Here is a 113,995-nt window from a genome sequence, read left to right on the forward strand (position 1 = left end):
GTTTTCAGTTTCAGAATTAATAGGGAAAGTTGACATGTTGAGCCCTGGGATGGTTTTCTTTTTAAATATAAATTTGGATGATAGGTTAGTGTTTGTGAGATTTGTACAGAAGCACTCATTTAAAATAACTGAATACTTGAAGCATTCAGAACATTGTTGAAAATTAATACCGTGTAGTTGTCATGAAGCCCATAGACGTGAGATTTGTACCTCATGATAAGGCTTTGGTTGCGCCAGAAGCTGCTGAAAATACAATTAGAGTCCAGTCAATTTTAGCTGTTTTTCTTCTCTTCAGGATGTCCTTATTGGTTTTACCGTCTGGGTGAAGCAGGAACAAATGTGAGTTCATTCATTAACACTTCATGGTAGTTAAACTTACTTTTTAAAAAGTGCTTAATTGTGTATCTGTTGGATTCAAACTCTCAGTTAAGACCATTTTTATTTATCTGAAGTGCGTAATGAGCTGATAATGTAAAATACATAGAATGTTACTGTTGTTACAGAGACAGAAATTATGGAAACTAATATTTCAAGCAGGTTGATGTTACATATATAGTGTTTTAATTTGGTTTTTAACTAAAGGTTCAAAATTAGAAACGCTGACCCAGAAATACGTTTAAAAAATGGAGAGATGTAGACGTTTACCTATTCTCAGAACGTTCCATTGTTTGAGGAGAAAATAGAAAATAACAATTAGAAAGGCCTAGGATTTGTTTTTACAATTATATACTATGTACAAAGCACTGACTGGCTAATGGGTGACAAAATGCTTTTCTGTATATAAAGTAATATATACATTTAAGCAGTTAATTACTCCCACTTTTCTGGCCAAATCATGTGTCCTGTTTGTCCATTTTAACCTCCAAAACCTGTGGTTATTCTACCAGTATTAACATACACAGTTTTAATAGTAATATCTTCCTTAGCACATTTCTGTGATAGAAAAGTTTTATTGAGTTTCTTACTTGAATACCACCAGCAAGCTTTGACTAGTAGGAATTCTTACTATTGTTATAGGACAGGTAGAGGGGCAGCCCAAGCCCCGCAAACCTGCCTATTCTAAATGGGTTCTGCCATCCGCCGCATCAACACAAAACATAGAAGACTTTAATGGGAAGGAACTTTAATAAAACTAGGAAACAATACAGGAAAGGCAAAGAATCTAGTTTCTAAATGAAGCACCCAAAGTTACCCGTCCCCTCATGGGTAAAAGTCCATCCAAATGGGATTGGCCCAGAGCAAGGCCCCAAAGCCTGCCACAAGTCTAAAGCATCTTCCAGTGGGGACCCACAGCAAAGGGTCAGAAATAACCAGACAAGCCCGGAAGGAAAAGAGCAAAATCAACATCAAGATAAAAACTGCCATTGTCACCTCCCCATGGGTCTCACCCACATCTGTGTCACCCAGTCTACGACCAAAAGACAAGCGCAGTTTCTTCACGTGTCTCTAGGCTCCATGCGCCTCCTCCAGGTCTCCTGGCTCCATCCTGCTTCTTTCCTCAGTTCCTTCTGCAGCTTCTCCTCTTCCTGCTCAGCTCCACCCTCCCTTGGGTCCCCCTTTCCTGGGGACCACCCTGTTACACTATGTCTGACTGAGTTTGTAAGGTGTACAGTTTGTTCTTATTAATTAGTTTAGGACATTCATGAAGTCCCGCACTAGGTGGGTTGGATAATTAGCTGAAATTTTTTTTAATTTTTATTTATTTTTAAAGATTTAGTTTTATTTATTTATGCATACAAGAACTGGGGTATAGGCCAGAGGTGCAGGGTTAGGGGATGAGAGGATTCACCAGAGACAGAGTGGGGAGTGGAACAGGCAGATATACTGAAATACACTGCTGAGGGGAGCAGCGGGTGAGACAGGAGAGGTCTGCTGCGCCATGTGGGTTAGCTCCCTGGCCAGGGATCAAACTCATGCCGCAGTGCTGGCGATAGCTTGATAGCGCTGAGACTTTAACCCCTGTGTCACCAGGGAAACCCTGAAATTTTATTTTTATTTCAAAAGCTATGGTTCAGTAGCTTTCATAACCATGATAACACTAGCTATGTCTATGTCATACAGGACACATATTTTTTTCCAACTCTCTCTGCCATCTTTTGTGTTATAATTGTGGGAGAAAGTATATGATTCTGACTTGAACATTAAACAGTAACAAGATGACGGCAGCAATTCCAGACATCACACCCAGATTCCAATCATGTGCCCATTTCTTAACCAAGCACTGGCAAAGAGAATGAATTAGTCTTAGACTTCTAAATCTCACCCCTATAGTTAAGGGCAGAGCCATTGTCCAGTAGTTTATGGGAGAGCAATCTGTGACAAATTTCTGTTAGGAAGAAGGGAGGAAATGGATGCAGAGAAGGTTAAACTAGAATCTGCTATAATTCTTCTGTTGTCCCTCTAATAATCCTTTCATCAGTGGGCACCAAAAGCAGGGAGAGATTATGGAGAATGGATTATATGTTGAAAAGCTTCTAATCTAATAGGTTCATTTAAAATTCATGCTTTTGTGAGATAGCATTTAAAAATACTTGAATTTTTTCAGTTCAGACAAAGGTTAAAAGATCATGGATAAATTGGCTGATAATAGAAGAAATATCAGCTCTTTGGGAGTTGATGAAATAATCTAGATAACAGAAAATGGGTGTCAGGAAGAGAAGAATGAATAGTGAAGTTCCTGAGAAATCTGGTATTAAAAATAATATTAGGGGATACTATCACTATAAGTGAAAGTATACAGTAACTTCACCCTTAAAAGAGATTAGCAGAGGGCCTCCCCAGTGGCGCAGCGGTTGAGCGCTGGGTTGCGAAGCTGCCCACGGCCTCTGCGGCACTGGTTCGATCCCCGGCTGCTCCCCGGCCACCAGAGGAGGGTCCCACATGGTGCGCAGACCTCTCCTGCCGCCCGCTGCTCCCCTCGGCAGTGTACTTCGGTCCTTCTGCCTGCTCTGCTCCCCGCTCTGGCTCTGGTGAATTCTCTCACCCTCCTGTGCTTCTGACTGTACCCAGTGCTTGTATAAACAAAAACAAACAAATAAATAAAACATGCCTCTATTAAAAAAAAAAAAAAGAGATTAGCAGAGTATTTAAAAACCAATGACCATGAGAAAAATTGAGGGTTTTTTTGAGTAGTTAATAAAGTCTATTTTGTCTCTATAGCAGTGCTCCTCAAAATATGAACCTCTACAGCCTGAAGGAAGTGTGCAGCTTACATTTAACCAGTGGCTGACACATTTCCTGATATATAAAAGACATTAGAAGACTGTTTGTTGAATCAAGGAAAAAGGAATGATTGGAAAGACTGTTAGGTTAATGAATGCTTATAATAAATCTGTTCTACTTATTAATTCCTAATTTTTCATTATTCTTCAAACAAACAAGATGCATCCATATTGGCACTAATATTTCTTTATGATGTTGATATAGCATTACTCCCTTTCTCCACCTAGAAGACATCAAGTTGTTATCCATACTAATAGATAATATTTATTGAGCATTTAACATGTGTCAGACATGATGCTAAGTGCCTTGTCTGCATCTAGACATGAAATATTACAAAAACCTTCTATGGTAATTATTTCCCCTTTATAGAAAAGGAGATAATTAAGGCTCAAATAGATTAACATGCCCAAAGTCACAATTGATAAATAATGGAGTTTGGATTAGAACCCAGTTTTGATTCACTTTAAGCCCTGTGCTCTCCATTATTATATTTCTTCCATAATATGCAACATTCTGCAAATTTCTTTGGCTTCTTTGCACTTTCCCTTCTGAAATGACCTCTGACTCCATTTTTAAAGTCCTTGCTCTGGCACTGTTGCTTATTGCCAAGGGCCTTCATAATGTCTTGTTTGTGAACTACCTCTTCATTCTTTGTTGGTTTCTTTCGAGGATTTATCCCAGAACCCTCACTCAGTTGGGTCCTAACCTGAATAGATTCAGCTTATTGATTTACAAATCCATTCTCACCTGCAGTTCTGTCTCCTGCGTGGCCTTATATTCAGCCCCTTTTTCTCATTCTTACTACACACCAGAGATCATTGATTGAGGTCCAAACATTTTTCCTGGATTTGCACAATTGGTTCAGATAACCCAGCTCAGAAGTAAATTTCTCTGTTCTCATATTCCAAGTACTTTTCAAAGATATTTTCCTTACCTGTCATGTTTCCTTTGGTCTAGACTCATCATGTTCTACTGTCATAGCTATAGAGATTTTAGTTGTATCTGAAATTGGAATTTTAAAAATCTTTTTTGTAAAAAAAAAAAAATTCTAACCAAATGGGAGAAAAATAAAGTGTCCTTCACTTTCTCTGCTCCAGCAAGGCTTGCAAGTAGAAATCATGTTGTTACCTAAATTCCTTGGCTCCCTTAACAATTCTCATCTGGGTGTTGTCCAGGTTTCCTATGGGAGGAACTTCAGAAATTTTTCTCTTATTCTTCAGGAACTATCTGCTCCATCTGGTCATTTCCAGATAAGAACATTCTGCGTCAATCTCTACATACCTTCAGTGACTAGCACACTGAAGTGTGCTAATTTTACCTAAGTGTGTCCAAATTTTACCCAAAACAGGATTTTAGATGCCATTTTTATTGAATTTTCTCCCAAAATCTGGCTGGGTTTTTTACTCTTTCACTTCTAAGCAGCTAGTGTGTTTCTTCTGGGGAAGGCTGACCATTTGATTTAGCTGACACTAAACCAACTTAATTGCCAGCAACTACATCATGAACTGCCAACAAGTTATGTCTAGTTACTGTAGTAACTGCTGTAGTTTGCAGTATCTGCCATGTTATATTCAGTAACATTTAAAGAAAGTATTAGCTATGCCAGACAAAGAATCCAAATGGGCAACTTGCTGATTGGTGCCTTCAAAGGAGCTGAATAAGAGGTTATTAGTAATTTTTATCAGTTCAAAGAAAGAAGTCCACGTATTAAAGGCTATGCTTTCAGGAGCTTTATAATCTTTGCTACAGGACAAAAGTTGGGCTTTCTTTAGCTGATATAGAAGGCCCCATGAGAAGGACCTTACAAAGGTGATTTTGTCTGAAACCACTTTTTTTAAAAAAGATTTATTTATTTATGCATTCAAGAACTGGGTTACAGGCCAGAGGTGGGGGGGTGGTGGTGAGAGGATTCACCAGAGACAGAGTGGGGAGCAGAACAGGCAGATCCACTGAAATACACTGCTGAGGAGAGCAGCGGGCAAGACAGGAGAGGCCTGCTGCGCCATGTGGGTAGCTCCCTGGCTGGGGATCAAACTCGTGCTTCAGTGGCTGCAGATATCTCCATAGGTTGTGTCTTAACCCCTTGCACCACCAGGGAGGCCCTGAAACCACTTTCTTTTGGGATCAGGAAACATTTCTGGCAGGTCACCTTTTCATCTCTTTTCTATGTGGATTTCTTATCACTGCATTGATTCACAGCCACAGTCAGCATCAGTACGCATTTCCATTATTGGATCCTGAAAAAGTGGGCTCCCTTTTTGAAAATCAAATTTATTAAGTACAATTTACATGTAATAAAATGTAAACATTCAATAAAGTTTATACAAATATACACACCTGTGTAACAAATAGACACACTCGTGTGTAACCACTGCCACAATCAAGATGTAGAACATTAACACTACCCTAAAAGGTATCTCCACACCTCTTCCCACTCAGTTCTATCTGCATCCACATCCCTGGCCCAGGCAGCCATTGGAAGGAAACAGCCATGAAATAAAGAGCTGTCATTATGGATACATTTCTCACTCCTAGAGTTTCCACCATATAGAATTACACAGTTTATTCTCTTTTAGGCCTGACTTCTTCCATTCAGCAGCATGTTTTTGAGATTCATCCTTGTTTAATTATCTGTAGTTTATTTTTATTGCTGTTTCATTGTATGGATATATAAAAAATTATCCTCTCCTTATTCATGGACATTTGGGTTGTTTTCAGTTTTGGACTAGCCTTTGTTTGGACTTAGTTTTTCATTTCTCTTGGATAAACATCAAGGAGTAGAGTGGTTGGGTAAGTGGATCCTTAAGTTTATAAGAAGCTACCACACTGTTTTTCCAGGGTGGGTTATACCATTTTACATCTCTACCGGTAATGTATGAGAGTTTCTGATGCTCCACATTCTCACCAACACTTAGTCATTTTAATTATAGCCATGCTGGTGGGTGTTTAGTAGTATCTTATTGTGGTTTTAATTTGCATTTCTTTGATGACTACTGATGCTGAAGATCTTTTTATGTGCTTATTGGCTATATTTATATCTTCTTTTGTGAAGCGAACAAATATTTATGAGCAACTGATATTTGCAAGGGAGTGGGACACTTCTTCCCCAGGCCCGCTTGGACATCTGGATGGTCACCAGAGTTGTACTACTGCTATGCAGGCACAAACCCTACTTGGCTTTGTAGCTCCTCCCTTTCTCCTGGCCAGATCAGGCATATTTTAGGCTATACAGGTCATAGAAAGTTTGTTGCAATCATTCAATTCTGTCATTGTGAAAGCATCCATAGACAGTAAGTAAACAAATGAACATGACTGTGATGTCATATTCTTCTCTGTATTTTGTCATATCCATTTAAAAAGATAAAAATTACTCTTAACTTGCAGGTCTGAACTTGCCAAACCCTGCTGTAAATGGTTCACAAGATTGCACCATGCCCTTGGGGTGCTGGACACACATAGTTAGGAGTTTGAATCCCAGCTCCAACACTTAACTGTTTTGTGGCGCTGGACTTTTAAAGGAGACTTTCTGGAAGTCCCAAACAATGCCTTCATTGACAATTTTTTTTTTTTTTTTTTTTTGGCCAAAACGTAGCCACTTGCCCGTATCTAATTTAAAGGGAGACTGAGATCTAATTTAAAGCGAAACTGGGAAAATCATTTTAGCCGGGTACCCAGGTGCCTAGCTGAAAATTTAGGTTTTGTTAGTGAGACTGAGTTAAAGTGAGTGCTGGGGTAGAAAACACAGTCTGTGCCAGATACAACTTCTACAGACTGTTGTCCAGATAATCTCTGAATCCTGGAATAGGCTTTGGAATCAAACTAGTAACTAAGCTCAGTCACAGCTGCGTCAATATAATCAATGGAAACTCCTGTTAGTGTTACAAAAATGTCACCCCTCCAAATCTTTAAAATATTGCCATTTCAGATCTCTTATGTGTGTTCTGTTTTCCAATCTTCCATAATTCTGGATCAGATTCTGAGGTTAATTGTTCCTGGCGATAGCAATGGTTTGGTGAGGAAAAATGTCAGTATGGACTTTTTCTACCTTGCTTATCAGTAAAAATTCAAGATCAATCAGTATGATTATTTTTTAATTTTTTCTTTTGGATTTTTCCTCCCCTAAATGCTTGTTTCCATAGCACATGAACTTAAAAACAATGATAATGATGACATTTGAGTGGATGGAGCCTTGATTGAACATCTCCAAAAGACTTCATGTTAGACCTCATCTTATTCCAAGAGCTCTGCAAAGATCTTTCACAGAGTAGTTGTCTAGATGCATCGGAAATTCTTCCAAAGTCATGGAAGCATTTATGCAGAAATGGATTCCACAGAGCACAGGACTCTTCAAATACCCACAGAAAAGGGCATCCCATTACTCACACATACAATTCCTAAAAAGCTTAGGCTTCACAATTTAAATATGAGGGTGGGAATGGGTGTCTTAGAATATTTGGATTTAGAAAGGTAAGCCTTTCTATTTGGATAATGACATGATATCACACTGTTATGGAACAAATAGAATGTTTCTTATAGTATGATTTTATCATGTTTCTAACAGTTGGCGAAAACTATCTTGCTTTTTTGAAAACAATGGGAGCATATGGACTTCTTTCCACTGAAGCTATTTAATGCCAAAAATGTGTCCTCTCCAAAATGAAAAGATATCACCAGCTTCTTGGGGACTTTATTTGATGGTGTCATGTTATGTTAGACAGAGACCTCTGGGTTTTGTTGTACTTGGGGTCACTGTTTTGACTCATCTACTCATCTGGAGTATCATTATAGAATGAATTGATTTTGACGTTGCTATATTACAGCTTTTGAATCAATAAATGCCCTTTCTTGACAGCCTGCTGGTCCTTTATTTGCTGCTAAAAAAAAATCTTTGCATATTGAGAATGGTATCTTTTACAAAAAGAAACCTCCATAAATATCTAAGGCTCTCATCTAGAACCTCTTTGAGGCATAATGAAGGAGTCAGTCTACTTGATCTAAGAAGTTTTTTTATTTCTCTAAAAGGATAAAATGTATATTCCCAATTGTAAAAGTAATCCATATTTACTGTAGAAAAAATTAGAACATAGTTACAAAGGGAAAAGTAAAATTCATCCATAGTCCCACTTAAACTGTTAATCCCTTTTGACAAACATCCTTTCAATTGATCAGATTAAATTCCTTGTTTTTGAATCAGTTAAATGTGCACAGTAAAAGGATACCTTGAAGTGATTTATGAATAAGCGAGGGCTTCGAGCCTCTCTATCCAAAAGATTGCTTTCACATTGCACCTTGCTGAGAGGAATAGTCGTAAATTTTGAGTCTTCCTAATTGCTAATACTGTAGCACATACCCAATCTCTAAGGTTGTATTTCTCAATATTTATTGGACACCATGGTTGTTAGGATTCCAAATATACTTTTTTTTCACAATGCCTTGTTTTTATTTCCCCTTTTATATTTTTAATATTGTTGTAGGGCTTTTTTTTTTCCTGATCCACAAATATTCATAACAACTCATAGTGAATTATAACCTTTGCATTATAGAGTGAACTTTATTCCCCTTCTGATCTAATACTTTTGGGGACTGAATTCAGCCTTATCTGTTAAGAGCTTGCTGTTTGTTTTTTTAGCAATTTTATTCATTCTTCTATTTTCATTCTTTTAAGCCATACTATTATAGTTGTAGCTCTTTTGTGCAGTGTAGATTTAATATTTGCTTTGTGATTTAGTTTGAAATTCTCTTTACAGTTGGGTTTAATTTACATGTATTGATTTGATAGATTTGGTCCCAGTACTGTCATATTATTTTGTTGTACTTTCTATATATCTTTTAAAATATTTACTGTATAGATTGTTTTCTGTATCTCTTGATAAACAGAATAATGCATTGTATTTTTGTCCCCATAGTTACATTTATAATGCTGATAGTATACCATAAATTCTGTTTAGTCAGACTTTCCTTACCTGTGATTTCCTCCTATAATAATAGAATTATAGTTCATTTTCTTCTCTTTCACCCATCATCCAATTTTATCAATTCTATTCCCTTTATCTGTGTTGCTAAATATCCATATACCTCCGTTATTTGATCTGTTATTACAAAAAGCTTCCTGACTCCCATCTCCTCTTACAAACTTAGCCTGCACACTTGAAAGTATTCTTCCTAAAATCACTGTATCACAGCACAAGTCTTCAGCAGTATCTTTGATCCACAGAAATCTGTATTCTCTTCCGTTTTCAAAATACCACAAACCAATGTCAATTTTTCCACTCAGCCTTATTTCGTCTATGACTTCTCAGTGAGTTTGTCCTCACTGTCTAAATGTTGAACAAAGTATAAAGGGAAGAATTTCAGTCAGATTAGTGCAGTCTGCGTTGTATCCTCAGGGATAAAGACCCCCTCCTGCATATTTACCTGGCCAGACTGAAGCTTTTCTAACTAACTCAAGGGCCAGATCCACAAAGGTTTGAGCTTCTGTGTCTCAGAAACTTGAAAGAATTGGAAAATACCTTAGAAATAACCAGTCTAATTATATCCAAGTACAAGGATTACTTTCCCTCCCAGTTCTGGTCTGAGTCAGGGGCCTTTTGGTAACTAGGAACTCAGGAACTCTCCCATATTATCTCAATCATGACATTCCGGAAAAAGAGCTATGAAAACAAGGATCTGTGGTTGCCAGGGTTTGTGGATTTTGGTGGGTGATGGCACTTGGAGGGATGAGTAGGTAGAGCAGTTTTAGGACAAAATAATGGTGGATACATGCCACTACACATTTCTCTAAATCCATAAAATGTATAAGAATGAAGTATGTTATGAAACTATGGACTTTGGGTGACTATAATGTATTAACATAGGTTCAACAGTTGTAAACCATAGGTACCATTCTGGGGAGAGGGAAGTTATTGGGGGAGATTGTGCATGTATGAGAGCAGGGGTACATGAGAAATAACCTTCCTGTCAATTTTGCTGTAAACTTGAAAAAAAAGTCTTTAAAAAAAAGTTTTAGAAACATTTTAATAAAAAAAGAATGTAGCAGGGTAGCAGGTGTCCTTTCCATAGGAAACAGGAGCCTGGTTGTAATATTTTCAACTGACTATAATTGTTACTTTATTTCTTAATCTGTTTTAAATTTTAGAAATATTAAACTGGGTTCTGGGCTTCCCATTTTAATTGCTTAATGTGTGCTACTCCTATCAAGCTAAATGTGAGCTGACTGAGATTAGGGAAGCGAATCTTGCACTGTTTGTGGACAGTTGATGAATATAAACTTGCCACATGGGAGTCAGAATCTTCAGTGTAAAGCTACCTGCCCTGGTTCAAAATGTTTGCTGCCTCATCTTTTTCTTAAATTCAGCCTTGAAAAACACTATTAACGCACTGTGTATTAATAGATGGTGCTATTACTCAACCTTGGCACTGTGACAGCAAGTGACCACAAACAGGACTCATTCAAAAAACACATACACACCCTTTTTAGGGGTATACATTCCTAAACCACACAAGCCCTGTTAAAATTTTACTCTTCAGAACAAATTTGATCTGCCAAACTTGAAGTAAATAGCAAGTGGTATTTACAATTCAACATAACGGACCATCATCGCTCGCTCTTGACCCTATTTCCTCACACACACCCCTGACCATATGGCCCTACTTTTGAGATCAGACTTCAGATTTTCTGAAGCTTGCATTAATAATTAAAACCTGCAGTTGCTAATGTCCTAACAACTGATTTTAAGTTCAAAAGGCCAAAATCTGTGTCCTGTAAATTTCTGTGGGCTTTGATGCTCAGTATGGAATCATAAAGGACAAATGCTTCTGACTACTATGGTTATGGTCTATTTCTGGATGGCTTTTATTAAGTGTAATTATGATTTCAAGTCTGACTTCTACAAAAAAATATACATCACATTTATATTTAAAACAAAACACACCAAAACCATTTTACTGAAAACTAGGTTTATTTTAAAATTAAGTGCATAGCACTCATCTAATTCCATTGGTGTAGACTTTAGCACCATACTTGCTATTTGCAATTAATGTCACAACAGATACATTTTGGTTTGCAGTCTGTACTTGAGTAGTGTTTATTATTTAGTGGACTTTGGTAAAGCCCTTTATACATATCATTTCTCTCTTCACAGTACATATTTAATGATGGTCCGGTGATCTCAAAAACAAAAATCCAAAAACCTACTTTAAAGACTAATCAATAAATTAAACAAAATAAAACCCACACAACTCCAACCCCCCCCCCCAAAAAAAAAAAACTAGTAGTTGAGTTGTATTTATACTGAAACCTAATGTTTTAAAAAATAGTTCTGGTTCTCGAACCACCCTATCCCACCCCACTCTGGGTATGCAGCAATCGCAACCAATTATTCATTTTATTCTACTCCCCCCCCCCCCAATGAATCCAGTGTTCTTTAGCTTTTTTAAATATAAATTGGGAAAATGTTAAGTTTTTTAAAAGGCATATTCTACAACAAGAATGACATTTAAACCAATCAATAAAAGCATCTGACAAGACATTAATACCATAGGCACCAGTTGTTGTTTCAAGTCGGGATACAGGTCCCATTATCTTACATTCATAGCATTACTGAGGTAGTTAGAATACTGAAAGATGGACTCCAGGTTACTGGGTTCTGAATGTGGAAGGTATGTTCTCTTTTGAACCCACTTTCTCCCAAATAATTCAAGTTTTCATGAGGTAAGAACAAAATCCAATTAGCAGCCTTCTCTAAAGAAGTGATGATGCTTTCAGAAAACAATTTTCATGCTTGAAAACTGCCTTGAGTGTTCTTACCTGAGTGGTTTTTTGTTTTGTCTATCAGACTAGTAAGTCCACATCATGCACTAAGTACTCTAATTATAAAAGTCACAATTCTTTTAAGGAAAGGACATTCTCAATTCAAACTGGCAGAAGCCAGCCCTCCACACCCCACATTCATCCACTGGAGCCATCTGGATTGATCTATTGTGTTGAGTCCCCTCCCAAGGACAGCCATTGGCTTGATTACTGAGACTCCTGCTGCATACCCACATCTTATGAAGTTTTTCAATGCATATTGTGGCAGTCACATACCTGCCAAGCAGTTTTCCCTTCTATTCAAGTGCTATCTTTAAAAAAACACAAAAAAGACATACCTTACTAATTTTTAAATCAGAAAGTTTCCCCTTCACCAAATATCTTCTCCCACAGATAAGAGCACAATGTATACAGTTTATTACAATGATTTTTTTTCTTTTTAAAGTTTATTTCCCCCAAACTCTTTACCCCCACATTGCCCTTTTTCTCATGTTCACTCAATACCAGCATGATGAAATATCAGCATGATTGGCCCCAGGGCAGTTCTGGGGCCAATCCAATAAAAGTGGTTACTGAAATTTAGTAATCAGAGCCTTTGCCTGCTTACAATGACTAGGTGGATTCAAAGGTTGGTTATAAAACCTGTCTTCCACATTTCAAAGTGCTGCTCTAGCACAACCTGAGAACTACCATGGCCACACTCCACTCCAAAATAAGCCTACAGAACTTTATTCTAGTATTGACATTTTACAGTTAGCTATGCCTCCCCTTGCAAAAACTTTTTTAGAGTAATATCTAATCTCAGTGTAAATCACTCATTGCACTGAGGAATTAAAAAACCTATTTATGCGGTACGAACGATAGGAACCACCATGTTTTCAGTCTAAGCTGCAGTTATGTTATCATTTGAAAACACAGCCTAGCAGGAGTATTTTAACCAATGTTATAAAGGTAGTTCATATTATAACATCCCCAAAGCATGTTGCATTAGTTAAGTGTTTCCAAGTAGTACAAATTCCCTGAGTTAAATGTGTTTTAATTCTGAAGATCTGAGGTTGATTACTTAGGGAAAAAAACATTTATGACCATGATTTTAAGCGATCTAGTCCCCAATTTTAGTACATAAATCGAGATGCCTACAGTATGTGTGATAAGAAGTTATAGAATCATTTAAAAGAAATTTTTATGCAAAAATTGGAATAGCATAGTAATTCATTAGTTTAAACTTGGTCAAAAGTTCATTTGTAAATCAAAAATATAACTCAAACTGCAGAATAAAAAAAGGACTTCTTCAAAAATTAATACTGTAACTTTCCTTCATAAAAAGACTATTTGGCAAGTCTACAGATTAAACATTAGTCTCTTGACATACATAAGCCAACGTTAGGCCCAAAGCCCACCACAGGTCAGATCTCAAAATGGCGAACTGAAGTCTGTCCAAATTTTCTGTGTGTACTGATTATTTCTGAAATACTTGGACCATCAGTCAGGGCTTGAAAATTTTTGTCATCTATGGACTTGTGACAGGATTTGACAGATACACTGTAGAAATGTTTGCAGTGTTTGCTTAGTCCTCCCAGATATTCATGGTGCTTTGAAAGGGCTATTTAATCTTCCTGGTCTTGGTACCTGAAGAGTTCTGAAGTCATTTTTATCCCTTTCTTTTTGAAGAGAAGTTTACAAAAAGTTTTCCCCAGAGCTTCAAGTCACAAAACAGTCTGGGTTAGGTATTACCTTCACATGTAATCACCTCTCAAAGCATGGAGTAATGCAAGGGTAATGTTCATTTATCTGATAACTCCGGTTATAAGAAACATTCAGACAGGGTTTAACCTCTACTGGTATCGCCAATGACATCCCAACACCAGTCTGGACGTGGCCAAGGCCCTGAACGCTAGTTTGGAAGCCAGCAGGACATGTCTGTAGTGTGTAAGATGAGGTGTGTGTGGTAGATACAATCTGCTGACAGCTTTGTTGTTCTGATACAGGATGGCGATACTGCAGTGAGGTCTGATGTGTCTGATGGAGATACTGAGGTTGCTGAAAGTGAACTGGCCGAGAGGGCTGGGACGCTGTCTGGAACACACTTAGTTGTGCTGGTTGAGGCCCTGCCTGTCCTCTCTGTTTGTTAGCTTCTTTTACATCATTATCATGAGCGCTGCAAGATGAAGAGAAAGGAAACTGTTAATGTTACTTGGGAGGAATTTTCAAGAAACTTATGCATCATCCCCAATTCCTTAACAGCTAATTCCATGCTCTGGTCCACTGCCTAGGTAGCAGTCACGCGACCGTAATTTCAGCAACAATGAGATATCTTAATCCTTTTACATGCTCCTTCACTTGGCAAAAACCTTGGAACCTGGCTGCTGGTAGCTTTGAGGGCTATTTCCAGCTTACGAGATATGTCTGCAATAAGCATTTAAGTGCAATTGCTAGTTTAGTGATATCCTTGTCCCCAGAATTCAAAGATGTGGAAATGGGGAATGCAACAGACTTGCCTGGACTGACTGCAGAGTTATGGGCTCAAAGACATACAAGCTTTGCTTCTTTCCCTGTCGTGAACCCAGGATCATACCAGCAATGACAACCTCGAACTGAACTGTAGCCCCAAAGGGTTTCCATTCCAGAGAACAACTCTGGCTGTTTGCTCATGGCAGCAAGCAGCTGTGAGAATAAGCATCCTATAAGCACTGTGCCTTTGAGAAGTTTTTAGGGTCCCTTTACATGAGAAAAATACTAATGACAAATTAAAAACAAAAGAACAAAAGGCTTACATCAATAGCCGTTCAATGCACTGCACTAAGAAATCCCAGGAGTAAGCAGTAAGACGATGCAGTCTTGTAGGCCACGTTGGAGAAAGACGAAGAATAATTCTTGAAGAAGCCACACATGCAGCAGCTACTAAAGAAGGTGCATAATTTAGAAAGGCATAATCTGTGGAGACATCAAAAATGAACTTAAGCAACAGAATACACAAGTCACAAGCTCACAAGCCACTTACTGGGATCCACAACGACTCACCTTGTAATGATACTTCCAGGAAGTAATCTGCATACTTGGCCATATAGAGTTTAGTTTTTTCCAAGCAAATCATTGGCCAGCCATCATGAAGATCTGTTTCATGTACTGCTTCAGAGAGATAATACTCGATGAAATGAGCAGCTGTTGGAAGGCAGAGGTTCCACTGAAAGGTTTCTAACAGTAATAGTTCCATATGTAGCAAATTTTGCTTTGTTAACACTAGATTCATGTTTGTCATACAACCCAGGCTGTTAAGCTGCTCCAGCTTAGGCACACTATCTTCTTTTTCTTCAAATTTACCTTACAAGAAAAGAAAGGGGCAGGAGGAGAATGTTAGGTACATGATCATTATAGGTCTAGTCAGTTAAATGGGACTTGCTGCCTCACTACAAAGATTTGGATCTGAACACTTGCTTTCTCCTACCCTGGGCAGATACACTTGGTGCCAGAACACTGTGGTTCCCATATTCACATTTCCCTCAGTACCTTCTTCCCCACTCTTTGCCCTTCCTTAAAAAAAGTGGAACATTTAAGCATTTCATCTGTGTCCCGATGTGTAACAAAAACAGTCGTAAGTGCCAATGGAAAAACCCTCTTAAATCTCACCAGCTGTATCTTTTCAGGATATCTTTTGGGGAATAAGTGGAAGACACATTTATTTAGAAGAATTTAATATAAAGAATTTAATGTCATAGGGCCTCCCTGGTGGCACCCTAAGCCCTGAGGGGTTGTCTCAGCACTATGAAGCTGTCCGCAGCCTCTGCAGCTCAGTTCAATCCCTGGCCAGGGAGCTGACCCACACTGCGCAGCAGACCTCTCCTGTCTCGCCCGCTGCTCCCCTCAGCAGTGTGTTTCAGTCAATCCACCTGTTCTGTTCCCCACTGTTTCCTCTCATCCCCAGCATGTCTGGTCTGTACCCCAGTTCTTGTATGCATAAATAAATAAATATTTAAAAAAAGAATTTAATGTTATAGAGTTATAAGAGTTAAGCTTCAAATGTGTAATCTTGGCATATTTCAGTACACTATCAATTCCAGAGAAACAGATTGGGGGCTGGGGTGGGAGGGAAAGTAGGTGAATACCTAACATAAACGTTTGCATTCCACAAAAAGATCTCTTTCCTCTTCTGAATTCAAGACAAAAAACCTACATAAGTCTGTTACAGAACAAAACAAAATGAGGGGCGTATACGTTATATCTCCTTACTCAAAGCAAAATAGGAAAAAGATCATTTTATGGTTGAATTTCATTATTCAAAATCTTTAACTTCTTTTCAGGAAATAGTCATCCATATATGCATGGCTGAAGAATAAAATTTCCTCTTCAGCCTCAGATTAAATTTCTACAGGTTATATACTATCTTACATGTTACTTTCCAAAAGCATTTTATCGTATATAAAATTTTCATAGCTGGTATCTCTAGAACTTATATCTAGAGAAAACTCACTAACCACCAAGTACTATGATGATTTTCCAGATGTAGCACTAGAACCAAGGACTTATATTCAGATTTTTGTGGGTCTTTATCCCATGGTAGCCCACAGAAAAAGAGAAATTATAACTAAAGCTCCTCCCACCACCAATATTATGTTCTATTTTATATCAAGGCTTAAAGCAGTCATATCAGTTAGTACAGTTTTCTCACAAAAGGTTTAATACAAACTTGTTCAAAATTTTAAAATGTTACAAATTTAAAAACAAAATAAACTCTTGATTCTGACAACAGAATAGTGGTTACCTAAGGTGGATCAGGGTGATAACAGGTAGATAAAACCATTATAGGGACCAAGTGGTAGATGGAACTAGAGTTTTGGTGGTGATCACAATGTAGCACATACAGGTGTTGAAATAAAAAGCTATTAACCTGAAACTTATACAGTGTTATAAGCCAAAATTACCTCAATAATAAAAATAATAGGAGAAGAGCCAGAAATACTGCCAAAGCAGGAGAAATCAAGTGAGTTTCCTTGTGAAGTTTCTCTTCCAGAATGTACCATTTATACCAGATGTTTAAGTTCATAATGCACTCCTGACTATCTTGGTCTTTGCTTAGGACAGGGGAATTAGGGTATAAGGTTTTGTCTTCTAAGCTCATGACTTCTAAAAGTCTAAGCTCAAAGAAGCGTAGCATTTCTTTCTGCTCTAGAAATTTTGACCTTCTTTAGATTCAAACCCTTCTTAATTAAATGTTACCACAGGGAAGTAGTTGATCCATTTAAAAAAATCCAAAGAACAAAAAACTTTACATAAGCCTTTCCCTAATACAAATCACAAAAACACGAATTTCACAAATTTTGTGACCAGCAGCTGAAAGCACTAAACAGCCTTTAGGATAGTCATCCAGCATCCAGTCCTCACTGCATAAAGATAGAGGCGAGGCATCCACTGTTTTCAGTATGACAGAGTGGAATTCTACGTAAGGAGAATGACCTAGGAATGTCCAATCCCTCTGAATGAATCATTAAGGATTTCAAAATGCCCTGACATTTGTGTAGCAGCAGCAATAGGGCAGCGTACTTCAAAGGAATATTGTAAAAATTAATGAGTTTATTTATACTATGCTTGAAATTCTTCTGAAGAAATTAACACACCATAATTCACTGTTTAGTTGAAGGGTCAAGAATGTTTCATATTACCCCCTCAAAACTTTCAACACTGAAAATTCTCTATGACCCATTTTGCAGCTCAAATAATTTGAGCCAAAATAAAAATGGAAGCCAAAAGTAAGACATATTTTAATTCCTAGATCTGTACTTATAGACCAAAGCATTACGCTGGGTTATATGGGGATGACTGCCAGAATAGTCAAAAGTTTTGTTATTAAATATCTATGGGGTTTCTATGTTTATGAAGTACTTGGCTATTACAAATATGAAAGACTTTGTATCTTGATTGGCAGTTAAAAATAACTTGCACAGTATATAAATAACTATACTTGGCATTTAAATCAGGATTAAGTTTTCTAGAACTTTTCATTATATAGTGATAGAAACACTCATATGAATACTGAAGCATTTCAAAATGTGTGACAACATCAGTGAGTTACCTGTATATCTATACTTTGTGTTCAAAGCTCTATGTGTGGTTATTTTATATTTATGGACAATTCCACATACAGATCATAAAGATCAGTTTCTTCAATTGAAAGGAAATACCAGAAGCCATGTGATTATATTGATAAAGGCCCCAAAGAGGAAATGAGGGTACAGGAAATTCACATCTACTCGCCATAAAATAAAGAAAATATCAGGTTGCCTTTCCTTTATAGGAAATGTCCATATCAGTCATGGAAACCAGCACATTTTCAGAGCCAGCAGAGAATGGCAGATATCTGGTAGTAGGGCATGGATCAGAAGTCACTGTGAGCTCTGCCAAAACACATCCTATTCTTTAATTAGTATGTAGGGGAAAAGTCATCTTCAATATATACTAAGAATGCTCACAAACTTGTAAGACTATTAATCAAACAGAAAAAAATTGGTAAAGAACAAGAAGGCAATTCATAGGGAAAAAAAAGTTCTATTCTCATTAAAATCGAGATGTAAATAAAATCAACTGTGAAATACAATTTTTCACCTCTCAGTAAAGTAAAAAGCTTTGTGAGCCACTCAAAGAGAAAGCAGTGTCAAATTGTTACTGTTAGCTCAATCTCACTTTTGGCTTCATTTTGACTCCAAGATCATGTCTTAATTACAGAAGACAGCCAGCAAATTATCAAAAGCTTCATCTCCAAGACTGCTTTCCATGTGCTCTACAAGTTCAATGCTGATGACAGAAGCCAAGAGAAACCAGTGTATACACGTAAAAGACTTGGAATTTGAAAATTTCCCAGGATAAATCAATCTATTCTAGAATCAGACAGAAACATTCAGGGCTAGGAAGCTAGACTAAGGATTATACAGTTTATGAAGGAATTACATAACGTTTGTTTCAATTTTCTACTGTGTTTTTTTAATTTACCCTATTTGATCCTCAAAAAAAAAACCCCTCTAAGTGTCTTAAGTAATGTGAGACTTAAGCACTGTTGAAATTCATACTGCTGTAGAATCAAACCTAGATCGATCATTATCATCCCCACTCTAAACACTACTCTTTAATCAGAGACTATGTAGACCCTTTCTTCCTACCCCCACTAGTGTACACGCTGTGTACACCAGCTAGAAATGCACTAGTATCTGGAACTGAGAAGCTGTGCTGTCTTTGGCCAAACTACTTATAGCCTCTCAACTTATTTTTATAAGTGGAATCCAACTGTCACTTGGTCCCATTAGCTATAAACTGTTCTCCACTTTTATACAACAGGCTGTCATCCCAAAACAGGAAGCAGCTGTAAGAGGGGGACACACCAAGTTCAATCATTCCCTGATGATAGGATTATTTGAATATGGCTTATGGTAACTAATCTGGAGAGATACCACTGGTATCCAAACATAAGATAAACATGCAAGAAACACTAGAATGGAATCCACAAATATAAAACATCAGATACTGCCAGCAGGCTATCAGTTCACTACTGTTGCAATATAGTTACACACTGGAGAAGAGATTATTGAGGCTACTAAGGGCCAGTCTCTGGGATTCCTGACCCTAGCAGAGAACTGATAGTTTGAATTCTTTTGACAACTGCCTACTGAGAGAGGGACTGAGATTCTGGGGATAGTTATCTTATAATTCCCCACTCTCCAGTGAAAAAGGAAGATTACAAAAGTAAGTCTTCTCAAGAAGGAAAGGTAGAAGGTGTCAGTAGAACAGGCAGAGGAGGAGTAGTTATTTGATGGCTATGTAATAGATGATAAATTTTATTTGAACCACAGCAAATACAGAACCTAGTCTAGTTCCTGGGAAATGAGCCAAAAGTAACAACATATCCCCCCATAGATTAAATCAAACAATCTTCAATAAAATAAATTGATCATGATCTTAAACCAACAGTAACACATAATTTAAAAACAAGAACTGAAAATTCCATTCCAACCAGCCTAAGATGGTACACAAAGTATCCTCTCCCCAAATTGTGGAAAGTGCAGGAATGTGGCTCTAATGTGTATTATTTAACTACACTCCTGGGTGAACTCTGGTAGTAACATGTAATTTCTGAATATCTAGTTTAGTAACTCCTCGTTCATTTAAAAACTTAACTAGTGGCAAGCTCTAATCACAAATATGTCAGCCTGAACTCACTATCCATTCATAACTTCAGTCTACCAAGGCTCACCCCACACAAGACTCAGAGGCATAGAGCAGGTGGTGAAAGGGCAGTGATGGCCACATCAGGTAAAAGGTCACTTTTCATTAATGATCCCAAACTTTTAATATAACCAACCTTGCATGTCTCATTTCTAGTGTCTGAGTCTGTAATAAACTAATATTCTGTAGGATAACAAGAAGTCCTCTTATCTGTGGATTCTTAAACATCCAACTTGACAAGTCTGGGTTTTTCCAATCCAATGCAAACTATTATATCATAAAAGGTTTCACAGCCAGTGATAAAACATATACAGACTTATACATGTGACTGCTTATGAGGATGAAACCTTTATTAAAGGTTAAATTAAAGGTTAATTATAAATGTACAAGCATTACCTGTCTAGGTTTCGGGGAATGAGGGAAATAGAAGCAGATAAGATGTGTCTGGATCTTAGAGGACAACAGACTAAAGGAAAAGTATATTTAGGAAATGACTAGTATTCTCATAAAAATTAGGTTTATAGTACAGTAGGTAGGGTTGGCAGATAAGACTAGAAAGAGAGCTAGGTCAAGATGAAAGTTCTGAATTATATATATAATTATAATAAGGAATTTCCATCTTAATCCATTGGCAGTGGAAAGTTATCACTAAGGTGATGTCTTATTTTGCATTCAACACGGTCCACAAGCAATTCGAAATAACTTACAAAATACCTTCAGGGAGACAAAATCAGTTGTTGAAGTCATCAGATCGAAAAATAAGGGAAGGAAAAGAAAATCTTAGGAGAGATTAGGACTGGAAATAATACCACACAGACCTGTGTTTGGTTATAGGTTTATTACAGTCAAAGCACAAATTCACAAAGTCTAGTGGCAGAGTATAGGGGGACTGCTTCTTAGAAAGCAGCCAATCGGATTCCAAACACTCAAGTGGGAGTTAAAAATGAAGGCAGTCTATATTTCTACACACTACTTTGAAGTAGTAATGAAGTAGAATAATATTCTATTATAATGGCATGGATGATATAAAAAGTACACAATGAACTCAACTTCGGCATCAAAAATAATCTTTTCACATTACGAAAAGAAGGAAAATTCAATTTCAATCCCTTAACTTACCCTCTTTCTGTTCAGTCAAGGAACTAACAATGAAATGAGTTACATGAAGACATCAAGAGAAAGAGGCACCAAGAGGCCAAACAGTACACTCTGCATTTAGTAACAAGTATTGTTATTTCAGATTCCACTTTGCAATCTACTACACAGTTGTGCCTAATCCATAAGCAAAGGTGTCATGTTTGCACCAGCTGCATGTGAACCTTTAGATTATTACGCCAACTCATTATGTCATTGGTAGAAAAGTAATCTGACAATATACAAGTCTGGTACATTTTAGACTTTCTCAATCTTAGCTCCATTACATTTTGAGTCAGGTAATTCTTTGTTGTGAGAGGCTGTCTTGTGCATTGCAGGATGTTTAGCAGCATCCCAGGCTTCTACGAACTAGATGCTAATGGCATCCTCTCAGGTTGTGATGATAATGAAAACTGTCTTCATACATTGCCAAGTGTCCCCTGTTGGGCAAAACTGCTCTTAGTTGAGAACTATTGCTTTTAAGACAATGTTTCTTCATTGGAAAGGCAGATTAGAATTGCCTGTGGAACTTAAAAAAGTCAAAAAACCCCAGATCCTCTGAAGTAGATCCTGGGTCAATAAATCTGGAGTGGCATACATCAGAATATTCTGGATGTAGGGTTAGGCATAAATGTTTTTAAAAGACTCCCAAAGTAATTTTTAAATGTCTAGTTAAGAATTATTGTGCCAGAAGCACATTCAGCATAAGCTTGATACTAGTAAACTGGAATGAATGGAACCTGGTTTCTACATAAACTTGTTTTAATATAAATGATGGAAATTTCTAGTCAGTCAATCAAATTCATACTTACTTGCTAGAAGCAGACAGGAAAGTGCAACTAAATGCAGCTGCTGGATAGAGATGTCATAGCGATCCATAAACAGGTCCAGCAAATATACAGCAAGATGTCGGGCAGAAGGGCAGAGTGTGAAGCGATTGCTCACAATAGCAATCAGGTCAGCAAAATACCTTCTCAGACTGAGTTGAGGGGACTGGCCTTTGTAGGAAGGCAACTTTAGCTCCTAAAGCAAAAGGAATAATATTTAGTCTAACACAGAATATAGGATAAATACCCTCACAAGGATGCAAAGACAAGTTTTTCCCCAATATGTTAATGTTGCACACCCCTAAAAAACACTTTTCTTGAAACATAAAAGTGAAACAGTGGGCAAGAATGGCATTTAATAAAGTGTTTTAAAAAAAGGATAATGAAGGGCATTTAAAATTTAAGATCACTTTTTCTTGTTCTTAACCACCTGACATGACCAATTATAGGTATTTTTAGCATTATGGAATGGATGTTCTAGCAAGAGACCGTTTTAATAGGGCAATGCTATTTTTCCCTTATCAAAATATCAACCATGCCTCCTATACCCCAACACACCCACACAAACACACGCCACGTTCCTACTGTGTTGCATATTATACTATACTTGTGGGGAAGATGAGTATATATCTGCTACTATCTTCTAATCATGTTTCCCTTTCAGCAGTTGCACTATCTCTCCCTCCAGTTGCCATCATAGATTCATACACCTAAATTTTTCCCCATCATTGTTCAATCTCAGAACTATACCATATGAACTTGTTTTTTAAAAATCTGAAATTTTCTATACTACTAAGGCAATTCCATAGATGGAAAGGGTCTACATTCATTTTATGAGATGAGTATAATGCAAATACTAAGGTATCACAGTACAAGAAAATAACATGAATATGACCCTGGAAGCAAAGGCAAAAAAAAAAAAAAAAGACAAATGGACAATCAGACTTCATCAAAATCTTGTTTACTGGTGTGAATGTAAAATTGTGCAATAACTGTGAATAGCAATATTAAAACTCCTAAAAAAATTTAAACATAGAATTACCATATGATCCATTGATTCTACTTTTTGGTATAGATCAAAAAGAATCGAAAGGGCTTAGGCAGATATTTGTACATCTCTATCCACTGCAACATTATTCACAATAGCCAAAAAGTGAGGGGGTGGGAGAAGGGGACTGCAACTAACACAATTATCCACCAGTGGATGAATAAACACAACATGGCATACATCTACAATGGAATACTATTCAGCCTTGAAAAGGAATGACCATCTGAATTATGCAACAACATGGATGAATGTTGAGAACATTATGCTAAGTGAAATAAGCCAGACACAAGAGACAAATATTACATCATTCTATTTATATGTGACACCTAAAGCAGAAAGTTACAGAGACAGACAGTATAATTGTGGTTAGCACAGACTGGGAGGCAGGGGGAATGTGCAGTTATTGTTTATTAAGTATGGCATTTCAGTTTTGGCAGATAAAGTTATAAAGATGGATAGTGGTGATGGTAGTAGCACTATGTGACTACAACTTATATCACTGGAGAATATACTGAAAAATGGTTAAAATGACAAATTTTGTGTTGTGCATATTTTTCAAAACACACACTAAAAAGGAAGTTAAATGTCAGACTAATTTAATGAAGTACCAACATTTAGATAAAGTATTTGTCAATGTAATTTGGTAACATACAAAGAATATACCATTAATTGCTGTACTAGGAAGGCAAAGATGGTTTGATATTAGGAAATGTATTAATATAAGTCACAATAAAAATGCACATAAAATACACCCAACCCATCTTCATACATGCCAAAATAGCATCTGAGCAAGAAGATCCTTCAATGAAGGAGGAACGCTAAAAGATCTGAATTGTAAGAGCTAGCATCTTACATGGAGGTGAACAACAGAAAAGATTAGCATTCTAGTGCTACAATCACAATATTATTTAACATTATTCTGTGGCTACTAATCAATTGAAATAGAAAAGGAAATACAATGTTCTAATTATTAGAAATGAAGACTCAAAAAATTACTTTTAAGAACAAAATAAAAAAAAGAACAAAATAATTTTTTAGCTCATAGAATTTGCATATAGAAAAACCAAGGAAATCAAGAGAAAAAAATAGGTGGTAATAATTCAGTAAGATGGCTTGTTACAAAATTAATGTGAAAAAAAAATCAGTATTTTTCTGTATATTAATACTAGTTAGAAAACAGATTTCACATACACTAATAAAAAATTAAAATACTAGAAATAACCTTATATTTGCCTAACTACATGATTTTTTTTTGTAATTCCAAAGAAGTTATGAAAGAGAAAACACAGAAAGACATTCCTTTTTCTTGGATAGCAGAACCTATTTAGTAACAACAGCATTTCAAATCAGGGGAGAATGGATGAATTTAATAAATTTTTCAAAACACAGGACAAATTAGAGAACGCTTAGAAATCAATAAGAAAAAAGAAACCAGTAGGTACATACGATTCACTGGGAAAGTTAAAGAGGGTTAAGAAATATAAAAAGATGTTTTTCTCAATCAAAACTAAGGAATCTCACTGTTTTTCACTTACCACATTAGATTTTATTAATTTTTGTTTATGCTGTTAAGAGTAGAAATAGGAATTCCTCTGTATTATTGGCCAAGTTGACAGCTGATATACTCTATTTTAGAGAGCAATTATGCAATATATATTTTTAAAGATAGCCTTTAACCTAGCAATCCTAGACCTATGAATTTACCATATATCTAAGGAGGTCCTTTGCAATAATACTGTTTTTAATAGCAAAACAGTGGAATAAAAAAGTCTAATGTCCAACAACCTGATGGATCTCTAGAAAATTATGCTGAGTAATAATCAATCCTAAAAGGTCATATACTATATGAATACATTTAACATTCTTGACATGATTAAAGTTATAGAAATAAAAGATTAGTGGTTGCCAGGATGTTGGGGGTAGGAGGAACATGAAGGGTGGAGGGAAGAGGGCATGAATATAAAAAGGCAGCATAAAGCGATTCCGTACTGACAGAAAATATTTTGTACTGTAGTGTCCAAATAGTAACTTCCAAAGGAAGGTCTCAATTCAGATGCTCTGAATTGTATCATATTAAACCCAAAAGGCAGGAATCATGTTTGTCTCATTCATTGTTATCACTGTAACACCTGGTGTAGCATCCTTTAAAAAAAAAAAAAGATTTACGTATTCATACAAGAACTGGAGTACAGGCCACAGATGCAGGAGGGCGAGAGGATTCACCAGAGAGAGAGGGGGAGCAGAACAGGCAGATCAACTGAAATACACAGCTGAGGGGAACAGCAGGCGAGCCAGAAGAGGTCTGCCGTGCCATGTGGGAATCTCCCTGGCCGGCCAGGGATCAAAGAGGTGCTGCAGAGGCTGCGGACAGCTTCACAGCACTGCGCTCAACCCCCTGTGCCACCAGGGAGGCCCTGGGATAGCATCCTGTAGGCACTTATATATGTTGAATAGGTAAGGATATGACAATCAAACTAAATCACTTAATAGCCTGGAATTGACATTTTCAATCAGAAAAGCTCATTTTAACTTTCCTTGATTTCAATGTACTATCAGCAATGGTATCTTCAGTTCTACATGTTTACATTTTACTGATTAACAAGTCTTTATAAAGTGTGGCCATATTGTCAGGTTACAAAAAATGTGGCTTACACAATGCTTAAAGATAAAATAAAGACAACGCAGCATGCCACAGGTGGCCCAAGATAAATTTTCAATGATGTTACTTCAGATCCAGTGATATCTCATATTCAGAGTTTGCCCTAACAGTTTTGTCTTACCCCTTGGTTCCTCTTTGGAGTCTAATATACAAAAGCATTCTACACTAGCTGGAAAAATATTATGTGCTTCCAACCTCAACAACAAAATTAATTCAGGTAATCACACAGAATTAAAATTACACATAAAATATAAGGATCGGAAACCATGAAATCAGCGAAAAAAATCTTTGAAGCCTATGTTTTCAATATTTGTCCATGTATTTAAAATAAAATATATATATATCACTAATATCAAATAATTACTATATTATAACGGGTAAAGCGTTGACACTTAGAAAAGAACACTTAAAACTAATAGATGACATCTTTCAGGCAAAAAAATATATCAAAGGGATCTGGACAATTTCAAAGTGGAAATCCCGCAACTCTTAAAATTCCAGAGAACCATTCAATAGTTGAGATCTTTCTGTGGTAAAATGACACATATTTAGTGTGTCTCAGAGGCTGACTGTCAGAATTAATAAGAAATCTGGAACCTTAGAAAAGGGGACCATGTAACAATTTGTTAGAATTAGGTTTTCTAATCTAACCTGTTTTTTTTTTTTAAATCAAAATACAAGTTTACTATCATCCAAGGATCTCTCAACTGTAAGAATCATTATCCTTTTTATTAAAGAGTTAGATGTTTTGCTCCTCTCATTTTCTATACATAAAAAAGGTTGTTCAAATCCAGGGGAAACTGAGTCAAGTTAGAGCTAATTATGCAAATGGTCTCTCTTTTGGTCATCAAAGATGTAGATTAAACTCCAAAAGCTGAGATGTGACATAAAACAAAAAAGTTACTTAAGAGCAAGACTGAATTGTGTCAGAAAAGTGTATTTCTGTCCCTTCCCCCCCCCCATATCTATTAAGAATACTTGGGTCTACCTTCTGCCTTTGATGTTAGCTGGAAGGAGCAGCTAACTCCTTCTACCTCCAGGCTTTCTGAACAGCCCCAAAACATGGTGTCTCCAGGATAGAGTAATAATAGTTATCATTTCTTTAATGCTTACTATATGTAAATGCTGTTCAAGTATTAACTATCTTAATTTTCACTATTGCCTCAAGGCAATTCGATTATTACTCATTTTACAGATGAGAAAACTGGAAAGCAGAAAATTATGTAACTTGTCCACGGCCTAACAGCAAGTTATTAGAAAGACTGGGAAATGATTTATGTACAAATGTGACACAACAAACAGCTGCATGCAACAGCCACTGCAGCACAAGAGAGGCTGTTCTGGCCATTAAAAAGTCAAGGTGCAATCTTTTTAAGTAAAAGATCAAATCCATGTTCCAACTTGAAACAAGACTATCAAAATGTCCCTCGAGACCTTCCTTCGCCCACCTACCACGCCCCTCCCCCATTTAAATTGCAGATTCTTCTGATGCTTCCTAGGAAGAAGCCAAGAAATTAATTAACCTTGAACAAACAAGCAAAGTCGTCTTTTCTGGCCTGGAAGCTACTGGTCAAACCTGACCTGACTTCCCAAGGGGGTGAGTTGCATACTAAATGGTGCAAGACACTGAATGGCAAGGTCGGGCATCAGTTACCTTGTACCGAAGCGCTTGGTGAATGTCGGCAGCCAGCTGTCCCCGCCACCACTGCCCCTCCAGCTCCATGGGACCCCGCGGCACGCCCGGCCAGACGCGGCAACTCGAGTCTGTAAGACACACCCCAGAAGCGGTCACGGCCAGCCGTCGCCACGGGACCCCCGGCGGGGGTGTGACCGCGGGCCTCCTCAGGAGGCTGCTCACCGCACCCCACTCGGCCTACAGCCGGCGCCCATCGAAACCACCCCCTAGCGCCCCACAGAGGGACAAGCCGCCCAGCGAGGAGGCTGGCTGCCTCCCTCCGAGAACGACCCGACTGTGCGCCGCGCAAAAGGGGGCTCCTCGGACCCGAGCTCCCCAGGCGCGGACCCAGGTGCGGGTTCGGAAGAGCGGGCGGGTGGGGCGGAGTCCCGGGTTCGAATCCTCCCGCCGGCCCTGCGGAGCCGCGACTTGACACCCGCACCAGCGGAGAAGCCCGGCGGCGAACGCCCGCGGCGGGGAGTCCCCGGGCAGACGAGCCCCGCTCCTCCGGGACTCTCCGCGGCCCGGCCCGGCGCGCACCCAGGCCGCCCCCAGGAGCGCACGGGACCGCGCGGCCCCAGAAAAGCGAACAAAAGGCCGGGCGGGTCCGTGCCCCGCGCCCAGCCCAGGCCTGGCAGCCCCCGCGGCGGCGGTCTCCCTTACCCGGACCCGCGGCCTCACAGCCCCAGCCCCGCCGGCGCGCGCGGGACGCCGGCCCCGCTCATGCTGCGGACAGTCGGCCGCCAAGCGCCGGCCTCAGCTCCGGCCCAGCGCCGGGGCGCTCGCGCCGCCCATTGTTAAAGGACCGGCAGGCGCTCCGCGTACAAAGCCAGCGCCGGGCACATGCGGCCCCGCCGCCGCCAATCTCGTCTCGCGATACAGCGGGGTCAGCGCCGCCGTCCAATCCGCGGCCGAGCCGGGCCCAGGTGCAGCGCCCGGCGGCGGCGCGGCGGCCCCGGCCCGGTCCGAGCAGCGGCCCCGGCGGCGTCCTGCGCTGCGCGGGGCCCCGGAGCCCCGCCGGCGCCCGCCGCGAGGCCGGCCCGCGGAGCTGCGGAGAAGGGAGGGAGCGCGGGAGAAACGATAACGTCGCTCCCCCGGCGGCCAACCCGGTCACGCCTCTCACCTGCTGCACACCTGGGCGGGCTCCCCGAACCCGCGGAGCGGAGTCCCGACGCCCCAGCCTGGCGTGGGCGCCCTCGCCGCGCCGAGTCGGGCCACGGCTCGCGTTCCAGCGGCCCCCGACGTCCTCGGGGAGGCTCCGAGGGGATTATCAGTTCCTCCATAAGTACTTGAGCCATTTCCGCCGCCCCTAAACCATTTTCTCGGTGAAATTCTGTTGTCTCGTAAAGTTCCACCTCAAAAGCTCCTGAAAATCCAATCAATCTCTTCCCCACCTTATTTATTACCTTTGCTTTAGAGATTCCCCGGAGAGCTGATTGAAGGGCGTTAAGATTACCTTCAGTAGCTTAGCTTGTCAAATCCACGGTGGATGTAATTAGCCATCTGTGGTAGTAAATCAGGAAATGACAAAACTGTGGAAACACTCCAACATCAATTAAGGTGATTGGGACCTACAATGTGATTAGCATAAATCTAATCAATTGAATTTTAATCTCTTTGGTGGATTATCACAAGGGAAGAGGTCAGCCCAAAACAGCCTCATTTTTCTAAGAATGTGTTCAACCCTCTTAAAAGTCTGTTTCGCGGAACTCCCTTTACTTAGAATCTTTTGTCCCACGACTCATGATAAAGATACTATATATAGTGATGAATGTTATGTGAATCTGACTTTATCATAATGACTTCATATATTTTGAAAAACAGCTGGGTGTGTATATGAGCTGTACTTCCTCTATAGACGATGCTCATGCCTAGGAGAGCTGGGCTCCAGAACCAATGGCAAACAAGGAAAACTCAGAAGCAGAATTTAGTCCAGCCTGCATTGTCCAGGGAGAGGCTGCCCTGACCAGCTCACTTGCAAAGGTTCCCTAAAGAAGAGACACGTAAAGACTCCATGCCATTTTTAATGGCATTTTTTCCCCTCCCCCCTATAATGGCATTTAAATAGTACCTACCTCCTCGGGTTCCAATTCATGTGCACTAAGCAACTTTATGACAGTAATTTGGCTTCCCAATAATTTAAATATCCAAGGTCTATTTAAGAATCCTTTCAGAAAAATGGGTCACAGACTATAATCATCACCGTAATAAGTAGGTTGTCTCTCATGGTTTCTACTTTAAGGATGTTATTCACTGGGAGATATTCAGAAATCATTCTTATTTTCTGGATTTGCCCAGTATGGTGATTAATGTATAAATATATATATAATTTACCATATATATATATAATTTAGATTATAGATGCCTAAAATGCAAATCTTAGTTTTCTTTTAATTTCTCCATTAATTCCTTTAGTACAATAAGATATATTGGCTTTTAAGGTATTTACTTAATTCCTTAAGAAAATAAGTCTACTCTCATAGTTTCTATTCTAATTGGGTGAGAAAAATACAGTAATGAACAACAAAAAGTCATGTGGTTACAAGGGCTAGAAGGAAAATAAGAGAAAGTGACAGTGAATGGACATTATTTTAGAATAGATGAGGTGTGCAATTGCTTGAGAGCAGGGAAGGAGCATGCAGTTATTTGGTACCTGAGTGTTCCAGGCAGAGGGAACAACACATGCAAAGGCCCTTAAGAGAAGTTATGTTTGGAATAAACATGGAGGTCAGGTTGCCTGGAGTGAAGAGGAATTAGGAAGGTCATTCCAAGTCTTGGAAGCAGTGACTAGAAGGTATGAAAGGATGGAAGTGAAAACGGCAGACCTTCTGCATGAGCAGAGAAAGGATACTGCAGAGTCCACTATGCCTGCCGCATAAGGTACAAGACAGATTTGGCAAGAGACGAGGATGGGACCACATTCTTTGGCGAGAGCTTTTGTAACTTATTGAACTTTAGTCTGTGAAAAGCCACTGGGTTTTAATTGTTTACTGAATTTTTACAATGAATTCATTCAAAAGGCAAAACATTCAAACAGTAGAAAACTGTATTCAGTGACTAAACAAGTCTCCCTCTCCTGACCCTAGTTCTTCCCAGTCAACATTATTGCTATTTTCTTTTTAACTCTGCCAGGGATATTCAGGATATATATAACTATACCCTTACATAAAATTTCCCTGCCTCATTTTATGCACAAATAGTAGCACATTATATGTTCTGTTGTGTACCTAGTTTTGTCTGAGCAATGGTTCATAACAGAACATCTAGGATTCCTTTCAATGGCGACATCATATTCTACTAAATGCAAAGAAACAGTAGCCAAAAACCCCGGGTTCTGGTTCTGTGGTTTGGTTTATTGCTTCCTAGTAGAGTAGCCCCAGACAGATGACTGGGATTGTTGGACTTCAAAAATTTTAGGTTCTTTGCTATTGCCAAACATATGTTGCAGTCTTCGGTAGGGAAAGAAGCCCAGCCCTCCCCATAAAGTTCTCATCAATATCCAATTTTAAAGGTTTTGCACTTAAACTGTATAGAAGCAATTCATATATATCCATTAAGAAGTCAAATATTTCTAAATGACATACAATGAGAAGCAGCAGTTTTTGTTGAACTTCTTCTCCACTCCAAAAAGGTAACCACTTTGGACTCTTTTGGTTATTTCTCACAGTATTTTTTATTTTTCAAAATAACATGTTCAAATTATTATTTCAGTGTTTCCTTTTTATATTTACATATGTCCTGGAGAATGAAGATTTGGATGGTTTACACACACTTCCCCCTCCTTGCCTCTCTATAATAAATAATTTTAACATATTTTGGTAATATTAACACCTTTTTAGTTGTTTTTGTTCATTTTTGAGCAACAGAGTATCCTAAAATTATACTTTCCTTTTTGTTTTCCTAGATTTGTGGGTGTAGCATACAAGGCTCCTTTCAAGTTAGAAAAGAGCAGGACACTTGATTGCCCTGGGGCAATAGGTGTGCTTTGAGCCCCAGGGAATGATCAGTGGAATACCTTGTTAATAAGATTGGAGCCATGGGTGGGAGTTGGATGTATATCATTGGACTCACCCTCCCTAAAACCCAAAATCCAGGGTTCAGTTTGCCCACCCTTCTCTGTCAATAAAAAGGCCAGGATCTTGCTTTTGAGCAGCATCCTGCACCTACATGACTCTAGTTTGTTTTATTACTGTGGTGTTGCCAATGGAACACAGATTAATCCTTCTGGCTTAGATTTCTTCAAGTATATAGCTAGGTTTTCTCTAGGTAGCTCTGTGAAATACCTCAATTCAACAGTGAAACAGCAACTATTAGTGCTATTTTTCCCTCTTTATTCTGTTGGACACACTTAATATCACCTTCAGTTGCAATACTGTTGGATTCTTTCTAGAGCGGACAGACAGCTGCCTGTCCTGGGTTAGAGTCCTGTTACCAGGATCCAGTCTCTTCCTTTTTCCTGGTTTTCATACTCCAGTAGTTTTCTGAGAAAGGGCTCCTGGGAGGAAAGTTTTTGACACCTTGCATATCTGAAAATATCTTTAATCTACCCTCACACTTGGTTGGCTGGTTGGGTGTGAAATTCTATGCCAAAATTCTATTGGCATTTCCTATAACCTTTTCCCTTCATAACTTTGAAGGCATGCTCCAATGAATGTCTCCTAGCTTCCAGGATTGTTATTGTGAAATTTGATGCTGTTCTGATTCTTATTTATAAGAAACCTGAAACCTGTTCTAGCTGGATTCTCTATGTTCTCAGTCACTGACTTTATATAATGCTGTATTTTGGTATGGGTCATTTTCATTCTTTGTTCCAGGTACTCAGTGGGGCCTTTTATTCTGAGACTTAGAAACTTCAGTTCTGGGGATTTTCTTGAATTATTTCTTTAATAATTTGTTCTCTTCCATTTTCTTATTTCTAGGAGATCCTGGATCTCCCAGCTGATCTAAATTTCTTATACTAAGTGAAAGATGTCAGAAAGTGAAAAACAATTATAGATGGTTTCACTCATTTGCACAATATAAATAACCAAAGAAAGCAACTGGCAAAGCACAACAGAAATAACTTTTGAATTCTGTAAAAACTGTAGTGGTTACCAGAGTGGGGGGAAGGTGATAGTGTACTGACCCTGGGGCTTTGGTGAGGAGGGGGGTGAAGGAAGAAGATTGTGCACATGTTGAGTTATGAAGCTGAACTCCCCAAATGATATAATTATGTAAACAAATGGCAAATCAAGAAAATTTGATTTTTAAAAAGTACATGCTACATTTAAGGTGACATATTTAGCTCAGTCAAATGAAAAAAAATTCATTACAGACAGCTTTATAATTTTCAGGAAAAAACTTTTAGTTGAAAAACACATATACATGTAAATAATACATATAATACAGATAGGTCTTCTATGTTTGCCCATGAAACATAGTTCTACCTTAGTTTTAGTGGCCTATCAGTTCTAAAACCATAAGCAATCAATACAGCTATGTCAATATTCAAAGGGCCACAGAAACAAATTGTACGAATCCATTGTTTCTTTGACAACCTCATCTTTCCATAGACATGCAGGAGATTAGTTAATAACACACTTCATGCAGCATTTAAACAAATTCAAGTAAAACAAAAATTCTGATCAGTGCACGCAATCAGGTTTAACTTTGGAGAAAAAGACATTCTTTTCACTCTTCTAGTAATCTCAAGTTTGGTCCAAGACTAATATCACTGCAAATGAAAGAGGTCTTTTCTGGCATCAGCCTATACAGGTACACTGGAGGAAAGACTATAGGACAGATTGAGGGTGTACTGGGGATGAATTTGGGGGTCTTTGCCCTTTGCTTATGTGAGTAACCCAAGAAGCTCCAATGCTCTTGCAATGGGAGAGGTGAATTGTCTTTCCCTTATCACCTTTACCTTATATAAGATTGCTCTCATCTACCTTTGGATATCTGTACCCTTTGATTTTTTTTAAAGACAGCTTATCATGCAACTTTTAGGTAAACTATATATTTTTCTCAATAAAGTACAGAACAATTAAACACAAGAAAATACATTGTTTCTGACTTAAATCCTATCCACTGTTCCTTGAGGATGACCTAGATGGGCCTTCATGGGGGTCACCACTGGGAAAGGGAAGCAGCAGAAAAATGCCAAAGCAGAATGAAGGGCTACTCACTAAGGAAAAACAGAGCCCTGGGATTTGGTAAGATCATTTCCCCCTTTCTCACAGAAAAGCATATTAGAGTTTCCTGAGTTGCTTCCAAATACTTGGCATTGAAAGGACTTGAGGTCAGTAGAATCACAAGTGAAAACTTTTGAGAAACCCCCAGAAGCTGACCTCAGCCCTCAGCACACCATGGCAGATTTCCCTTTTCTTCTTAATCACTGAAGCAATCTTTTATCTTATGAGAGGCAAGAACTTTAGGTTTCTATTTGAAGAACTTCTGCCTGAAATTGCATCAGAATCAGCAACAGTTGTACCAGCCTCACTTTAGTGACAACATTCCATAAGGTGGGGTACTCAACCCTAACTCGTCATCAGAATAACCTGGGGAGCTTGTTTAAAAGAAGAGAGGTTCTAGAACTCCACTCCTAGAGATTCTGATTCAGATCTTGTTAGGACGTGGGAATATGCATTTTCATTAAGGCTCTCCAGCTGATTTTCATGGATGTAGCACCAGGTCCACACCCTGAGTAACACTGACTTTAGAAGGAAAGGTCAGAAATGCTTCTTTGCTAGAATAAGACCGACTGCCAGACTGACTGCAGTATCCTCTTTGAGGGCTCCAGTGAGGAGATCACCTAGATTCATCCTTTATAGGTAAGGAGGTGAGTCTCCATGGTGCCCAGCTCTAAACGTGAAGCAAAAATTGGGCTCACACTCAACTGGACTTGAGGATAACTAGCAATTTCCCAAAGTGCCAGAAAAGTTTTGGTGGCTTCTGGTTGGGAAGCCCATAAGGCCATCTTTTCCTTTTCCTTTCTTCTTTTTTACTTATGTCGAGCTAAGGAAGCCAAATAGACCCACACAGATAATATATTGTTTGGGTATGGGTGAATATATACAGCAAGAGCAAATTCTGTCTGGGGAAATTCCGAGGAGTGAATTCCAGTGTGATACACGGTGTCAATCACTGACTGGACATCAGTATACGGCATCTGGATAGGAAATCCTGTAACCTGGACCAAGGACAGAATAACATGTAAGCCAATTTTATAATCATGTAGATAACAAGGAATTATTGAATTCTGATTGCAAAAATATCACAGCAGCCTCAAAGAAATGGTAGTTGTAAAATAATAAAATAGTTGTCATTTCATGGGTGCTCACTGTTTCTAGGAACAGTGCCAAATGCTTCACATACACATTTAATCCTCAAACAACCTGATGAGGTAGGTTCTATTATAATCCCTGCTTTACAGAGAGAAAGGAGCAGAGCCAGGTCTGTCTAATGCCAGAGCCTGCACACTTAACATTCCACAGATGTGCATGCACCCTTGCTAGAATAGTGAACTGTCAACAAGGAAATGACTTGGTCATGCAAATGAGGGATTTAGGTGAGCAGTTGGAAGATATATTTAATGCTGATTTAGTCTATACTAAGTGACAACTATGTGACAGGATTAAAGGATTAAGGAACAGTGTAAAATTGTTAGGTAATAATACATAGGTGATAATCATAAACTTCTTTCAGGTCTTAAACATGGCTTATTTCAGGACACTTTTCCTGATCCTTAAATCTATTCATGTGCTTTTCCCATGTAGTTTCATAGCCCACTATCTTTCCCCAGCTTACTTAATATATTGAAATTACATGTTTTTTAATCTGCTTTTTCAAAAAACATATAGTCTCTGTAAATGCACAAAGTTGTGTTTGTCTTGTTTACTACCACAATCCCAATGCTTAGCACAATAGCCAGCACATAGAATACAAATAATAGTTAACATTTACCAAACACTTGATATAGGCTGGGAGCTATGATGAGTATTAGCTCACTTACTCAACACAACCACAAACCTGATAACTATTTTTATCCTTGTTTATCTTGTCCAATGGGATAGAAAGTTAGAGAAGTAAGGTAACTTGATAAAAGCTGGTGAGTGTTCAAACCAGGAGTTGAACCTAAGTTTTGGATTCAGCCCAGGCTTATGATTATGATTGTATTATAAAATGAATAAATTTACAACGGAGCTCGAAGTTTTAAACCTTGACTTATATTTCATTATGCTTGTCTGTTTACCCCTACTGTGATTAAAGAGAAAGCAAAACAAAACAACTTCCTCCCTACTCATGAATCAATAGTGCCTGCAGATCCCACCCCAGAGCCTCAGTACTCAGCTCCTAACAGATTCTAGTCTTGGGATGGTAGGCAGAAGAATCTCTTCTTGGGAAGCTGGGGCTTTGAAAATCCCACTGGACCAGTTTCTAAGGAAGAGGAATTGAGAGGATGCTCAGACTCAGAGGAAGGGAAAAATAAGAGGACACTAACAATATACCAAATGCCCGCCACATTTGGTAAGGAGCATGTTGAGTTTGAGATGCCTTTTTACCAATTGGGATGATGTCAAATGTATTGGTGAAAATATATGGGAGGAAGTGAGGAGAGAGGACTAGACTGGATGTATAAATTTTGGAGTAATGTGCGTGTAGAAAATACTAATGAATGCTGGAGTTCTCATGTCCAGAAGCAAGGACAAAGAATCTATTACTACTATCTAGAAGTTTTAAATCTTGGTCTTTTTAGTTTCTTAGTTACAGCAGTTTCTTTTGGGAAATCTCTTTCCAAAGTTTATGATTTACACATCACAAAACATACTAGTGATTTTAAGAAAATGTCATGCAGTATGATTATGGTAATAGTCATTCACTTCATTTGAAATTCCTTGGCCTCTAAGTAAATGCATTTTAATGCTAAAGCATCTATCATATAGGATCAAGATAATAGGCATTTCTAAGATTATTTCTGTCTAGCAATTAACAATAAACAAAACAAATGTCATTAATGAATTAAATCCTATACACACCAAATAAAATTGCAGTAGTCTTTCAAATTCACTCTCTTCTTTAGCTGAAATAAACCTTCCAGTGCCAAGTTCTAGCTTAGGGAGGATTTTTTGCAAAATAAAACTACATTGTCGATTCCAATGTGTTGGCTGTTTAGGTCGCCATTCCATCATTTTACACTTTAGAGTCCTTTCAATCCTAAGGTATGAATGCAAAGATTGTTTATTTACTCACTCATTTAACAAATGTGATAAGAGTTTTATCACTTTAAGCATGAGAACACTTTTTTTGTTTTAGGAGGTAACCAGACCTCTGAGGCCAGGGATATCTGCCATCATTCACATTAATCAAGACAGGGAGAAGCAGCTCTTGCTTGCTTGGGAAAGCAAGACACATATAGGGGTAGAGCCAGCATTCAGATCTCAAAGGCACATCTTGTTTCCAGTTACTTATGAATAGGCAGCTGCCTCCTAGATGTGATTTGATGTCACATATCCTCTGATTACTGAGCTGACATTTCTATTCTCTAATACCCTCCTTTGACATAAGACATTGTATTTCCAAGAAACTGCCTTTACAAACGTTCAGGTATCTTATCTGGGATGTTGCCAGCAGAGATGGGCATATTAGATCATTAATTCAGCAAGCAAAGTGGGGAGGGAATAGGGCATTGGTCTGAGAAGTATGATGATCAGTTTCCCCACCTAGAAACTGACCCTTCAGAAGGGCAGGGATTTCTGCTTGTCTACCCAACCCCCTAGGATAGTGCCCTGTGATGAGCTGCTATAGGGAAATGAGAAGCAGAGCACGGTGTGATGTGGTGGATGGAGCTGTCCTGTGGCACGTCTCTGTGCAGAATCAATTTGTGTCACAGAAGAACCAATGGGCATCTCTTGACCGAGCCTGTGGTATAACTAAGTAGTTCAGAATTCGCAGAGAGTCTTGGTAGAGAGACTACTTCAGAATTGCCTGTAGAGCTTTATCAAAATGTTTTATCTCTAGATATTGATATAATAGGCCTGGGACCGGGCACCTGTATTTTTAAGTTGTTAAATCAGAATCGATTCTGATGAAAACCATAAGTTGAGATCTATTTCCCTATTTCATTTCTTCCCTCTTTTGGTAAGAAGAAAGGTAACTAGACGTGAGGTTTGGGCACTGGTATGAGACGGGGCCAGCAACGTTGTTTTTGTTTTGCTGTTTTGACTAGTTGGTAGTGGCTTCCATGCCAGTCTGCTGTGCCAGTGTGAGTCACTGGAGACAGTCATACCTCGCAGCCTCTGACACATCTGGGGGAGGAGTGAGGCCTGATGCAAAGTCTGTGACCTTTTAGACTTGACTGATCAACTCCTTAGAAGCGTGTGCATGTGTGAGCCCCCTGGTAAGGAGAGAGTACCTAAGAGGGACAATAATGATGTTTCTGCCACCCAACTAGAATATTTTTTGTCATACCCTAACTAGAATATTTTTTGCCATACCTTAAGTTATGGATCATTTACCTTCAAGTCCTTCCAAGCAGTATTAGTTACTGCATTATTATTACTATAGGCTCAACAGGTGTCTGTATTGAGAACTTCCTTAGAGTAGCCGACAGTGTTTTTCAGAGGCAACTGTTTTTTAACTTAGACTGTCTTCAGGGAATGTCCTGGAAGACATATACCCAGAGACAGATAATGACTCTAGAAGGAATTATTTTAATCTTATCTCCATTGTGTCCTTTTGTTGCTGAATCTAATGGATTTGAGAGACTGGGTTACAGGACCAAAAGCTAGTTGAAGGTGAGATTAGGGAGAAAACATAGTAATCACAATATATGAATAAAGTTCTCACCTGTTCTTTAGGTCTTCTACCATGCTTTTATTTGTAGCAGAATAAATTATTTCTTCAGGCTGAAATAGAGACAAGTGAAAGTCAGAAAAGATTCTAGGGAGACCATCTTTACATCACAGATTCCCTGGAGTGCTAATATAATGAGGGGAAATCCAGTCAGTCTCGTGTGGCAAAAACAATCATAGAGGTACGAAGGTAAAATAGACATCACAGTCTTTCCTTTGACTTTACTTCTTTCCACCAGAGCATGCAAGGGAGAATGAATTTACAAGTGACCTTTTTCACAGGTAAGACAAGCATGCTGCCCCATTCATTTATCCAAGTAAGCATTTGGCATGTTTACTGACTCTACCAGATAATCTTTGCAGATTTCAGTCTCTTCCACTTGTTAATGGTGACACTGATGAAGCTATTTCTCAGAATCTCAGTTACCACGTCTTTTTTTTTTTTTTAAGATTTATTTATTTATTTATGCACACAAGAGCTGGGGTACAGGCCAGAGGTGCGGAGGGTGAAAGGATTCTCCAGAGACAGAGTGGGGAACAGAACAGGCAGACTGACTGAAATACACTGCTGAGGGGAGCAGCAGATGAGACAGGAGAGGTCTGCTGTGCCATGTGGGTTGCTCCCTGGCTGCCGGGAATTGAACTCATGCTGCAGTGGCTGCCGATTGCTTCATAGGTTGCATCCTAACCCTTGCGCCACCAGGGAGGCCCCTCAGTTACAACATCATTAAAGGAGGGACAATAGCTTTTTCTCTGGAGTCTTGGGGAGATTTTGAAATAAAGCAATACGTGCAAAGCCTGGCATATGTTTCTTAATAAACAATCAGATATTATGGTTACTACTCTTCTAACATGGTTTGTCATCTTCCTTCTTTGAGTATTCTCCTCTCGCGATAGGCTGAAGCCAGGCTCTGCATCTGCACGTCCACATCCACACACTGCATTTTACTCTCCCCCGTGTCCAAGCCTTTGCCGCAGGCAACCCATCAACAGCACAAGTCCTGCTCTACCAAGTTTCTCTTGGTCCCCTCCTCAGCAGGGTATGCTGGGACTTCTCAAGTCCATGGCCTCAAGCCAGCCCTCCCTTCCACAGGGCTCATATAGGCAAGAATGAGGGGCTGGTGTAGACCTTTTTTGCTTTGGGTATTCCTGAGCTGAGCAACAGAGGCAACTGTAGCGATTGGGACAGATGTTTCCTCTTCATGAGTGGAATGACAGTTGTGCAAAAAGGGAGCAACACTTGTCAGACCTCTAGGCCTGAGAACGTTTCAGTAGTGGTGAGTTTTGTGTGCATAGATTTAACTTGGTAAAGGCTTTCTTTCTTTTTTTTTTTTTGAAGATTTTTAAATTTATGCATACAAGAACTGGGGTACAGGCCAGAGATGCAGGGGGTGAGAGGACCCATCAGAGACAGAGTGGCGAACAGAACAGATAGATTGACTGAAGTACACTGCTGAGGGGAGCAGCGGGCAAGACAGGAGAGGTCTGCCTTGCCATGTGGGGATTGAACTGGTGCTGCAGAGGCTGCGGATTACTTCATCATGTGGTGCTTAACCCCTTGCACCACCAGAGAGGCCCTAAAGGCTTTATTTCTACCTTCAGTCTGAGTGGTTTTAAAAACACAATTTTACTATTCGGGGTTTTAAAATTGTGTTTTTAAAACCACTCAGACTGAAGGTAGAAATAAAGCCTTTAGGGCCTCTCTGGTGGTGCAAGGGGTTAAGCACCACATGATGAAGTAATCCGCAGCCTCTGCAGCACCAGTTCAATCCCCACATGGCAAGGCAGACCTCTCCTGTCTTGCCCGCTGCTCCCCTCAGCAGTGTACTTCAGTCAATCTATCTGTTCTGTTCGCCACTCTGTCTCTGATGGGTCCTCTCACCCCCTGCATCTCTGGCCTGTACCCCAGTTCTTGTAGCCAAAGCTCTCCTGAAAAAAAAAGAAGGGAATGGAGGCATCAGACTCCCAGACTTCAAACTATACTACAAAGCCATAATCATCAAAACTGCATGGTATTGGAACAAGAACAGACATACAGACCAATGGAATCGAATAGAAAATCCAGAAATAAACCCACAGATTTATGGTCAACTAATCTTTGACAAAGGAGCAAAGACTATGCATTGGAGCAAAGAAAGTTTGTTCAATAAATGGTGCTGGGAAAACTGGGTCACTACATGCAAAAGAATGAAGCTTGACCACCACCTCACACCATACACAAAAATCAACTCAAAATGGATTAAAGAACTAGACATAAGACCTGAAACCATAAAATATATAGAAGGAAATATAGGCAAAACACTACGTGATTTGCACATCAAAGACATCTTTACAGACACATCACCCAAAGCAGTGATAGTGAAGGCAAAGATAAACAGCTGGGACTATATCAAATTAAAGAGCTTTTGCACAGCAAAAGAGACAATAACAAAAACAAAGAGAAACCCCACCAACTGGGAGAACATTTTTGCACCCAACACTAATGATAAAGGACTGATCACAAAAATCTGCAAAGAGCTGATGAGACTCAACAACAACAAAGAAAATAATCCAGTCAAAAAATGGGCAGAAGAGCTTAAAAGAAACTTCTCTGAAGAGGAAATGCAAATGGCCAACAGGCATATGAAAAAATGTTCAACATCACTTGTCATCAGGGAAATGCAAATCAAAACTACCATGAGATACCATCTTACACCAGTGAGAATGGCACATATTAAAAAAACTAGCAACAACAAATGTTGGCGAGGGTGTGGAGAAAAAGGAACTCTTCTGCACTGTTGGTGGGAGTGCAAACTGGTCCAACCACTGTGGAAAGCTGTGTGGAGATTTCTGGACCTACTAAACATAGAGCTTCCATATGACCCAGCAATTCCACTCCTAGGTATGTACCCAAAGGACACAGAAACATCAATTCCAAAGAACACCTGCACCCCTATGTTTATAGCAGCACTGTTTACAATAGCTAAGCTTTGGAAACAACCCAAATGCCCAAAAATAGATGACTGGATCAAGAAGATGTGGTACATATATACCATGGAATATTACTCAGCATTCAAAAAAGATAAACACATGCAATTTGCTGCAACATGGATGGCGCTGGAAGGGATCATGCTCAGCGAAATAAGCCAAAAAGAAAAAGAAAAATACCGGATGGTCTCACTCATAGCAGGAATCTAGAAAACTTAAATAATGGACCAGGAAAATGAATAACTATAAGAAAGTGAAAATCAAAATCAACAAAAAACTATGATCCAGAGACACTTTTAGGGGGGCGGGGGCGGGAGGGGAGGGATTGGGGTCAGAATGGGGGGCTGCAATTGTATGGGGAATATAACAATAAAATTTATTAAAAAAAAAAAAAAAATAAAAACACAATTTTAATCATGGCAGCCCTTGCTTTGGAGTTGACCACTGACTGTCCTGAAGACAAAGGCCCAAATCCTGACCAGACGTGTGTGCACCCCTCAGCTCATCTCTGGTCACTACCTGGTGGCAGCCACACTGGCCTTTCAGCTCCCTGACCAAGCTCTCCTCGCCACTCAGTCCCTGAAGCCTGCGGTTTCTGCTGTTTGTGGGACCGTTTTCTTTTCTGACTCATTTAGGCAGTTCCTTTCTCACTCTGCTATCATTGCTTTTCCCCAGGAAGCCCCTGTTCCTCCCCTCCCCCTCAGGACCTCCCGCTGCCCAAAGCACAGTCACTTTTGTAATAGCCTTTATCACCCTGCACTTGCACAGCCCGTTTCCTCCTGTAGAACACAGGTCCCAAGCACACTGAGGCATGTCTCTTTCCTGGTGGTATCTATGCTTAACATAGCGCCTGCTCATAGTTGCACTCAATCAACACTGCCCGAAAGAATAACAGAATGACTATTAGTAAACAAACAAGCAAGCCCCTCTCCTCTAAACAGATCATTCTCTCCCCAAGAGGCAGCAATGCTTCAGTCACAACTTTGGGAGGAGAAAAGAAACCATGACCTGTGGGTGCTGTAAATGTGGTTTGTTCAAGAGATAAGCACATTTCCCCTCTGGAAAATGACTTTACAAACAGGAAACACAGGAAATAAAGATATATAGGGGTGTGTGTGTGTGTGTGTGTATGTAAATAGATGTATTTGTTTGCTTCTGCAATGGAGAATGATTAGAAGGAGGCACAGAAAACTACCAACAGTGATTATTTCTTAGAGAGTAGGAAAAATATGTTGAAGGGGAGAGGAACTTATCACTTTACACACTTTGGCACTCTATTCCCTCTCCCCCCACCCCCAAGCATTGGGCATTCTTTTTAGTATTGTGATTGCCTCGATTATACAGACAAGCAGAGAATAATGCAATAAACATCCACCTGACGTACCTATCACCTAGATAGACCTAATCTTTACTTTTCTCCATATCTGTTTTACATTATTTTTTAAAAAAGAAGTAAAACATTATAGACTTGAAGTACTCTGCATATGCTCCCTGATCTCCTACCTTTTGTTCTTTCCCCAAAGGTAATCTTTAACCTAAATTCGGTATTCATCATTCCTATGAAAGCCTTTTTGCTATCCCTACATACTTACATACACAGAAACAATAGAGTTTTCAAACTTCATGTAAGTGGTTCTCTACTGTGTGTGTCATTTCACATCTTCTTTATTTTGCTTAAGATTATGCTTTTTATAGCCATTCATGCATCATTCTAGGTCAGTGGTTCTCACCTTTGGCTGCATACTGGAACCACAAGGGGGTGTTTAAATAATAACGATGTTTGGGTTCCACTCTCAGAAATTCTGATGAAATGGATGTACAGTCAATGTAAATTGGTTTATACATTTTTAACTGCTGTATAGATTTCACGGTATGAGTAATTAACAACTCATGTATTCATTTTCTCATCAATGAATTGTTTCCTTTTTGGGGGGGTTATTTGGAGCAATTCTGTAACATACCCTGTTGTACTTATCTCACTGTGCATGTTTCTCTTGGGTATATACCTAGAAGTTGATTGGTGGATCAAAGGTTGAGTATCTTCATCTTTACCAGATAGTGCCACACTGCTTTCCAAATTGTTTATAGCAATTTATGCTCCCACCATTTTGCCATCTCTTTGCCAATTTTTGGTGTGTGTGTGTGGGGGGGGGGGTCCTCTAGTATATATGAAATAGTGTTTTGTAAATTTTATTTGTATTTCCCTGATTGTGGGTGAGGTTGAACATTTGAATTTCTGCTTCTACAAATTGGCTTCTGTTTTTCTCTGTGCCCACCTTTCTCATTTTGGGCTCCTAGCTACTAGTTCACAGATTTTACAATTAACTATACCTGGGCATACCGTGACCCTTAATTCGAAAATATCTGTTGAAGTGGCATTTGGGTGCCTTCCCAAAGCAATACCAAGTGCATCGCAGATGCACCAGCTGAGCTGTCAAGTGTGGCTGGGTCAGCTCTGCGCCCTGGCACTTCAGTGAGTGGCCTCCTGAGCTTCCGTGGTGGATCTGCGGCTTTCCTCTCCACCTTATTTCTGCTTCGAGAAATAAGACTGGTCCTGGCTCCCTGTATGTCATGAGCATCTCTAACTTTGTTGCCACGTCATCTTTCAGCCCCACTCACTGCTAGTGTCTCTGTCCTGTTTCGATTCCATGAAGTAACGATCCGGGTTAGCCTTTACACTGCAAAGTACTTTATCATTGCAGTGGATGTGGAACAAAAGGAGTAGGTCAGAGTAAAAACACACTGCCTTGAGCTGACATACTAAGATGAAATTTTAAAAATATTTTACTTTAAAATCTAGATTCTCACTTGAGATGATACTCAATTCACCTTTTCTACAAGTAATGGGAAGGGAGCAGAGAAGTCCAAACTTGAACTGGATGGCAGAGAATGATTTTATTAACATTGTCAAATTATTCAATAAGCAATCAGCTATGTAAACATAATAAGAACTGTAACAACTAGTAAAGATTAGAAATAACTGTAATTCTCACATAGACACAACTGGAAAAGTGTGAGTTACCTGTATGCTTTGGACTTTTGCCCCTTGAAAATTTTTCGGAAGTAACTGTTTCCAGAAACCTTCCTTGGAATAGTCAAAATGTACAGCCATTGGTGTATTATTTTGTTGAATATTAAACCACACCTATTAAAATATTAACATAAAATCAGTGTAGGTCCATAAGAACATAAAACCTCTAACTCGTTAGGATGCAGCAAATTTCACAGTCTCACTATCCAATTCAGTGGCGGAAGATGAAGGAGGTTCTGAGGTGGGAGACGGAGCTCCCAGGGGTAGGAGAACATTAGAAAACCCCCTGTTTCTCAACTTTGGAAGCACTACAGAAGCACCTGGGGCAGCTGTAGCAATAAAAGATTTCCATCCCACTGATCCTAATGGAACATCCATATTGTCTTCAAAGTTCCCCCATATGATTCTAATGTATGCCAAGGTAGAGGACGCTGGTTTGACTCTTGCAGAAATAATTCAAAATAAAAATTTTTCCCATATACTTACATTTCCACCATCAAACAAACAGTCTACACTTTGTAAAGGACAAAATGGGTCAAACTGCTTATGACATTGCCCAGTTAATGGATTCCAAAGCAGATATTCATCATTTTCTTGAGTTAATACATAGGCCACGTGCCCCTATATGAGGAAAAAGAGATCTAAAAGTCACTTGTAAATGATTGGTTGTATGTGGAAATTCAAATGTAAGCATGTGCTAGATCTTTGATTTCCAAAAGCCTTTTTATTAGGGCTTTTAAAATTTTCTTGAAAAGGAAAAATGCCAAAGCTTCAGAAATCCTCAGGCACAGGCCAGCATGTATGGTCTTGCAGGCTGTACCTGCAAGGTGGTAAAATAAATGGCCTAACAAAAATCATATTTTATGACAATTTCCCAGGAGCTAAGACTAAAGTGTTTTGAGGTTGGGGCACTTTTATTTAATACACCAAGAGGTGCTAGTCCTGATTTGAGAACAATGTATTCAGAGGCTGAGAGCAAACATTGCAGGGTTGGGGAAAGAAAACTTACCTAGAGCTCTGAAAAAGCCAACTTAAGTTAAAAAGTCATTAAATTAACTTTGAAAATTTAAGATCTGGAATTGTAATGGAGAAAGAGTATATAGGAAACAATTTAAGGAATAAAAGTAGTCATTATATTTTATTTTGCTATGAATATACCATTTGGTGTGTAAACCTTTCTTAGTAAAGAATAAAATATGCAGGAAACAATAACAAGACCATTTGACATCTACTGAGTACCTATGTGTACACTAATTTTCTCACTTTAATACACTCCAAATTCTGCAAGGTAGGGATGATTATTACACTTGCTTTTCATATGCACAGAAGTAACAGTAAGTGATGTTAAGTAACAGTAAGTGATATTACTTAAGTAAGTAACAGTAAGTGATATTAAGTAACAGTAAGTGATATTACTGCCATCTCAGGAGGTGATAACTGTGGCTCAGAGGAGTAACAAGGCTGAGATCATGGTAAAGGCCATTGCTGAGTTGTAAACCCTCTCTGACTAGCCCCCCAAACCATATTCTTAACACTGCACTGCAGAGTCTGGTTTTCCTCATTCCAAGCTCTGGCTCTTTCCTGCTGTGCTTGTCATCATTACAGCTAAGGGGAGACGTCACCTCAACTACCAGGCTGGGGTGAACAAGACACAGTTGAGGGTTGCCTCCCAGGTGGATGTTTGTTGAAATATTGTTGACTATTCACTGGTATCTGGTGGCACTTAAGACTACAACGTGGGGTCACATGGGGGACACTAACCACAGGGTTTCAGTTTGGTGACAAATAGTGAACTATGCCAAGGGAATACAGAGAAATAAATGATGATAAAACCCATAAAGCAAGACTGGAAATGCTGATCTTCATGAAAATGTTCATGTTAGAAATAAACACTATCCAAAAAAGGGTAGCTTTCTACCACCACCATTACTGGAGCATCTGCCAAGAACCAGAGGTTGCTGCCACTACCAGACATGCACTATGGAATTTATATTTCTAGTAACCCCCAAAAGTAGCATGATTACTAGTACTATTTTGCAAAGAAAAAAAGCAAACAGAAGTCATTCTTTACACTGGAGACAGTTTGATGAACCACCATTATCCTCTTAACTCATAAATATTTATGGCCATGAAATTCCCTTATTAGCTTGTGAAAAGATGGAAATGAGGATTGAAGTCTTTGGAACTTGCAGCTGAGAGCCAACTAGTCTTGTTAATACTATTTAAATATTAACTCCAGCACTTACTTCCAACACTGAAGTTCCCAGAAGGACCAAAGCTTTTTTTCCAAAATACAGGAAGAAATTACAGAGAAGTATGGCATGCTCCTCCTTATTCCCAGTAGCCAAACTGATGCACCGCTATGGCAAAGCCAAAACAAGGACCAAAAAAATAAAAAAAGGGGGGGTGGAGAAGGAGAACTTTGAGTACTGCAAGTATCCAACAGATTCATAGCCCTCTACTTCCTCTAGTTGCAAACACACATTTTTGCCAGTCACTAAGGTCACAAAACTGTTAGCAAAGTTCTGACTTTTACCTGATAAACAAGTAGGACGTGAGAAGAGAACATTAACTTGGAACATAGGAGTCACCTTTATTGTGGATAATTAATGAGGATTCTACATAAGTGACCAAAAAATTTTCATCCAAAATGGGACATTTTTATTTAGGAAAGATGTTAAAATGCCCTGGGCAAACAGGGACAGGCAGACTTGCATTTTATGTCATCAGAGAGGAATGTCATTTGATAGGAGATTGGTGTTTTTAGCGGGAGGATCCCTTTGGACAGAGCTGCACTCTGTCCTGCACCAATATAGTGTTCTCAGCTGAGAGGGAGGGAGAGTTGGGAGTTGGAGTCCAATCAGGAAGAGTAACCAAAACTTCTTCAGTCACTTCAGCTGAACTGCATGTAATTAAATATAGGGTCCCTACTAAAGCAGTTGTAGCGGGAGCAAAAAAGCACAGCAGAAGTGCCACACTGGTGGCCTGTGGCCTTGTGCTGGTCTATAGGTTCATTTGTTTGGTTCCTGGAATGTTTTTACAAATTGGGAGATCTCATATAAAACTCTGAACTTCTGGCTTCTCTTGAAAAGAATCAAAAGATCTAGCAACAAATGTTCATATGGCAATAATCTATTGTTGAGTCGCACCATTTAGAGGCCACCTGTGTTTTATAATGCGTTACAGTCACAGAGAGAGGCCAGAGAGTGGGAAGGGAGGAGCACTTCCAAATCAGGGTGGAAGCACTTCAGTATTTTAACAACTGATATGACCTTATCAGTGCATGCCTGTTGAACATGATGGTGAGAGATGGAGGTTAGGGAAGATGGTAAGGCGGTTCCTGTGGGAAAAAGTGTGAACAATAGTCTTCAATTCCAGGCCAGGCTGGGGGTTCCCCCAACTTAATTTCAGAAGAGGGAATCCATCCTGAGTTCCAGGTGCCTTGCATGTGTACTATCCTTGTAAAACCTGTGTCCTCTGTATGACACAGATGAAATTAAGGTCCAGAGAAACTGATTCACTTATCTCAGTTCACACAGCTATTAAATCATTATCTCAGTTGAAGCAGGATTTGAATCAAGATTTGTTTGGCTCTCAGACACCCAGATTTATTTGACTCCCAGGTAGGAGATAATAACTCTTGTCTTCTGGCAATCTAATTAGTCTTACACTAATGGGATCCCAAGACCAAAGGGTTCATGGAAGACATTATTAGCCAAGAGAAATCCCAAGCCCGTAGTAACCTCTTAGTTGTGGGCATTCTTTGCATGGGGGGAGGTTCAGGAGTACTAGTATTTGTTTGAATGTTTCAGCTATTTTAGAGACTGCTTCTCAATAGTCTGTATGATTATAATACCCTTGGACAGATTTCATTAGTTCAAAGAGTCTCAAAAGAGTCTAGAACTAATATCACCTCTTTAAGCTCTACCAGATTTGCATTCCTGGATCCTGGAATAAACCACATGCTTGTGTTTCTGTTATTCCTACTTAGCAGAGACAGTGTGGTCACCTATTACGTTAGCCCTATTCCCCCTAAATCCACTTTATCTCAAATCTAGCCTCTAAAACACTCTACATAAGAGTCAGGACTATCAGATCCAATTGGAACATGTCCTTCTCTTAGGCTCCCATCACACCAGTACTTTCCAATTAAAAATACTTATAAATTCTTGTTAAATTCAAAGTAGTGTTATAAGCGATGAACATAAAAATAGGAATCAAATCTACATCTACATTTAAGATTAAACTTGGGATGTATTTGTATAGAGTGTGGATTTGGGGCCATTATATAAGCAATTAATTATAATTTAAGGTAGAATGGAAGAAGTGCTCTAATTAAGGCTGCCAGATTTTGGAAGAAAAATAGGACACCCAGTTAAATTTTAATTTCAGAGAAATAAGTATTTTTTTAATTAAAAATATGTCACAAATGTTGCATAGGGTCTGTATTTTACTTTGGCAGCCAATCTAAAAAGAACTTTAACCCAAGTGCTCAGGAAAAGCATTGCTATACAAGCTCTCCATTCGGATGTGGGGAGCCTGGGGAGAGCTTCTGGGAAATGGTGGCATTTGTCAGACTTAAGAGTATGACCAGCTCCTTCGTGACAAGCCATGTTTCTCTGGAGAATGTCTGGAATTGCTGTTAAAGCAAAATATTCATGAGCTACCACTTATAGCACTGAATAAAAATTTATCAGATTGCTGTAAAGTCAAAAAATATATGTTAAATTATCAAATGCTTTTAAATGTCACAAGGCAAAGTGCTATATAACTACAAGCTATTTTTCAAAAGGTTTCCTTAAAAGAAAAGCAAGGACAAAATATTACACATTTTAACTATAAAATGTAATTTGTTACCTCTGATGTCATCCATATGTCAAAGCCATCACTTTCATCCACTGTATCAGGCATCAAGGGAATCAAGGATACAAATCGAGCAATGAGGTCCTGCCATAATAAAAACTGGCATGTACTGAGTGCGTACCACACGCCCATCACCAAGCACAACGCTTTCCAGGCATTGTCATTACACTTAGTGATTCCTACAAGCCTATGTAGGAATTATTTTTGATTTATATACAGGCATTATTTTTGTATAGCAGGGGAAACCAGCTTAGAGCATTAAGAAAACTTGTCCAGGGTGACACTGCTAACACAATATATGGGGTCTATGGGGATGAGCCCATGTTAGCCTGACTTCAGAGTGTGGTATTAACCATTACTCTTCATTATAATAAATTATTAAAATTCTAAACATGATGCACTACATAAATACCTTAAATTATAACTGTTAAAAACTTGAAAAAAGACAGAAGGATGGCAAAGGTTTGATTTGCAGTTACATTAAAAATCTATCAGATTTATGTATATATATTTTCTTTATTGAGGTAACATTGGCTTACAACATTATATACGATTTAGGGGAATAGACTCATGCCTCCTCAGATGTACGTTACCACTCCCCTCCCCATTAAAGCACCCATAGTCCTTTACACTAGGCCAATGGGCCCCCCTACCCCCCTTTGCTGCCACCCCTGCACAGAATTATCTTTATTACTCTAAGCTTGTTATAAGCTGCCATGGCAGGAAGCTATTGGTACAGCCTGCTTTTTCAAGCAACAGAAGTTTTTCATGGATTGTGTCCCTGGTGGAGCTAAAACAAGGACTCAGGCCAAGGAGGCTAGGAGACAAGGATGCAAATGTAAATAAACAATGACTTGACATGAAAAGTTACTGACATTGTCACTGATTTACACTCGTTGCCACGCATGCATTATTGCCACCTCCTATACAGGCATGTTTTCTGACTTCATGCAGTTAATTAAACGTGGTTCACAGTCCTTGATAATCAAAGGAGCAAGGATTTCTATTTCTCCTTAAAGACAAAAACTGCCTTTGAAATAAACCTGAAAACATTATGTCCCTGGACTTTGGGTGTCAGGAAACACTAGCAGGACGAAACCCATGATGGAAAAGCACAGTGTAGCAAAAGGCAATCTAAAGTAGGCCTTCTGATTTTAGCTTAAAGAGTCTGACTAATGGAGTTTTATAACAGACAACTAGCTGGCACGCGCTGCTTTCTAATGGGCAAGTAATACTGAAGTAATACAAGTAATTCTGAAGAAAGCCAATTGACTCCATCAAATTCGAATAACCAGAAGGTGTATATGATTTTTCACAGACGACTGTTAACTAATGCTTTTTTTTCTTAAAGGGTAGATACAGTTCTTATTTCATACTTTCCTTTCTCAAAGCAGAAGGAGCTACTGAATGTGCAGCTTTAGAAAAGAATAAGGAGGGCCTCCCTGGTGGCGCAGCGGTTGAGCGCTGGGTTGCAAAGCTGCCCACAGCCTCTGCAGCGCCAGTTCGATCCCCGGCTGCTCCCCGGCCACCAGAGGAGGGTCCCACATGGCGCGAAGACCTCTCCTGCGGCCCGCTGCTCCTCTCAGCAGTGTCCTTCGGTCCTTCTGCCTGCTCTGCTCCCCGCTCTGGCTCTGGTGAATTCTCTCACCCTCCCCCGCTTCTGACTGTACCCAGTGCTTGTATAAATAAATAAATAAATATTAAAAAAAAAGAAGAAAAGAATAAGGAAATCATTTCCTGAGAGAGGATTGTTTCCAAGACATTATCAAATGAATAAAGGTAAGACACGATTACAAAAGAAGCTAACCAGTTAAAATAAATATAAATTTGAAGTGATAAATAGATGCTAAAATTTTCTATGGTGATAGTTGCACAACTCTATGATTATGCTAAAAACCATTGAAATGCAGACTTTAGAAGGGTGAGCTATATCTCCAAACCACTAAAATAAATGTAACTTACAAGTGTTGCACTTGAATCATGAAGAAATATGTCCAGAAGTTGTTGAGGTGGATTTAATGCCTTGATATATCTTGTTACTAAGACCTGTATCCCTTCATCATTAAAAACAGTAGTTGTGATTCTTCGGTTCGGAAACAAGTCTTTGCAATTTTTTTTAAAAAGCTGTGCTCTCTGTAAAACATCTATTGGATCTGAAAACTAGAATCAAGATTAAAATGTTTTAACACTGTACCAAATTGTTTTCAGAAAATAGCACGAATCAATGTTCATTTTTGTCAGTTTTAAAATTATTATCACTCGTTTTTAAAACAGTTTACACTTCTTTGATAGTATATATAAAATAATTCAATGTAAAGCCTACCTTGCCTAGTTCTGGATCACAGGTGACATATGATATTTGAGGTTCAATGGTAACAAAAATATTTAAGAAGCTACATTCTTTTAAATTTTGCCCATTACAGTCTTCTTTAGGAGACATGTAAGTCTTACTCCAAGTATACCCAAGCAAAACTGGTGGAATATTTACTTGAAATGTTCCACTAATCTGAAAGAACAAAGCATATAACAAGTTCTGCATGATGAAAATAACCATCAGTGTGAAATACTGTAGCACAACTTAGTCTTCCCCATAGGAGGAAGCAACTTGCCTGGGTCTGTGCTGGCTCTGCACATACGTACTGCACAGGACATCAGCTTTTCAGCCATGATGTGTACACAGGCACCCTTGACACCCAGGGTCACTGCTTAATACCTACCATGTGAAGAGGGAGGACTGAGAAGGAAGTGACTCAGGAAGTAATTTACTATAATAAAAACTTAGAAAAATCTGTTTCAGCCTCAGAAAAGATGCTAAAAGATCATGTTGTGCTTTGTCTTGGGTCTAAGAGGAGAAAAAAAATTTAACAGCAGGAGAGATAATTCATAGGCCATCAGGAGGAGGGGGTCTTGTGTGCATGGGAGTGTGTGTGTGGGTGTGTGTAGGGGATGGGAGGTAAGTTACAATAATAATAGCTAATAATAACAGTTAATAGCTATTGAGCAAAGCACTATGTCAGGTACTTGATAACGATCATATCATTCAATGAGGTAATTACTTTTATGCCCATTTCGTAGATAAGAAAACTGAGGCTCAGTGAATTTGAGTGATTTGTGCAAGATCACATAACTAATGAGGTAGAGCCACAATCATTCCCCCAGGTTTGCTCACCTTTAAAGCCTACACTTCACTACCTCTTGACCCTGGAGTCTGGTCTGAGAAATAGTTGCAGTTTTACAAATGTAAGCTGCCCTGTACCTTCAGTAACTTGAATCTCTATTACTTTTTATTTGCAATACTTGTATTTGCAATATGCTACCTCATGATGTCCTGTGATTGTATATTATGGAGATACGTCTCTCCTACTTAATAGTCATTCTCTCCTCCTTTCTTATGAGGTGTTAGAGGGCAACGTGACATCAATGTAGTGGCCAAGTCACAGAAATAAAATTTAAGCGGTCTGCCAGGATGTTCTGGAGACATATCTGTTTTCTTGATGCAGGCACTACCCCTTCTTGCTCCCCCTGCCTCCTGTGGCCACTATGACTATGAAGCTGGAGGTGCAATGGGTAATTTGCGGTTATGAGGATGAATGTGCACAACCAAGACAGTGGAACAGAAAGACAAAAGTAGTTTGGATCCTTAAAATCTTGTTGAGCTGCTGCACTGTCATCTAGATTTCTTTTTAGGTGAGACTCCCTGACATCAGCATGGTTAGTCAAGTTTTTCATTCCAGAGGGCCAAATGCAGCACTAATCTACACACACATATTCTGACTCAAATGCCCTCATTTGCTTAACAAAGTCATCTTTAGGGATTGACTCAAAAGATATCACCTCTGTAACTATTTCCCTGACCTTTTATTCTCCTCCATCTTACCCATTCCCCACTCTGAACACCCCTCACCTGCCCCTTATTATTTCTTATGCTTCCTTAGTACCTGTCTCATGCCTCTATAAAACACTACGGCATTATATAGTTATACTGAAATGTTGGTTTTCTTCTATAGACAGCACATTTATTGAGGTAGAAAATTCATTTCTGAATCTTCTGTATCTGGCATGGCCTCAGAGATGTTGAGTACCTTGTCTAAAATCACTCAGTAAGAAAATAACAGAGCCCAAAATAGAGTCTAGGCTGGGATTTTTATATTTTATTGGTCATGTAGGCATACTCTTACTATGGAACCCAAGAGTAGAGCTTGCTGGGGGTCAGAGACAGGTGCTAATCATCAGTCTCATAATTATCAATAAGCAATGTTAAGGAGCTAAACTTTTGATAACCATGGTTACAAAGCAAGATCATTGTGAATCCCAGTCTATAAAACTATCATATGCAAAAATGAATGTTGCTTTAAAATTCAGTGCTAGGTACATTATTCTTTATCAATGAATACTCTAAAAATGTAAGAAGTTAATTTGTGGGTCAGCTAAAACCTTCAAACACCCCAGTACCCCTGAGGCACTGGAATCATTTTAGCTGATCTACCTACCAACCTTTCCATCACAGGACTGGATTCAAAGACAACAGTATGTTCCTTTTAGTCAGAGGTAAAAACTTAATTAGCTAACAATTATTTTCTATTACCTCAGGTTGTCGTAGAAGAGCAGAGAAAGGGAAGACAATGGATCCAAGCCAATTCTTTTTCATATATGAATGACCACTGCAGCTCTTGAGACAGTGATCCTAATAAAATAAATAATTTTCTATTACAGATCTTTAATGAGTTATGATTGGGTCATGTCCTGATAAAGTCATCATAAATCAAAAACATCAAAGATCAAAAATGCTGACGAGGAGTTGCAGCTCTCTGTGAGGACAGGTATCAAAAGATTGTGATTTGGGGGCCTCCCTGGTGGTGAAGGGTTTAAGACACAACCTATGAAGCTATCCACAGCCCTTGCAGTGTGAGTTTGATCCCGGCCAGGGAGCCCTCAGCAGTGGATTTCAGTTAATCTTCCTGTTCTGTTCCCCACTCTGTCTCTGGTGAATCCTCTCACCCCCCACACCTCTGGCCTGTACCCCAGTTCTTACATGCATAAATAAGTAAATCTTTAAAACAAAAAGAAAAAAGATTGTGATTTCTTTGTGTAAAATCATGTGTGCCCAATAGGCTGCCTTGTCTTGTTATCATGAGTACACCTTTGTATGTTAATTGTCAGCCACAGAGTTGGCACTAGTGGTATGAGGAAATGAACTGTGCCCTAGGGGGCCAAGTATACAAAGGAATCTCAACTATGGCTCCAAGGAGATCTCCTGGTCAGGAAAAGCCTTTTTATGTAAATTAAGATGTCTTCTTCCAAGTTGGTAAATGCTGTAAAAATTCTGTAATGTCTATACCTTTCCTGTAGTAGATAAACTTTGAAAATACTCTAAAGAATATAGAGAAAAGAATTAAAAATACCTTACCCCTCAAGACTCATCACCATTCACAACCTTTTAGGATGTTAAATGTTAGCAGAAATACTTTGAAATGATGATGACCCATTCAAAGAGGGATATCATGATGAATGCTGGGTGATAATTTTGGGTGGAAATCCTAGCAGGCTTTATCTTGGTTTTGGAAATAAGAAGCCAGTTCTAATATTTTTATGGGAACACAAAGCATTTAAGAATAGCAAAGCAGTCTGGAGGTGTCACAGGGTGGTCTCCAGGAAAGGGGGAGGTTCCCTGCCCCACCCAAGGGATGGTGGAGCTGAGCAGGGAGAGGAGAAGCTGCAGAGGAGACTGAGGGAGGAAGGAAGCAGGATGGAGCCAGGAGACCTGGAGGAGGCGCATGGAGCCTAGAGACACGTGAAGAAACTGCGCTTGTCTTTTGGTCGTGGACTGGATGACACAGATGTGGGTGAGACCCATGGGGAGGTGACAATGGCAGCTTTTATCTTGATGTTGATTTTGCTCTTTTCCTTCCGGGCTTGTCTGTCTGGTTGTTTCTGACTCTTTTCTGTGGGTCCCCACTGGAAGATGCTTTAGACTTGTGGCAGGCTTTGGGGCTTTGTTCTGGGCCGATCCCACATGGATGGAGTTTTACCCAGGAGGGGACGGGTAACTTTGGGTGCTTCATTTAGAAACTAGACTCTTTGCCTTTCCTGTCTTGTTTCCTAGTTTTATTAAAGTTCCTTCCCATTAAAGTCTCATGTTTTGTGTTGATGCGGCGGATGGCAGAACCCATTTAGAATAGGCAGGTTTGCGGGGTTTGGGCTGCCCCTCTCCCTGTCCTATAACAGAGGAAGAACAAGGCAGAAAGACTAAAGTCTCCAGATATCAAGATATATATCAAAGTTTTGGTAATTAAGACAGTGTCAATGCAAGAGTAGATTTATAGACCAATAGAACACAATAGAGAATTCATACATAATGCCAAATTTGTATGTATTCACAAAACTTATGACAAAGGATGACTATGTAGTGCCATGGGGGAAGGAATGTTCCTTTTCATAAATGGCACTGGGTCAACTGAATATCATAGTGGAAGAAAAATCTTGACCTACCTCACAGACACACAAAAATCAATTTCAGTTGGATTTTAAATCTAACTGTGAAAACTAAAATGAGATAGCCTTTAGAAACAACTACAAGACATTATCTTTGAGACAGGGCAAGCTAGGGTTATTAGGCAGTTTTAGGGATAGTGCAGGAGGGGACCTCTGAAAAATTTAGGGAGGCTTCAGAGATAAGGACAACCAAAGAAATATAACCAATTCCATTAGGAAAACAAACACCCCAGGACCACGAATAATATTAATACTGTTAATGATGGTCCTGGTTTTCTTCAGGTGATAAAGGGAGGTGGAGACTGGAGAAATGGAGAGTGGTTTAATTTATGGACACATTAGAAGGGCAGCTGTTTGTGCTCGCTTCGGCAGCACATATACTAGAAGGGCAGCTGTTTAACTTCAATGCAGGGATGCCCATCCAGAGGACTGGGCCATAAATTTAAAGATGCAACTAATGGGGAAAGAGAAAGCTGTTAGATAAGGAATGTGAAGATCCCCACTCAGTAGCAAATTAAGTGAGACAGGCGAGAACTAACCAATCACAAAGAGACTGGTGAAGTTTTAGAATAATGAGGGAAAAAAAGGTATATATTCCCTAAGACACGACTCTACTTTGGCTTCCTTGCCCCTCCCAGGCCTGGTTCCCTGGCCTGGGAGTCCCACTTTATTTCTGCTCTTTTTCTCCTCAATAAACTTTTTCTTCTAAACAAACCTGCCTCTTCTCGCTTGCTTGCCTGAGCGTCTGCGAAGTTCCTGCTGCGGCTTCGTGAGACACCAACCCGTGGGGGTCTAGCGGCTGGGGCTCAGCGCTGCCCTGCAGCCTGAAATCCAATCCCGGCTGGGAGACTAGGCCTGACAATTCCGGTATCATCTTCATGATTTTAAGTAGGCAAATATGTCTTAAATTGGACCAAAAAAAGCAGCACCATTGCACTGAATTGCAGTATATTAAATCAAGATTTTCTTTAATAAAAGATATATTAAGAAGTATAAAAAGGCAAGTCAGAGTGGGAAGATACATGTATTTGACATATTTGAAGATATGTGTATTTGACAAAGCACTCATACCAGAACATATAAGGAACTGCTATAAATCAATGCAAAATAAGCAGATCTCTCACAAAAGAGGATGTCAAAGTGATCAATAAGGTGTTCAATTACATGTCATTGCATTTACAAGAATGCCAACATTAGTCAACTGCTATTCAATTCTGGTCAAACTAATCATTGAGATAATAAAGAAAGAAAGTACCAGATTTTATTTATTTATTTTTTTTAGTTTCCTGAGCTCTAGTCACAATTAGTTTCGATAATCAGAAAGATGAAATCTTGATATTTGCAATAACAGCGATTGACCTAGAAGGTATTGTGCTTAGTGAAATAAGCAGACAGAGAAAGACAAACACCACATGATCCCATTGATGTGGTATATAGAGAAAACAAACAGTAAATAAAACAAAAGTAAACTTTTAAGCTTCCTTCTGGTGATTACAAGAAGGGCAGGGGGAAGAGGGGTGAGTAAAGTGGGACCAAGGGTACAATGGTGTGGTGAAGGCAGACTAAGACATTTAAGACATCAAGGGTGAACTTAGTGTAAGATACATAATGATTCTCAATAACACACACCTGAGAGCTATATAATGTAATAATGCAACATTACTTCAACAAAACAAATAAATGGAATGTTCAACTGTAGAAACCACTTCTCTAAAATTCTTGGTATAGTTATTCCTTTTCTTTTTATATGTGGTTTAAGGTGGCTATCATTTTTTAACTGACTTGTCATATGCCTCATTTATTTCTCAAATGCATTTCAGAAAATTTTGGATATATATAATGCATCTAAAAACAAATTTACAAAAATGTAGTATACTTCATTCAGTCTTACCTTCTTAGAATCATTTCAACATTGATTATTATAATTATTTTACTTTACCTCATGTTTCTCAATAATCATTTCATCGAAAATATTGATATGTATATTGTCTTTTATTTTAGATAAACTTGAGAAACTATAATCATGTCCTGGTGAACTGTAAATAAGAAAAACAAATATGAGTGTTTATTTTATAAGAGCAGTATTCATAAAGGAATATAAAATTAACTGTGTTCTTTTATAAAGTGCAAACTAAGAAAAAGTTGTTTGCTTTGAAGACTGCAATTTTTAAATCAAAATCAGCATGTGCTTTGTAGTTTCTAATATCTCTCTTTAGGTAATTTGCATTAAAAATAAAAATATTTATATGTCAAGCAGCAAGCTATGCAACACAGCCCATACATACATTGCAGGTAAATTATCTGGAGTATGGCATATAAAGATTTTTCTGTTATCTTAAATTCTGCTTCGTTTCTGCATTCACACACAGTTTAATTGCTCTTTTGCTCTCAGTTACAAGATACAGCTGTTTAACCATGGAGATATTCTCTTTTCCATATTTTCTCCAGCCCAAAATTGGGAGAGCAGAGTGCATTTAATTTTGCAAGCTCTCTGCTGATAACTTCATTGACTGGATATATTTTGTGAGGTAGCTAAAGTGTAGTAAATCATAAGCAATGAACTTCTACTCTCAGTCTAGCTTGTGCATTTCAAAGAACTGAGAGTGGAAGTTCACTGCTTGTGATATACTACACTTAACAGACTTGTAACAATTCAGAAAAATTAATTTGCTCAAGGTAATGCCACCAGCAAGTGACAAAGCCCTAATCTGAACCTATAAGAGATGAAAGAACAAGAATATTGTATATGTGTTTGTTTTTTTGAACAAGCCTAGAAGTAGCCATGCATCAATCATGCCCACATTCTGATGGCCAGAATTTGGACATAGAGCTCCCATATAACCCACATACTGTAGCTGTGTGCCCAGAAAGAAAATAAAACAGGATTTCAGAAAAACACTGTAGTCTCTACAATGCCTAGGTTGCCTTCAAGCCCAACTAGCCCAAACACTGACATAAGCAGCATCCTCGCACAAGTGTTCTTAAGGACCTGTGAGCATGGAATCATATACCCAGGAGCAGGATTTCTGGGTTTAGCAGGTGCTGTTTTAATGCTTCACCTTACCATTTTGAGCTGCCATGACTGCAGTCTGCCAGTACTTGCCCCTCTGCATCTGGGGAGTTTATCTGGCTCCTGGAGCCTGTTTTGCCTGTGAACGGGGCAGGAGAAATCTGGGAAATTATTCCTTTCCCTGGACTCAGTGTATCTCTCAAAAAAATGATGGAGAGGAATTATATATAAATATCCCAGCTCCCTCATTCTTCGGGTGGGTTAACCTGAGGCACTGTGATTTAGACTTCCCCCAGAGAGACTAGCTCATCTTAATCACTATTTTCAATAAATGGCTCAAGAAAATAATTTTGTTATTTCTCTTTTCTTAGAAACTGAGGGAAAATGGACTCCAACTTACATAAAATCTAGTTGAAGTTCTTCATTCCAGCATGGATGAGATCCACTTGCCGTACTGGTTTCATAGACAGTATGTTGAAAGGAAACTTCCACAAAAGGGTGTACAGTATCCTGAAACACATAATAAACATTGAATAGGCTAGAAGCTAGGAAATGACTTGGCTACTGGCTGACTAGATGAATTACTTTTCTAGTTTTTCAAAGAACCAATATTCACGTAATAAACAATTATTAGTCCTAGTCAATGTCAGGTACTTTTCTGGTATCCAAAGATAAATGGACCTTTCTATTAAGAATTTTAAAGTCTATCAAGGAAAGATAAATAGGAAAACAATTGCAATAAAATGTGAGAAATAAAATAAGTGAAATATATTCAAGGTATAACATACATTGCAGGTATGAAAATGATTAACTTTATGGCACAGGGACAAATAGAACTTAACAGAGAAAACACTGGTTGAGCTTGAGTTTTGAAAAATTAAGTAGTAATTTATGTGGCCAATGATATGTAGTTGTAAGGAGGTCATTCTAGGAATTAGGAAAAGGCATGTATAACGGCTTCTAGAACAAGTTGTAGCATGATAAGGGACTGCTGTGGGTGGAGTGATATGACCGGTAAGTAGGTAAAAATCAGATCATCACAAATTTTTACAGCCATTCTAAAAAGCTTCTATAATCCCTGAGAGCTGGGGAGCAGAGAATGAAAATGTTTTCAGAATTACATTTTATAAAGAGCATTTCAACTTGTCATGGAAAATAAACTGGAAAACCAAGGATTTGAGATGTAGAAGCCAGTTAGGGGCCAGCTGTAATTCAGGGTAAACATAATCAAAATTGTACTTTAAATACTTACCTCATTTAAGGTGTCAGCTGAGGGTGCAGATTTGATTATCTCTTTATGTTTGAGATGAGATAGGGATGACATCAAATAAGTAGGCATACCCAAGGCTCTTTAGGAAAGACGAGATAGAGACAATCACTTTAGTAGGAGTGGGTATGTTTTTGCCTATATTTATGGAGATCTATAATTCAGTTACCCTGGCTCTTAGAAAATTTGCTTTGAATTTTCATATTCTAGTTTGTTAAACATTTGATCACTGATATTCTGGAAGAATGGCTCCTAAATGCTGAACTAAGGATTGTATTCAGTCTATGATAAAATGTTCACTTACCCTGTGCAAAAAGAGAAATAAGGCAAATGATACCTTGAGATTATATATCCTCACTATTTTTTGTGTTATAATATTCTTTCTTTTATAAATTGATTTTACAAAAAGGTAGTGATTTTATTATGCTTTTATTTCATAGGTTAGTCTATGAAATGTGAACTTTTTAGCACACTGCATTTCAGCATATCAATTCTGTTATAAAAATAAGGTTACAGCTTATTAAACATAGGCAAAAAAAACCCTTTGAGAGATTTTAACTAGAGATTAGTGGCTATAAAGCAAAAATGTTTGCTTTTCAAATGTAGAATTTATAGGGTGTGCTAAAAATGAGATAAGGAAGTAGACCATATATGTGTTACATATAAGTGGGTATACCTAATATTCCTGGGGCAACTGGGTATTCGGTAGTCATAAAATGAGTCATATACAAGACTAAATATAGGAAACATTAAATCTTCAGGATATACTAAATGTACATGAGCATTTGACTTCATTTGCTATCCAGCTTGGACCCACTGATCCTCTGCTGAAGAAACGCAAACGAAACACAGAGTGCCTGCAGAAGAGATGGGTACGATTGGCTTTTGCAGAAGTCATGGAAAATGACAAGCCTAAAACAGAGCCCATGTTCTATGTTCTCCAGTGTTCTACTTCCAGTACTGAGAGCGGCCAGTGGCAGAAGACAGTGCAGTTGGCAATAGCAGCTGCACATCTTTTCATAATAGGGACTAGGGACAAAAGGGTTTTTTTTAATATAGCACCCCAAAATATACATTTGAAGTTGCTCTGGGCATTCAAACTTCTGAAAACTTCAAATACATGGCAATGATAGTAAATCTGATTGTCCAAATGAAGATTTCAACTTTCATTCAGTTTCTTTATTTGAAAGATCAATAAAGTACAAAATTTTACAAATAGGACAGTGTGGAGATTTACACTGAAGATAGATCTTCTGCAACCATAAGAGCTGGTTATCTTACCTATTAACTGCTGTCTTCCTCGTAGGAATATTATATGCCCTCAGTATTCTGACAAGAATTTTAATGTCTCCATCACAGATGGTCTGTGCTGCCACTTTTTTCCTTTCTTTTCTCTGAGGCTTTAACATTCTTCGCCGTTTAACAAGTTTACAAACTGCATGTGTCAGCTGGCTGGAGTAAAAAGTGATTGGCCAGATATATAGAAGATAAGTCAGCATAAAAAGCTATCAATTTTTCAACTCATTATAATAAATAAGGCCAATATTCTGAACTATATTCTCTCCATTGTAGAGGGAGGGGAGATAGAGTTACTTAAACCCAAGGAAGGAATCTTTGAGTACACAGAGAGGCTGTGTTCGTTCTTAGGTTAGCAGAGAATGTGTTGGCTCCATGCCCTTTGAGTACAAGGGCCAGGAAAAGACAAGCACTTGGAAAGGTAATTCCATGAAATACGACGTCCTTCCAGAAAAGTATTCATTTTTCAAATATCATTCTCTTGAAAGTGGTCAGCCTTGACTTTTCTACATAGCTCTGGAGTAGGAGTTACTGACCACTGTGTGCTGCCAATCCCAGAATGATGACTTTATGGTCATCACACCCATTTCTCCGCAAGAGTGAAAAGAAAACAAAATAGAATTCAGCATCCTACTCCTATTAAGACTTTATTGGTGATACTAGAAATCTCCAAGTGGCCCCAGGGAGTTACCCCAAAATATGGCATCCCTGTTCCTCCTGTTCCCACCCTTAATTTCACAAATAGGACCTTACGAGAATTGAGTTACTTTGGCCAAAGTCTCCTACTACTGCTGCCTGTGGCTTCACAGTGACCTTGAATGCCTGGGAGTTAGGGATCCAGAGTCACCGTGGGGGTTACCATGAGGGTCACTTTGTCAGGGACAGTTTCAGGACAGGAATATCATAGGGTGAAACTAATTTGGGACAGAAGCATTTTTAAATTTTTCTTCCCTGTGCTAAAAGCTATCATTGGAGGTTAAAGACTAAAGTAATATACAATTGAAAACACATATACAGGTAAGTCAAAAATGCAATTTTAAAATGACCAAATATATTTTAGGTCACTGTATTTCACTTTCTGCTTTATAACTGCATTTTTTTGGAAATATAACTGAATTGATACAAAATTAAAAAACTTATTACAGGACTTTGGAGGCATTAGCTTAAAACTTTACATTTCATATTTGAATAATAATAATACATTTTAGTATGTACCTTGTAGATACAATTTCTTCGTAATCAGCCACAATATCGGATAAGTTAAATTTGCTAACTTTGATAATTCTTTTCATTATCAACTTTCTCATCTACAAAAAAGTAGAATTTAAAAAGTTTGTAGTTTGTATTTTAAAAGTAAGTATTTATAATGCTACTACCACCCCTATTTTTTCACTCCAAATTTTGCAAGCAATGAATGGAAAAGAGGATTAGGTAAGTGAAAATAAGGTTCTATTTGCTACCCTTATTAGAACCATTCCTAACTCTCCCACTGTCATACTAAAACAAGGTTTTTTCTCTCTGTTTCTTTGCCCTTCCACACCCATGTCATGTCAGCACAAACTCTGCTCTCTTCCTCCCAACCCACAGTATACTCGGACAGAACTGGTCCATCAGCGGAGATGATCACCTTGTGAGTGTGTGTTTACGACATCTACCTACATGCACTGAGCATGAATCTTGATTCACAGACTCACAGAAATGTAATGACACGTCTTTATTTCCTTTGAGTCAGTGTTATTCTGTCAGCTTGGCAACATACTCAGCGCGTCCACAGAGCCATTCCTATGTCCTGGCTACTGGAACAGCCCACAGACGTGGCTTCCTCCAAGGACTCTGGGGTTCTTTTTCAGTCTGAGGAAATCCTTCCCTTTTCTCCTCTAGCCCTGTGCTTTGCTACAGATGTAAGCTTTCAGATATGAAGCTAGGAAGATGCAGGTGTCAGTTTTCTGTCTTGCCACAAATCATCCCAGAGATGATTTAACCTAGAACATAACAATCTGCTTGACTGCAGTAGGAAAATGGGGTGGAAAAGTATAACCCCTAAAATAACACAGGAATATGGGCAACAAATCGTTTCCCTTCAAGATGAACCATACCCTTCTGAATCCATTATTGCTCATACTCTAATTCTCTCTCCTCCCTTCACCTCCCCCCCCCCAATTTTTTTTCTCTCTCCTTACCTGCCTCTTTTCTCTCCCAACCCCTTGGCATCACACAGACTGAACTCCTTGCTATTCTTCCAATAGGCCTGGCATGTTACTTTCTTCTGGTTTCCATGCTGGGTTCCACCAGCCTGGCATACTCTCGCAGGAAATCCCACAAATAGCTCCCTTACCTCCTAGTCTTTTGCTGAAGTGTTACCTTTTCACTGGCTTTCTTCATCACCTCATTTAAAATTGCACTTCCACCCTCTCATGCACACAGAACTCTCCTTTCTTCCTAATTTACTTTTCATAGCACATTATCACCCTCGTGTTTTGTTCACTGCTTGACTCCCCCCACTAGAATGACCTCCTCCAGGAGGCCAGGGATTCCAGTTTATTTTCCTTACAGCTATGATGCCAAAGTCTACTGTGATGCCTGAGTTATAACTGGTGCTCAATAGTTACTGGCTATATAAGTGAAAGGGACAGATTGCAGACATGCAATCTTAGAAGCAATCATTTCAGCAAAATGTTATCTGGAAATCCTGGAGACTGCTGGGACTCCATTCTTCACTGTAACAACCCTGGCATTAGCCATCACTGCCCCACTGTCAAAGCAGGAGCTGTGTGCGCAAGTCCCCCCGTACCTTGGGATCCTCCCTCAGCAGGAATAAGCACTTGTGGCCTAGGAGGTCTCCAGTGTTAACCCTTTCTGGGATTTGTAATTAAAGTAATTATAACTTGATATTTTATTTTTTATTTTTTTAAAGATTTATTTATGCATACAAGAACTGGGGTACAGGCCAGAGGTGTGAGGAGTTAGAGGATTCACCAGAGACAGAGTGGGGAGCCGAACAGGCAGACTGACTGAAATCCACTGCTGAGGGGAGCAGCGGGTGAGTCAGGAGAGGTCTGCTGTGCCATGTGGGTTGCTCCCTGGCCGGGGATCAAATTCATGCTGCGGACAACTTCATAGGTTGCGTTAAACTAAATCTTTCATTTTACCACTCTCAGCAAAGAAATCCCCAGAAGAAATTGAAATCTAATCAAAGTTTTCTTAAAACTCCTCCCTAGGAACCCCATGTGTAGCTCAAGCATCTTTAGACACTTGCTCTCTTACCCCCTCTCCGATCCTCTGCCGTGCTCCCTTCTGCTTTTCTTCATACATAAAGAGGAAGAGAAGGGACGTTCTCTTTTCTTAGGAGATATGTGTTCTCTTTTCTTAGGAGTAAGAACATTTTCCTAAGGCAGCAAACTCATTACTAAAGACATCCCATTTTTTTTTCTTTAAACACAGTGACAAAGGAGAGGAGTTCTCGGGCCCAAGACAGCTACAGTGGTCTGTGTCTCCCCCATCCTATGGCAACAGTATATAAACTGGACTAGCACTTGAGCTTTTATCTCCTTTGCCCCTTACATTGGAAACAACGGAAGGCAGATGGCATTATTAATCTGCTTTTGCTCAAAAAGTGGGACTCAGTGAAAAGATTTCTTGTCCAAAGACACACCAGTGGTCAGAACAGGTCTTCACACACCTGCCTGGGCCTCTTCTTATACACCGTTGCTTCTCACCTACTTCCATGAGGATCTGCTGTGTATGTCTTAGATCTGATTATAGCTCTTTGCTTCTTTCCAAGTTACCCTAAAAGACTGCTCAGGTGCTCATCAGCAGAGGCATGTACTTGGCTGGATTTTGCTTCTGCAGAAGTTTTGGTCCACCTCAGCCCTTGAGGTTTTACCTCTAACTTTATTAATTTCTCAAATAGTCACAACATTTTTCTGAGTCAAGGGCATGGTGCTGGGTACGGTGGTTCCTTGGCATGGAGCCTGCACTCCAGAACCTTAGAGTGCAGCGAGGACAGTGGAAAGGAATTGGGAGCACTGTTCAGCGAGGGTGAACACCTCACCCGGCTGAGGCTCTGCCAGCTGCTCTGTGAACGCCTGACTCTGTCAGACCAGTGTCTTTCTCTAACATTTCCTTTCTCCTTTTGGAAGCTGATTCATCCCTTTGTTCCCTGAATTTCTGTGTTACATGGCACCATGAGATCCCAATAGAAGCAGGGATTCTAGCAAAATACTGGCATATTTCAGGGTCAAAAAGAAACAGGAAGTCTTTTAATATTCACGTCTAAACAGGAAAAGTTGGAGTGCACTTTAATGATGAGTTTGCTGTCACCTGAAATAACCTCAGTGTCAACAGTGTACACGGACATTTGTAGCTGGTAAGTAACTAACTGCAAGTAACTAAAGAAGTCTGAAGAGAACAAAAGACCTCAATTATCAGAAAGAGGTGATGAGTCAGTGGATTTGTGTAGGAAAGACCAACACTGTGCATCCTGCAGACCAGTTTTCACAAAAGTAAATAAATGCAAACATATTGATAGTATTATTTGATTCTTACCTTCTTCAGAAATTTGGTAGAACTAATCCTTTGTGCAATAATGGAATTCACATCTGAAATGGATGCATCCTTCTCTATTTGACTTTCATATTCCTAAACAAAGAATGAAGTTAATTTCACTTGGAGAAGGTAACAGAATTCATATATGACAGGCCACAATAGAATAGTAACTATGAATTTCAGTGCATGTGTGGAAGACATTGGCAACACCAGTGCTGAGAGAAGAAGACATTTCTTTCAGATTCTCCCTGTATTACTTATTGCTGTCAATGAGTTGCTTTAAGTTTGTTAATAGTTGCTTCATATATTTGGGTGCACCTGTGTTGGTGCATTGATACTAATGACAGTTCTATCTTCTTCATGAATTGTTCCCTTGATTGTTATACAGGGCCCATCTCTTTTTTGACTGAAAGTCTAATATGTAAGTTATGAGAATAGCAGTTCCTGTTTCTTTCCCTTCAGTGCTATTGCTCCAGCCTTTCCATTTAAGTCCATGTTTATCTTTAGATCTGATGTGTGACTCTTGTATGCATAATATAAATGGTTTATGCTTTTATTTAATTATTTTTTTAATGACCTGTCATTCTGTGTCTTTTGATTGGTGTATTTAGTTCATTTACATTTAGGGCAACTATTGATATTACATATAAGGCTGATTCACTGTTATTCTTGCTTCTACTTTTTTGGTTGTTTTATCTTTCTGTTGTTTATTTTTCCATGTGTTTCTCTCTGTCTTTTAAGTTGGATGACTTTCCTTGGTGGGTCTCTCAGTTTCTTCATATCTTCTAAGCATTACTGTTCCAGATTTTCATTTTGTGGTTACCATGAGGGTTCTACCAATCTTTCTATATGTAAGACAATATTTTGTGCTGGAATCAATTCATCATTATTTAGCGATACAGATTCTGTCCTTTTCTTCCTCCCTTTAATATGTTTTGCTGTTGTCTTATATTATTTTTGTTTATGCTTCTGATTCTGTATTACTATTTATCACTTTGCTCATAGTTTTATGTTCTTTTGTTTCTTCTCTTCATGTACAAGAACTGCTTTCAGCACTTTTTGTAGGGCAGGTCTGATGGTGATCAACTCCATTTGCTTTTGTCTAGGAAAGCCTTTATCTATCCCTCAGATCTGAATGATTTTGCAGGATAGATTTTTTGGCAGTTCTTGTTTGGCAGTTCTTGTATTTTAAAATTATAAAAATGTCATTCCTCTCTCTTCTAGGCTTGAGGATTTTTGCTGAAAAAATCTGCTAAGAGACTGGTCAAGGTGCCTTTGTATATTACATTTTTTCCCTTAGCAGCCTTTAGTTTTTTTCTTTATTACTGATTTTCGATAATTTAACAGAGCTATGTCTTGGTGTAGGTAGTTTAGGAATCTGGATCACTCTGGGCTTCTTGGACATCCACATTTCTTTCCTTAGGTTTGGGAAATTCTTGGCTCTTATTTCTTTGAATAGGGTCTCTGCTCCCTTCTCACTTTACGTTCAGGGACACCCACAATCACAATTTTTTTTTTATTTTAATAGTGTTGGATACTTCTAGTAGAGTTTTTCTTCATTTTTTATAACCTTTATTTCTCTCCTTCTATTTGTACATTTATATCTCAAGTTTCCAAAATTCTCTTTTCTGCTAACAAGTCTTTTTTGTATGCTTTCCATATTTGTTCTGATTTCACTTAGAGTGTGTGTGTGTGTGTGTGTGTGTTTAATAGCTTCAATCAAAGAGGCTGAAACACTCTGTTCTGTTTGAAGGTCCTGAAACTGCCTTTCTAATTTGGTTGACCTTCTAGGACTTCATTGATCTTCTTTATGGTCATCATTCTAAAATAGTCCTGTTAGGTCCTCAAATGCTGTGTCCTTTATATAGGTCTGGACTTCTGTTCTTTCAGCTTTTCCATCTAGTGTTCAGATGCTCCTTGCTTCCTAGGCATGTATAGTGCCTTATTTGCTTTTTTCCAGTTGGGATTCTGTGGTTTTAGTCTCAGTTATTAATCTCTGTTGAACTAGGCAGCAGGTGAGGAAGAAAGGAAAGTGAAGCTGGAGTCCAAAGACTCAGATCCAGACTTGGTGGGGAGGGAGAGCCATTTCCGGTGAAGGCATTTACACTGCTGCTTTCTTGTTGGGTCTGGAGCAAATGCTGATCACTGTAAGAAGGAGCCTGAATTCTAACGTTCCATCTGCTTGCTGCTCCTCCCTGTAATGTGCAGCAGGCTTCCTACTTTGGTCTCCAGCAGAGGGGGTGGGGGTGAGACTCCGCCGCCCATGTTGCCAGCAGCCAGATTCTTCTTGACTGAGCTAGAAGTACCAGCACCCCTCAGCACTCTACCCTCACTAAAAAGATGTCCAGCACAGGGTTGGTGTGCTGCAGTGTCTGTACCTATTTCCAGCTTGTTCAGGTGACTGGGATGGCCACAGTCCTGGCCACAAGACCCTCTCCCTTTCTTTGTTCTACCACAACCGTGAGCCAGCAACCTCATGTGAAATAACTGTGAGTTAGTGTCCCATCTCTGGTGATGAACTGGTGATTTCCTGTGAGCAGTATTATTTTTTTTCTAGTTGTACTGAGAGAAGAGGTTATTAAAACTTCCTTATTTCACCAAATTGTGGAGAAGTCTAAAGTCTTAATTATATTCAGATCTCACAGTTTTTGGCAAGCAGACTACATATATAATGCTATGTATTTCATATGCATTACATTAGGTAGTAATAACATCTATTTGTCCTTTATTCATGTATTAGTTTTCAACTGCTGCCATTTTATCTGCTGCCAAATTACCACAATTTAGTGGCTTAAAGCAACACAAATGTGTTCTCTCAGAATTCTGTAGCTGGGAAGTCTGGGTTGTCTCAGTTGGTTTCTCTGCTCCAGGTGTCTCAAGGCTGATATCCAGATGTCAGCTAGATTCTGGGAGGCTATGAGAAGAATCTGTTTCCAAATTCACTGAGGTTGTTGGCAGAAACCAGTTCCATGCAACTATAGGACTGTGGCCCCACTTCTTCTTTGCTGGATATCAGCTAGGACCCACCCTTAGTTCCTAGGAGCCTCTCTTCAGGCTTTGCAGATGGATGTCTAAGACTCAAAAGTGGCAACTGCACATTGAGTCCCTCTCATGATTGAGATCTTTCTGATTTCTCTTGCTGTTGCAGCTTTATTTTGCTCTCAACTGAAAAAAAGTTCTCTGCTTTTAAAAGCACATGTAACTAGATTAAGTCCACTCAGATAATCCAAGAAAATCTATTTTAAACAATGTAACAACATATTCAAAGCTTCTGGATACTGGAGAGTGGGCATGTTTGGGAAGCCCTTATTCTACCCACTGAAATTAAGAAGATTAAGTTGAGTCACTGAGTCAAAACAACGAGGACTGGGGCCTCCCCGGTGGCGCAGCGGTTGAGCGCTGGGTTGCGAAGCTGCCCGCGGCCTCTGCGGTGCCGGTTCGATCCCCGGCTGCTCCCCGGCCACCGGAGGAGGGTCCCACATGGCGCGCAGACCTCTCCTGCCGCCCGCTGCTCCCCTCAACAGTGTACTTCGGTCCTTCTGCCTGCTCTGCTCCCCGCTCTGGCTCTGGTGAATTCTCTCACCCTCCCGCGCTTCTGACTGTACCCAGTGCATGTATAGACAAAACAAACAAACAAATAAATAAAACATGCCTCTTTAAAAGAAAAAAAAAAAAAAAACAACGAGGACTGTACTGTATTTCCCCATGGTAGATGGATGACTTTCTTTTGTAATTGAAAAGTAGATATTCATTTTAAATATGGATATTATACTCAACAAATTTATTGTGACAGTTTATTGCAGATTTTCTTTTTTTTTCCATGTAGACACATTTTCTACAAAGACAGGTTCTTCCAGTTTTAATTTCCATCTTTTCCTCTTCCTTCATTTTGGTTTAGTACGTTGGATTTTACAGATGACAGAGGGCATTCTTATGTTGTTAAGATTAATGGAAGGCCTCCCCGGTGGCTCAGCGGTTGAGCTCTGGGCTGTGAAGCTGCCCGCAGCCTCTGCAGCGCCGGTTCGATCCCCGGCTGCTCCCCGGCCACTGGAGGAGGGTCCCACATGGCGCGCAGACCTCTCCTGCCGCCCGCTGCTCCCCTCAGCAGTGTACTTCGGTCCTTCTGCCTGCTCTGCTCCCTGCTCTTGCTCTGGTGATTCTCTCACCCTCCCGCGTGTCTAACTGTACCCAGTGCTTGTATAAATAAATAAATAAATAAATCTTTAAAAAAAAAAAAAAAGATTAATGGAAGCTGATGTTCTGCCACTAAGTATGATGTTTGTATAGGAGCCTATGAGAGAATAGGGTTTTTTTTTTAAGATTTTTTTTATTTATGCATACAAGAACTGGGGTACAGGCCAGAGGTGTGGGGGTGAGGGAACTGACCATCGACAGAGTGAGGAACATAACAGGCAGATCGACTGAAATACACTGCTGAGGGGAGCAGTGGGCAAGACAGAAGAGGTCTGCTGCACCATGTGGGTTGCTCCCTGGCCAGCGGGGATCAAAGTCAGGCTGCAGAGGCTGCGGATGGAAGCTGCAGATTGAAGCTACGGATTGCTTCATAGTGAGTGCTTAACCCCTTGAGCCACCAGGGAGGCCCGAGGGAATAGATTTCTGATCATGATCCTTATACCAAAGTCAGTTTCAGGGCCACCCAGGTAACAAGCTACAGAATCAAAGCCAAGGGGCAGATTTTAAGGACTAGATTTCCCAGAATGCTAGGAAAGTAAAGAGAGAGAAGTAAAGAATTTGGTCAAGGACACCTGGGCACTGTTGTTGATTTTTTCCTCTTCTCTTCAAGGATGATAAGGCCTTGGTAACTTTAACTTGGATTCAAGAACTAGGAGACTTCAAAAATTCCCTTAAATGGAATGCATTTGCCATGTAAGTGTAAATTCTTGTTGGGTGGTAAATTTTTATTTTTAAAACCCTGGCAAATTGCTAGTATAGGAGAAGATTATTCCCCATTGGAGTACAAGAGCCCAAGAAAACCAGCATCAAAATCTGTAGCAGCTGTCCTGGGCTGCCTGTACAAGTTTCTGTATGCTTGGCTAATTAAACCTGGAACTTAATGTAACCATCCAGTGGGTATGTAAATGGCCCCTTCCCTTCCTCCATCTTCTCAATTCCACAATTTACCTAAAATATTTTTAATGCAGTCTGCATCAGCAGAAAACCCCAAGATGCTGAAACAATCTTAATCAGATTAAAAGAATTCCCTTCATGGGTCTACTGGTTGCGAGCTTTCATCATGGATGTATATCATGCATGAAATGACTTTTAGACATTTATTAAAAGGGGCACCTTTTTTCCTTCCTTAATTATGTCAGTATGATAAATTACATTAATAGATTTTGGATTAAATTATTTCTGTTGTCTGGAAATAAACCCTACTAGCCTATAGTGCATAATTACATATCTATACACAGTACATAATTTTTCAATTTGTTAAAATTTTATTAGTAATTTTACACTTGTGCTTTCAAATAAAATTGATCTAAAATGATCATTTCTTCCTCCTTTGCCCAATTTTTATGATGGTCATATTAGTCTGAATAGTTTGTATTCTTCTCTGAATAGTTTGTATAAGATAAGGGAAGTCAGCCAAGTCCCTAGCTTCCTAGCGGAAACTTCCTTTTGTATGATGTTCTACCTCTGATTATGCTGAGCATTGTGCTTTGCCAAATTATGGAACTATAGAATTGAATTCAATCATTCAGAGAAATAGCAGGAGGAAACGGAGTAACTTTCCAGCTATTCAAAGCCAACGCCTTCCTTCCCACTGTAACTTATTAACTAACATTCCTAAGGTCTCAAGACAGATCCTCCAGCGTTAATGTTGGATAAAGCTTTTCCAAAAAGCCACATGTTTGTCAATACATATAATTCTACTCACCCATATTTGTGAAAATAGTGAATCATCTGTAAATCCTATTTTTATTTGGCTATAATAGTTATGTGCTGTTAGTGCCATGACAGTAGCACAGAAAAATTAATCATTTTTTTCCGTTCATCTCTGAGGCACATGAAAGAGTTTCTGAGACAATCCCATTTGGTTTAGACCACAAGTGTCCTCCCAAATGTACTGAGTCCTATGTGGGTTTGTTTGTTTCTTCTATAAATCAGGGTATTAAAACTAAAGGTTGACTGAGTGGCAACAGCAAGAACAAATATACCTTATTTTTTTTAATAGATTTTACTGTTTTTTGACATTAAGTGGCTTATTGCAATTTCCTTTTGGTCCAGAATAAAATGAATACAATATCAAAACAAATACCAGTTTCTTCTTATCAATTGATAATAATTCACCCAATTATTTAAGTTATAAGCTCACAACCAAAGTTGATAAGTGAGAATTCTACACCTACAGTGATAATTTCTTTCTCGTGAACCACCTCTTAGCAAGCTCAAATGCTGTATCACTACAATTGGTTATTTCTACAAGAAATAACTTGCTATAATTCTATTTTAAGACTAGTGGTGTGCTGGCAAGTGTGTAACAACCAATTCCACCAGCCAGCGCTGGCTGGCAGCTCCAGCACAGCGTAAGGCTTGTTTCTCTTTCTTTCCCTCACATTTTAAAGTTTCTGAAATTGAGATGTACTTTGCAATTAATGTACAACTTTAACATGGCAGTGTTTCCCCCTGGCCCCAAAAGTCACTTTTAAACTATGATGAATTTTATAATAACAGAAATCCAATATTATGTAAATTTAGGATATTCCTAAAAGATTTTGGTTGTGAAACAGGTTGTTTGGACATCTAAGATGCAAGGTCAAGCTGAAGACTCTGGAATTTGGGAGAGCTGTATATTTGTAATGCCTAAGAGAAGGGGGTGGGAGAGCTGTCTATAGATTGTCACTTAATAAAAAGAAAGAAATACAGGCTTAAAGCAGAAAAAAGTAACATATATAATAAGCCATATTCAAATAGAAAACAAGTACCTGGAAGATTAGATCTGGAATCTCTCTGTCATAGATGGGTATTTGCTGCAGGACAACATCTAAGTGACCTGCATTTCTAAGCTGCAACAGCTGAAAACGTTTATTCTTCTTCATTTCCTCTTCAGAAACAAAGTTAAATTCATCTTGAAACTGTTCCAGACGAAAATACTTTGGAATATACTGTTCTTTATGCTTCATGTACTGTAAAACATTATAGAGTCTTCAGTTAAAATACTAATTTTTTAAAATTCAAGAACTATTTCAAAACATTGCTTTTCCCCAGTCAACTGGGAGAGGTCAGAAGGAAATTGTTTCTAAGTAGGAAACACAGTAACTGAATCTCTATAGAGACAGAATGTGAAAGCAAAAACAAAAAACAAACCAAAATCCATTCTACATGATTTCCCAGCTATGATTTGTATAGAAAATGAAAATACTTGTGTTGCACACTTGGTTAAAAGATGAGAGTATTGAGAGAGAGCTGAGAGAGGATCAGTCTTTCTGTACCCTGCTATGAATTCAGCACATCAGCTGGGAAGCTCTGATCCAGAGAAACTTAATTGCAATCATGTATTTATGTATGTATTTATTTATGTATTTATTAAAGATTTATTTATTTATGCATGCAAGAGCTGGGGTACAGGCCAGAGATGTGGGGGGTGAGAGGAATTCACCAGAGACAGGGTGGGGAACAGAACAGGCAGACTGACTGAAATACACTGCTGAGGGGAGCAGCGGATGAGACAGGAGAGGTCTGCCGCGCCATGTGGGTTGCTCCTAGGCCGGCCGGGGATCAAACTCGTGCTGCAGAGGCTGCAGATTGCTTCATAGTGCAGTGCTTAACCCCTACCACCACCAGGGAGGCCCGTGATCATGTATTTATTAATTGCTTTGTTCCCTAAATGCAAATGTCACTATAAGGTACATGCTAGTTTCAATAAGAGGCATACAATTATATTAGTTATAGTTTCCCAAGGAAAGATAAAACACATGACTGATACAGTAAAAAGAGGAATGCTATTAGAGCCATGAGAGTTTATAAAAAGGAATACAAAGTTAACAGAAGAGTAAGGAAAGAAGGAAGAGTCCATCCCTAAGTGCGGTAACCAGGGAAGCATTTATAACACTTGCGGGGACACTAAGATAGAGGCCATGTGTGCCCTTCCAGAAGAAAGGACATGAACAAAGACATGAAGAAAGGGTTTTAATGGTACACAGAGAAGTTCAGGTGGTTATATAAGTAGAAGTGAATAGATAATGAGTGAAGTTATGTGTCTGTAAGTCATCTGTGTATCCCAAACAGCTATAACAATAATGAAACTGGCATTCAGTAGATATACAATGGATATTAACTTGAAGGTTAACCTGCAGGATGTGCTGTGTGGGGCTGTCCAGTAGAGGCATAGTACCAACTATCCAGACCTGTTTCAGTTTCTGAATTTTTAATTATGTTTACAACATTCTAAACTACGTGAAAGTGGTATCTATCCTCAGATTTGTCTTTACGTGCCTCCTATTGTAGTACCTAGAAAAATATACAGCAAACTATGAAAGAAGACGGGGAAGGAGTTTAGAAAATAGGGTATGTTTACAGTAGTGGTATTTACTATCACTTACTGTAATAAATTCCATTAAATCGGAATATTCTGGGTTATTTGGGTCAATCTTTGCTTCCTTTGCCCATTCAAGAAGTTTCTGTGCATTAGTGGGCCATGGGATTCCAGGAACACCTCTTGCATCTACATTTTTTAACACACTAGCATAAAGAAGGTATTTTGTTAGTTTGCATACAATATGAAGGTTACACATCTGTTAATTCAGGATAAAACCTTCCCATTCCAGGTATTCAAAGATAAAACCTATCTAGCTCCTGCATTTAGGGTTAAACAGAAGGTTTGGATGTGCTATTTCTCTTGGTCCTTCACACATTCTAGCTTGCATCAAAGCTTTTTGATAAATGTCTACCTTCTCCCTTAAGAAACAGTCAGGTTTTTAAGGGTAAAGTCTGTAAATATTCATCTTTGCCATCTCCACTCTGTGTAATGCTAAAAGAGTTCATGGAAAAATATTTTGTTGTTTTGTAGATGTTGAGGCAAATAGTGCTTATTGAATGTACTCTGTAAATTCTGAACATAATAATACCTTATTAAATATTTTCTTTTCATAGGATGCATAGTATTAACATTTAACCAAATGTTTACTTGAGAAAAATTAATAAAGGCCACAATATAAAAAGAATATTCAGGCTATATCTTTATATTTGAAATACAACATAGAATGATACAATTAACTGGAAAAAATGTGCCAGCGAATATCTTTGTTTGGTCATATGAGGCCGTTTTCAGAGGTTGGAGAACTATAAAAGACTAGACTCATGATGTATCATTAATTTACATAGCAATAGGCTAAGAGCAGAATGAATTTAACCATAAACAGTTAGGGTTTCTCTAAAGTCATTTACATTACTCTCTCATTTATAAACTCAGGTTGTGTGTGGTGCTTTGCTAAGGAGGCATCATTTTTCAAGCATAAAAGTTCATTACCTGCAGTAAGCAGACCTCAGTGTCTGAGACATAGGTGTCAGAGGGATACCATTTTCATCTAAGGCCCATGATAGAGAATAGCTTAGTTTTCCTGATGTCAAAAGACAAAGTTCTTCAGTTTCATTTCCCTCAAGAAGAAAAGGCACATCTGTTATGAAAAGTATTAAAGAGGTATTTTTAAGTGTGCAGTTGGAGTGCTGGTAGACACCCTGACTTGTACTTACGGAACCACAAGTCAGTTCTTTGCTGACCCCAAGCTCTAATCTTAGCATTTTGTTTCATCTCCCATCTAAGGCAGATTGCTTCAAACAGACTACAAAAGAGAGGAAAATAATGTTCTGGATACATGAAGATGAACTACTCTATTTCCTCTTGTATGACTATAAGTTTTTTAACTTTCATAATTTCATTCTTTTTTAGGAGAGTGGCTTCAGGCACAAAAGGACCACTGGTAGCAAGAAATGAGACAGGCAGGATTCCTAACTTTTTTCTTTCTCCCTGATTTCTTTCTTAATCTCCGAAGATCTTAACAATATCCCTTGCAACTTCTGTTGAGTTCTTAGTGTTCCCTTTTTTGAGCCCTGATGCTTTTCTCCCTGATGCTTTTCTTTCTGTCTGGCCTATGTCCCAGCTCTTGCATAAATAAAATCCTTATTTTTCTGTTTTATCCTTTAAGCAGACATATTCTCTATCCTTTCTCTCTCCTTTCCAGTTCATCTGTCTTCTTCCTTTTCCTCCTGGCTGCTTCTGCAGTACTTCCTTCCTTTTGGACATAAGCCACTGCAAACTCCCCAGGAAGGTGAAAGAAAGAATGTGGAGATGCATGGCAGTTTTCTTTGAGGCATGCTAACAAAGTAGGTGTATAAGGAATAAAACCAACTGAAAAACAAGTGAACAGAGGGCCTCCCCAGTGGTGCAGCGGGTTGAGTGCAGAGCCGTGAAGCTGTCCACAGCCTCTGCAGCACTGGTTCTATCCCCAGCCGGCCAGGGAGATACCCACATCGCACAGCAGACCTCTCCTGTCTTGCCCGCTGCTCCCACCCGTCTGCCTGTTCTGCTCCCTACTCTGTCTGTGGTGAATCCTGTCACCCTCCCACGCCTCTGGCCTGTGCCCCAGCTCTTGTATAAATAAAATAAATCTTTAAAGAAAAACAAACAAACAAACAAAAAAACCAAGTGAACAGAAACAACCCTTCCTCTTTCTTCTTTTTTCTTTTCCAATTTATTTCCTTCTCTCTGCCTTTTTCTTTCTCCCTGCCCTTTTCAGTTTAAAGATGAAGCCATACATCCCTGAGCATCTGTAAGTCTCACGAAGGGACAGCCAGAGGCAGAACAGTCTGTCCACTGAGGGAAAGTTCCAAAGGCACAGTGCTCTTGTCTCAGACGACCTAGGAAAAGCACACAGGCTATTCCCAAAGGTCAGGTTCAGGGCAAAGATTTTAAAACTTCCATTCAATATCTAAAGGGAGAATTTAGCCTTTTAAAACCAAATACCATAAATATAGGATTCTTTATTAATGTAAGTGACCTAGAGTCATTTACTATATGGAACTCATAGAGAAAACGGGGGGTGGGGGAGTGGAAAGGGCCTCCCTGGTAGCACAAGAGGTTAAGTCTCAGCACTCTCAGGCTATGGGCAGCTACTGCAGCATGAGTTCGATCCCCAACCAGGGAGCTACCCACACGGTGCAGCAGACTTCTCCTGTCTCGCCCGCTGCTCCACTCAGCAGTGTATTTCAGTCAGTCTGCCTGTTCTGTTCCCCACTCTGTCTCTGGTGAATCCTCTTACCCCCTGCATCTCTGGCCTGTACCCCAGCTCTTGTATGCATAAATAAATACATCTTTTAAAAAAAGAAAGAAAAGAAAACGGGGGAAGAAATGTTTTTAACAAACTTACCACTTCCTACTTCTCCATATGCAGGTGTGACCATTTTATCAGAACTAAATTCTACATATTCCAAAACAGTTTTGCTTTTCAGCTCTGCGTTGTTAGGTAAAGGTATATACAGTTTTGCCAGTAAGCTTGTACTTTTACTTATTTCATAAACCTATATATAAAAGAAATGGTTGTTAGTTCACTGAAAGTACAAAATTTAAAAAAAACAACAACTAAAATAAGTATGCCCAATAACATATTTTCATTCTTTTTTAAATACTAGAATATAAATAGGTATTGCTCTATAGATTTCATCCACATGATTATAAGTAGATAATCATATATCCTTAAAAGTATGCCTTTTACTAATTTCAAGGAAAATGAATTAAAAGGGTTATAAATATAGTTATGAAAATAAGGTATATTACAAAAATAACTAATTTTTGTGTAGCACTTTTAAAGTTCTTTTAAAGAACTTTTAAAAGTTCTTTGCCTCATTTGAACCTGGTAAAAATTATAGGAAATAGGTATTAGTCTTCCTGTTTTATAAATACACTTGATATTAGCCAAAAGGCTGAGAAGCGATCTGTTTTATAAATAAAGAATTGGAGTCTTCATATAAAACTATATTAGTTTTTAATTATAAACAATGGTAACCCAGGTTGCATTGCTTAGGCAAAAGGGAAATTCATTGCCTCTGGAATGTAAGGGCAGATTAAACCAGCTATGAAGGAGGGAGAAAAAATTCCAGAAGGAGAACTAGAGGTGCTATGTAGATGGTTCCATAGACCTCTGGGTATTCTGATTCCATATGCTGTGCTTCCTACTACATCTCCACTACTCCTGTAATAACAAACCTAATTTTTTTTTCCAAATAGAAAAATCTTATTTTGACCTATACTTTGTTGTCAGTGTTTGGAAAAATAATATGTGCTCTAAGAAGGAAGTCAAGGAGCGGTGTGGGAGATGGTCCCCTTGAAAAATAAAAATGAATGTGCCAATCAAAAGGATAGCTGATTAACCAAGAAAGCAGAGTACAAGGAAAATCAGGGCCTCCCTGGTGGTGCAAGGAGTTAAGATGCAACCTATGAAGCTATCGGCAGCCACTGCAGCGTGAATTCGATCCCCATCCAGAGAGCTACACACATGGCACAGCAGACCTCTCCTGACTCATCCGCTGCTCCCCTCAGCAGTGTATTTCAGTCAGTCTGCCTGTTCTGTTCCCCACTCTGTCTCTCGTGAATCCTCTCACCTCCCCATGCCTCTGAGCTGTACCCCAGTTCTTGTATGCATAAATAAATCAATCTTAAAAAAAAAAAAAAAGGAAAATCAGAGACAAAGCTTTCTGATTATCTAAACTGGTCATATAAACACTGTCCCTGTAAGATTGAATTTAAGTCAATACAACAGTCTTTGGAGAAAGACAACCCTAATGCAGAAAGATTTGAAGAGAGTATAGCTAATGGACTTAAAATACTCAGGTCAGTGAAAGAAATTTCTTACAGTGAATGAGTAAACTGGCTAAGAAGAGACAACGAAGTAATAAATATATTCAAAGATTAAACTAGTTTCTGATTCTACACATCAGCCTTGTGAATTTTAAAAAAGAGATGTATTCTCAGAGGACAGTCAAATCCAAATTTTCTGAAACTATAGGACTGGAGGCCAGATCCCGAGAGCCGCACCTGTAAAGGCAGAGAATGCCATCTGCCTCCCAGGAAACAGCCTTGTTCCTTGATGTAGTTACCAAAGCCACTGTGTTTCTGAGATGGAAGGCCAAGAATGACAATGGGCACTATAAATGGAGGAACTAGAATGTGCAAAAGGGCAAATGTAGGTAACTGCAAGGATGTGTAGTGAGAACAAGTAATTCAGTTTGGCAGAAGTGAAGAATGAGTAAGGAGTGGGAAGAGGTAAAGAAGAGATGCAGATTACCATCTGTTAAACTACGGCATGTAGGTTTATTTTGCAATTTTTGTAGCTGCTTATTGGTGTAATTTATCTCTAGCTAGATTCCTTTCTTTTCCTGCCACTTAGTTTTCTGAGTTATGTGCTAACTCATGGGATGATGAAGGATTCAAAATATGCATTTATCAGTTAGGTAGGGGCAGATTTTAAATAGCAATCGTTGGATTATGATATGACTATTTTAGGTAGAATAGTAGGAAAGTATAATCAGTTTATTTTTTAAGTAGGCATTTCAAGAGAGGTACATATTAAGATGACAGGAAATTGATAGACCAGATGAACGAAATGAATACAACCTCTGATCAGGGATAGAACAAAATTCTTGTGGGCATTAAAAAGGTAATTTTGAATTACAGATTTGTCATTTTAATCCCTTTCCCACCTCTCAGACACTACCTCATGCTCATAAACACAAATCTTTATTTCCTCTTAACTTTTCTTTCAGGTTTAGATTTAAGTTTAACCCCTGTACTAGCCATCAAGACATCTTGTCTAGATCCCATTACTTTCTAATTTTTCTCCACTGTCTTATTTTCTTCTTAATGTAGGGATTCTTATGCTGGGTTCTTGGGATAGGGGGTGGAGCCTGATGTGTATATGTTCTTGCATCAGTGTTTTAAAGGAACCCAAGATCCGAAAAAGATGGATACAGCAAGAGACTGAAACCTTGTCAGGGCTGAAGCAATTTGGAGAAATTGTTCAACATTTACGATAGTTACACTACTGTTTTAAACAGACCTCCCCTCCCCCACCGGCGTAGTCCTGCTGCATGTCAGGGTGGGCAGGGATTTTAACTGGTAAGAACAGATCTAGACCAACCTCACAGCAACTAATTGTACACTTACAGCATACACGGATATTGATGAATTATAAATATATATGAATTACCCAGATACATGAATAGATCATTTATCTCTTCATATCAAAGAAATCACATGTCACATATAACAGTAGCCAAAAATAACTTTTAAATTATGCTATGGCACAAAATAAGATATGAAAATAAGTGACAATGGCATACCTCCAAGCAAATTGTTTCAGGCCAATGTATTAACTGAATATTGAAAATTTGCTGAAACATGACTTTAAAATCAGACTGTAGTGGAGACACTGAAGTGCAAGAGACCTGTTTATCATTGTATAATATTTTAATGAAGTATTTAAGCTTCTGAATTTTGGCTCTCCTCTTTTGTTCATGCCTAAAAATTAAATAAATCGTGAAAGTAGGCTTGAAGCAAAAAGAATATAAAATATTAGTTTTTTCAAAACGTACCTAAGCACATTAAAATACGATCATTTTAGAAAGCAAATGGCATCTTTAACTTCAATAACATTTTCCTATCTGTGAATAAAAGTTTCTATACAAATGTTTTTAAAGATGGATATTGACTCAAAAAGAGAAAAAGAACTAAAATCAAGAACTCTAAATCATTCAGTTATTTATTTTATGAAATTATAATTTAAAGAGATTACAGCACTTGTCCATCATGTTTTAGGAGAGCAGAACACTGATGGTCATAAAATGAGAATAGAGGAAGCTGAATCAAGAATTCAAAAATATTTTTAAATTTACAAGAAACACACACAGAGAGAGCCTATTTTCAAATAACCTCATAGAGGTGACTCTTAGTCGCTAGGCTTACTGTGTTCTATTAAAGGCCTTTGAAAATTCCTTTAGTCTTAAGTCGTATAACTTTTATGTCCAGGACATTTTTTTTTAATTCTGAACCCAAATATCAAAAAGGCAAACCAGGGCTTCTTGAAAAGATTTGTTGGGGGAATAAATTGGTCCTTCAGTGATATCAAACTCCTAGAGCGCCTTCATCCATCCACTCTACCAGTATTTATTGAATATCTTCTCAGCTACAAGGTAACTGACCTTAATAATGTTTAAGACTTGATCTTTTTCAGAAGGGAGAAGACAAAAACTTAAAATCCCTTCATGTTCTGTATCCTAGTTGATCAAGGGTCCAGTATCTTCCTGCCCCCTTCTCTACTACTTATCCATCTTCTCTCTAATGTTAGGGACAAAATTATTTAATCTTATCTCCCTATTGGCTTCTTCTGACTATCTTCCCTTTACCTTTAGAGAAATATCTTAGTCAAATTTGCCCTTTATGTTGCCTTTTGAAAGTTTAACAATGAGTTTCTGACCTGATTATAAAAATTCATTAATTCAGGAATGTATTTATTTTCAGGATGTCTTACCCTCTTTCACCTGTAAACTCTAAATCTTTTATAATATCTGTATTCCTTTCATCTTTATCCTTGACCTCAGTATATTATCCTTTTCTAGAGAATTAAATCTTATTCAATAGGATGTTTTCTTTTTCTTTTTCTCCCCCCACCACCATCCCTTAAGCCCTTTTGATTCTTCCTCCATTCCCCCTTCTTCTTATCCCAGATCTTTAGATATCCATACATTCCATAGACTATGCCTTCGCATCTGTTCAGGCTCCAGGGCACAGGTGATGGTAAAGGGGACAGGAAGGAGGGGACTGGGCAGTAGGGCCTCAAAAGGCTGCTTCCATGAGCATTAAGGGTTCACGCTTCCTATCATGCTGTAGCTGTGTGGTGGGAACCCACCCCAAGGCCAGCTCCGCAGTCAAAACACCTTGAACCATCTCATCCTAGCCTGGACCTCCAGGTTATGGTAAAGTAGTATCTGCTCTGGGTGAGGACTGTTGTTGAGATGGCACCATCAGCCAGGAATCATTTCCTTTTCTGTACATTCTGAATCATTTCCTCTTCTTATCTTGGGGGCTTGTTCCTGTTGTAAAGATCCAGGTACTTCAAACCTGGAGCACATTGGTGAGCACATTCAGTTGTCTCAGTGTGGGCCTGGGTTGGGGTAAGGCAGGTGTTTTGTGTGTCACAGCCACAGGCTGCAAATAAGAACCTTCTCTGAGGAGATGCAGGTTCCAGTCTGGCTCTCCTCTCTGGTTTGGGCGCCAACTATTCTCATTTGGGAGCCACAAACGTAAGCCAGTAATCACCCCTTGGTAATCACCTTACTCTTCTAGTGGTGCACCCTTTGTCCTGCATGCACCCCCTTCTCCGGCCTAGTGCCAACTTGTTTCAGTCCCTGATGTGAGGACATACCCTTGAGTTAACAACAGTGGAGGGACTTCATGCAGCAGCCACCCTTTCCCCTTGTGGTTGGACTGTCCTGTTATCACTTTAAACACATCATTTGGGGGTTGTTGACTATGCTTAGCTGTAATTTGGTTGTGAATAGGTGGAGGAGGTGAGCCCAGCATCTTCACTCTGCTACCGTTTTGCTGGACTCTCTCAAGTGGACATTTTAAATGGATAATGACAGTAACGCCACACTCTAGCAATAGCTCTGAAAAGATATGAAGTATATTTTCTTTGGCCTGAGTGGGACTAAGTTTCAGCTTAGGCTTTTCAGCATAAATTTATTCTTTCTCTCCTCTTTATCTCAAACTTCCATGTTATGGTTCCTTTTCTCTCATATTCACCCAGGTGGCTCTTTAGTATTAGATCTGACATCATAAACTATCTCAAATCTTTAAAGAACATAGGGATAGGACCAATAAAGCATTCCTTCACTGCTGTACTTCTCTGGTGGCAAAAAAGACAGTGACAATTGTGTCGTTGTGTCTGCTACTCTTTATGTTCATTTAAAAATGTAACCATCTGTGCATTCATTTAATGAAATGAATATTTTGGAACACCTGCTATGTTCCAACACTGTGCTGAATGGTGCACATTCCCAATACTCAAAGTGAGAAGATATGATGTGTCCCATGATCTAGGTCAGGGCCCTAAGCTGTCATATCGTCTTCAAGGGTGATGAGATTCATAGGCTTAGTAGAGGGGAGCAGTGGCGGGTGGGGGGGCTGTACGACATCTGATTTGGCATGACTATTCTAGGAGTAGGGAGAAAACACTACAACTCAAGATGAAATCACAAATGAAAAGGAAAGAAGTTTGTATGTGAAGAGAGAATACTGGGCCTCCCTGGTGGCGCAGCGGTTGAGCGCTGAGTTGCGAAGCTGCCTGCAGCCACTGCAGCGCTGGTTCGATCCCCAGCTGCTCCCCGGCCACCGGAGGAGGGTCCCACATGGCCCGCAGACCTCTCCTGCCACCCGCTGCTCCCCTCAGCAGTGTGCTTCGGTCCTTCTGCCTGCTCTGCTCCCTGCTCTGGCTCTGGTGAATTCTCCAACCCTCCCGCACTTCTGACTGTACCCAGTGCTTGTATAAATAAATAAACAAATCTTAAAAAAAAAAAAAAAAAGACAGAATACTGCTCAGAGGGCCCTCTGGGTACAGGACACTTTTTATGAAAGCAAGGGGGTCCTTTAGCAAACAAGGGTAACCACATAAACTTATTTTTTACAGTGGCTTTATATCCCACTTATCTACACATGGAAAAAAAAATGATAAGCACAGCAAAGCAAAAAGTAACCACCACATCAAACTGGTGTTCTGTGTCACTGCAGCTTTAGAAGTGTGACCTTGGGTATCTAAACCTCCCATAAGCATAAAATCCCCCATGTCTAAGATGAGGATAATACAACTCCACAGAATTATGGTGGCAGTTAAATGCACAAACACATATTGCAAAGTACTTAACAAAGTTCTGGGCATTTGGTACTCACTCAAGAACTACAATATTATTATTAACAACAGTGCAAGTAAGAGATAACATATCACAAAGAAATAATCCTTTAAAATGCTTACAGTGAACACATGCATATGTTTGTTAATTCTGCAGTAAAAGAAAGTTGTGGCATCAAGGTAATCGATTTTATTCTTTCAGTATCTGTTTCTTCAAGTTCTGAAGCTAGAGAAGAGAGGCTCTAGAAACCCAAAAATGTAAAGATATAATTAATTACATAAGTTCATGGCTTAGGAACAGTTGTTCTTAAAATTAAACTTATCTCCTATACTTGTCATCTTGCTAGGTAACTGGTACAAATACCAACATTTCCTGATCTACCAAACACAAGATACCATTTATTTAGGGTGTACTGGTCATGGTGAGGTGGGTGTTATTTTGTAGTGTAAATACCTCCTGTTTTTCCCCATTCTGAGATGTTTTTCCTTTAGTTTTCTTCTCAGTCTCAGACATTCCTGACAGTTCTTCTTGTTTTTGTTCATCACATTTACTCGTTTTTATCCTAATTAATAATGAATCTAGTTACTTAAAGCAGAAACAATGGAAGTATTCCAGAGTTGCTAGAGGTCTTGCCAGCACACACACAACTAATCTCTTACAACAAATAATTTGATATCCCAAGAATATTATCAATGTGATAATTATTAGAGTGTTCATATTAAAAAACTTCATAAGCTTGTTCTCAGTTTTCTCCCTAGTAAGTAAAACTACCATTCTTATTTATAGTCCTTTCTAAGGGCTTCAGAAACCTTGTCAGTGGGATAAAAGAGATATATTTAAGGACACACTATGCTTCCTCTCACTTTTCTTCCTCTCAATTTTTTTTTAAGATTTATTTATTGGGCCTCCCTGGTGGCACAGGTGGTTGAGCACAGCGCTGTGAAGCAGCCTCTTCAGTGCTGGTTTGATCCCCGCCGGCCGCAGAGCAACCCACAGCAGGGCAGACCTCTCCTGTCTCTCCCGCTGCTCCCCTCAGCAGTGTATTTCAGTCAGTCTGCCTGTTCTGTTTCCTGCTCTGTCTCTGGTGAATCTTCTCACACTCCCGCACATCTGGCTTGTGCCCTTGTTCTTGTATAAAGAAATAAATCTTTAAAAAAAAAGATTTATTTATTTATGCATACAAGAGCCGGGGTACAGGACAGAGGTGTGTGTGTGGGATGAGAGGATTCACCAGAGACAGAGTGGGGAACAGAATAGGCAGATTGACTGAGTACACTACTGAGGGGAGTCAGGAGAGGTCTGCTGCGCCATGTGGGTTGCTCCCTGGCCGGCTAGGGACCAAACTCATACTGCAGGGGCTGCGAACAGCTTCATAGGTTGTGTCTTAACCCCTTGTGCCACCAGGTAGGCCCCTTCCTCTCAATTTTTTTTAAGCTGTGAGAACACCACCATGTTTAAGGGCAGGCGACCATAGTGGTATTAAATGGTAAACACTCCTTGTGTTTATAAACAGTGAGCAGTTCACGACATTGCTACTGCTCTTACTGCCTCTATACTAGTTAACTCACACAGTACATACTAAGTACATGTCTGACAGTATTCTAGATACTTGACTAAAAAGAAAAAAGAAAAACTCCAATGAAGTAGGTACTATTAGTATTTCTCTTTATTAGTAGTTCAACAAAACCCAGGCTATCTAGAAACTTTTCAGAAAATAGTTGGTCTTGGAGTTGACTTTTCCTGAGAGTTTAGGAGTATATTTGTTTTAGTACAAAATTTTCATCTTTTCATGAGGAGATTGAGAAAATATTGTATGCTTTGTTGGGAACGTAAAAGAGCATAGATACTTTGGAAACAGGCTGGAAGATTCCTTAAAATGTTAAGCAGAGTCACCACATGACCCAGCAATTCCACTTCTGTGTATATACTTGAGAGATGAAAACTTATCTATCCATGTGAGGAGAGACCACTAATAGGAAGATGTGTCCGTGGCAGGGGCAGGGGTGGCCATATGTTACAAGTTGTTTTTTTATGCAGTGATGGTTGCACAACTCTATAAACACACTGACAACCATTGGATTGTACACTTTCAATAGCTAAACTGTACAGTATGTGAATGGTATGTCATTAAAGTTGTGGGCAGTTCTTCAGGAGGGCAATAAGAACAAAAAAAGCAGCTACTCACCTCTGAAACTGTAACTTTATTGGGGTGCTTGTAAACCCTTGTTGTTGTCGAAGGGATTTTATCTGTTTCCAAGTCCGCAATATACTGTGTATTAAGGATAAGTCCTTTTCCCTTTCTAAGTCATAGAGATGTTTTGTATTACTACAGTAATAACAAAATGGTAGATCAAAATTATTTTTGTGAATTAAAATTGTAGGTTTAAAGAATAGCCTGTAAGAATGTATTGCACTAACTCTTGTCTCCTGCCCCCACTTATGAATTTTTTCCATTTTCTCCATATCTTGATGTAAAGACTAAAATTCCATTTAGTGATTCATTTCTTTATGACTAAAAGATTTTTCTCTTCCAAAGTGCCCTCCTAATATGCATTTTTCTGGTTTTGTGTAGTGTATTTATGACACTTTTCATCAGATTAACAATTAGAATCTGCATCAAAATTAGAGGAACTTTGGTGGAGCAGTGAGTCTATTATTTTGATACTGAAGTGATATAAGTAATTTTAATACACTTAACAAAGCTATCTGGAAGCTTAAAAAGCTCTTCTTTTAGGGGTTATAGTTAAAATCCAAGTCCTTGACTTATCAAGGTCTAGTATTAAGCCTTACCATTAGTCTCATATTGATCAGTGTATTTTTAACTATATTTACTCTCTTCTGATCTTTACTACATTCTGAAATTTTATATTTTCACTCTATATTTTTAAATCCCACAAGACATACATCATTACATAATTGTTCATTGAGGTTTATCTATGTATTTACAGGTTTTTTTGCTCTTTGATTCATCCTGATTCATTTTTTTTATCATTCATCATTTAAAAAAATTCTATTAAAGACATTATTTTTGTATTGTAAGCACATATTCCTTAGAAATTCATATCAGTGGAAAATCTCTATACGAGGGTTAGAGTTATGCTCTTCTGGAAAAAATATTCATTGGTTTTGCCAGTTGTCTGGTGTCAATACCTATCAGGGCTATTTTAAGTTAAATTACAAACCTGAGATTTTAGACCACATTGGTAGTGTAAATTCAGGTCATAAATCTATGAGAATGCTGGCTTGAGATGATTTTTCCCTTTCTTCCCAGCGTCAAGGACAAAGATAGTTTCTCTGTCATCCGCTTTTCAGCCTCCCTTTCAGGTGATTTAACATCCATTTCAAATGTCCACAGACTATCTTTTGCAACATTTGAACACAGTCCTGAGAGTTTTCTTGAATGAGTCTCTCTCACATTGCCTTCTGTAACATTAACAAAAACCTCCTCAGCGACCCTCCTGTAGATACAAACCCTCACACTTAGACCCCATTTAAAGCCCTATTTTTTTCCTTTCATTAAAGTTCATTTGTTCTGTGCTCATTATGCCAATACCTTTTCTTTGCCTTCAACTTTAATCTTAAAATAACACTTATTGTTTTGTAATTACTAATGACTTCACTTATTTACTCATTGAACTAATATCTATTGACTGCTCACTATGTGTCAGGTTTTACGCAAGCTATATGTCAACCTTCTAAGGTAACATTGCTTTTCTTTAACTAGGTTGTTCTAGGAAACCAATGAACTGTTGCCTCTAGTGGCTGAGAGTCTGATCAGTGAGCTGGGAGTCAGGGTATTTAACTATAAAATCAGTCTCATATATAGATAATTATTTTATCTTTATGCACATTTGAACTTTCTACTCCATAAGTACCACCCCATGAGCTATCTTGCTTTTGGAGATTCCTTTACACATAATTATGTTTTATCTTGGAATTATCTTTCCTGTTATTTCGTATTTTCCAAATTTCTCTTTCCAACTAGTTTATAAGTCAATAGTTCCTAACTTGTAGACCATGTTCTTTTACAGGGGTAGCATATATCTGCTCTCTGAGTGTAGTTTTCAGGCTCAATTAATATTATATCTTGCACATATGTATATATGTATTAATCTAAAATATATACAAACACTTAAGAACAATAGAATTCAAGTCAATTGAAAAGTAATTAGTAAACAGAGTAGTTTTTAACCATGTCTTTGTTTTAAAATCAATAGATATTTTTAAATTGAAAAACTCCAAGACTATGTCAAGTGATAGATACTTTTACTGGGAGACATAAAAGAACTCAACAAGTAAAGACCTACTATATTCCTAGATGAGCAAATACAGTTTCTATAAGCTAACTTACCTTATGTGCAATTCTGTGAAATATTTTTTTACAAAAGTGAGTTATAAGGACTTTTTACAAAAGTGGGTTATTCCTATAACTTGCTAAACAATGGGTATCTTGTCTTTTTGTGTTTTATATCTTCCATTACAAGTGCATTACTTTGTCAAAAGAAGTAACTTAACACAAGTGCTTGATGAATGAATGGCCACAAACCTACCTTATCTGCCAGTAATAATCTTGTAAAGATTTTCTGGTCAACTGGTTCATTTCCAAACTTTCATTTGCTAATTTGGTAGTGTCTATCAGTGCTTTAAGCTACAACAAAGAAAATATTTCTTTTGGTACATTTCATCTATCTGTTACCATCACCTCAATTCACTTGTGGGTTTAGGTGTGTGCTGCAACAGCATGAGTGTGTGACTTTTTTTTAAAGAGGCATATATTATTTATTTATTTGTTTGTTTGTTTATACATGCACTGGGTACAGTCAGAAGCGCGGGAGGGTGAGAGAACTCACCAGAGCCAGAGCAGGGAGCAGAGCAGGCAGAAAGACCGAAGTACACTGCTGAGGGGAGCAGGGGCACCAGGAGAGGTCTGCGCGCCATGTGGGACCCTCCTCCGGTGGCCGGGGAGCAGCCGGGGATCGAACCGGCACCGCAGAGGCCGCGGGCAGCTTCGCAACCCAGCGCTCAACCGCTGCGCCACCGGGGAGGCCTGAGTGTGTGACTTTTTGTGTATAATTGTCTTATATCCCAAAATATAGTCAATACAAACAACTTGGGACAGAACTGAGAAGAACCTAATATATGTACACAATAACATTTTATCTTGAAACTTCTAGGTAATCAGTTCATCAATTAATACAAAGAAATGTCAATTGATGAAGATGGTAGATTGAGCATAGGAATGCACTTTATCTTCTACCTAAAACTTCATGGTTACAGAACTATCTGGTTATCTGTCTTCATCCATACCACTTGCCATCATCAAATCCCTATTTCTCTATATGTATTTAAAAGTATATCTACATCTATATCTCTATAAAATTATGAAAACATAACATAGCAAAACAAGAAAATATAAAATCAGGAGAACAAGATAATGAGGAAGGTATAAAACAAAGAGAAATATCCTCAGAGAAAAAACTGGAGGTAACTATATTATAAAGCATGTGCAAGAGAGACCTATCATAGTTATAGGGACAGGATGTGGGAACATCAAGAGTAGAGTCAAGTGATAGATACTTTTACTGGGAGACATAAAAGAACTCAACAAGTAAAGCCCTACTATATTCCTGGATGAGAAAATCCACTTTCTATAAAGGTAAAATTTATCTCAAACTAGAATCCAATCTCAATAAAAAATGGTAATACGATTGAAAAAAAGAAGCTATCAAGCTAATTCTGATACTAATATGGAAGATCAAAACTATAAGAGCATCCAAAAACATTCTAGAAGTAAACAATAGGAGGCATTTGTCCTACATAATTTAATGATTAAATATAGTAATTTACCACACCAAATACATCTGAAAATGTGTGTGAACCTGTACTCCTAAAACATGTAATGGTGTAAACCAATGTCACCTCATTAAAAAAAAAAAAAAACACACACAGGAATGAAAACAGCAGGAACCAGGGCTAAGGTTAGCCAAGAAACTGAAAATGATGAGCAAATTCACTAGTAATTGGTGAGGTTAATGTCCTGAAGACATTTACCTTAAAAGAGCAATAATTTGTACATTTTACATGCCTCAGAAGACAACAGAAATGTAATCTTGGAAAAACAAATAAATATAGTTATTTAAATAAGATCAGACTAGACCAACATGTCAATAATTGACAGCCATTGAGAAAATCCCTATAAATATGTGAAGCTGGTTTAGGATAAAAGCAGAATTTTAAATCAGTAAAATATTACTCTTTGTAATCATTTCAGATACTCCTCTTGAGCCACAGGATGAAGGTCACCACTGGTTAGTAAAACACTTACAAGCATTAAATAACTTGCAGGATACGTTTGGGGCTGCCTTTGGCTAGCTTCTATAGTTTCTTTCCAGAAATACTGAGATACACCATTGTTCTAATTGCTTAAATATTTAAATAAACATAAAAAATGTTCTATGATAACTTGCTCGGTACTAAGCATTTTGTTTTCCCTTTCAATATTAAGCATTCAACTCTATAAATGTCATGAAAGCCACTCACCTTCTCGTACAGCAGCTGAGGCAAATTCTGTTGCTGCCTGTCCTGAAAACCCTCATAAAGTTGGAGCAGCCTAGCACATAACACTTGCTCTTGATTGAAGAGAGGATGATGGCTGAATTGCAAACCCACAATATTGAGATCTAATTGGTACATCTCCCTTTGACCTTCCATTTTGCTCCTAGCAGAAGCTTCTGTATTAGACTTCACTGCCTATTAAAGACAAATATAAATACAATGTTCAATTCATTTGTTTCTTTTTAAACTACAAATAATATTGCCTTATAATACATGTTAGCTGTTGGAAAATTAAAATTTTGTCTTTCTTCATTGACATTATGGCCTTAATTTCATAAAATAGACAGCATTTTAGTCATATTGCTATAAATTATTTTCATCTACCTTATTATTATGTGCTGGTAGAAGTTGATTTTAAAATTTTATAAGTCCTAAAATAATTTCCTATAAGAACATCATGACAAATGGTGTTAAAAATGACTAGATCAGTATTTCAACTACACAAAAACTTAGCAGTCATGGGTGGGTCAGTTAAATGGGAAATATTTATTAAAACATCGTCCCAAGAGAATATGCTGGTCATCTCTGGAAAATCCCTTGAGGAACCGAGACCTCTAAGCAAATGCTACCTCATTTATAAAGGAGGCTGTCTCTGTTTCTACATGGACTATCTCCCTTTGGATCCTGCATTGCCCCTAAATTAGTTCAAGTCTGTAGGTTTTAGATTTTTCTGCAAAGTAATTCGACTATATTTTAGTGTACTACTTTGAGTTAAGTGCATATTTGAATAGGAACATGATCTGTTTTCTTTTATAATTAAAGACTGAACTGCTTATTTGGAATGACATATTTTTGCCTTACACAGCAGGTAATGAAAGGGAACACATATGTATACACATTGTTATCCATAAATGATGCATGATTAGTTTTTAGTGATATAGTTAAAGATGGTTAGTTACTTAGCATGTGCAGCCTAATTCATGAATGCCCAGCAACTCCCATGACTGTATCCACCCAGAAAGGGAAGCATGAACCCTCTCTCTGAGCAGGACAGCCTAACAGTCCATGTCCTTCCACATGTGCCACTGCTCTTACACCTGCTGTCACACTGAAAAAAAAATGCTGTCTCACTTCTGGCTATCAAGGACTGGATGTCACAGTATGATACTGTCTCCCCACTTTCTCTTAAGCTAGGAATCTTACCCCTTTGTTCTTATTGGATTGGGGAGGAGGGGAGGCAAGAGAACAGCCATAAAGCTTGTTTTTATTTTATCTCATAAGTCATTTTCTAAGGAAGGGTCAACTAGAGGGGGAAGCCTGCTCTGGAGTCCACTTATAAGATTTAGTTAATTGGTGCTAAAATGGTCATTAGCCAGGTAAAAACACCAAGGAGACAAAATCGTCTCAGTTTTAAACAAACAAAATTATAATTTTGGAAATTAAAGTGCCTTAGCTAGAGAGGTCTATCTTGTTAAGTAAATTCAGCTAGTAAATCTGGTTGGATGGCTGTGTGCTTACTTGCTTTGGGGTTTTATTGGGGCGACGAAGCCTCTGTCCTTGGTCTTACCCTATTCAGTACCTACTGGCTGTGGTGCTCAGAAGCTAGAGGGGGGTAACTAAGACGGTGGAACATCTAACAACAGTCAAAGAAAGTGTGTTTAGACTGGAGAGGAATAAACAGAAAGATATTCTGTGCTCATGGACTGGAGGAATTGCTATTGCTAAAATGTTCATACTACCCAAAACTGAATCTGAAACTACAGATTCACCTGCAACTCCTATCAAAATTTCAACAGCATTATTTCCCCACAACAATCTTAAGTGACCACAGAGATTAAGCAAAGAGAATATATGGGAAAATTTGTGAAAGTAATACTGTTAACAAATTTCAGAAATCCAGCCACTGTATATTTTGACACTAAACAGAACAACATAGTTCTGTGAAGTTATTAGAAAAGTTATATGAAAACAAGTCTTTCTTCTAAAAGCTCAGGAAAACTAAATTAATATAAAAATAAGTAGCAGAAAAAGCTCAAGCTTAAATCTATATAAAATTTCTAAAATAAAATGATAAAGAGTATAACCATGTCCATACATCCAAACCTAAAAGACTTCCAAAAACGGATAAAAATAAAAACATGGTTTTCAAAATGAGCTAAAAGACATAAAAACACATAAATCAGAATTAGAAAAACTCAGAAATGAAGTGACAGAATTAAAAATTAAAAAAATATTTTTGAAGTTAAGCCTAAACTAGAAGGAAGACAATAGCAAAGAAACATTTCTTAAGCTTAAAAAAGGAGATTTTTTTGAATTAAAAAAGGAAGAAAATAATTCACTGGATGGATTTAATAGAAGATTAAATATAATAGATTAACATAAGTTATAATAGATATGATAAAGAATTCTAATCACAAGCACAAATAAACTGTTACTGTTTACCTTCCTGTATATGATCTTCAGTGCAGGATTTAAAGGCTCTTTGCTCATATTTAGTCTGAAATTCCATGACTGCCTAATAGGCGAAGGTAATGACATTATTTCTCCACTTTCTTCAAACCAACACTTTCCCTGTTACGAATATTTAAGTACAGAAATTAAACATTTCACTAAAACAAGTGTCATATACTATCAGTGAGTGGTTTAACTTGTGAATTGATGCACTTGCCTCTTTTAGTTTAAGCAGGCGATTTTCCATTTTGTTGCAGGCCTTTTTATATATTTCCGGTTTTCTCTGAATATAGAATCCTTCATCTTCTAAAATGCGTGGCATCCTATCTTTTGGCAGTTTACGCTGATGGAGCACTTAATAACAAAACAAAGATATCGCTTTAAAGTCCAAAACATTAAACTGATATTAACCAAACAGGAAGCAAAGGGGGCTTACACAGAAGTATAAGAACACACACACAGACACACACAAACACACACACACACAGTGAGTTCTTTTGCCCAATTCCCTTGAATTCAGAGAAAGCATGAAGAACACATATAGAAAACCTTCTGTAATTTCAGATGAGTACTTTTATATCTATCCAGCAATATGAAAGCAATTATCTTATAATATAATTCATGAATGACTTGTATTTTTGTCATAAAAGAACTTTACCTGGAGAACTACTTGGCTCAAAAATATTTGCTTGCTGGTTTTTAACTTGTTCTTGATCATCTGCATATTCAGCGGCTTTTACTTCAACTAAATCTGGAAAGATAACTTCTTTTATAAAATCTTCATTTTGGCCCTCAGTAAAATTTTGTAAATCATCACCAAGTGAAAAATGTTTGGAGTAGTTGTCATTTACTGATCTCTGTTGAACCAGAAAGAAAAGTAAGTATATACAGGCTTGTTTCCAATGATTAATATGCAGACAAATGAAATGTTGGGGGCGGGGAACAAGGGATGGGGGTAGGGGGACCTTGCTGTGAATTGTCTTTCCAATTATCAAGTTCAAGCTGAAATCACAATCAAATGTTACTAAACATACAGGGATTGATTTAAGGCTTAATATTAGCCAATATGATTTTTTCAGTAGCCCTTCTTTGTAATTCTCAATGAGAGACTACTGAAGTAGAACGATAATTCAAGCATCCCTCTTCTATTGAAGATGTCCTGAGATACTAGACTATGATGTTTCAGGTACTGAGAACACACTGTAGGGCAAAGTCTAGAGACAACAGGCCATGTGGCCAGAAAGCTCGTTTCATTTCACTGTTCAGAAAGCAGTACCACCTTACTGATGTGAGCAGTCACGCTGTTTTCTGGATGGTATATAAGAAAAAAAAAAGTAAAAATTCAACACAGAAGTCATCTCTGGCAGGGTGATTACAGTGAAATTCTGAAATACAATATATCAATATATGAAAGTTACAGTCTGAACATAGGTGTTGAAATAGATACATTAGTAAATACAAGATGCAGACTTTATATCCTGATGAGGAATATTATTGCATCTTTTCACCAAAAGTCACCAATTTGTTTTGTACTTTACTTATCTAATTTAAAATACACATATATTGGGCCTCCCTGGTGGCGCAGCGGTTGAGCGCTGGGTTGCGAACCTGCCCGCGGCCTCTGCGGCGCTGGTTCGATCCCCGGCTGCTCCCCGGCCACCAGAGGAGGGTCCCACATGGCGCGCAGACCTCTCCTGCCGCCCGCTGCTCCCCTCAGCAGTGTGCTCCGGTCCTTCTGCCTGCTCTGCTCCCCGCTCTGGCTCTGGTGAATTCTCTCACCCTCCCGTGCTTCTGGCTGTACCCAGTGCATGTGTAAACAAAACAAACAAACAAAACAAACAAATAAATAAATAAATAAACATGCCTCTATAAAAAATAAAAAAAAAATTAAAAAATTTAAAAAAAATAAATAAAATACACATATATTGAAAGAGGGGAGCAAATAAAAATCTCTCAATTTTCAAAACATATACTTAGAAGTAAATAATTAAGTAAAAAGAGCCACAGAATTCCTTCGAATAGAGAGAGTGTTATCAAGCACAGTATCATTAATTATGTGTCATTTGAACTGAGGAATGGGGGTCCTGGGGGGGAGGAGAAGGGAGCAGGGCAAGAACAAAGTGTGGAGAGAGCACACTGGACGACTGTGCTGGACTGTGGGTGCTGTGGTGGTGGGTGCGCTATGGTAATGACATCCAAAGGGGGAGCCTGTACTTCTGAAATATAAACAACAAAGGAAACCAGCATCACCACAATACACACACACAAAAAGGAATGGAGGATCTGTAGCAAGTAGCGGGGGTTATGGGGAGCAATGCAAGGCATGTAGAGAGGACAGGACACAAAAAGAAAAAAAAAACACAGGCGTTGTAGCTAGCAGCCCATCAGTGCTCAGCCCTCTGCGCCTAGGTGGCAAGAGTGCTGTATCCCGGGGGGGTCTCCTGAGGACTGAATGGTACAATCTATATTAAAATGTATGTGATTGAGGGCCTCCCCGGTGGCGCAGTGGTTGAGCGCTGGGTTGCGAAGCTGCCCGCAGCCTCTGCAGCACCGGTTCGATCCCCGGCCACCAGGGGAGGGTCCCACATGGCTTGCAAACCTCTCCTGCCACCCGCTGCTCCCCTCAGCAGTGTACTTCGGTCCTTCTGCCTGCTCTGCTCCCCGCTCTGGCTCTGGTGAATTCTCTCACCCTCTTGCACTTCTGGCTGTACCCAGTGCTTGTATAAATAAATAAATAAATCTTTTAAAAAATAAAATAAAATAAAACCAATAAATTAATTTATTAATTAATTAAAAAAATGTATGTGATTGGGCATCCAGTTGGCACTCAGGAAATATTAGGAATTATTATCATCAACAGTTTCTCAGTTCAAAAAGAAAGTGATAAAATTTATCTCCTATCCAAGTATTTCACTGTATGCCTTTAATAAAGAATTCTTTCTCCTGGGAATGAGGAAGGGGATCAATTCCAACCTGCTCTGAAGATTGGCCCAGAGCAGAGCCTTCTTCACCACTCAGAATGAAAAACGAAAGACCTTCATCCAGTATGACTTCTGGCTGTGGGTTAAATGGTGGTAAATCAGTACCATGATGAAATAAATACGTTTTCTGCTTATAAGTGAAATACTTTTTTTTAATATGGTAAATGGCAACTTTTATCTTATTTGCAAATAAGGAGCAGCAGGGGAGACAATGTGAAGTTATATTTAACTTTGAGTCTGGTCAGTTTCTGTTTGTTTTTGGTCTTGCTCTTTGTTTTGTAGTGTTTTTAAGATTCTGAGAACCGTGATACTACTAAAAAAAAAAGAGTCCAAACTATCTCCCTTTCCCTAAACTGTAACTTCCCTCTATTTAGAGTATTACCTTACAGTTTAATCAAAAGGTGGGCTCAGGGCAAACTTATTTTTTCCAGCCCTGTTTTCAGGGGTTCCCATCTAACTGTGTACTCACACACAAGCAACACCCCAGCTCACCTATGAGCTTTTATGGAGTTAGAGGGAATTAAGAGAATTAAAAGCAGCATACTCTCAGTTACAAACTCATTGGAAAATAAACTTGCATTTTTAATATGGTAAATTCTGAATCTTTTAAAAGCAGATGGCCATCACGTCCTCCTCAAACACAAATTAGGGAGGGATGAGCTCTATAATAACAACACTCACAACTACTAGGCCACAAGGCTTTTTCAGTGTGTGAAATAAAAGGCTTATCTTACATATCATTTATATCTATGTTTGTTGTCACATTAACCAGCAAATATACTCACCTTGCAGCAATGCTGTATATTTAAATAGTCGGTATATACTTTTATGTCCCTTTATCCCCACTCACTGCAAAACCACTTACAAAAAATCCTTAACTTTCTGAAAAGATATCCTTTTCTCAGTAGGTGGCATGGAGATCTCTAGCAGCCAATTTCTCTTCCTTTTCATCTCTTTTCTTGATAAGCAGTGGACTCATCTTGAAAAATTTCCAAGTTTTTACTACTCATACATCTTTTTTTTAAAGCCTACTTTTACTTTTAAATTCAATTAAGATAAGTTTTTCAAATCCCCCAAGAAAGGTACTGTGGAGGAGGAGACAAGATGAGTTTAAAAAGAAAACAAAACAATCCTTGTATTTAAATAACTATAGAGTTAAATACTTTAATCGCTTATGGAAGAAATGACTAGTTGTTCACTATTGCTTTTTTCCCATCTCCAATACGGCCATCTATGTTACCTGGATACTTAGACATTTTCCCCATGTTCCTTTAATGGAACTAACATGTGCAACTTGCAGGTTTTATCCTCTAAGACACCAATCTCTAACCCTCTGGGTCTTTCTTTCCTTAAGCCAGTAAACATAGATACTGAGGGTTTGCCATGAACTCAGAAAGAAACCCTGTGTTGAAGAGGGCAGGATTCTCCCTGCAAGATGGATTATTCATCTGTTAGATTAGAGAGAAATAAGGCTTCCAGCTTAAGACATTTACTTTGAATCTTTTTGTGAAAGCTGTTTAGACTTTATTCTAAATAACAGTTTCCCCCAAACATGAATTATTTTGTCTCTTCAAGTTTCAAATATGCTACTAAACATTGAGTTTTAGAAAAATCTATACACTGGGGAGCATCTATAATACTTCATTATACTTTTTAGATAAGTAACAATATCAAGTAGGGACAGGAATGACTGCAAATTGGCATGGGAGATCTTTTGGGAGTGACAAAAAATAGTGTAAAGTTGGATTATAGTGTTGATTGTATAACTGTAAGTTTACTAAAAGGTCATTGACACATAAACTTAAGTTGGATAAACATTTGCTATGTAGAATATATTTCGATAAAGCTGTTTTAAAAAGTAGAATAACAGTTACTCACCTTAGACCTCTGAGATAGCTTATCACTTAACACCTCAGTTGAAGATTTCTCATCTTGATTAATCTGAAACACAATATAAATAAATGATATTGAAAACTGAATTTTCACATATACCTACATAATAGTGCTCATAAGACTTTTATCCAAAATAAAAAATAAAAATGCCTAATGATAGAAAATTGGGTCAAGAAGATGGGGTAGATCCATAGTATGGAGTACTATACAGTCATAAGGAAAGATGAAATGCTGCCATTTACAGCAAAATGGGGGGAATTCAAGGGAATTATATGTAGTAAAATGAGTTGGAATGACAGAGACAAATATTGGAAATTTACATAGTATATGGTTCAACAAAGAAAAATACATATAAAAACTGTTAGACAGTGGGTATCCCTAGTGGCGCAAGGGGTTAAAACACAAGCTATGAAGCTATCCACAGCCACTGCAGCACGAGTTCGATCCCCGGCCAGAGAGTTACCTACATGGCACAGCAGACTTCTCCTGACTCGCCCGCTGCTCCCCTCAGCAGCAGTGTATTTCAGTCAATCTGCCTTTTCTGTTCCCCGCTCTGTCTCTGGTGAATCCTCTCACCCTCCACATCTCTGGCCTGTACCCCATTGTATGCATAAATAAATGAATCTTTTAAAAAAAACTATTAGACAGTAATGAATGAAGTTATTTCTCAGGTTAAAAGGGAGGAGAGAAGGAGAAAGAGTCAAGGGGATATAAGAGATGGTGGTAGGGGAGTAAGGAAAGAAGCGAAGAGGAGAAAAGAAAGCAACTGACATCTTTTAACCCTGTACCTCAGGTTTTGTGCTTTCAAGGCTCCTGTGAGGAGATAAAACATTCACAATATACAAACCTCACTTTGTGTTTATATAAACATAAAGCTTATTTTGTGAGATTGTGGTTGATTGATATCCTTTGGTTGATTGATATTCTTCAGAATGCCAATGAAACAAGAATTAATCATGCAGAACTTGCCAATTATTGTCTCTGCATTTGAAGTCATGATTTATTGAATTTATGGCTGTTTATAAATGAATATGTGACTACAATTAAATTAAAATGGGAAAAAATTAATAATTCTTCATGTTTTTCTTTTACAAAGTACATACATATTTTCCCCTGAGATGTCATATACAGTTACCCGGACCAATCTCTTCATTCTTCTTGGTTTTTGTTTTGAGGCTATAGGGCTCTTATGAGACAAGTGCAAGAAGGGATGGAAAAAAAAACCTTCAAGTATTTTATTCAAGATTGAATTTTTGGTTATTTTTTTACAAGGAAAATTTTATTATTATATATTTAAACAATAAGTTTAAAAAGAAAAAAGAAAAAAGAAGCATTACCTTAGCATTTTTTAGTTTGTCTCTCACTTTGCCCCTCAAAGTTTCTTTTATACTTTGTTTTTCTTTTGCACCTAAATCAATCAAGAAGCCAATATAATGTAGAGTTCATGACACTTTCTGATAACATAATTAAGTAGCAACAGCAGCAAAAATACCTATTAAATAACTAAACCACATGCCCCTCTGAGATCACGACAATTACAAAGACTGCTTCATTACCCCATGATAGCTTGGACCCTAAAAAAAAAAAAACAGACCAATAATGTCCTTTTCACCATTACCAGTTGGAATAAAAACTCTCATGAATGGTCAGGACTTAAATTTTGTTTCCCTACATCCTCAGTTATTAGCTCAAATCCTTCTTTATGTCTGTAGTGAGGCTAAAGGATACAGAATATACAAAATATACAAATATAAAAGCCTATTACTTCAACTTGATTCAAGAAACCTGAAAGAAGAGAATGTACCTAGATATCCATTTTAACTCATGTCAGTTTTATAAACTCAGTATAATTCTGCCCTACTTCTGTCAGTTCTGAGAGGAAATGAAATGGCAATACAGGGTATAAAGAAGGCTCTAGCTGTGGTGTGCTGTCCAAAACTCTTACTATTTTCTGTTCCTCTGTCAGATGATCTACTAGACAGATCGAGAAAGAAAAGGACTGTTCGGTTATAGGTACAATAGAAAATGGCGGACATACTGGTCATTTTGTCTTGGATTTTTCTTTCTCCTCTTCCTATATTTGAGTTGCATAGAAAATAAAATAACAGAAACAAAGGATAAAGCATAAAGTCAAATCAGTACACGTCATGAGACTCTTCATTCCTAACTGCAATTGTCCTTGGTATAACTTAAAAATTACTATTTGGTTGGTCTATACGCTATTCCCAGAACTTAGAATGGCAGGTGGCACATAGTAGGTACTCAATAAGAACTCACTGAATGACTAAGTCAGGACTCAATCATAATTTATGCATTTTTCTCCCTGATATCTGAAGCTTCCAGAAACAAGTTCTATGTCTATATATTTATGACATAATACAGCCTCAAGCACACTAGTAGATTCTCCATGCTTCAGAGAGAAAGAGACAAAGATAGACCAAAACATTACATGCACTGACTTATGTATTTCCTAATGACCATTTTGTATAATTTAGGAAGTTTAGCTTTTGTTTGAACTCATTCCTTAAGTAGCTTGTGTTCCCATATGAAACCCAAGGACAAGATTAGTTATTCACATCATTTAGAAATAAAAAAACAGTATCAGTGTTGTTATATACTTATTGAGAACCTTTTTGGAGATGACTGTCTAAATTTTCTTCTACTGCAGTGTTATCTCCCTCTTCCGACATCTGAAAAAAAAAATTGTTTTAGCACTAAACATCTTTTCATGTCTCCTTTAAAATGCCAATTTATAGCCTTTGCCTGTTTTTTGAAATTTTGCCTTTTAGTCAATCGATGAGTTCCTTTTATATAGCAGATTTTTAAATTAAGAAATTCCTCTCTGTAATTATGTGTCATATAAATGATAGAAATTGCTCTCTGTATCATTGAAAGCACCATTTAATGATGAAATCCAATGGTTACATATTGCCTACTTCATATACCCTTTAGGAAGGTCAAATGAGGCATATGAAAATATTTCAAAACTCAACATCACATCACTGTCGGCTATTGCTTAATTGATTCTGTACTATCTGATAATGTTGGGCACCTTTATTTTATGAAGACTTTCTAAATCTTTGTCCTCTACCCTTCTACCACTCATCATGTATTCTCCCTTCAATGACCATACTTCTCCCAATAGCCTAAATGTTGGCACATCCCAAGGCTTTTTTTTTTTTAAACATTTCTTTTTTTTTTTTAATAGAGGCATGTTATTTATTTATTTATTTGTTTGTTTATACATGCACTGGGTACAGTCAGAAGCGTGGGAGGGTGAGAGAATTCACCAGAGCCAGAGCGGGGAGCAGAACAGGCAGAAAGACCGAAGTACACTGCTGAGGGGAGCAGCGGGCAGCAGGAGAGTTCTGCGTGCCATATGGGACCCTCCTCCGGTGGCCGGGGAGCAGCCGGGGATCGAACTGGCACCGCAGAGGCTGCGGGCAGCTTCGCAACCCAGCGCTCAACCGCTGCGCCACCGGGGAGGCCCACACATCCCAAGGCTTTGAAGACAGACCAAATCTGTCTCGATATTTGACTGCTCTCCTGAATACACTATATCTGGCTGCCTACTGGTATTGCTAATTGAATGTTCTACTAGTATCAAAAATCTCATGTTAAAATGAGATTTGTTTACCATTTTTAAACCTCAATATTATAAAATTAAACCATATTAGCCATTCAAATCCATTTTTAGAATGATATGGATTATGAGTTTATTTTTCGTTTTAAGAAACAAAAGAGTAAAAATCTTCTTTAATAACTGCACATACCAACCAAACTAATGTGCAGTTGGAGTGGAAAGAGTAAGCAGACACACATCAGTTTCCCAATCACAGTCAAAACCTGGGTTCATATTAAAAGTCAAAGAAAGGGGTTCCATGATCATAGTAAAGGCATCATCACGATAAGAGCCTACTCTACAGACATTCTGAAAAAACTGCAAAATGTACCAGTGGTGGGCCTCCCTGGTGGCATAGGCAGTTGAGTGCAGCACTGTGAAGCTGTCCGCAGACAATGCAGTGCAGGTTCAATCCCCGCCAGCTGAAGAGATACCCACATGGTGCAGCAGACCTCTCCTGTCTCACCTGCTGCTCCCCTCAGCAGTGTATTTTGGTTGGTCTCCCTGTTCTGTTCCCCACTCTGGTGAATCCTCTCACCCTCCCGCACATCTGGCCTGTACCCTGGTTCTTAAATAAATTAATAAAATTAAATAAATAAATCTTAAAAAAGGAAAAGAAAAAAAAGTACCAGTGGTGCTGTACCACACTTAAGAACTGCTGAATAAAGCTAACATGAACTAAGATGTGTTGTTGTTATTAAACTTTCAGTATCTTCCTTAAGACAATTAAAAATACCTAATTCTACTCTTGACCAAAGAACAGCAACCCCTGAAAGTGTGCTGTGACACCAGCCCTGGCCAGTGATTGACAGAAGTCTCCTTTCAATTCCTAATTATCTCACTCAGCATCCCCAGAATTCTGGATACTTTTTCATAACTTCTCAATCCTATCTAGAATGCAGGGATAAAATATGAAGTTTAATTGGAATTACTCTAAGAAACACGTAGATATCAATACTACATATTTCATTCATTAACTTAAAAAAGAAACTTTTTTTTAAGCAAAGCAAGGAGTGGCTGGCTGACAAGCAGAGAGAACAGATAAATATTTAAGGGAATAAACGAATACATAAATAACTCACCTCTAATTTTCTTCATTACATAACTGACAGACCAAATAAGAGTACAAGTCATCTCTAGAGTCTCTTATTATTTATTTTCTTTAACATACGGACTGTATGATTTGTATGCAGAACCAAAGATTTATCACATTTTTCAGGATCACCCTACATTTATAAATGGATAATTTAGCACAATCAAAATCCTTATAAACTCCATTAGTACCTTACTTTTTTAAAAGATCTTCTTTTCTCTTTGAGATCTTTTTCATGATGGCTCTTTCACTCCCATTCTCTAAATAAGTAAGAAATATTCTTAAGAATTATGGAGAGCAACGTGTGGAGTGCATCCAATGGACTATGGTAGGGGACTATGGGTGCCTTGGTGGTGGGTGTGGTGTGGTGATGTAACATGCCTCTGAATCACAAACAGTATTGTAAATCAATTGAGAAAATGGAACATCAAAAATAAAAAAAGTATTACTGAAAAAAACCATTATGAAACTTGAGATAAAATTATACTATTAAAAATTTTTAACTTAAAAATTAAACAGAGATATATTCTCACCTTTAGTATTTAGCAGTTGATCACCTTTAGTAGAAATTCTGGCTAGTGCAATAAGACATGGAAAAGAAATAACAGGTATAATTATTGGAAAGGAGAAGACTAAATTGTTGGTTTGTAAGAAGACAGGTTTTTACACATAAAAATCCAAGACAATGAAAAGTTCAGACATAATTAGATTTTAAGTGGTAGAATACAAGAGAATGTATGTTAAAGTTAAGTTTCCCTATGTGCTAATATGAAAAAGATCACTTTTACTATAGCAATACAAAAAATTTCAAAATACCTAGGAGTAACTGCAATTAAAATATGTGGAAATGCACTCCAAAGTATAAAACTTTACGATAAGGAAAAAAATGCGTGATTAAGCAGAAAGCTATTCTCTGGAGGCAAGGAAATCAGTTAAGAGGCCATTATAATGCTGATAAGAGATGCTAGAGAACTTAATCATAAAATGAAAGCAGGAATTGTGGGTGGGAGTTCATTAAAGAGAGATAATTCACAGGATTTGGGGAGCAATCTGAGGTGTAGGCAAAATGAGAGGAGACTCAACAACTCCCAAGATTCAGGTTTGAGTAACTGAGCGGTAGTATCAATTCAAGTTTTTTCAAAGTAGGGAGGTTGCTCAGGAAGGGATGTACGAGTACAGTTTTCAGAAGTATCTAATGGATGCTTATGGTGCATCCAGGTGGAAGGTCCAAAGTTACTTAAAAATACTGAATAGACTTGAAACAGAAGACAAAGTGGCCTTAGTTAAATTCTTTAACCAGTAAAAATCAGTAAAAAAGATATTGACTTAGTGATTCCTTAACAGAATCGACACCTTTAAGATTCTTCCCACTAAAACTACCAACTTAGTATGTACCTACTAGACACAGTAGGAATAAATCAGATCAAACTGTGTACTCCCGCCGCAGTTTCCATCCTTTGCACTTCCTCTAATCTAGAACTTTGCACATTTCAAAGTCTGCTTCAAACCCCCTAAGGGGGGAACTTTTTTCTGACACTGGCCCTTTTGTAACTTCCAATAGCACTCACGCTTTATATATTTTGTTCATTACACTCTGCCTTTTAAATCCCTCTTTCTGCTTAACCTGCAGTGAGGACAAGGGAAGAGGGCATGACCTCAGTACCCTCCACTAATCCTAGCAAGGGCGGTCAGTAGAAAATACGGACCCGCATTTGATGCAAGTCAGCATGCTCTCCAAAGTTGTAAAATAGAGAGGTCCCCAGCCCTATTAATTCCCAAAGAGGATGACTAGAGGGTGTGCCAGGCCCTGGGTTCTGCAAGTCCCAGCGTAGTTGAAGATCTGGCCTTGGTTACCAGGCCAGAATGGCTACCCCGTTCTGTGACACCCCTCCCTCCCCCACAAACATACACTCCCTACGCTGTTTTTGCCCACAGAGCAGGGTTCCAACAATACAAAATATTGGAGGTCCGTCCGACAGGGCAAGGTCAAGGGGGGCGCTTTAACGGGCAATACGGGCCTTTAACGGGACCTTCACCTAGCCCGGCAGTGTACTGTGTCTGGGCTACGAAGGTAGGACGCACCATTTGCAGACCAGCTGAGGTCATTAACCGCCGGGTACGGATCCCGACGTGAGCACCCCAAGAGCTCAACCAGTGCCGGGTGGGCGCCTCCGAATTGCCTTCAAGGTGAACCAGGAGCATGCGCGACGCGGCCCGCCAGCCCGGTGGGTTCCAGCCTGCGCGGGGCGTGCGCCCTCGGGGGTCTGCGCGGCGCCTGTTCGCGCACCTGCTGGGCTGCTGCGGGCCTGGAAGCGCCTGCGTGTGCTGCTCCGGCCCGCGTCTCTGCAGGCGCCGGCAGGGGTGTGCGCCGCAGTGGCCGGAGCTGCCCGGGGGAGGGGGGGGGGGTCTATTCTGGAAGAGGCCTGAGCGGAGTTGCCTGAGTCGAGGGGGCGCCGCACCCCGCTTCAAGGTGAGGAAGAACTGTGGCCCCTAGGGGTGAGTAGGAACCGCCAGCTCCTCCTTGGCTGGCGACAATCGGAGCACCAGGCCAGCCGTCCCGCACCGTCCAGGCGCACCGGGTAGCTTCTGCTGGGCGTGCCGCGCCGGCGAGGGTGACTCCGCGGGGCGCAGCTCTCGGGGTGCGCACCTCTCGGGGTGCGCGCGCGGCCTGCCTCCACCTCTCCACTTCTTCCTGGAGGGTACCTGAGGGGCTTTTCGATCTGGTGCTTTGGCTTGGCTTCGTAATATGCAAGGGTTTTTTTTTCCTGCTCCTTTTTTCTTACTTTGTGTTCAGTTTGTTTCTAAAAACCTATACCCTGTTTCTGGCTGCATTTCAAATTTTTGTCACTTTTATTTATCCTCTATAGTAATTTTGGAATGGCTCTCTGGGGTTCTGATGAAGATGCAAATCGCCTGTTCGATTCTATGGAAGGATCCAGGTTCTGGCCCCAAGTGAAGACTTGAACGGTAAGAGTGACATTGATGGAATGTTTGTTCTACTTTTTCTTCTTACCTCAATTAACCATCTCAAAACATGAAGCATTTTGCTGCCTGAACAATTTTGATCCTTCCGTCCTGGGAAGAAGGAACACTTGAGCAGTGTCAGGCACTTTGTTAGGCGCCAGCTAGTACCATGGGACATGCATAAACGCTATCAGGGGGTGAAGGGTGAACTCTTCAGCCTCCCTTGATATTTCTTTTCTGGCTTAACAGTCTCCCTCACATCATCTTTCTGCTCCCATTCTAAGGAAGCATTTGTTTATTCTCAAAATTCAAAATAACTATTAAGTTCCTGTTCCTTATTAATAAAATCCTTGTGAAAATCTCGGTACCAAAAACTGTTTTGGATTTTGGTTTTTTTTTTTTGTTTAGGTGGGGATTTATTTATTTTTATTTATGATTATTATTTCAATTTTACATACTTTTTACATCATTTTTCATTTTTACACAATGTATGTATTTTCATCTTGGTTATAGTTCCCAGCCCCTTTGTTTTGATCCTACTCCCTCCTCCCCCTGCTGTAGTGTGATTCTGGTTTATAGTTGTTTGTTGATTTTGATTTTTACTTTGTATTAATTAGTCTTTTTCCTGGACCCTTATTTAGGTTTTCTAGATTCCTGCTATGAGTGAGATGATTGATATTTTTCTTTTTCTTTCTGGCTTATTTCTCTGAGCATGATCCCTTCCAGCGCCATCCATGTTGCTGCAAATTGCATGTGTTTATCTTTTTTGAATGCTGAGTAATATTCCATGCTGTATATGTACCACATCTTCTTGATCCAGTCATCTATTTTCGGGCAGTCAGGTTGTTTCCAAAACTTATCTATTGTAAATAGTGCTGCTGTAAACATAGGGGTGCAGGTACCCCTTTGAATGAATGTTTGTGTGTCCTTTGGGTAAATACCTAGGAGTGGAATTGCTGGATCATATGGAAGCTCCATCTTTAGCAGGTTGAGGAATCTCCACACAGCTTTCCATAGTGGTTGGACAAGTTTGCACTCTAGGTGGGGATTTATTTATGAAACTCTCCTTTTTTTCCTTATCGGGACTTAAAGTTCTAACTCAGTCATCAATTATAGTATCTTATCCTGGGTTTTTAATAGTTACCCTTTTTTGTTTTCATTTGAAATTCCATCTATTCCTCTCTTTAATTCTATTTTAAGTTTGTATATTTTTTATCTTATAAAACAAATTGGCAGTTCCTTATATTTAAAAATGGGTTTAAGCATGTGATCTAACAGTTGCACTCTTGGGCATTTATCCCAGAGAAATGAAACCTTTTGTTCACATAAAAACCTGATATGAATGCTCATAGCAATTATTTATAATAGTCAAAATCTGGAAAACAGCCCAAATATGTAATTTATGCTAAAAGCTGTAGTAATTGTTTTAAGAGTAGTATCATGGAAATCAATTTTTTTTTGTTGTTGTTTCTTCCAACATACAGTCAGTACAATAATCCAATAATACATGTCTTCAGCCACATTTATAAGATTACTTCTTTAACCCATCAGATAAATTGTGTAAAAGTGATCTAGTCATGAAAATTTCTTTAAATGAAAGATGCTATGAAATGTTTTATTTACCAGTTTTTATTAAAAAAAAAAACCAATACACTTTTGTTTGGAAATTTACAAGTTGATAGCTGCAGGAGTGTGTTTTGGACTCATAAGCATGTATACAAAAAAGAAAAATGAAACTGAGGTATAACTGAATTTAAAGGAGATCACCAAATTATTTCCTGTTGAATTGAATAAAGGGAGATTTTGCTAATAGCAAAATGTTTATCCTTTATTATTAAAATGCTAGGGATTGATAGCATACCCAGTTTTTCTTTCATTACTTCAATTACTGTAGACATTATTAAAATGATTCAAATGTATTCCAATCAAGAGGAAAGACCTAAAGGAAAATTTTAGATCAAGAGAGATCTGGGTTTAAGGGGGAAAAAATGGTAGATGATAGCCACGTCAGGATTTCTTCAACTCTATTCCTTTTAACTTACCCACTACTGACAGGCCTACATAACACTGCATACTAGGACTTTGGGTGGGTGGGGAGAGTGCAGAGGGAAGAGTTCTTTATAAACACTATCAAATATTTACATTAAGAGCCTGCTAAAATTATTCCCACCAATGTATATTTTAGTAGAGGTTTGTTGAAAAGATTTTAGACTTAAACATAAAGGTAAAGCAAAAATTACATTTTAAAATAGGTGATTCACCACAAAGTTTTCTTGTTTTGAGTGACGAGGATCAGCAGCAATGTTGTTTTTTTTTTTTTTTTTCCAGCAAAGCTAACTTGTGTTCACATTTTCTCTCCCCTTGATACCAATACAGCATGAAAATAGTGGTAATAATTTTTTTACTACTTATCTCAGAGTCTATTTTTGCATAACTTCCATAGGGATTTTGTCTGCTTGAACTAATACAATTGGACATGAGTTTCATTGTGTGACTTTCAGTGGACTCTGCCAGGAAGTTGAAGCTGGACCAAGAAGAGGAGAACCTGTTGCTTTGTTCATAGGCTCCAGAGACCTCCAAGGGAGGTGGGGAAGCTGCCTCCATGGGCAGCACTGGACAACCGGAAAAAGAAAAAGCCCTGGTACCCTCAAGAAGAGGAAGTCCAGGTAGAATTTGATGAGACCAACTTTGTTCTTGAAGCCTGTGTGGACCAGATGTCAAGAGTTCGCTCTGATCCTTTATGGAGTATTCCAACAAAGCAGCTAAAATTGCTGTTTAGTTATTCTGCCCTGTGATTTTATGCAAAAATAGGTAATATGGTTTAAAAGTAGATTTGGATTGCAAACTTATGCTATGCTGTTGAAACAATTTGGGATCAAGGGTGAGAGAACCTGTTTTTGTATAAGTTAAATCAATTTTAATATTTTTCCTGTGATTTGATATCTTTGCTGTTTTGCTGTTTTGTTTTGGCTAATGCCTCCAGATTTTTGTTGTTGTTGTTGTTGTTGTTGTTGTTGTTGTTGTTTGGTTTGGACTAATAAACTATTTCCCAGGAATGGAGGACTTTTGCTTTCCAAAATGGACAATACCTGGAGAGACTGGTTTGCTTTCCAGTGGGAACCCTGAGAAAAATTTTCATCTGAGACTGTACCCCAGCATCCATATATTTGATCTTCAACACCGTGGAAATGATGGCAAAAAGTGAAGCTAATTCCATACTGGCTTTGTGGATGCCACCCCCATTCCATCAAGACAGCGGGAACTACAAATCCCAGGATCCCCAAAGGGAAGTAGTAAGGACATAAGGGCAGAATTAAGCTGCCATTTTCTCTGTTTGTAAATAAAAACCAGCCATATTAGTGGGGCCGGGCACACTTGGCTCGTGCTCTTGGCCAGGCAGGTTTGGTCTCGGTGGGTCATTTTGGATTCCAGGTCGGCAGAACGGGTAGGACACATTTAAGAATATATCTCCCTCTTTTCTCCCTGAGTTGTACATTTCCTTATTCCCCTTCCTCATTCCCCTTGTAAATAAACCTTTTGTTAACCTTTAAAAAAATTATAAATAAATAAATAAATAAATAAAATAGGTGATTCATTAGCCTTCTTCAGCTTCTCAGTGTCAAAGGAATATAGAAGAGAATGTAACATAAGCTATTGAGTGTTGCTACTCTAAAATTATTCTGCTATGCTCTTTAGTTTCATCAACTAAACAGGAATAGGCAAATATAGCTGCTGTGTTTCTAATTCTGCAGGGTAAATAGAGGTCTATAAAGTATCTCCTTACCCCATTATTGAAAAGTCCCATTATCCTGATGTAAAGCCAGTTATGTTCAGTTTTATCAGATTTATGTACAAATAAAAACTTGGGTAATTAACAGTACACATTATATCAAGCATATAAAATAATAAAAATAGATGCATGAAAATCTACCACTTTAGAACATTAGGCTAACATGTGAGTTGCTAGCCTATCTGATTAAGATATGGAAAGAAATTACAGATTGATGTCTTGGAAGTAATGACACTTTTTAGAAGGAATAGTCCTTGGCAAGATAAGTAGATTGCAATTTCAAAAAAAAAAACCCAACATTTTATGTTTCAGTTAATTAAACAGTGTGGTAAATTGAATCTCTGTGCCCAGTGCTTCACTCCTTTTTTTTTAATTTTAAAGATTTATTTTATTTATTTATGCATGCAAGAACTGGGGTGTAGGCCAGAGGTTTAGGGGTAGGGGATAAGAGGATTCACCAGAGACAGAGTGGGGAGCAGAATAAGTGGATTAACTGAAATACACTGCTGAGGTAATAGACAGGAGAGGTCTGCTGTGCCATGTGGGTCAGCTCCTGGCCAGGGATGGAACTCATGCTGCAGAGGCTGAGGATAGCTACATAGTGCTGAGACTTAAACCCTTGTGCCACCAGGAAGGCCCTTCACTCCTTTACTGTGTTAGAATTATCCACTCCCGTTGCCATAAGACTTTGCCATTCCTCCCAGTGTTTCCCAGTTCTCCAACTTACTAATGTTGGGCTAGGTCATATGAGCCACCCACTGACTTGCAGACCCAAGCACATCAGTGTTTGTTGCCAGCCCCTGAATTTCTGAGGTCGTTATCAGAAATTTTAAAACTAAAACTTAACACAAGCTGAAAAAACCATAGTAAGTGAGCACCGTTAACTCTGAGCAATTGTAATGTTCTAACAAGATAGCAACTACTGGAATTTGAATCAGAGAGGAACCAGACCAATTTGGGTGGAATTCAGCTTATTTTTCAAACTGACAATAAGTGGGAAGATATTTTATTTTATTTATTTATTTTTTTTTTTTTTTGTGGGACCCTCGCCGGTGGCTGGGGAACAAACCCATGCTGCAGAGGCTGTAGGCAGCCTCTCAGCCCAGCGCTCAACCATTGCGCCACCAGGGGAGGCCCAGTGGGAAGATATTTTAATAGTAATTACACACATCACTAGAATAACACACATTGCTGCCTTCATACACATACACAAAAGGCAGTAAAACCTGATAAACAAAATTCTGAGCTGGGATCTTAAACATCTGTTTAAGAATAATGTTAAACTTCATATAAAAGAATAGTTTTTATATGATTGGCTTTTTCTTAGCCAATCCAATATTAAAATTAGATAGTGACCCATATTATTGGGCCTGTCTTATATAGAATGGTCCAAAGTAAATTCCTGGATCTGCCTCAAAACTATAGGTATTTTTTTTAATCCCCCCAAAGGGACAAAGAATTATTATCCTTGTCTTTTGATATATTTTGAATGTATTTTTAGACATATACTGTCTCATCACGTACTCACTAGTCACACATGGCTACTGAGCACTTGAAATGTTAGCTATTCTCCAGTGAGAAATGATATAAGGGTAATATACACATCATATTACAAAAGCTTAAATGAAAAAATAAATATCTGATAATTTTTATACTAATTACATGTTGAAATAGTTTAGATATAGTCACTTTATTAAATTCTCCTATCCAGTTTGATTATACCATCTTTTTCTTAGAGATCTTGATTGATACAGTATAGTTTTTAAAAAATTTTATTTATATCACATATTTCTATTAATTTAAGAATAGGGTAATATGAAACACACATATAACCTAATCAAGAAATTCATACTTCTGTTTATAGCTATAACCATTTCTACTGATTCCACCCCCCACCCATGGGTTCATAGAAAAAAATTTCATATCTTCTAAATGAGTGGAGTCACCAGAGCCAAGTTTAAGTAAAAGTCCAGAAATGAACAGTAATTATCTATAAACATTAGCCAATCCAATATTAAAATTAGATAGTGACCCATATTATTGGGCCTGTCTTATATAGAATGGTCCAAAGTAAATTCCTGGATCTGCCTCAAAACTAACTTTCCCTTCAACATAAATGAGATTGGGTTGTATCTGCTGATCATCTTCATGACTTGAGGATTATAACAAGTGAAATTTTGTCCCCAAAAATACCCTAAGAATTTTTTTTTTTACCCAGGCAACAGGACAAAAGTGAAGTTTCAGTGTTCACTAAAGGAAATTTAGGCTAAGAGGCTTGCTAAGGGGCAGTGTTTACAAAAGAAAAGATAATAAACTTGGGGTAGAAAAACACAGCTCTGTCATGCACTAGTTTGTGTGACCCTCATTTGTAAAATGAAAACTGCTGACATCCTTGTAATTTGTTTTTAGGACCAGCATAGATAATGTCCATGACAGTGCTTTGTATATGCAGACATAAGGCAGTAAGGGACTGCGGCTGACTCTATTTATTTGACCTTTTATTTTCATCAGCAGCAGCGACTAGTTATTTGATGTTGGACTGCTGTGCAGTGAGAAAGCAGTATAATTTAAAAGTTAGGAGTATAGGAATAATTGATTAGCATTATACATCACATGTTACCATGAAGAGTTCACAAACTGTATCAGTGTTACCATGATAGTCTTTGTGGACTTAAAACAGTATTAAATCACAAGTCCATCAGTAAGCAAGTCCTCTTTCTACTTCCCTTTATATCATGCCCCATAAGCCCTGTATTCATGTAGAATTAAATGTGCACTTAAAATAAAAATACAAAATTTTAAAAATTTTAAAAAAAATTTAAAAAAATAATATTTAAAAAAATGTAAAAAAAATGTGCACTTAGAGGTTATAAGGAGACAGCCTACCACACTTGGGAGGAAAAATGGTTTAGTGCATGCCATGCTTCAGCTCAGCTATTTGGACAAGTGATTTAACCACTCTGAGTTTCAGTTTCTGTTTCTATGAAGCAGAAGTAGCTACTTTCAGGTAGTTAAGAAGATTAAATGAGAAAATGATATAATGCACTTGAGCACAAAGCATGACACACTAGTTGGTTAAATAATATAACCAACTAGAAAAAGTTCAAATATATTCTAATTTGGCTTCTCATTCCTAATTAAAGTACAGCAAGTTCAATTGTGAGCAGAAGAAAACATTCCTGTCCACAGCTTTGTTAAGCTTATGTTCACCTGGATGTTGTCAAATATCACTCAATTTTTCAAGAGATATAGAGACATTTGACTTTTGGTTTGTGGGAGAGCTTTTTTCTCTTTCTCATCCTCCTTCCATCCCCCATCAGCTCAACAGTTAGTGCCCAGAGGCAGAGATGGAGAGCTTGGGACAGGTCAGAGTAACATATCACCACTCCATCCTGCTCAACAGGTAAGGTAACTTATAGCAATCGTTAAGATTAAGCAGGAGGAAGAGGGTCTCTTCATGTTTCCATGACAAGGTCCATAGCTTCTGCTTCTCCTACAACATATTTCATGAAATAATTAAATAGAGTCCTTATTTTTTGATAGGGCTGGTAACAGCACTTCCAGATCTGGTTCCTGGCATATTTTGATGTGATGACATAAAGGTACACTACTATAGCTCTCTAAATTATACCTGGGCCAAGAAAACATGTTATTAATGGGTATCTTTGTGTTTTGCTATTGACTGAACAGTCAGTGGTGCAAGCTTATCCAGGAATGATTTTTGTCTCCAGCCAATTTCTTGGTGAAGAAACGATTCTGCAGTCATGGTTGATGGTTATCTAACATTTTGTAAGTACTAAATGCCGCTGAATTGTACATGTTAGATTGGTGAGTTTTATATCATGTGTCTTACTATAATAAAAACAAAATTCCAATAGATGCAACCCTGAGTTGTAACTTTTCCCAACCCTGAGTTGTAACTATTTTTCTTCCTGACATGTATACACTTACCATGTAGTATGCCCTGATATCTGAATATCTATATCTACAACAGCTTTTAAAAAAAAAATCTCTGGTCTGAGTGTTCCACTCTGTAACATTTTGGCATCATCAGGAATATGGGACTCATCCACACCCCTGTTTTGGATTACATTAAATACTGGATTAACTGTACAAGCACATAAATTCCCTTGTAAGACTCTTTGGCCCTAGCACACATTTACACAGACTATATAATTCTCTCATATAAAGAGCAGGCTGGGAATGGGATGTATGTCTGCCCTCTCTAAAGGAATCGGGTGGCTGTCTTAATAAGTGGGGAAAAAGAGAAAGGGTTTGCAAGAGTTCCTGAGATTCTTCTTTCAGTCAGCATAACTTCCCAGCGGGGGCCTCAGAACTCTTAGGCTTTCTGGACAAAGTCAATATTGCTCTGTTATAAAGTACAGATCATGAAAGGTATCAGGTCTTTTAAGATCTACCAAGCACAAAAGTGCACGGGGGATTGGGAAAGACTCACAAAAGAGACAATATCTGCCAGAAATCCTTGAGGCAGAAGATGGTGACCATCTCTCACAAAAAGGCTTTAGCCAAAGAAGCTTCATGCTGGTCAAGACTGGGTTTGGTGAGCAAGAACGTTTGACCTTGCACATTGCTGTGGAGGAAACTGCCCCCTGTGCAAATTTTTTGTCACTCCAGCCAGATTTCAGCTGCTCCTCCTATGCCATGTCTTTCCAGATAAATGAAGACTTGAGAAAGATAAACAAGGCTGCGATGACCACTGTAACCAGGACCAGGGAGAAGATGATCATGAGGAAGACATAAGTGGAGTGGGGGAGAGGTGGGGTCAACGGCTGCTCAGGTGCGATCATGTTGGTCAGGTTCAGCATGTAGCCCAAACTCCACCCG

At 38.6% G+C, this 113,995-nt stretch overlaps 2 protein-coding genes across 4 annotated transcripts; both read right to left on the bottom strand.

Moving 5' to 3' along the window:
• Nucleotides 1-13,773: 13,773 nt before the first annotated feature.
• Nucleotides 13,774-27,630, bottom strand: CCNJ (cyclin J; the record flags this gene model as incomplete). Of its 3 annotated transcripts, none has more annotated exons than XM_084245256.1 (5): nucleotides 13,774-14,189; nucleotides 14,806-14,929; nucleotides 15,053-15,352; nucleotides 22,186-22,396; nucleotides 27,562-27,630. In XM_084245256.1, 5 exons carry the CDS (start codon nucleotides 27,628-27,630, stop codon nucleotides 13,778-13,780), a joined length of 1,116 nt encoding a protein of 371 aa, XP_084101382.1. In that variant the 3' UTR covers nucleotides 13,774-13,777. The 3 variants fall into 3 exon arrangements, with proteins under 3 accessions (XP_084101382.1, XP_084101381.1, XP_084101380.1); XM_084245255.1 differs by having other exon boundaries at nucleotides 14,806-14,932; XM_084245254.1 differs by having other exon boundaries at nucleotides 14,806-14,965.
• Nucleotides 27,631-34,561: 6,931 nt separating this feature from the next.
• Nucleotides 34,562-100,371, bottom strand: CC2D2B (coiled-coil and C2 domain containing 2B; the record flags this gene model as incomplete). The annotated part of the gene is made up of 33 exons (XM_084245421.1): nucleotides 34,562-34,750; nucleotides 36,597-36,774; nucleotides 38,407-38,465; nucleotides 44,401-44,523; nucleotides 44,896-45,030; nucleotides 46,656-46,769; nucleotides 49,267-49,356; nucleotides 51,235-51,432; nucleotides 51,596-51,778; nucleotides 53,858-53,956; nucleotides 57,704-57,800; nucleotides 59,175-59,284; nucleotides 60,027-60,123; nucleotides 61,323-61,493; nucleotides 62,553-62,644; nucleotides 65,883-65,975; nucleotides 72,830-73,030; nucleotides 74,447-74,585; nucleotides 75,373-75,520; nucleotides 77,270-77,420; nucleotides 80,238-80,415; nucleotides 83,924-84,042; nucleotides 84,255-84,363; nucleotides 85,987-86,127; nucleotides 88,352-88,449; nucleotides 90,342-90,551; nucleotides 92,799-92,927; nucleotides 93,025-93,161; nucleotides 93,466-93,664; nucleotides 95,781-95,864; nucleotides 97,667-97,729; nucleotides 99,019-99,089; nucleotides 100,311-100,371. The coding sequence occupies 33 exons, from the start codon at nucleotides 100,369-100,371 to the stop codon at nucleotides 34,562-34,564; spliced, it is 4,266 nt and encodes a 1,421-aa protein (XP_084101547.1).
• Between the last annotated feature and the right edge of the window lie 13,624 nt (nucleotides 100,372-113,995).

Source organism: Talpa europaea (genome assembly GCF_964194135.1).
Source record: "Talpa europaea genome assembly, chromosome: 10".
Lineage (NCBI taxonomy): Eukaryota > Metazoa > Chordata > Mammalia > Eulipotyphla > Talpidae > Talpa > Talpa europaea.